Consider the following 133250-nt stretch of genomic DNA (forward strand, 5'->3'; position numbering starts at 1 on the left):
TTTAGTGAAGGGCTACTAAATGTAATTAATCCAGTGATCCTCCACCGGACAAGTCTGCAATAAGAACGCCAAACTGCCTAGAGAGAAGGATCCTTTGACAGGGTTGTAACATGTAACATAAACATGTATTCTGTGTGGTGCAGTGGTAGTGTGATGCAGTGTCTTTGATCCGTTCTCTGTGTGTTGCTTTTCATATTCTCAGATATTTGGGATATGCTTGGCGCAGAATCTAGTGAGCGACATCGAGGCTGTGAGAGCGAGCTGGTGAGAATTCTGTCCTCTCCCCCATGTCAGTCCAACTCTAATACCTGCCTCAGAACCAGGAGTATCGGGTTCTAACCAAGCAATGCATTGATAATATCGAATAAGTACACCTGCCTATATATTTCTGTTGCAGTGGCAAACACCTTTTCATTTGTCTGTGCTTTTGATGCTTCTTAATTTTGAATGTAGAATGGGAAAATGGGCTACAAGCGGTTTCATTTTGTTTTAAAAGCCTGCCATCTGGTGGATACAGCGGGTACAACATAATGAAAGAGACTGGCTACCGTCTACAAGAGAATGACTGATATTTTAGAACAACCCAATGATTGTATTAAAAAATGGAGGGCAAACCGTTAGTTTTACCTGATGTTAAACAAGAAAGTACATAGACAGGGTTGTCCCACCCATGTCCCAGTCAGCGACGTCCATTTTTGCTTCTGTCTGGACTATGTGTGTCTGTATGTGCCTACTCCAAGCAGAAGTTGCCTGTACAATACCGATCTAGGGGCAGTTATTCAGATTATCTCATAATGGTCAAGGCTGGAATTGTACGCAGGGAATCTGGTCCTAGATCAGACCACTGTAGAGCCACTGTTTGAACAGCTAACTCTGTCTCTTTCTCTCTACAGTCTGTTCACCTGATGCCTCAGCTCCCCTGACCTGACCACACAGGTAGAGTTTCACCTCCTGCAAACCAGCACCATGGGCCACTGAGAGAGGTCATCGGGGTAGAATATAGGAAAGCAGCCCTTCTCTAATGCAAAGCAGACAATCAGACAGTTAGACAATCAGATTTTCATCAGAATGCAAGTTTATTGTCACAATGGGTTACAAGCTGACTTATTATGGTCTGTTTCACCTAGGTCCCCTGCAGCATGGAGCACAGATGGCGGAAGAGAAATCGCCAAGTTCACCACATTATATGAGACATGTACAAAGAAGATTACCTGTACAACTTTTATTACCTGTAAATATTAATACTTTTGTAGGTGTTATGAGTTTTTAAAGATATCTGGCAGTGTCAAACACTGCCTGTAAGAAGTGAGTGGTGGTTGTGGTTGTGGTGGTGGTCGTGGTGGGGGGGGCGGGTTGGGGGGGGGGTTGTCTAAATGCACTGCATGCCTAATGGATTGGCATTGGTTTCATGTGTATTCCACAATGTAAAAAGATTTTTTTGTGTATACTGAAGATATGCGGTATGAAAGTAGTTGTATTTGTACCATTTTGCAACACGCCGAAGATAGAATGTTACAAAAACCCAGTACTGTACTCAAGCGTAACTAATCTGTGACATGGACTTCCAGGAGCAGCGACGCCCCCTTGTGGCGCAGTTACCTTCACAGAGATCAGATTTAAGTACCTTAAAGGCTATGTCAGCTATAGTTGGTGCACTATGTCATTTCAAAGGTGGCACGATTTTTTTTCGTTGTGTTTAATAATGGTATCCTTTTAGTCTTCTGACAGGGGATGTTGCTTTTAGTTTTTTTTTTTTTTGTTATTATTTCAAATAAATTAATTGTGGTATGACGGGTAATACTCTTAAGTAGGCCTTAGGGTTGAGATTAAAGGTATTCTGTGCGATTTTTTTGACCTTTTTTGCGATTTTGTTAAGAATGAAAGTGATTATAAGAATGTGAACTGCTTTTATTTCATTACAATTGGTTTAACCAGAGATGCTCAAATGCAAAAAAACCATTTCCTGTGTTTGTGCTTCTTGGACACATAAAACTAGAGAAACATAAGAGGAGAACCCGGAGCGAAACAGGAAGTGATGTTAAAGGTTCTGACAGATCAGTGTCATTTCTTTAAAATAGATTCACCCTTTGTCTTTGTAAAAAAGCTTTCCAGATGCTACAGCCAACACAACAGCAGGTTTGACCAGTCCGGGTGCTTGCCCTTCATCTGTTTGAAGGCTCAGATCTTCCTTTGATGGTCTGGAAAAGCACCTCCACATCATACATGCACCTGTCTGCTCCATCTTTATGTTGCAGCGTTGCCTTCCCGTTGCATCCTTTCACCAAAGGCAATTGCATCTAGCTAGCACTGCTCCCCGTGTGTATTGGCTTGCAGCAAAGCGTCTAATCGAAAGGCCAGGAGCACAGCAATGACATGCACCCACTTCCTGGGAAACCCGCTGCCATTACTGTAATCAGTGGCGAACGAGCAAAAAACTTCTAAACAGGCTGGTAAGAACTGGGTGATGACAACAGATTTATCTTATCAATGCAGTCTTAAATCGTGCCAAAAAACTTGCATGAGATACCTTTAATTTCATGCCAAATGATTGGTTTGTACATAGTGCTTCAGGTCCAATAGAGCCCTGAGAGATTGTCCATCACACTTTTTATTAGGTGTAACTTGGTAAGGCCTTAATAAAGCATACTGTACATGGCTGCTTCATGGCATTACCATTTTATAAGCTCGTTATAAGCTAACACGATAAATAACAGCTGCCACACTCATATACAAGTACATGTCTTAACATGCTGTTTCACTCTTTAGAGCATTAGATATGCTTGATAAAGCAGTAATGCCAAGCTCATTGAGATGTCATATATGCTTTATTAAGGCCTCATCAAATTGCACAAAATTTAAATAAGATGTGACCAGATTATGTTTTGTGTAGTTAACAAACTGTCTCATCCCATTGTATGATTTCAATTTTGCCATTTTTCAAATGTTCTGGAAGACATTACATTATATGTCCATTAGTCATAATCTAATGTAAATCACGTCTCTAGTTGACAGAGTGCCATAAATATGAGTAAACAACCTGAGTCTTACTGTCTTTTTTTAACTCAAATGTGCACCAGTAAGCAAATATATCAAAGTACACGTTTAATATTCTGACACCATATATCACAAATTATATCACAAATCGTAAGGTGTTGTTTTTTTTCACCAAACACCACCACCGCTCTGTGATTGGCTCAGACACTCAGCTGTGGCAGATCACTGGTTCAGACAGGCTCAGAGAGGCACTAGCTGAGTGCCTGAGTAAAACAGCATCTCACCTACCAGCAGGTGCTTTCTCGGGGTCAATCCATGTAACTGTTCATAGATTAGACTGAGATTGGTGTTCGTTGAAAACGAAAATCGTGTAGGTTTTCACATTGTGATCATAACAGAGGCAGTATGGTTTTCTGTCTTTCTGGCATCTAGCCGGACCATACCAGCAGATCGTGGTGTTGTTAGGATCCCAGAATGCAGATTTGGCCAGTTTTTTCCTAATCAGCTAGGATGACCAAGAGGACCATATTCTTGTTGTCTGTGTTATGAAGGGATGAACCTATGTGACAATCCAGTTAGGGCACTTGGCTGACACTGCTGACAGCATGGTGACCACCTCTCAGCCACAATGTCCTCTCAGCTCGCCCCCAGGGAACACACAAAATCTCACACACCCCTCTGTCTCTGTACCCACTGATTCCCTTTGTCCCGAGGCAATAAAAACCAAAATGATTACAAAGTTTGCTGGGGTCTTTGTGTTCCTGGATGGGCTTACCAAGGCGGTTCCGCTGCATGCTGAACAGGGAAGCCGATGGTGGGCCCACTCCACACGGGGGCGCCACAGAGCATTCTCGCTCATTCATGTCCTCCACGGATCTGACGGTGACCAGTTCTGCTCTCTCCAGCTGCCAGGTGTTATCAACTGTGCTCTAAGCTGAGATAATGTATGTGCCAAGGTGCAGCAATGAAAATTACCATAACACTCTTTTCCAACCACAACTCTAATCGCAGCTCTCCATCCTGTGCGTGGTTCATGATTACCTGTTAGGCACAGTTGTCATTAATGTATATTAAGGCTACCTGTGGGGCGAAGGCCCACTCTGGTGAAGTGCTGTGCAGGACTAGGGTGAACAGCTGTGACCTTTGCCTTGCCTGGAAGTGATACAGTATGTCTTATCCACAGTACAAACACAGGACACTCCAATAGTGGCAGCTCGGGTTGGGAACTGACCATTAATGGACCATGGAGTAATGGACCATTACATAGTTCTCCAGTATACTACCTGCTTTTTCTCAGTGTTAGAAGATGCTAGTATTTCTGGTAAAGAGTGCTCTTAGTCAACTCCCACTGAATACCTGTACCTCAAACAATACACAAAAATACAAAAAATGACAGTATAGCTACACCTACATTTAACAAGGGAACACAGAAACACAGGCCTCAAACAGTCCAACTCTGAGCCATCCAACATGTTTTGCCTTTGTGCATATCCCGAAAATTCTCCTCAATGAAACTTACAAGATTTCCATTGAATTTGGATAAAGCCAGAAAAAGATAGAGTTTCATGTAACAATTCCAATCACACAAAGCAAGTACAAGAAAGTATTAATAAAATCTGGTTATGGTTCTTCATTGGCTCCTTGTTTTCAGCTGTGCCTTGTTTCCAACTAGAAAATTATCTGATTTCTAGACATGGCTTTTACATGACATATATTGAAAAGAAAAAAACAGAGCAGACGCTTTGCCAGGAATCCTTTTTAATATTGCCTGATATTTTTTTCCGTTGAGATTAAATCCTTGAAATGTACAATTCAGAAACAGAAATTTACAACAAACATCGAGTTTAAATACCTTGCGCGATTATTGTAGTCACTGTATCTGTGATATTTTTGTGCTTTTTTTGTCAAGTAATGAGGACGAACTTTACAAACGTAGGGAAAGAACGAGACAGCAAAGAAAACGACCAGCAGACATGGTGCTTAAACAGCGTCCAATAAGATGGAATGTTACACTAATGCTCGCAACCATCTGGTGACGAAAAACACAGAATGCCCACCCTGCTAAAATATAGTGCTGAACCAACGACAAGCAATGGCTAAACATTTACGGGGCAAATTCCTCTCAGGACACGCATTACATTGTATTACCTTTTACAGAGACCATCCTGGTACAGGGGTTTCCTCAAAAAATTCTGGGCTGGATTTTTGCACAACATGAAAAGGGGCATATTTATGGTATTTTTGTATACTTGTGGAGAGGACAGCAGAGACACAGCTAGGCTATCGCTGGGTTAGCTTCCAGCTGCTCTGGTGGTGCTGGCCTTCTGAAGCTCTGAGCGACACCTCTTTCCTGTGTCACGATGTGTGTCAGGGCTCCACGTGTGGCCTACCTTACCGCCATGGATCGTCCCCCGACGCAACACACCAAACGCAGGCCTGTGTCGGTACACAGTTCCCGAATCTTTATTTCTTTTATACCCATGATATTTATAACTTTGCCTGTGACAATGCTTTCAGTGTGATGCTGTTATGGGGATTTGGGGTTTTGCGAGGGGGCTGCCCTGTTGTGTCCTCTCACTCACTGAATAACACGCGACACCTCTACGTAGATAAAAATGGTGAATGGAGGGGCGGAAGCATGCTAACGCACGCTCGCTTTCGAGCACGTGAAGGCTGAACACTGTTACACCACCGACCGGACCAGAACATGCACATGTCTGAAGCTACGCTGGGGTTTGAAGCGACACCGGACACGCGGGACACTCAATGAATGTGCGATGGACTGCTTCGGCGGATCCTATCACAGCTGCGGTCTGGAAAAAGGACGCGTACGCTCTCTATTCGGGAGGGGTTGCCTGCGGCGCCCCCTAGGGGACAGTGGCTGCAGGGGCTGTGTATGCATGCACGGACGGTAGAAAGACCCCTAACGGGACGTCCTGTAACGGAGGGGGCTGAGGAAGGGGTTCGAGGAGGAGAGGGGTGGGGGTAGGAGGGGCTGAGAGTCCTTTAGCTCTGTACGGTTAACCGCTGCTCCGTCAGCGACGCCTGGTGCGCGACCGTCTTGTTCTCATGCGACCGCAGCTTGGCAACCACATCCAGGAACATCAGGGACTGCACCTCCTTGTGAAGCAGCTCTGTGGAGAGGGGAGAGAGGTGACTGTGAACACACTTAGAATGGTCAGCGTTATCAACAGGGAAGTCAGGGGTCAGCGTTCACACTGAGAAGGGTCTGGCTGCGGTCAAGTGCACCAGTCCAAAAAGACAGTCTAGTCCAAAGTGATTCCGTGCACAGATACGACACCACTGAGCTTGGCTGTTTTGGGAAGACAGTCCTGATTGCTTTCATTATGAACCTCTTAGAAACAGGCAAAACCACACACAAACACTACAGGTGCAATGGGAAAAATGCTGAGCAGAGAAAATGCTCATGGACAGACTCGGGTAAGGTCGAAAAAGGCTAAGCTAAAAGGCTTAGCTAAAAAAGGCTAAAAAAGCTATGGGGCCACAGGGCAGCTTTTGCTCTTTCCTTATCTGTGAGACTGCTTGCCAGGGTTGATGGACAAATTTGTTGCGTAAGCAGAGGTGGCCAAATCCAGGACCTACAGGTTTCAGAGTTACCTTCAAACCTGGAACAACAGGTGACGCCACTTCCTATCATAATCAATGGCTCCAGCAACTTGATTTCAGTTCTGTTTTAGCAGGCCGGCCTCATGAAGACTGCGCTCAATACAGTACGAGCAAACAACGCTTTTTTTTTTACAGTGTCGTCACTTTATGAAATGATTTGCTGTCAAGATGATCGATTAACCGTCCCTGAAATACAGTCACAAGGTCTTTTAAAAGGCTGACCTCCGCTCAGCATTACCATGGTGTTAAAACCCCCTCCCTCTGCAATTGGTCATTAAGGCTGTTTCTTAAGGGTCAGACAGCAAAAACAAGCTCTTAGAACCACAGGACAATGGTAAGCAAAAATGTGTGGACACGGGTGGAAAGGAGACAGGGTGGATGTTTCAGCCATGCTAGCCTAAATGTCAGAGTAACAGGGCTGAACCCACAATTATTGTTTTGCCCATAGGATTTTATGCAATATCAAAGTTAGTTAGCTAAATAAGTTACTTTATAGTTCTCTTCCAGTGAGGACTGCTCCTATTTTCTATGTCACAATCTTTACAGTGATGTAGTTACATAAGCGATGACATCATTCAGGTGACATCACATCACTGAACAGGAGTGATGGCGTTGTGGTGGCTCTCACCTGATCCAAGAACAGTGCAGATGAGGATCATGGAGTTGTACTTTATCTCCGGGGCGCTCTGCTCGTCCGACAGCAGCTTGTGGAGAACCTGCACCAGGGTGGCCCCCTCAAAGTCCTTCTCCGCAGAGTCTGTGGAGTAACAGGCAGACGCACACTCACATCAAATGCTAGCACTGTCCCTCAGCTCTGTCTCAATTATATTCTTTGAGTCTGAGAATGACAGCTCTGAGAGGGTGGGGGAACTGTATTCCGGGGAGGCACTGGGCATATACAGTATATTTCCATGCGTCTTGGGCCAGATTGCATTCTGGTTGAGGAATAGTCACCTCCCAAACTTTGCCTCTTCACTGTCTGTGTTTCTGTATATTTGTGAGTATGTCTCTGAGTGTGAACTCGTATTTCTGTGTGAGCGTCTGCACAGGCTTGCATGTGTGTTTCTATGAGTGTGTGTTGTATTTGTGTATGCGTGAAGTGTGTGTGGAACAGCGCATGTGTGTGGGGGACTGTACATCAGACACTGAGTCCCTCTGCTGACTCCAGGTGGTGCTTCAAAGTGAAACCTCTCTCTCACCTGTCTATGGGTTCTCACATTTTTGCTCCCCTAGAGAAGGACTGTGCATCTCTGCAGGACTTTGATCGTTTGAAAGCTGTGTGTGTGTGTGTGTGTGTGTGTGTGTGTGTGTGTGTGTGTGTGTGTGCATGTGTGTGTGTGTGCGTGCATGGTCTGACCCCACAGTCTCAGCGGTCTCAATGCTCTCATTGTTCTGGTCTCCTTATAGACAAGCACATGTCAGGCAGAGTGACAGTCTAGTCCAGTGAGGAAGGAGATGGCTGCCTACAGCTACAACTACAGCACCTTGGCTCAGTCTGGAAACACTTCACGTCCCCAAAAGAATAACTGGAACAAGATCAAAAAATGGTTCTTAAACTGTGGATGTGGACCCAGAGTGAAGTAGGTTTGCACTGGGTCACAGAAGACAAATAAACAGGGCATCGATAACCAGAGACTGCGTTGCTGCTAAACATATATTTTGCCTCTCAAGAAATACTTTATATTAATAACTTTGAATGATATGTATTAACAGTGCCAATACAGCATGCTTACTTCATCAGTTGGTAACCATACATTACAGTTAAACCAGACTTTCTTAAATTGATCTTAGAAATACTTCTCAGTAAGTGTCTCAATTGGTTTTTGTTTGGATATCAATTCATTTCAAGTTAAAGTATATTCTTTGTTTTCCACATATTAATTTTATTTCTGCAGTCTTGAAGAGGGCACAAGGGGACATTGAATGATTTGTTGGCGTCTCGGAGTGAGAATGTGCCTACGCTCTCTGATGACTGACTGAGTGACTACACGCCCCTGACCACTGTGCTTGTATGAGGTGACATTCACAGACGCTGCTAGGCTGTGACCTACAAGCTTCAGTGCCAGCGTGGGACGGGTGTGGAGATGAAAGGCGTCCTCACCCAGGTCCAGAGCCGCAATAAGTCCCAGAGCCACCAGGGCCTCATTCTGCATGATCACGTGCTCGCTCGTCGCCATGGTGACCAGGTGCTTGACCCCGCCCGCCTGGATGATCGTCCGGATGACGTCCTGGGGACAGAATGTGGAGATGTGAGAAAACACTACTGCAGGTCCACAGTGAGTCTGTGAATCTACCGAGCCTATGAATCGCACTGGCCAGAGCACACAAGTTTTCCACTTGGGTGGGAGTAGGCAGCGGTGACAGTGACCGTCAACGGTGACCGCCCGGACCCACCTTGGACTTGCTGTGCCGGATGAGGGCGGAGAGCAGGCGGTTGGACTCCCCCATCACCCCGGCGTGGTCCTTGGCCTCGCACCACTCCACCAGCCGCTCCACCAGCTTCATGTTGGTGCCCAGCTGGTCGGCCGCTTCCGCTGCACGGTGACACACGACACCAAAGGGGTCAGGGGTCAGGGGTGAGAGGGTCAGAGGACAGGGGCACGGCACGCTCCTCCCTCTCACAGCCAGCCCATCCCAAGATTCTCTGTGACAACACATTAACTGACTGGGTGTGTCAGGCGCCCCCTGGTGGCCTTTAGGGAATGTGTGCTCTGTAGCTGGAAAGACCATCAGTGCAGGGGGTCGCTGAAAAGTGACGTCATTCTTCTCCACCGTGCGACAAAGACTAATCGCTCGGCTCCACATCCCAGGCCTCAGGCCTCTTTTACAGATCGGTCATACTGTCGCCTTAGAGTGTCACATGTTGTGTCAGAGCTCCACCTCTCTAGTCTTACACTTCAGGTTGGTTTCCCTGTCAGTCAGCTCAGTGACTGTTAACCAGGGCAGGACAGTTCTGCCACACTCTGACCCTCAGCTTCATCTCTCTGTGCAGGACTGGGAGACCACATTTAGCTAAAAAGCCTGGACTTAAACTATTATCTTTACTGGGTGAAAGTCCTTCCTGTTACCCACCAGACAAAAGACACCCACAGCAGAACAGAACAAATCATTTAAGTGCAAATTTAATACTATCTTGTGGTTTAAAAGTATTTCAGAAATTGGACCTGCAGGGCATAAAAACAAATAAAAATGTGTATTTCACTTATTGTTTCCACCAAATATCAAGTACTTAGTATAAGCATTCTGATTTAAACGCTTAAGAAACCTTCAAATTCAACAGTTCTACATTTAAATGTGTCAGCTTGTTTTCTGGAAATAATCTGGCTGTTGTCAACGCTCAATTCAGCCAATGCCCTTTCAATGTCCCCCAGAATGTGAAAAATGTGAAATAACCCAAATAACATTTGACAACGAACAAACGGTTTGGGTGCGTCCATTTACTTCCATTTAAATGCAAATGCGTCTTCGCACCGGCCCCGAAAGCCGGGTGTTCGAGAGTCTTGTGAAATGTGTTGCGGGGGTCCGACTGACGGCGTGATTGAGCGAATGATGGCAGACCGTGTGACGGCGATGTGATCGGAGGCCGTGAGTCAGACTCACGCTGCGTTCGGGGGGGTTTAAACGGCGGCCGCTTCGCGTCTCCGATGCGGCTTTTCGGGGCCGACGAAACGCTCTGCCGCTGCGCTGCAATTTCTCTGAAATTACAACCCTTCAGCGCCGGGTAAAGATTCCTGGGCGGCTCTTGTTCGGTCGCGCAGATGCATTCATAAGGAATTCATTCGGTGCCGTCTGCCCAGCGGCGCGCCCGTTTGTCATTTATAAAAAGGATTGTCGCTGGGAGGAAATGTTCACGGCTTTTAGTAAAGAAGAAGACAGATAAATAAAAGCGTTATCCCAGCGGTACAAAGGACATTCTACGGCTCGGGGGTGAGGGGGCTCGGGGGTGGGGGGGCTCGGGGGTGGGGGGTGTTGGGGGGGGGGGGGGGTGCGCATCCGCGGGCTGCTTTCTATTGAGCGCAGTCACCGCGGTGACACGCCATGCTGTTCGCGTCGCCTCTGGCTCCGGGGAGACAAACAGCGGGAGGAGAAGGAAGTGGAACGGATGAGAATTTCCAGGAATAAACACTTATGAAACAGAGGACAGGATGGAAGACTCCCCCACTTCCCCCAAGCTTTAACCTGAATATGCTTACATATTTGTGTGTGTGTTGTGTGCGTGCAGAAGTATGCATGTGAGGGTGGGTGTGTGTGTGTTTGTATGCGGGCATGTGTTTGAGTGTGTGTGTGTGTGTGTGTGTCTGCGTGTATGTGATTCAGTGTGTTTATATGTGTGTGTGTGTGCATATGTATGAGTGTCTCTGTGTGTGAGTGTGAATATGTGTGTGTGTTTCAGTGCGTGTGTATGTGCGTATATATGTGTGTGCTTCAGGGCACGTGTATGTGTGTCTGCATGTGCATATGTGTAAGTGTGTGTTTCAGTGCATGTGTTTGTGTGTCTGCATGTGCATATGTGTGTGTGTTTCAGTGTGTGTGCATGTGTGTGCATATGTGGAAGCGTGTGTTTCAGTGCATGTGTATGTGTGTCTGCATGTGCATATGTGTGTGTTTCAGTGTGTGTGTATGTGGGTGCATATGTGGAAGTGTGTGTTTCAGTGCATGTGTATGTGTGTCTGCATGTGCATATGTGTGTGTGTTTCAGTGTGTGTGTATGTGTGTGCATATGTGGAAGTGTGTGTTTCAGTGCGTGTGTTTGTGTGTCTGTGTGTGCATATGTGGAAGTGTGTGTTTCAGTGCGTGTGCTTGTGTGTCTGTGTGTGCATATGTGGAGGTGTGTGTTTCAGTGCGTGTGTTCGTGTGTCTGTGTGTGCATATGTGTAAGCGTCACAGACACATGGGTGAGGAACTTAGGAGAGCTGGGAGAAGCCTTCATCAATCTCATCCCTCCTGCTTTCACACGGCTTTGATGTTGCGTGTGCACCTACAGCTGTGGGCCGGCGCAGACCAAGATAACCCCTTCAGTCTGAGCGCAGCCAGAAAAGCATGAGAGAGCATCGGAAGCCCTGATCCCAGATCAGCGCGAAACGTGGCGCGGCCACGCTGGACCCTGGCCGTCATTGCGTCAGGACCTGTTCATTTATCTCCAGCTTTACGGCGGACCCACTTATCTAACCTTCATTGTTACCCGACGAGAGTCTGCCAACTGATGCGGCTCGCACGGCAAAGGCAACAGAGACCTCATTACAGCACTTATCGCACCGTCATAGCCTGATCAATGTGAATTACGTCTGTGATCGACTTCCGTTCCGTTTAAACTCACACAGAATAACCCGGCCGTGACTAATCCGAGAGCACAGAACTTGGCATGTGCTCCTGGCAGCGGGCCCATTCCGCAAGGCCACGCCAAGCGCACTGAGAGACATTAAATCAGCTCATCATTTTAATTCTTAAACTTCTAAACATTTACATCATGTATACCAAAGAGAAAAATGTAACTTTCAATCTTCAAGATCATAAATTATGTTACATTATAACATACAATAATCTGTCACACATTACATGTACATAAAATGGAATCACGTTTTTATGATTACAGCCACATTCTATAATGCATTTTTGTATGCACAAAGATGTAAGAAATGTGCTGAAGATTACAGAGAGACAGCTCAAGGTAACTTGGAGTACTGTGGAACAGCAGGGGTAGGACATTGAGCGTTATTTTGAGATCTGGCCTTAAAGGCGAGCAGTCAGGGTCAGTATTAAGCAGCACGCCACGCTGCCCTTCCTTATGTGTGACAGCAGGCAGGACTGGGCAGGATATGGCGGGGCCTGCCTTGGCAGAGGTCCAGAGACTCTCACTCTGTCCCTCATGCTATGACATCACTCCTTCTGTCAGACTTCACACACGGGCCTCAGTCTGTCATGGGACTCATTCATAAAATTCTGCCACAAAATGCATTATATATATATGTATGTATGTATCTATATATATATATTAGGTGAAGTGACAAAAAGTGAACAAAATTTTGAGAATATACTTATTTTGAAAACAAACGCAGACTTGCATTCCAAAGTTGTCACATGACTTATTAAATTAGTTGTAAGAGTGGCAATTTAAGATGTTAAGAGATGTTTAAGATACATATTTTATACTGATAATAATCATTTTAAGCCCCTTTTTAAGATCACCAGCAAACCTTTGGGGGGATTTGTGAAAAAGGATTCTCAAATTTGTCAGCAGAGGGCAGTGTTATCCACTTCAGCGCGTCCTAATTATTTGCCATTTTTTCTTAATCTATGACCTCCCCTGTTAAAAGCCCGGTTAAGACAAATATGATTGTGTAATGTTTTTACATTGCAATTCTACATCAGCTTGCGGTTTGGGCCACTTTTTGTCTGCTGGGTTTGTCCAACAAAGCACTTCTCACAAGGTTTATTTTCTAGTACATATTCAAATGAAAATTCATTTTCAGCTTCATTCAAAAACAATATCATTATGATTACAGGTTAAGGCAGACTACTTATGATTTTTCAGAGTTCAGTCTTGATCTCCAATTCCCTTTAGGTTATCATCAGCATTGGCTCAGCGTGACCAAAAACACAGTAACACTAACAGTACAGTAGCCCTTCAGCAATGCATCACAACCCCTACTGACGACACGGCAGCTGGCTGTAATACCGCGGGGCATGTCCGCTCTCCCAGGCTCTGAAAGCTGCCTCTGTAACGGAGCATTGATCTGGATCTTCTGAGACGGTATACAGGCCGGATTCAGAACGTGAATGGGGGCGTTGACATTTCGCTACCTTATAACGGAACGCTCCCTCTATCAAAGGTCACCCGGCGCTTTAAAACCATAAAAGGCCCGAGCTTTCGACGGAGTTCTTCAAAGGACGCCTCGGCGTTACGGTCTAAAGATCCCTTTGAAAAAGGAAGAGGAGGAAAGAGGGGAGGCAGAGGAGCACAGGCTCGGTTTTTGTACCGTGGAACTCCAGGGGAATGAGAGACAGAAGCGGTTAAAATGTGGGCACGGCCTCAGTACAGGCAACGATTCTTTTTCAGGAGGCTACTTCTTGGATTCAGACCTCAATGTAATTTCTTTTAAAGAATTGTTCAAATGCAATCACATAAAAGCGCATATTTCTCACATTTAGTACCATAGGAATCCACTTTAAAAGCCCTTATTTCTTTCCCTGGCAATAAAATGAATCTAAATAAAATAACATGATAAAATGAAATTGAAATTTTGTGGTGTCATGACCAAATATACAGCAATTGAAGTCTCATACAAACCCCAGAATGCATTTCACGTCCAAACAGAGAAAAGAGATGTAAACCACCTCGCTAAGCCTGCTGGGGACTGGAGGCAAGGGAGGAGCAATGAAGGGAACACTGTCTGTTTCACCTGAAATCAACTGAAAACATAAATGGACTAATCGGTCCAATCCACATGAAGACTTGCTGCAGTAAGTCTCAAATCAAGGATCCACCCTGATCTTCCTTCCCGGAAGGGGAAACCGTCACATGCTGATACTTCACAAATAGAAACTTCACACCTCAGGGAGAAAAAATACTGAGAGAGTTCTCAGCTCCGGGGATGATTTAGTATGCTTCATTTGCATGCCACATAAAGCCTAAGGTAATGAGCACCATCTGAAACAGAGCTGACTTTGAGGTCGAGCGCCCCTTCGAGAGACCCGCGGGGGTGAAGCGGTAGGGCAGGGGGAGGGGGGGGGCTCCCTGGGGGCGTGGCCCGTCCCGGCCTGCGCCGTGCCTTACCCTGAGTGTCGATCAGCATCCGCAGTGTCCCCAGCAGCTTAAACTGCACCGGCGGCATCTCCGACGGCAGGAACTTCAGCACCACGTCCGTCACCCCGGCCGACAGCATCTTCCACTTGTTCACCACTGCGGACGAGGGGTGTAGCACGTCAGACGCACGCTGCTAGCCGTATCGGCGGTCCTGTATCCCCTTCTGCTGCACAGCCCCTTCATCCTCTCTACTCCTTTGAACACATTTCTTGTAACATTCATAGTCGCCCTGTGTGCTTGAATCAATATCCCCAGCATGGCTTTATCCTGTGTTTTTAATTACTTTTTTGAAGGCTGCAAATGGCTTCAGCAGGGAATTCAATATTGAATTCAATTAAGAAACTCAAAGCATTTTAAAGATGTTTAGATAAGTTAGCAGGCCTGGAGTGGTTGACATCATGTGGGAAGCAGGAAGCAGGAAACAGGAAGCGGGAAACGGGAACTCGGAAATGGGAAATGGGAAGCAGGAAGCGGGAAGAGGGAAGCAGGAAGCAGGAAGCAAGAAGTGGCAAGAGGGAAGCAGGAAGCGGGAAGTGGGAAGTAGGAAGCAGGAAGCGAGAAGTGGCAAGAGGGAAGCAGGAAGCGGGAAGTGGGAAGTAGGAAGCAGGAAGCGAGAAGTGGGAAGCGGGAAGCAGGAAGCAGGAAGAGGGAAGCAGGAAGCAGGAAGCAAGAAGTGGCAAGAGGGAAGCAGGAAGTGGGAAGTGGGAAGTAGGAAGCAGGAAGCGAGAAGTGGGAAGCGGACGTCAGAGCTGCATTACCAGGGATGGCCAGGTTCCTGAGGGCGCTGAGGGCAGCGTGCTGCACCGTGACGTTGCCCTCCTCCACGTGCCTCTCCAGCAGGTCCAGCAGCTTCTGCACGATGCCCGTGTCCACCATGTGGATGCAGTTCCCATCTGCAGAAACACCATCGCGGCACGAGTCAGAGCACAGACTCACAGCAGGATCACAGCTGGAGTCATAGCACGAGTCACAACGGAAGCTGTAGGAGGCACAGTAGGAGTCACAGCAGCAGTCATAACAGGAGTCAGAGCACAAGTCACAATGGGAATCATAGGAGGCAATGCAGAAGTCAGAGCATGAAACAGAATGGGAACCCCAGGAGTCACAACAGGAGTCACAGCATGAATCAGAGTAAGAGTCCCAGTATGGGTCAGAGTGGGGGGGTCACACCAGGAGTCATAGCTGGAGTCACAGCTGCACGAGTCTCGATACGAGAGGAATGAGGAGGCAGGAGGACGTGGGTGACCCTCACCGTTGCGGGCGAAGTTGGCGATGGCCAGCGCCCCTGCCAGCTGCAGCTGGTGGTTGTTGGAGGGCACCCAGGAGAGAACCCTCTGGAACACGCTGCCCTGGCCCCCTTCAAACAGCTTCTGCATCGATTCGTCTGGAGGAGAAGGGGAATCACAAGCACCTCTCCATCAGACAAGCCAGTGACTCGTATGATGGTGGCAAAAAGTCAAAGAGGTAGCCTGTTTATCCTGTTTTAGGTCAGCGGAAATGCAGCTCTGTTCACCATACAGTGATGTATAAGAAGGGGACAGGCCAACATTTCCGCCAACAACACAAGGGCCGGGCACAGCTTTAACACATTTGGTTTGTTTGTGTTCCATCTGTGGTATTCCAGCTTCCCAACTTCCACCCCCAAACAAAACAAAACAAAACAACAAACCCCCCCCCCCCTCTTATGTTTCCACAAGGCATTCTCTGAGCCACCTCCACTGCCATGACGAGCCTATCTGGGCTGAACGGCCTGTTGTTGTGGTCCCGCGTTTCTGGGCCCCCGGGTCCCTCCCCCTCTACCTCCCAGCAGCAGCAGCACCATGAGGTCGGACGCGGTCTTCAGCTCGGCCACGTCCTCCTCCCGCTCCCCATTCACCGTCTCGTCCACCACGTCCAGCAGACAGTCCACCAGCCCCGCCTCCACCAGCTGCAGCTTGATGGTGTCTGAGCGGAGAGAGGGAGAGGGAGACCGAAATGAGCTGAAAGAGAAGACACGCAAACGCCGTCACGGCACCACTTCAGATAGACACACCGATCAGGACGCTGCTCAGTTATTGAACCAAACCAAATCAGTTATTGAACCGACTGCCTTACATTTAACCATGGATTCTGCTTACAAAGCAGGGTTCGATAAATGGGACGTCCCTCCTACAGAAACCCTGTACGTAGAATTCCGCAAAAAAATCCTTCATGTACACAGGAGAGCACATAACGATGCCTACGGGGTGGAATTAGGCCAATATCCATTACCAATTAAGAATGATAAAAGAGCCACTCAATTCTGGAAAGGCCTATGAGTCAATGAAACACATTATATATAACTAGGCCCTGAAATGCCAAAAGGTGAGTCCTACAGAGAGTCTCCTCGGCCAGCTGGTCCTGAGGCTCAAACAAAAGTACCAAAACCAATTAGAGTGAACCAAACCATAGCTAAGCACACAAAACTATATTATAGTACTACTCTAAAAATATGACATCAGGACAGACAACCTGACCATAGTAAAAAATGAAGACTAAGAAGAACACACAAAGTATAGACTCGACGAGCACAGCCTGGCCATAGAGACAGCCCGTCACAGACAGACACAGCCTCTAAAAGAGGAAATGCTCACACAATACCCACATAAAGAGACCGAGAGACAGAGACAGAGATGCACAACTGCGAAATGTGACAACTATAAGCTGTGCAATATGGCAAAGATGTGCCCCAAATTTCACACCTCCTGAAGAGGAGGAATTCCTAATTCTCTCACAGGAGGATGGGTGCGGCGTGACCCTGGTGGCACAATTTATCTCTGCCTGTCACAGAGAGATAGAGGAAGAGACAGACAGAGACGGACTGAGAAAGAGAGAGAGAGGCAGTGTGCGAGAGAGAAGCACAGAGGAATGGAGGGGTAAACAGACACACAGAAAGGGAGGACCACAGAAACAGGAGGAAGAGAAAGAGAGGAGAGACAGACAGGCACAGAGGGAGGGAGAGATAAAACAGACAGAGAGCGGGGGAGGGGAGACAAAGACAGACAGAGACGGAGGGAGAGACACAGAAAGAGAGGAGAGACAGGCAGACAGAGAGGGAAGGAGTTATATGGGGGGGACTAGGGGGAAATCAAAGTGATGGAACAGAACAGGCTGTGCGGTTCCGCAGGGACCTGTCGCCCAGCTCAGCACCCCCATCGCTGCCGCTCTCCACGGGGAGGATAAACAAGACCAGCCGAAAACAAACCCGCCACACCAGGGGCACAAAAAAACCCTGCTCCCCTCGGCCTGCCCCTTTCCGCTCCGACCTCTTCAACACGGAATTAGCCTAATCATGGCGTTTTTACCATGTCTGCGAATGACTCACCACAGCTGAGGGCTGTACTTAGCACATGTGCTCCAAATATCTCACTGCAGTGCTCTCAGTACAGTAAGTACACTGGGGCAAATGTACATAGCTAATTAACGAATTAGGCTAATTTGGCCAAGATAATTGGTTGTAAACCCAGGAAACGCACGGCCTTCCAGGAATTGAGCTTCAGACACAAGTGCAGTGAACACACAGCCAGCCTGTAACAGTCTTCCCACATTACAGTCTCTTCTATTGCTGAATCACAGGGGTAGGCATTAATAATAACAATAATAATGACAATAATAATAATACAATTATGGCAATATACCTCTCTCTCTTCATCTCTGGTATGCTGTTCTATCATCACAGCAATCCCAGTTCCACACAAATGAACAGGGAAGAAAGCTGACAGTTGGTGACTCCACGTGACTCAATCCCATTCTTCACTGTAATAGCTAACTCTGAGAGTCACACAATGAGAGCTGGAGCAACGGCAGCGCTGCTCTGTGCCGTAAGGCAGAGCCTGAAACTGAAGCCTGACAGTGAGTAATAACACAATGATCATGATTATTATCACGGCAAGTGATTCATTATAATAAATAGATTGGCCCCTTTATTGATATGTGAAAGGGGTCAATGAATAGATGCCCGCATTGAACATCCACAGAAGAAAAGTGCACACACACACACACACACACACACACACCTACACACACATTCATACATACACACACACACACTGTCACACACATTCATGCCCACACACACACACACACACATACACACACACACACACACACACACACACACACACACTCTCACACACATTCATGCACATGCTCACACACTCACACAAACACATGCCTGCGCACACTCACACACAGCAAGCACACGCACACACCCTCTCTCTCTCTCACACACACACACACACACACACTCACACACACACTCATGCACACTCAAATACATGCAGACACACACACACACACACACACACACACTCACACACACACTCATGCACACTCAAATACATGCAGACACACACACACACACACACACACACACTCACACACACACTCATGCACACTCAAATACATGCAGACACACACACACACACATATAGGCAAAATAGTTTTTTCAGCTCTTTCAGCTCCAGGCGTCTCAGTGATCTGCAGCGCGCATCACAGTGCCTACAATTAGCGCCGCGGCGCGTTTATATGTTTACCCATACTCCAGGCCTGACTGGAGAGGAGCCGCGGATGATTAACACAGAGCGCCGGCTCTCAGCGCTCTGAAAATAACCGCAGGCATGCGGCAGATCACGCTTTCCCCTAAGCTTCAAGCGCTCCTCTGGATCTTTGGCCGGGCCTGTCAGAAACACTCAGAGAACAGGAAGCGCCGCTACTTTCAGGAAGGAGACCGCCGAGTGCCGTGCTGAAGGACAACCAGGGGAATCGTCCGAGCGATCTGTCCGGGGATGTACGGACCGAGAGACGCATCGATTTGTGTGTTTAATGGACGTTTGTAAATAAACGCAGACGCTCCCCTGAACGACGCTGTTCTCAGTTCAGCCGTAAACATTTACAACGGTACAACACCTCCTCCATAAATCTCCCCCTGAGAGGCGGGACGGAGGAGCAGATGCATATCGAATCGGGGCCAGACAAAAGCTCAGTCAGACGTGAACGTCTTTTTCCTCCCTGAATAATGCCAGGTGACTACCAAACTGGAGAGGCAAGGGAGAGCAATCCCCATCGCCCCCTCTTTAAACTGTGAACAGATGCACTCCCACGCAGGCTGCACACTGGCCGTGGCTGACTGAGTGACGGTACTATTGTTATTCTCTGCTCCCCAAAACCAGGAGCCGCACAGAAGCATCTCATGAGTGTAACTCTAAATGAACTGGGTTTGTGACCTGAGGGCTGCCAGTTCGATTCCCAGGTGAGGCATTGCCACTGTACCCTTGAGCAAGGTACAGAACTCAGTCTGCCTCAGGAAATATTACATTACATTATTGTTATTTAGCATACACTCCCATACTCACCCCAAACGATTTACATATGTTTCAGTTTTATCCATTTATACAGCTGGATATTTACTGAGGCACTTGTGGGTTAAGTACCTGGCCTATGCAGAATCAAACAAGTAGCGTTTCAGTGACGAGGCCTATTCCTTACCACTACGTCACACTGCTGCTAAACATCTGGCCCTATGAATGGATAAAGTGTAAAAAGCTACTTAAGAGGATGGAAGAAGGACATCTGCCAAGCAGATGAATACAACTAATAATTATGATATGAAACACAGGGAGTGTGCCTGTAGTGAAGGGCGAGAGCAGTCACCCCACCCGGCCTCGAACCCGGCTCTACAGGGTACCAAAACTGAAGCTTGACCGCAACGCCAAATAGCGTCTACAGCGTCTCTCGCTTGCAGACCAGGCTTCAGTAGAAGCTTCAGTAGACGGTGTGCTGAAGCCTAGTGCCTCTGAGTCAGTGGGTCTGGGGGGAGGAGACTGACCAGAACCTGGTGCAGGTTGCTCTGTCATGCCTTGATATCCATGAGGCTGTCACGGTGTCGAAAGATGCATTTTGAAAGCTGGCATAGGAAACGCACAAGTCGAGTCGCGATCCCGCTTGGACCGATGTTCTTTTTTGCCCCAGCATTATGTGAATGATTCATCAACATTTTATCAACACGGCGGCTCATTGGACCACAACGGCTTACTGCTGTTTCCCTGCCTGGAAGCAGCTTCGCTAACAAGCCCCCCCCCCCAACCTCCACCACCACGTGGATGGCACGTCGATCTGCATTAAAACCATTACGCAAGCCTTGCATTGTGCACCGGGAGCGCCGAGAAGAAGTGGGGGGGGGACTTAAAGCATTCCATTTTAAATGTCCATTACGGCTCGGCAAGGGGTGCTAGCACAAAACCGTCTGCCGCACGGCCAGTTTCTAACTACAAGGCAGCTGAACTGGTTCGAACTCAATTCATCCATCAATCAGATTTTACTTGACATAGCCCTCTTTAAGAAAGGAAATGTCAGAGAGCATTTCGCAGACTGCATTTCGCAGTAACAATGAAAGTTAAAATGGAAACAAGTTGAATTGAACAGCAATGATGCTATGGCAACAGCAATCCCCCGTAGTGATTACAGCAGAAGCAATGGGATGTGATCCTCTACACCAGGACAGACAGATGTCCTGAAGTATCATTACACGTAGCAAAGTATCATACAAGCCTTTTGAAAGGTCCAAAAGCATTGTTTTTTTTTTTACTTTACTGGTCCTCACTGTGCTGAACTAATGAGAGACAAGCCAAAAATCAAACAGCTGTATTCACCCACATACACTGACGAGCTCCGTTAACCTTACCGTGATTCCGAGGAAAGCCTCGTCTGAAAATGCTGACTTGGGGGGTGAACGACAGTGTGGCTCAGTGCTAAACAAGGTTTTTTCACCAGAGGGCTGCAGGTTTGAAACCCAAGAGGGGCACTGCCATTGTCCTCGAGCAAGGCCACTGCACCCTGAACTGCTCTGGTTAAACATACAGACGTGTGATCAAATAACTTGAGAAATAAGCAAGGTAAAGCTGCCATGCTGCGAGTCTGCTAACACTGTTCAATGCCACGAACGAGACATGTTCAATGTCTGTTGATATCAAAAGACTTGTGACATGCTGAGAGGGTACATTCACCGCATACGCAATACGTCTCCTCGAAGGGTGGTTTGTATGAATGCTTGCTGTCGTGAAGACTTGCGTCGAGGGGACAGACGAGTCTGGCGTTGGAGGTTACAAGGGACATTTTCCCACCAGCGACAGGACACTCATTCCAGGGCGATTAAAGCGTTTCCGGTCCTTGGTCTGTCAGTCGGGAGTGGCGCTCTCACGATAAACCTGTCAGCGCGGCGCGGCAGGCAGGAAAAATCGGTTACCGTCTCCTTGAGCTGCAGGAAGACAGCCACCGCTTCTGCCAAGCGCAACGCAATAAACGCGTGACGGCTTTTTCTGTCAAAATAGTCCGAGGTGTTGAAAATGTAACTGATGGCTGGCTTTTTAACAAAAATGAAAATTCAGATGACAAATCTGGGAAAAAAGGGCCCAGGAAAAAACCTTATAGGTCAATATCAGAGGAGGCAGGCAGCTAATTCGAAAGCCAAGCAGACAGTATCGTGATGAAAAAAACAGTTCTGGGACAAAATGGAAACCTGTCTGCACCGATAATACCACATGCCTTACTCCAATGTTTCTCAATCCTACTTCTGGAGCCCCCCTGTCCCGCATATCTTCTATTTATCCTTGCTCCAAACACACCTGATTGAAATTAGTGATTAAATCAGGTGTGCTCAGCTAATCAAAAGTGCCACTGATGAGTTCAGTCAGGCAGGCAGAACAGGGAAAGATGGAAAACGTGCAGAACAGGGGGGCCCCAGGAGCAGAATCAGTGCCTTGGTGGAAGAGTGAGGCTTAAAGACCTCCCCTTGTGGATACAGCTACCAAATGCTGTCATTCACTCATATGAACCCAGTAACCTTGCTCTCTGTAACAGAGGGTCATGAACGGGTCAAATCAGTCGGTCACAGACAGGGGGTCTCCCACCACAGCCTCATTCCTGTAGTCCAGCAGGTCAACGGAAGGAGGCCACCCAAGCTCTTTCAGGTCAACGAAGAAAACAGACGGCTAACTTTTAAAAGACTGCAATCCTATCTCCTGCTGTAGAGACAAGCACCGTGTCGGAGAGAAGCGTTTCTCCAAGGGGATGACCTAAAAAAGGAGACAGCAATCTCCCCAGTCTGCAGGCGGCCGGAACAGGCAGCTCCGCTCAGCGCTCACGAAGCTCGCCGTGGCCTGAGAGACGAGGCCACCGAGAGGAGTCGGGGAGTCAGCGATCAGACCGTGACTCCTCAGAAGCAGAGTCACCGAGGGACTGCCATCGCTGGGCGTCAGACGGGAACGGGGACAGAGAGAGAAAGAGAGGAAGAGAGAGAGGGAGAGGAAGAGAGAGAAAGACGCTGACTTTTTCTTGAGAGATACACAGAGAGAAAGAGAGAGGGAAAGAGAAGAGAGAGGTACACAGAGAAAGAGAAGAGAGAGAGAAGGAGATAGAGAGAGACTGACAGGGACAGAGTGAGATAGACAGAGGAAGAGAGAGAGAACCAGACAGATGGATACAGAGAGACAGAGAGAATGAGAGATAGAAAGAAAGAAGCAGAGACGGAGACAGACTGATTTTTTGTTGAGCGAGACACAGACAGAGAGAAAGACAAGGAGAGAGAAACAGGGAGAAAGAGAGAAAGAACCAGCAAACAGAGTCATTCCCTCAGCAGAGAAAGGCATTCATATTCTCTGGTTAAGACCCTTGTGTATAATACATCACAAGTGTCCACTCTTGTCCTGGGTGCCATTTCACAAAAGCCAGCGGAGCTGTCGGCTCGTTCTTACAAGTTAAGCTTTTCCAAATGCAAAAATACAAAAAAAACCCAAAAAAACGCCAATTAAAAAAAATCTAAAAAACTTGCTAATGACTCACGTCCCCGTCTCTGGCAGTGCAGCACATTCCCTCATACCTGCCCCGCAGCTCGTTAGCTCTCAGGTTCAATCCAAACTTCCATTGCCAAGAGAAACGCAACAACATCAACCGTGATTTCTCCTGTCCTTCATCTCTGAGCCACTGATTGCTGCAATAATTGCTTTCAGGAACAAGATCGCGTTCTTGACTCGAAACATCACCCTCCGGGCGGGAGAAACGGACCCCCACATCTACGAGACAGCGACAGAAATAGACCTCAGCACGCAGGAGAGGCCTGCCTCAAGCTAAAAAAACCATTTTGCGTAGTAAATGCATATATCTTCAATTCGTTATTGTTTCATAAAAGACGACATCTCTATAAATGGACACTGTGTACAAATATAGGCCACGTAAGTTGGTTTGACTCTGGGCGGGAGCATCTGAAATGCAAATAAACAACGCATTGTTACAATAATCCCGCTACGGTGCTTCAGTCCAGCTCAACATATACCTTAGCCTGACCAAAATCAAACCCAGATGAGTTTGCCTAATCCTGCCCTGTTTTGAGATGTCTCCTCTGAAGGCCCCCCCAGGGTGATGGACCAGACGGTGTCTGCGTGTCTGACAACCTAAGCTGCAGGTCTCTGTGGACCAGTTATAACCAGTCAAGCCCAGAGACACCAGAGAAACACAGGTAAGAGGCTGACTCACTGTCTGAGTCAGTACCACTACAACCCTGTGGTGGCGGAGATCTTGTTAAAAAACGACTTTGCTTAATCGCAATGTAGCATATTTGGTATGACTGTGATAGATTTGATCTTTTATACTGGTTGATTTTTTTTCTTCCCATTCTATGTGAATTGTATGTCTTTGCTGCAAAACAAATTTCATGAAAGAAAAGTGGTTTGTAAAGAAAACCATCAACAGCAACTACTGCTACTGCTACAAGTGCTACAAGTGCTATTACTACTACTTTCAGTACGACCACTACCACTACTCTCATACCCATTCACAGGACTGACACCTCTGTCCTACACAAAATTATTCCACAGAACTGCACAGTCTGGCCACACTGAGACACACCCTGTGAGCTGCTGTGGAGGGCCTCATGAGGGAGTACGTTTCAGATGGGAACATTTTAGGAGTTCAAAGAACGGGTTTCAGCCATTAATCTCTCAAAGTGTTACCAGCTGAAACGCACTGACTGCAGTGGCCTCACGCCTGCTTGTGCCATCAGCAGAGGCAGGGTCTGTTAAAGCCCCTGTTACATTACATTATCGGCATTCAGCAGATGCTCTTATCCAGAGCGACCTACATCAATTACAGGTTTTTACAATGTTATCCATTTATACAGATGGATATTTACTAAGGCAGTTGCGGGTTAAGCACCTTGCCCAAGCGTACAGCAGCAATGCCCCTGTGGTGAATCAAACCGGCAACCTTTCGGTTACGAGTCCTCTTCCTTAACCATTATGCTACACTGCCACCCCAGTTATGAACCTTCGATTTGAGTGGCGACTTGAGAGAACGCCGCGCCAGGCCTCACCGTTCTCTGCCAGTGGAGCGAGCACCTCGAAGATCACCTCCTTCTTCTCGTGCTCCACCTGCTTGCGGAACAGGCTGACCAGCTCCTCGGCCACGTTGGTGGAGGCAAACTGCTCCTTGCTGGACTCTGCGGTGGGACAGAAAAGCGACAAAGAGTCTTTGCTTTAGGCAGACTTTACCTAGGATTTCACTGCACATTTGTGATGTTTCAGTTTTTTTTACCTTTTTCTCCAAAATTTTATATCTCCTACAAACAATAAAAAATTCAGACTTTTACATGAAATGAAACTAAAGAATAATAAGCAGGGAGCTGAAACTGGGAAGGTTTCACATGTTTGTGCAGATGTATGTGTGCATTCCTTTCAGGAAACAAGTCTGGTTCAGTGGTGAAGTGAATTATCAAGTGTTCTGCAATCAAATTAACATAAGCAAAATAGGCAAAAACTTAAAATATATTTGAGAGCACAAGGATTCACCTAACAGGATCAAAGCAAATAAAAATCAGAATTCAAAAAAAAAAAAAATTTGGGGAAACATTTCACATGTAGTGTTCTTGCTGCAAACAGTGTTGCTCTGAAACAGGCTCTTGACCTTACTGTTTCACAGAGAAGCTCTCCAGCAAACAGCATCACTGCCTTAAGGAAGGATGCGAAACACAGACTGGGTTTTGTATAGGTTTTGTAACAGCCTTCACATGGGTGTTTCAGCAAGAGGGACAAACAAGATGGTGGTGAGCAAATTTATACATGATTGCTGCCTCTCTGAACAGCAGTGGAGCCATCCTGACACCTCCCTAGGGGAGTATTTGCTCCTGTTTGTGAGGGCTTAGGCATTTTCAGAATATTTCACTGACTACATAGCAAGCCAGCCAACTCATAATTTCTCCAGCTAGATGGGCTAACTGGCTAGCTCACTAAGACAAATGCTTAATGCTTTTAGTGGTTACTAACTAGATAACAGATAACCCTCTGTCTCATACAGTTAATGTTTGCTAGCTATTGTCCTACAGTGAACTAAGGTTTTAAACAACTACCATAAGTGAATGTACAGTAGATTGTCCTATGTCAGTTGTGGCTTCTAGTATTGTGCTACAGTTTTTAGTTGTGTGATGTACATGAACTGGGAAAATAGTTGCATTTTGGGTCCAGATTTTGTCATGGATGGTTGGCTGCATCCTCCATTTTAAAAAATAAACTGACTAAATCTTTGGATTATTTATTAGAAAAACAGAAAAAGTAGAAAAAAAGTAGAAAAAAACAAGGAGGCCTAATCATATAATACACATACAGCCAAACACATGCACGCATATGCACACACACAAACACACAGACACACACACACACACACACACACACATCTGTTGATTAATTTAGTGTTTTCTAATCTGTCTGCAATCTGCTGATCTGTTCACCTCTAGATGTTTTTATGGAGAACAGCACAATCAATCAAACCATATCCTGCTGTAGATCATAGAAAATCTTAGTCACACAATGCCACAGCATCGTTAATGTGAAAAATGTGCTTTGCTCAGTGTGCCTAAGTCAGCTTTTGTGAGTGTAGGTTGAGGTGCATGAGAATGTTTGTGTGTGTGTGTGTGTGTGTGTGTGTATGTGTGTGTGTGGCTGGGTATATGTGATGGTTGGGTATATGTGAGAATGTTTATGAATGTGTATGCATGTGTGTGTGCATAAGGAAGAGAGTGTGTGTGCGTGCCTGCCTGTGTGCATTCTGAGGGAACATTTAGACACTCACCCAGCTCTGCCAGATTTCCAAAGGCGATTAGACACATCTCTGTCAGCGCAGTGTTCTGGGAGTGGACGCCAAGCAGCTTCACCAGAGTGGGAATCACACCCATGTTGATCAGCTGTGCTTGTAAAGAGTCTGGAAAAAAAAACACCACTATGAACACTGTCACCTTCTGGTCTGGAGGTCTATTACAAACAATGAAATTATGCTTTTTTTATGCATCAGAATCTATTTACAGTGACACCACAAACCAAGTTTTTAAAAGGAAGAAAATGTATGAATCTAAAGTAGTCCTGGCATGCAGGTGAAACTGCCACTGTCTCAGTGCCGCTGCTCACAAACAGCAGAAAAGGAACAGTGTGCTCTGGGCCTCATAAACAACCAGTGACGCTGAGAAAAATTGTCCAAGTGGATGCGGGCAGACGAGAGCAGAAAATAATGGAGCCGTGGAGCGGGTGGGGTCTGCCCGAACGGTGCAGAGAGGCATGGGGACAGCCGAGCGCGCTCATTAATGACTCAAACATAAATCACGGCGACAGCAGACCGGGCTTCACCGCAGGAGAGCCACGCTCACGGTAAACAGGGGGTTAATGACGGCTGTACGAACGGCAGGCTTCACGCGCAGAGAAGCCAAAACAATCTGGACGAAGGGCGATTTAGCATCACGTCCAGCAACAGCCCGCGGAGCACGTCCAAGGCACCGACCTGGCTTCAGATTACATAGGCTCTAAACCACCTAAAAGCATTGCATGGGCATGTGAAATGCCAGCACTCCACAGCACAGATCATTAAAACCTGATGATGGCTCTCACAGCTCACAGCACGCCTGAAGTGTGAACGCACCTCCAGTGACCTGCCCTTTATGAAATCAGTCTAATATATGCTAATATATGATAATGTATGTTCAGATATGGGTTTTGAAAATAAAATCTAGATGCAATATGTCAGGATTTGTGCTGTGCACTCAAAATGTTGCCATCTGCCTCTTTTTATATATGTCATTTCATGCACATTTTATCAGACAATATAAAGTAATGATGAATTCTACAACATACATGCTGAAGCTTTTCCTCATTATCAACTGGTGCTGGAAGGTGTATGGTATGCACTTTTCTCCTGATCCTCACCATCTCAACCCCTTCTTCTTATTCACAGTAGTATACACCAGTAGGTCATTGGGTCCTACCCCACAGTCAGAGACAATCCACTATTCCAATTATTCCAACTATTAATCAACACTAATCCAAACAATTAAGCAATTAAATCAACTTCATTTGTGCAGTAGTATCAGTATTATCAGTATCAGTATTAATCCCTAGGAAAGCCAACAGCAATATTACATAAATTACACACCATAATGTGTAACTGACCGATCTCAATAAGCACGTTAGCGGATTACTACGATTAAAAAGGATGTGAAACGTTTTGACATTTGCTGACCACTCGATGTGATTTATGAGTGCAGTGATGCACAACAAAACAAAATTACTAGAAGGGAAGTGTGTGCGTGTGTGTGTGTGTGTGTGTGTGTGTGTGTGTGTGTGTGTGTGTGTGTGTGTGTGTGTGTGTGTATCTGCTGTGACTGATGCGTGACTGCTCCACGTGGTCGAGCAGACAGACGACCTGAGGGTGTGTGTGCTCTCTGCTGCACGGGTTCTCGACCCTCAGGACAGTAGCGCAGAGACGGGGGAGGCCACTCCAGCATGCCACCCCGGGGCGAAGGTCTCCCCCTCAACGCCTACTCCTGTCCCCTCACGCTAATGCGTCTATCCATCTTTCCGATGATGCAACCCAAGCGGCCTGGCGGATTGGGGTTTTATCGCCCTGGCAACAAAGCAACGCCCTGCCGGCTCTCTCTCTCACACCGAAGTCCTCTCTGGGCCTATGCGTGGAGCAGGGGCCTGTAGCCAAAGTGTTTACAGAGGGCGACTCTCTGACTGACGAAATGTAAGCTAGTATCTGCATTCAATAGGTGATGGATGGGACCCTCGGAGGAAAGAGCACTTAGCTGTGCTACGGAGAAGGCTGGCTCTGACCTCATCTAAAATGCTAATCAGCCCACCAAAAACACAATGACATTACATTATTGGCATTTAGCTGACGCTCTTATCCAGCACAACCTACATAGGTTACAGTTACATGTGACAATGCTATGCATTTATACAGCTGGATATTTACTGAGACAATTGTGAGTTAAGTACCTTGCCCAAGGGTACAGCAGCAGTGCCCCAGCGGGGAATCAAACCGGCAACGTTTTGCTTACAAGTCCTGCTCCTTAACCCCTATGCTGCACTGCCGCTCAATGACAGCTTAATGACTGACGGGAAAAATGGATTCTAAGGAACTGCAGATGTTTCCGGGTCTGCTGAATTAGTAAACGCTTTGGGTTTTTCACTGTGCTCATAAAAACCAAATTCCTTTCTTCAGGTCTATTAAAAACGCCAATATTTCATGTAATAAGTTGCAAAAAAAAAAAAAAAAAACATCTAAAGGAAGCAGAGACATTTCTTAAAAGGGAGGCCAGACACTAAAGAGGGGGAAGCAGATGTACACAGAGGAGCTACAGAGCAGGTGCAGATGTACTTTAGTCGACAGTGACGGCAACTGCCGAACAGAATGGACGAACAGTGAAGGCAGCAGAGTTCCCCCCACAGACACAACAGACGGATACTGGCATGCTCCGGAATAAGAAGTGAGAAAGAGAAAAGCAGAAGGGACAAGTCTGCGTGAGCGCACGTGTCTGTATGTGTGTGAGAGCAAGAAGGAGAGAGAGGGAGTGGGAGAGAGAGAGAGAGCTGAGCAGACATCGGTTGAGCTCTGCCGGCACCTGACTGACTCTCCCTCTGAGTAACTGCAGTGACCACTGTGCTGGAGGGACAGGAATCACTAAAGCAACTTGCCTCAGCAGTCCCCACACTTCACTGCCCTCTCCCCTACTGACACCCAAAATCAGGGCTGGATTCAGGTCCATTTCAATTCAGTTAATTCAGGAAATGGAATGGAATTCAGTTCCTGAATTGAAAATTGACCATGGGTTTTCACAAAGATTTTTCAATTAAGGAACTGAATTTCTGTTCTTCCCCTGAACTGAAATTGGAAATTTGGAAATTGGAATTGACCCCAAGTGTGCCCATAATTGCCTGTTCCCACCACCACCAATTTCCCGTTTTCATTATTTAATCTTTAAATCATTACATTTACAAACAGACTTTATGTTTTTCCTTCCCTGAGGTGGTGTCAGAACCTATAAAAAATGGTAATAATTTCCTGGTCAACAAACTCAGGTTTTTAATTATGGATATAATAATCTTCGCTGGTGTGAAACACACAGCAGACCCAGCTCTAACAACGTGTACGTTTTATTTTCATTCCACTTAGGGTGGGGGCGTTGCACGTTATAAATCCTTACTCTCACGCTTACCAAACACAGTCACTGGTCTCAAGCCTCAAACACACTTCCTCCGTCAACTTAATGTGTTATTAAATTATTCTCCCATCAGCGGGCTACCGGTTCGGAACTATTTGCGCTTTAAAACAGTCATTCGTCACGGTGGCGTGCGCTGGTTCTGCGCGACTCCCCCCGCACAGCCCGCTGACGAACGGAGCCGGCCATCAATATTAATGACGGTTACATTAGGCGCGGTGACAGTTTACAAACACGCAGCCGGTGCCGACGGGCCGGAGGCTTCCGCGGTGTAATTTGCGGTGTAACTGCGACGCTACGGCCGGGCGACTCGCAGACGGGACCTGTTACGCCGTCGCGCTAGATTCCGCGGCCAGGGGTGGGTTTGCTGCTCTCCGAACTTCGAAAGACTCCTGGAAAGGTTTCTGCCGTGTCTGCACCCCCCCTCCCCTCCCAGCCAGAATGTTGCTCTCCACTTGGTATAATCTTGTCTGTTTGATACAATCAAGACGCCTAGGAGAGGAGCCAATGAATGATTCACCGGTAAACACAGATGCGAACGGTGGTTTCCCGTGTTTGTACGCTTTTAATCCGGTTTATCAGACTGTACCTGGGCTTTCTCAGCTCCATAAAATGGTGTGATGGAGTGACTTGATAGAGGCACTTGGCAGCTTGAAGTAAATATTTATTGGTGGAACTGTATGCCAAGCACCACACAATTGTGGGGACAGTGGGTAAGACTACCGAACGAGATAATAAATCTCGTTTAAGTGAAAGAAGAATATTGTATCAGTAGCGACAACTGCTGAGGTTCGAGTAAATGCAGCTTAGCACAGAACATTCATGAAAATTGTTTTCATTACAAATAGGACACAGTAATACCTCACAATGTCATGCCCTTTCAATATAATGGAATTGGCATAAATTACTTTGACCTCATTGCCTTCATTGGAACTGGTCACAACATTAGAAATGCAATACTGCAGACTGAAATGAAATTACCTTTCAGAGATGGGCAAACCCATGGAAGAACAAAGATAAATGTCCGAGTGTGTGGGTTGGTGGGGTGATGTAGTGTAAGGGGTGGGGCTTGTAACCCAAAGGTTGCTGGCTTGATTCCCTGATGGAGAATACAACAGCATAGTTCTTGTAAGCTTAAGGAAGGTACTTAACTCACATTGGCTTGGTAAATACCCAGCTGTATACATGGAAAATATGTAAAAACTGTGAGCTATGCAAGTTGCTCTAGATAAGAGTATTTATTAGGATTTATCTTTTGGTTATCTTTGAGCCAAGATGCATTTATCTAGGATCCGCTCTGAGACAGAGTTAATTGACTATTTCCAGACTGTGAGTGGTTGTAAAATACAAGGACATACATAAAGAGTTGAACATGTGTGCTTGAACTGTACTGTATGTGTTTTTCAGCTGATACATGGGCTTTGGCACATATCAAATCTGTGCTTTTGTTTCGCCCAAGGAAATGGTGCGCACGCACAACGTCTCTTCAGCGCTCATCCCTCCTCTGCCCAGACATCAAATCCCATAAAAAGGTCACAGCTGACAGGGAGTAAAAGGGAAAGAGGAGAAGGTGTTTCAGTCTTGCTGGCGGGGGCCGCGGAGGTGGCTGCGGAGGGGCCCCCTCCTCCTCCGGAAACATCAGTTAAGTTTGAGGCGCGGGGCGCAGAGAACGCACGTCTCGATGTCTCTCCCTAAAGAACCTCCTTGAAGATCCCACGCTCTGCCTTCTCTCCTCCACGGCGACAGAGACGAACAAACAGAAACGCTGTCTCTGAACCCAAGCCGCCTCTGCCCTCCTGGGACCTGACAGCGCCAAGGCGAACGGGTTCAGAATGGTGCTGCACCGCTGGAGTTGGTCAGAGCAGAGGGGTGTCTGTGTGAGTCCCACTGGGCCCGTTCGCAATTAGCGAAAATGGCCTTGTGAAAAATCAGCCCTTTGTCCAGAAAAGGTCCAACGGACTGTTTTGTTTGCATTTAATCACTCGCTAATGAGGGCACACACATTGATTTGGAACATTTAACAAAAACTACAAAGAAATGGAAATGTATCTATACGTTTCACTACAGGCTGTGTTCTGATATGGGTAAAATGCTGCTTGCAGGACACTATTTTAACATTAATTTGCTTAGCAAGTGTCCCTCTCATGGAAAACGTACGTTTTGCATCATACTCAATGATAGCTGGATACACACTGAAGTAATTCAGGTTTAGTCACTTCCTTAAAGGCACAAAATAGCCATACCCAAACTGGGAATCAAACCTAAAACCCTCTGGATACAAGCCCTGGCCCACCATACTCTAAGATCTTAGCCCTGAACATTGTAGTTTTAACACACAGCCAGATTGTGACAAAGATTTTAAAAAATGCTGCCCACTCCCTCTCTGCTTGGTGCTCTACGTGAACAGAGATGAATTGTGGGCAAAGGACCTGCGACAGATTGGTGTCCAGTCCAAGAGGTGTACTTGTGCATCAAGCTGGTTAATGCGTCAGAAATCGGAACAATCTCTGACCCCGTGAGTCACTCTTCTCCCTGCTTAATGTTATGAGTCATTACCACTTATCCGGCTAAGTGTTTTTGGACAAACTGATCAATATGAAGATTATATGCCTCCATTCAATTCTACATTCATTTTTCATCATTAAACAACATTATTAGCTTGCCAGAAGGTGAATAAATATGTCACTTAACAAACAAGTAAACAAAAACACTGCTTAAATTTGGTACGCAGTATTAAGGGTACAGTGCATTTCTGTAGGTTTAACAGCGGCCTGTATATCTGGATCAAAAATGTAGGTCTAGGACACCATGGCTCAACCTTCTTTGCTATGTAGTAGTCTTTGTATTGCCTGGCTTGGGTGAGGTCATTTTTCTTCCCTATAACATCACAATGGCACAGGAGTTGCTCTGCACAGTATCATACTATATAATACACTTAGCATATATGTATGGCTGTCAAGTATATTCACACACTGATAGAATGGAGACTGTAGTATGTTTCAAAGTGTCCCAATGTCATAACACAATCACTGAAAAAAGAAGAGTGCATTGACTGCACATTATCCAAAAAGTGTTTCTTGTTTCATATCCCAGAATTCATTGCCAAATGAAAGGGAGGAACTTATTGGTGGAGGTGGGATTGTAAAAATGTTTTGAGTCTGTACACAAATGTTTACAACCATAGGCATTTATTGATCGTCTTATTTGTTTTCAATTTGTTTCAGGTACTAAGGTAACATGGGTAATTTTTAAGAAACATCTGAAGACAGCTCTTCCGTCCTCACCTGATTACCTGAATCACCACCATCTAAAGCAATTTCTTATGTCCTAAACTCTGTTTTCCTCAAAAAAAAGAATTTTTAATGTTTTAATATACTTGTGTCTCTACCAGCTAGCTTGTACCTTGTCTGGCCTTGTAATGAAATTTGGTCATTCAGCACCTCTATTATTGTGACTCCTTATATGGCTTTTGCTTGTGTTGTACTCTGCCTCACTTGTAAGTCACTTTGGATAAAAAGCATCTGCCAAATGAATAAATGTAAATGTAAATGTGGATCATTTGATACACTGTAGGGTAAGTTGCCCTGGACAGTGAAGGATTTATGAAATAAATACCACTAGTTCATAATTGATGAATAATGACACTTGCATACGTATTGACACATACTACAAGATATAGGAAAGTATGTACTACACAGCACGCTAGCATGGAGCAAGCTAATGTTCAATTTGGAACATAGCCAATTACTACCACATTCTGTTGGAAAGTGATCTCTAGTTACTGAGTGATTCTTAAGAAAATTGAGAGTAAGGGGTTGGTGATGTTGAAGTGGTAGTCTGATTTGTATGGTGGAATTCTGACACGTGTTTCCCTCTCACTTCCACCCTCAATACACTTGTGTAAAGAGTGACAGTTTACGGTGATAACGACAGCAAGGTTTCTTTCTTGGCATTCTGAGTTCTTCACCTGGCCCTCTGTGGTCTGCTGACCATGCGAACACTCCTCATGACAGGATGTGACATCACAATGACCCTCGTATCAGCATTCTGGACACCATAAGCAGCTTGCTCATCATTAGTTCCGCTCTTGTATACACATTCACACATCTCAAATGAATGTCAGTCACAACCCTCCAATGCCCATGGTGACTTTAATTCACTTCAGCACGACCAGCCAGCACTGCTTTTTCCCCCTCTCTGTCTCTCCCAGTGAATGCAAACTCCCTCGGCAGCCCCACAACACCTTCAGATTACATTCTCAACTCACACGCCCGACACGTTTCAGATTAACGTCAGCAAACACGCTAAGTAATCATGAATCCATACAGCGGTCAGGTAGTCAAAGCAGATTATTAAACAGTGCCTGTCCAGTTCTTTTTTTTTGTTTTTATTCATTTATCTAGAATGGCACAAGATCTTTGTGGCTACATGCAAATGTACTTTTACACTTTGATACATGTTCATAAACAGAAAGGTATTTGAAAGACAAAACCATGTAAAACCGCATTCCTTAGGGATTCCAGCTGGGTCCTGCAGCAAACACACACATGTACATATGCATGCACATGCACAAAGAGACACACACACACATATACGCATGTACACACACACACACACACACACACACTCGCACATGCACACAAAAGCTCCCACACACATACATATTTGCGATGCAGACATGTGTGCAGCTGGTGGGGGTACTCACGGCTGTCGTAGCAGATGTTGCCCAGGGCACGGCCCGTCTGCAGCAGGACCTCCTGGTCCTTGCAGTTCAGCAGCTGCACCAGGGGCGGGACCAGGCCGGCCCCCACGCAGGGGTTCCGCATGAACTCTGTGAGGGGTGCAGAGAGCCCCGTCAACACACCCCCTGCCCCTAAACCCCCCCCCCCACCCCCCCCCGCATTCAGAACAGAAAGGAAATGCTGCTGATGCCATTCAGAAGAAGAGAGACCAGCAGCATCTACAGTATATCACAAAAGCCCACTAACCCAGTAACAGTCTGCCCTTGAACAGACCCCACTGAAGGCTCATCACGCATTCCTGTTGTTAACACGCATAGCATAGCTTCCCAAGCTGTGCCTCCTTCAGCCAGCCTTACACATTCTGGTGACAACCGTGTGCTTAACTGAGATAAGAGCACATACTAATCTGTGGGGAAGAGCAATGATTGGTACCCACTAGTCCTTTTTCCCCAACCTGTGTCAAGTCAATCAAATAAAACCTGCATTTCAATAACAAATGATTTGTGTACACTGATTGAACAGGTGGAACACCTGTGGGTTTGATCCTTTGGTCAGTTTCGGTCCTTTTTGCACACACGTTATCTCATTTTACAGCACTCTTGTCACCAGACGCGTAGCCTGACATGCCGCTGGGAAGGCGGGCTACGACCGGCGTGGAAAATTAGACATGAGAAAGGCTCTCTTCTTGTGACTGCGTCAGCAGATGACTCAGTATAGACAGACGTGCATGAGCGTGTCAACAGAGTGGGTGCAAAGCCAAATCCACTCAACTAATTCCCACCACCTTCCACTTAAGCCTGTCTTTCCTCCCAGAAAACAACTGGACTCCACTTCATTTAGCTAAGGTTCTGGATGAATTAAAAATGCTTCTGAAGGCTGTGGCGACGAGGACAGCTCCTTTAATCAGCCGCAGTGCTGGAAATGATATTATCACCGCCCCAGTTTCTTAAAGCATAAAATTCTGGAGCTCGCCACAGACATTTGGCTGCATTACCCCTCCCCTCACCCCCCATGGTTTTGGAGTCCTCTGATTATGCCAAGAAAATGGACTTCAATGCCAGATTTCATGGTCTGCATTGTGGAGTCGCTGTTCACAAGCACTACTGGAGCGAATGATGTTAAGAATTTCAAAAAGCAGAGACACCATTGCAAACAAAACCTTTGGCGCCAGAATGAGGGGGGGATACCAGCAGGCTGGGTCAGTGACCACGCCCAAACCATGTGCGCTACTTCACTTTTTCACAGTTGCTAATGACCACACTTGACCGCAACCGTAGCTGCAACCGTGACCATATGTCAGATGAGCGGAGGGCCCTCTGCCCAATGTGGTTCTGATCCGATGCCCTCCGACTGGACATGGGCCCAGGTGTTCCCGGGCTCTGGCGGACGCAGGCGCCCCGCAAGCTCCTGCCAAGCCCGCCCGGTGGCCAGCGAGCTGTCCGCAGCTGCCCGTCACTGGGGGCACCGCTTGAAACCCGTTCATTACCCTCATCAAAGTCCCCATAATTACCCTGACAGCGCCGTGAAAGGGAGCCGCGCTGCGCTCCCCCGCACCCCCAGAGAGCTGTCGCGCCGCCCGGATCTACGTCTGACCAAAAACAAAGCCGGGTAGAGTCGGCCCCGCCTGCCAAATGGCACCACTGGCACCACTCTACTGGAGGGGCTTAAAATAGTTTGGTGTCCGTCTCTGTGAGCTGTGAGCCATTGGCAGGACCCTCCCTCGCGATGGTTTTCTGCCTATTCAATTTGCCAGATTAATTACCGGGCCCTCCCTCCCCCATCAGCTGGATTTCCCTGCATTAACAAACTCCAGGCTCTCTTCAGATATTCCATTGAACAACGCTAAATATTAATGAGCTACCCAGCCTATCCGTCTAATAGGGCTCCCGAAGCTAAAAGGATTAGCTTCCCCTGGCGAGAGCCTGCAGTGGACTCGCGTAAACCTGTTGCCTGGCCAATGACCTCGCTGGCACTCAAGGAACAGGGGAACAAAGCCCGTTGATGCGGGATTCAGCGCATTGCTAGGCAACGGAGACTCGTACCAGCATCCTCTGCCAGCGGCGGGCATCGACCGCCGATCCGTCTCTGCGACACTCCCGCGCTCGTCAACAGCGAGTCTGTCAGACGTCCTTCCACGGGCGAGAAGCGTCCCCTCCCTCGTCATCATCAACACCTCCTTCACCGTCACACCGTGCCCATCCTGTACATCCCGGGGGGGGTGGTCTTTGTGACTTGCAAAACAAATGGAACTTGATCGCCGCCTAAATTAGCGCAGGCTTCAAACGGCAGGAAGCTCTTGTTTTCTTGGAGTGATTTACTTGAGCAAAAAGCAATTCACGTTCCACCGAAGCATGTCGAGCAACACCATAAAAACGCTATTCAATTACTGCGCTGCGCTCAAAGCTACAGCTGGAGTGACGGGGATGCTCAGTGTAACTGATGCCAAGAGAATTTTAATGCAGGAGCACAGAGCTAATTAACTATGCCATATAAACGCAGGAAGATTTGCGGCGGTCAAATGTTCTTCTCGAATACGCAAGTCTCCCCGAGGCGACGGTTTATAACATCTCCCTGCTTCACAGCCAAAACTGCCAGGATTTTATTGTGCCTGACACTTCGGGCAGTCAACACACAGCCAACCCCCTACTGATGCACAGAGATCTCTAGGCAGAATCGTAAAAATGAACACATTTTCTGTGTTTGTGGTACAACTGCAATGCATTCAGTTACAGACTTCTGTTCTATTCTTCTGTTCCGGAATCGGATTGAAGCCACGCTTGTATTTGAAAGAGCGGGAGCAGATTGCTCATTCTGCTGCCTTCTGTCAGCGAGCCAAACGCCATCTGGTATCAGGCAGGCTGCGTCACCCAGCGTTGTCACTCCGCTCCCAATTAACAACAACTAAAAAGACAAGTACGACAGAGCAAAACAATCTTGCACAAAGGAGATGCGTGAGAGAACCCTGAAACACCTGGGAGAGAAACCATGACCAAACTGCAACCTGATTCTCACTGTACTTGAGGTATTCAGGTCCTTGATTCAGAGAACCCCCAGAGAACCCGGCTATCCCAGTTTGTAGTGAGGGTATGTGAAAGATTTGACACCAATGATAGTGCAGAGAACTTTTTGTGGCCCCGAAAAACTACCTCTCTAAACAGCACACAGAAAGGCTCTCTGGAATAATTAACAACCGTTTGCAGAAAAATTAGCATTTAACTTGTATATCTTATTAGAGTTTAAATTCACTTCAGTTACCTGAAAAAAACCAGTAGGTATGTGAAATAAAGCCTTGAGACAATGAATGTATAAAGGCCACATTGAGTGAATTCCTCTTGGTGGAGTGGTTCACGATGGGTTGGTCCAAACAAACATATTTCTTGGTTGTTTTTTCCCCTCACAAAACAATTTTTGATGCGCATAAGATCCGTAACTTAAGACACGCAGACAAGACGGATAATACAGTGATGATACAGTGGATGACACAGGTGGACTATCGACAGGATTACTACAAACACAACACAAGTGATAAATGGAATGATAAAACAAGATACTGACAGGTGGTGTGAGCAAAGGTGAGGACTTTCCAGCGGGGAATTCTGTGGTGGAAAAACCTCACCGTTTTTGGCAACCTCGGCTATGATGTTGGCTACTTTGGGCGTGCAGGCAGTCTGGGGGGTCAGCAGGCCGGGGAACAGGGAGAGGACCCCCGACTCCTGGATCTTTTCACTGGTCTCTGCATCTGTGGAACAAAGAGAAACACCTCCTTCAGCAGGGGGGTGGAAGGTAAACGCACGCAATCATGCAGCTACGGAAAGTGAGAGGTCCCAAAAATAGTTCTCAAGAGTTTGGATGGGCAGCCCTAAATGATTAGCTTAAGAGCCCAGCATGCTGTGCACAGACAAATTCCATCAGAGTGTTAAAAACCACAGACGTTTCTGTTCTTTGGTTAGATGGTAGTGTGACAGAGTATGTTAGAAAGCTGAACATTTGCAGGTTAGGGAACAGGAAGTTTCGGAGGAAGTCGGGTACTGCTGTTGTGCCCTTCAGCCAGGTACTTAACTTAAATTAGGCTGTATAAATAGGTAACGTGGAAAATGTAGGCCATGGAAATTACCCTGGATAAAGATCCTCTGCCATGCAACCAAATAAGAAGGAAACACACAGTTCACTCATTTTCTTAGTTGACACTGTGATGCAGACCAAATTAACTTAAAGGTTTTACAATTGAATCATGGATATTTTCTCAAGTGTCACTCTCAAAAAGTGTGTAAAAGTGGTGTCCCACCAAGGAAGTGAACCTGCAACCTTGTGTTAACAAAAAGTTTTCCAGACCTGGTGGCAGGCAGTTTGAGGAATTAGTGGCCAATCAGTCTGCCTGCAGTCATAATAAAGTAGCTAAAACTCTGCTCTAACACTGTGCATGTGAAATACCAGATGTATAGAAGCAATGCTGGCACCTCTCTGTCTACATGACTGCACATGGCTTCCTTACAGCAAGAGCTGTTTGTTCTTCCCTGTAACACCTGGCTATGTCTCATCACAGAGACAGGAGAGGGAGTGTTGGGTCTGGGGGACAGGAACGCAGGCTGTCCCTGTCACAGGAAGGCAGTGTCTTCCCCACCTCTGTGTCCCTGTCCCCATAGGCCGTAGCCAGTGTCCGTCATGTCTGATCCACTAAGCTGAGTACAGCTGGAGTGGCTTCCTTAAAAATCATGAAAATATGTCAGCTGATGTACAGACTGTCACAGCATTCTACAGGTTTACACACAATGGTTGCTGGATTTTATTTTTTGAATACCAATTGTTTTTTTAAATAATAATGTGAATTTTACATTTATCATGCCAGAGAAGAAAAAAATGAAGAAAACATGCAGAACAAAGAATTTCTTTCCCCAGACAAGCTCCAGCCACACCTCTACTGACTATTGTCTACAGAAAAGGATTTATGGACTGCAATCTGGAAGTGACTTTTCCGTTGTGAAGAGCTGGCAACACTTAGCTGGAACCACTCCCAGACACAACAATGTCTTCAGACTACACGTAAACATTTTTGGCACATGTATTTTTTCTCACATTTTTAGGGCATGCTCACTGCGGCCTTCCACAGTGACCGTCACCGAAAAATACCAGAGGCAGAGCGATCTGTCTCCGTCACACCACCAGGGCTCCCAGCCAAGGCAGGCAGGATGACAGGGACAAGAAGCAGCTGACGAGTGACATTCTCTCACCCCCCCCAAATCCCCAACACTTCCTCCCGAAAGCCCACTTAGCGCACCGCACTTTCCTGGAAACAAAAGGCTTCCGACGTAATGAAGCAGCACCAGATACGCTGCCGCTGACCCTGGTCGATTTGCGAAATGCCAAACGCAGGTAATAATGAGGCAGATGGACTTCCCCCGGCGAGCTGTGCGCTTTACCTCCTGGCCTCAGAGCCACAGTTTGGTGACACAAGAAAATCTGGCGGCTCATGTCACTTTGTAGTCGTATTAATCAGTTCATCAAACAGAATTTGATGTAGAGCTCTGCACAAAAGAATGTAATATAATGGCAATGCAGTAACAGTGGTAATCATTTAGCATTTAATCATCATTTCAGTACCACGTAATATATGAATGAGAAGAAAAATTATACATAATATATATTTCTGTGAGTTTATATCTATGTGTGTATATGTGTGTGTGTGTATATGTGTGTAAATTGCTGTATATCAAATACATCTGGCCCCGTAGTTGCCTGTGTAGTGACACAGAACGTTCACCCTGACTGACCTCCTCTCTCTGCTGTTCGCCACCAGTCAGTCACACTCCCATGACCTATAATTTGGCCCCGCGTTAAAAGTGGCTCATTAGGACCCGTGGGGCAGCCAGAGTGGGTCGTTATCAGAGAGAACGTAGGCGATGGCGGACCCCCCTGTGTGGAGGACATTGGAGGCTGGGGCACAACAGGGGAGGTGGGGTGGGGCGGGGCATTCTGGCCATGGGCTCAGCTGACCCCAGTGTGCTTACAGCAGGCCGGAGCATAACCCCTGGTGCAGCAACCCAGAAGCCACAGATGACAGTCATTGGATCCACAGAGGCAACATCAGCTCAGCACAGCCGCTGATTGGACAGCACTACTTTAGGCCAAATGAACCAGATTACTGGACCTACACTGGAGCAATGGCTTCCTGGTGGAGACTGTCCACCCTTACACCGGAAGGTAGAAGGTTCAATCACCACCTGAGTCACATCAGACACCAGCCCATTTAAAAACGATGATGCAAATAGCGAACCATTGAAAATGGTTTTATTTATTTTTATTTTTACTTATCCTTTATTTAACCAGGAAGGTCCCATTGAGATACAATATCTCTTCTGCCAGGGACTCCTGGTCAAGATGGGCAGCAAAATGAAATAAAAAGGTTTCATATAAAGGTACAAACAAGGACAGATAAGACCACAGAAACATATCAAAAATACAACAAACAGACATAAAACATACAGGGATCAGGGGCTAAGAAGAATCATGGAAAATAATGGCACATGTTCAAAGCAATGACATTGTTCTGTAAAAACAGATTTTTAAAATATTTTTAAGCATGTTGAGAGAGGGTAAAGATTCCAAGTTAAGTATGCCTTGCAGCTCATTCCAAACTTGTGGCACATCAAAGGAAAAGGCAGATTTACCCAGCTCTGTTTGGGTGGTTGGGACCATGAGGACAATTTTCTCTGATGATCTAGTGTTATACCTACCAGGGCAATATATCAGCAAACTAGATATGTATTGCGGTAATTTCATAACTGTTTCATATAAGTTACAATGATGTGTACAGGCGCTTTCACCAGTTACAAACTGCAAAGCAGCATGACAGACTACATCTAGTTTTTTCAAAAGAGATGAAGATGCATGCATATAAATTACACCACCATAGTCTAATACTGACAAAAAGGTACTTTGAACTAATCTTTTTCTAGCAGTAAAAGGGAAACATTTTTAAACTTAAATAAAAACATAACCTTGGTCTGAGTTTTTAGGAGGCTATCAATATGGACACCAAAGGTCAACTTGTCATCAGGCCAGATGCCAAGGTATTTATAAGAGGTAACCCTCTCTAGATGAGTGCCATCTAGCGTTAGGACCGTACAGTAAGTGGGTGATGAACGGGAACATGTAAAAGTCATAAATTTGGTCTTTTTAGAGTTTAATACCAATTTTAATTTAACAAGAGACATCTGCAATAAGTTAAAAGCAGTCTGTAAATAGTCTAACAAAGATGATAACAAAGATGCCAAACCATTTAAAAGACGGCAGCTACTGCTTCTGCTTGGCATTCAGCATAATCCACTAACCGTCTTATTTTGCCTGTATCGCTGATGTCCTGTTCGGAAGAGGGACTGAAACCTAGTGCAGACTCAGTGGTGATTTAGACTGCGCCCAGATATCGCACCCTTACACACTTGCCAATTCAATGCTTAGCCACAGATCTCAAAGAACCATAGGGTCTTTTATACGACATCAAAACAGCCTGCAGCTTTTTTTATGCTAATCTATCATTTCAAACCTGGTTTATAATGGGCTTTGCCCCTCTTAAAGTCTTCACGGTGCTTTGCGTCGGAGATGCCTGGGATGAACGTTCAAGGTCACGCAACGAACCAATTACACAAAGCATGAAACCGAATGCCGTTCTGCAGTGGTGGGGCCTTGAGCACCCCCCCACACACACGCCACCTCACACAGCGAAAGGAGGGACCGAACAGCCTGCACTGATCAAAGACTGCTGGGACTGAATGTCAATCACCCAGAGAAAATGTATGGAATCAACACCTTTGCATCTCATCTTGACTGTGGGAGGGAAAAAAATAGCATTGCAAATGCACTGGAATATGAAACAAGTGTTAGAGCAGGTTGGTGCCGATGATACGCATCATCTCTGAGATGTCTGAGGCTGGCGACTTCCAGGGGAATCTGTGGCTAACCCCATTCAATTCATACTCGATTATGGGCAACCGACATCTGTTTTCCACAAGGAAGGGAGGCTTAATGCGGTTTACGCATGATGGAATGAGGGCCACTGCCATTTTAAGAGTTGGAAACCTGCGGGAAAACCAGCAAGCGCCCATATTAACTCAGGCCCCCGCTGCTCGGGAACGCACCGGATCCACTGAGAGGCTTTACTCAATTAAAAGGCAGGGAAATGACCGCGACGGCCGGTTCATAATTGCATCTGAGGCAGGGCTAACCGCAGGAAGTGACAGCGAGGGCTTCCTCTCTTGGATCTGGATGAAGGGGCGAAAGGCGTTGTGCAGCTCTGGTTAGCACACCAGCAAAACGTCAGACCCGTAACAACAGCGATGACGCCAGAAAAAGAAAGCGGAAATTGACCTTGATGAATACCCCCCGCTAAAGTGCCCGGTTGCGATCACTGTCATATGCCCAACTAACACCGACATCCGATTTACGGTAATTGTATACTATTGCGGGGCGCTGAAATTCCAGTCTTGGGTACCCAGCTCCAAAACCAGACAGGAAAAAAACGTGGCCAAACGTAAAGGCACAGTGAGGGCAGAGTGTCTGTCGTTAAAAATAAATAGATAAAACATAAAACCACACATTTCCCAGCCTGCAGAGGTACGGCAAGCTTTTATTGCAGATGAATTCTGAAAACATTAAAAAAAGCAATTCATCTGAACAGAGCAGACAGCAGTCATGGAGGGGGGGGGGGTCTTATAAATACACATAGGGTTGATTACTCCTGCCCCTTTCGGGGGGGGTGTGGCGGTGCTTTCTTTTTGGTCCACACCGGTTGGTAATGATTACATCGGTTTTCAGTGTCTCTGAACAACACAATGCAATTCGTGTGCTTTGTGGAAACTCTCGAGAACAAAGCAGAACAAACCCCCAAACAAAACCCATCGGTGTCAACAGACACACGGAGCCGGTTCCAACAAACTTAACGGCAGTTTCTACCTCAAGACCCAATAAGGGCACCTTGGTTTCTGGAACTGGAACGGGCCGGTGGCTGGTGGCTGGGGCAGTGCTGGTGGTTAGCAGTGCTACGAGGGAGCCTTGCTTACTGTTGTGGGCCAGGGCTTTGAGCAGGCAGTCCAGGCAGCCCTCCATGCTGTCCACGCCGCTCTCGGCAGACGCCAGCTTCAGCTTCTCCAGAGCTCCACACAGGTCATCTGCTGGGGGGGGAGGGGTTAAGAACAGAGAGGAGTCTGTCAGGGGCTATCCAAAGCAGCACATTCCCACAGAGGGACAGGGAGGCTCTGAACACACACACACACACACACACATACCCATTCACCCATCCCCTTACTCCATCTACAGCTCACTGTTATTTGAAATTACATTAAACATGCTGTGCGTGCAGCCAACACAAAGTCGAACCGCCCGTATTTCATAACAAATGCAGCTTCTGTCTGAAGTTAATGCCTAGGTGTGAACCAATGCACCTTGTTCCCAAGGGAAAAATAAAACAACCTTTAGATTTCCTTACACATCCTCAACTGGTTCAAGCCTACGCAGAGACCCATCCATACAGCAGCTTGTTAATGCTGCCCTAAATATTTTTATGTCAGGTCCTTGCTTATATCATGATGAGCACAGATGATTATTGCACCAATACAACAACAGCAGCCTAATGGGCCTGTCCACAGCCTACTCTAAGCCAATGTTCTCGACTCTCTCTCAATAGGTCTGTTTATGAGGCTATTGATCAAGTGCATGGAGGGAGCTCTTCCTGTTCATTATGCTCCCAGAATTCAAAGGGAGAGACACCTTTTCAGGCAAAGTTTCCTTTAGCATGTCTGTCTGTACTCAACCACAATCTGATGTTCAAACAGACGACAGGTTTTGCAGACAGGAGTGTCGCCTCTTTGTCTGATCACTATGGGTGCACGCATGAACCCACCCTGGGACACAGCGCCACCTAGAGGACAGCAGAATGAAGGCGAACATACCCGTGGGACACACGACCTACACACGGGGAGAAATATCCAATCACAAGTAAGTTACTCCCTCACCACGCTCATATGGCTGTAGCACGATCCATGATACAGTATGGATCACCATGTTAATGGCAGCACACTACTTTCAAGTTCAATGAATTAGGCATGACAATAGGCAATAATGCAAACAGTCAAGGCTTTGCTTTCCTTTGCACTGTGTTCCTTTAAAACCAGATAACAGCAGCAAAAAGGCAACATCTCCTCACACTTCTGTGATGGGGCAGATGATGTTGGCAAAACACACATGTGCACACACACACACACACACACACGCGCGCACTGGATGCGCTCTGCTGAAAATGGTCTGTGGGAGGTCCGCTAATAGATCTGCTCAGAGTGATTCACTTATGACTACATATTACCTAGCGCTGCTCTCATTAAGGCAGCAGTAACTGCTGAGATTAGGCTCGATTGAATCACCGGGCAAAGAGGCTCATGGGAAACCAGGCCCGGCTGATCTCTTTCCCTTGAGAAATGCTTTCACCGCAGACCCTGACAGACTTACCCTCCCAACAAAGTCCTCAGGACCTTACACCGCTGCTGGGGGTTGTGGGGGAGTAAAGCACATATACTCAGAGATTCTCTGTTAAGCCCCGGTCCACAGAAGACGATGGCCCCCGCGGTCGGAGAGGAAATTAATTTTAAAAGCCCTCGGCTCTGGTTAAACGAACCCTGCAGAGGTAGGACATCACGGAGGCTTAAGCCGCGGTGGCTGTGTAATGGAAAAGGCCAGGTGCCTCGGCGGCACACTTTCCCAGATGGACTCTGTGTCGAAAACAGTAGGGTTCACTTCTGAGCAGAGGACGGAACATGGTGTGCTCCTCTTCACTCCATCAAGACATCACAAACACAGTCAGGCTGACCCTGTTTTACTGAAACCTGTTTCCCCTTTCTGTGTGCTGGTCTGGTATTGCCAAAAAATCAAATATGAAGTTGCGATAGCGTAATATACACAGTTCAATATCATTTCGTATCCAAAATGCTTTCCATTTTAACAGTATCTCAACAGCCAGATTTCTCTCACTAGGCTAGGCTCCTCAACCGGGATGACTGGTCTTAAAAGTGGCTGGTCCTGCATGTTGTGTATGATTATGTTAACTTGCAGTTCTGTAACGGGATAACACCAACTGAGAAGAACTTTCATGTTTCAGTTAGGCCTAACTTTTGAAGGCTGAGCGCCACGATGAATTAAGAAGGCTTAGAAGGCTGGGACGCTTCTCACAACGACGCAAGGATCAGGGACCAGTGACTCACCCGCTGCCATGCGTATCAGGCTTGGGCCTCGCAGAATCCGTTAGTTAAGAGCGTGCTCTAAATCCTGGCGCTTTAGACACCTTTTAGTGGCAGATCCACTTCAGGAAAACATCATCGATTCAAGAGGGGGCCGTAAAAACAGGGAGGCGCCTTCATAACCATGCCGTTTCACAGCGCAAGCCGAAACGCTAGCCTGCTGTATATCTTTCCTGAGGCGGAAAGAAAAACACCCATCTGTTATAAGCATACTTCTTCACAGCTCTCTCTGGGGCTAGAGATGCAAATAAATGAACGCTGCTTACGGTAAGCAATCGTTTCACCAACTACTGATCTGGAAGAGAAGTCAGCGACATAGACACAACTGCAGGGACAGCAAAACACACTTATTTAATCATAGGGAAGGTCAACCAAGAGCTTGATTCTCTTTTATGGTGGTGACCAGGGGACACAAGGGCTAAGAGGCACTGTGCAGCCAATCAACCGCCGCGGCGAACTGATTGATTGAAGAGATTGAGACGTCCTGTTCAGGATTCTGACCAGGGTTAGCGCTTCACTCTTTCCCCAAGTCCCCAAGGGATCTCTGCAGACCACAGTGAGTCAGGACCTTGGTTTAAGGTCTCACACGAAGGAGACCTCATCCAAAAAAAAAAAAACCCCAAAAATAGAAAAAAACAAACTCTGGTATGAAGCAAAAGCTCTTAAAGGCAATTTGTGATTGAAACACTAATGCTACTGGCACGAGCAAATCCAGACAAGCTGCATTGGGAAAGACAGACCTTATCCAGCCTGGCGAAACACAGCTGGCTATGAGTATGATTGCCCGGGATGAGCATAGCAGAATCATTATTCAGAGAAGGGATCTCTTAGGAGGAGAAGATCAGGAGGTTTTCCTTTTGTTCCATAACCTTTATATATGAAACTTTCTTTCCCCATCATAGTGCACATTAGACAGCTGGTTGGATGTCACGGACTATGGGTGAGTTTCCACTTCAAGATGCATATTTCAATAGTAATAAATAAAACATGAGGCTACTTGTCAAAGAGAAGTTTTCACTGCATATAAAGGTCAGATATTGGCCTGGGATATTTGTCTCTTTGGTTTTTTCCACCATCCTCTTCAAAGGGCCAAAATATCAAAAGGTACAGATACTTAAATACAAATGGTCTACAACAGGCTAAATTCTGGAGCAGTAATTTGTACTGTGATTTCAACCCCCGTCCCTCTGTTGTCACGGCGACACATTGTGAGTTTCGAGGCTCGAATAACGTTCATTCTGGGGTCTGGGTGAAAAGGTTAGTGTTTCCACTAAAAAGATTTCATTCACTACATTCATGTGATCGTCTAATGTGGTACATGTATCGTACGTCATGTTTTGACAAGCAGGGACTAATGATTCAACGAGGGACCGTTATTATCAATGCTACACGCCGCCTTCTATCTTCACTATTGCGGAAATCACAGCCACTCCATGGTGATGGGGGGAAATGAAGGCGCGGGCGCTCCAGCGGCAATTCCGAATGTAACTGTTGTAATTGTGCGAAATGCGATCTATTTAGAGGCATTTCTCTGAAGGCTCCAATTCATTCCGCAATCGTGCAGAGCGAAAACAGTGGGAGGGCCTCAACCCTCAGAGAGGATGTCAACCGCTGAGCTTCCGTGTGGCACCGGGATTATTGATTTATGGACACACAAAGCTCTTGCATGGATCACACGGCCGCGGGTCTGCGGGCACGGAGCACGTCGGCGATCAATCAGTGCCGAAAAGCGCGGCTCCTCGAACCCCGGCGATTCCAGATGCCTCGCGTAAAGCCAGTTTAGCGGAAACGTGATTGATGTGAGTCACGAGTCACATGCGACCGCGCCGTTCCGCATGAGCACATCTGTATCAGCTCAGCTGCAGGCGAGGAGCCTCCCTCGCGCCTAATCAGCTGGACCCCAAGCCAAAGCAACAGATGAAACCAAAGCGCTTTGCTGTCAGCTTTTCCACCTTCTGCTTTGCAAACGAGCGAAACTGAGACGTTGAAAGGCATACGCGCATGATTCATACGAGCAGTGGAACGGGAAAGGCTGACTACATATCGCGGGTCATATACACATAAAGCGGAGGAATGGAACAGTTAAATGCGGGCCAGCGCTGTAAAACTATTCAGGGCCGTCCTGTGTGACGGCCAGTGCGCTGCACACTCACGCTTTACCAGCAAAGCAGAACATACCAGAGATGAAAACCTGGACAGCTTCATACGGAAAAATCTGCAGGAGCCGTGCTGGAGCGGAGCGAGGCCAGCGGCGTAAATAAAAGGCCCTGGGAATGCTCACGGTTATCAGAGCGCAGATCCCAGTAATCTTCCAGGGGGGCGGCGGTGGTCAGTGGCTGGGATCTGGAGCTCAGAGGAGGGCTCAGCAACCCTGCCGAACGCCCCCCCCTCCCCTCACCCCCCCACCTCCTCCTCCTCTCCACTTGCCCAGCAGGCCCGGGCCCAAGAGACGGCGAGCCAGACTGCCACTGCAGTCCACACTGCAGTGCTCCAAATGACAGAGGGCGGTGACTGAAAATGAGGTTACCTGAATCCCCATAATGCCTGGATCTACTGTAAGTAAATATGCTCTCAAGGAATCTGTGGATTTGACCCAGTAAATGCAGTGCTAGCAAGGAGCGCCCTTTTATGACTGCTGTGCATCTATGATGGACATCTGGTAGCTTCACTCTCCCACCCCCGGTGTGGAGACACACCTCGGAAACAGGCAAGGGTTTGCCACGCAGTCTCAGTGGATACGGCGCTGTAGTCTCAATCTTAATTACAAGTAGAGGTAACGAAAAGCTTTGCAACTTGGATGTCTCAGTTAAAAAACAAAAGCACTGAATAGAGTGCAACTAGGGTAAAACCATATGGAAGACACCAATGTTAATTGAAATGTATGGGGTGGGTGGGCTCATCTTATGTTATTGTTCTGTTTTTGATTGTATTATTCTTTGCATTTGTCTGATTATATTCATTGTGGCATTGTATCTGTATGACTTTTTTATTTACAATATTGTTTTGTCCTTGTTTCTATTGTTCTGTCATGTGTCTTCTCACAATATTTATCATTGTTAATATGGAGATATAATAAAGTTTACATTGAAAAAAATAGCAAAAGACAGAATTAAAACTTAGGACCCATAACTACAGTCAACCCCCCAACTGGTGTATGGACAGCCAAGGTCAGTAACGAGATTTCCTCTTCTTATTTTTTTTCTGTACAGTTTCCTATATGCTCTTTCCTGTTGCGCTTCCTTTAGGAAAAACAGAGGTGTACTTCGACAGGACATACAGGGCATCCCAGCTAACAGAGGTCACTGGGGACCTTCAGCTGCACTTCCCATCATGCACTGCTCCTTTACAACACTGAGCAGCTGTCTCTTGTTGCTCACTCATGCACCGTGTGACATATGTCAACATGTCTATTGACATACGAACTTGTATGTTTGGCTAAGTAAGATCTGCCATGAGGAGTGAGAAAATTCAATTTGAGACTGTGGGCGAAGAAGCTGTAAGCGGTAGGAGTTCATTTTCTTTCTCTACTTTGAGAATGTCTGCTCAACCACTAGTCGTAAAATCCGTCCCAACTCAGCACTGTGTTCAGGGAGAGCATGTGAAAAACATGCATGAAAAACATCCCTCACAACCTCTAATACAATCAAGGTCAATAAGCACTCGCAGTAAGGAACTTCTCACCTACACCCGAAATACACATATTTTTTTAAGTTACACAAGGCTCAATAACCATCAATCCATTAAGCCCTACCATCGATTACTATAATGGGAGACCTTTCCTCTTCTATTCCAGCACATCACCTCCTGCTCAACTGGGACTCATGTCACCACACTGCTTGTGCTGGCCTACAGTGTATCAGATCCCATAGGAACAGTGTATTCCCCTTCAACAGCAAAACAGAACAAACAAAACAGACACCAGAAACCAAACACATTTATGCTGACAGGTAACCTAAAGGCAGCTACACAAATATGGTGTCCCCCATCCTTGACTTCGCATAGAAAGAGGGATCAGCGCACTAGACAGGAAGGCATGCAAGTTATGGTGATAAACTGTAGCATTTGCGTAGCATTCGATTGATTCAAAGCACAGTAAATTACTTTGAGCCGTGGTGGCTTCATCTACCATAGCCAGGTCACCCTCAGCCTGTCCACTGTGTACGGTCACTAGCCACATAAAAATGCTCGCTTCGCGTCAACACCGATGTTTCAATCACATCTCTCCAGTGGCATGCCAGGCGATTGCTCAGAGTTCTGCGTTTTTATACAAGGGACGTAATAGACAGATGGCCATCGGGGCCTTCTCTGAGACCTTGAAAGCCATAGAATTCCTTTCAGTGGCGTCAGATAACAAAGACAACTGGTTAGACAGTAAATCGCTCTCTCTCTCTCTGTATTGCTCACTGCTCATGCATTCTTTGACCACACAGCTAGCTAGATAACAGCCATTTTATTTTCCTGAATGGGGTCACTTAGATAACATCGAATTAGATATAGCCTGCTTGTGACGGTTCGGTTCGAGTTTTGGAAAAATCTTTATGTGATCCTTTGTCTTGGGGGGGGGGGGGGGGGGGGGCGCTCTAGTAATCCCTAACTGTAAAGGTAAATTCATGACTGCTTCACATTTCAACTGCCAGCGCCAATCAAAGGGGTGGGGTTAGTCTGGGATGCTGAATTGGCACACATTTTGCTCTCAAAAATAGTGCAGGCGTTAAAATCCGACGCAAGAAATTCATTAATATTTAAACACGACGCATTTATTAAGTGTAAGAAGAACCAAAGACATGGCTGGGTATGGCACAAATACTGAGAAGATTGGCTATTGAAATCAGAACAGCCAATATGCCGCTAACCGGTGTAATATAGCGCTTATCCTATAGGAAAGGTTTTCATCTAACTTTGCCACCTTATACTGTAACGATAGCTAAACCAGCAAAATGTCCTAACATTGCCTGCGTCCGGACTTGCTTTTCAATTAATGTTCAATGATGTCCGCTGTTGTTGGTGATAGGTAGGTAGGTAGACTATGTAGCTATATCATAAAATTGACATTATTAAATTTGTCCCTAACTGCAAAAAATTGATTGGCACTGCCAGCCAAGTAAACCAGCTAGGTAATCTCTAAAGATAAATTAACTATGTAACTATTTACTGTGCTTTGCACGACATACCAGAAATCAAGACTTAAAAATCCCACGCCGGCTACTCTAGTTAGGTAGCCTAAATAAGTTAATTTAAAAGAAATAAGCTAACAGCAAATGGCTAGCTAACTAGCACAATTCTCTGATTCTAAACACGCAAATGCGTGTGACAAACTACTGATATTACTAACGTTAACTACTAGCTCTGTAGGTATATAGTTACACAATGATCCTTAAAGTACAGAAAGCTGTCACCACACCTAGCTAGTTAGATGGCCACTACTTGCCGTCACTACCCAGCGAGCCGGCGAGTCAATGAGACACGATACTCCCATTCATTATAGAGACTGACTGATCCCCACGGAATTTCTGTGTCAGCTAGCTAGCTATTCGTTCTGTCTATATATCTGGTTACTCTGAAAACCTTGTCACTGTTTTATTAATTGTACCTAGCAAATTTTCTAAGCATCCAGTTAGCTAGCTACAGCGAGCGACGTATTTTTCAACACTCACCCATCACGTTCGGGAAGTGTGCGACAGTCTTGAGCGGAGATGATTTTGCACTGATTATGCACAGCGAAAACGACTAATCCACGGTTTGTTTTCTTAGACTAGATAGGCTACGTTTTCTTGCTTGACACGACCGTGCTGTTATATAGCTAATCAAACAGTTATCCCGCCGAGGCCCGCTGTCTTCAGCATCACATTCGGGTCCCGGTCTGTAGTACCACACTTCAGTCAGTCTGGATGCGACCACTGACAGTTGTACTCCCAAACAAGGCACTCACTGGCGCCCCACGAATGTCAATCGCCACGCTGGCCTTTACCAAGGTAGATAGGTAGATCACTAACTGTAGGTGTTCAAATAACCAGCTGGCTACATCTGGATTACTCAGATCCTCCCATCTGGCTAATTAGCTAGTTAGCCGCGAAGTCTCTCTCCCCCACAAGTCTACTACACTACGGGCAGGTTGCAGTCTTGCCGTACCGTCTGAAGGCGAGGTTTAAAGCCCACCTCTTGCACGCACCTGATTGGCGAGCTTGGCTACACCGGAAGGCTTTGGTCGCACCCGATTGGTGGAATTTATTTGTCGTGCGCCAGAGCCACGCGCTGCTTGCGGGGGTAATATGATCCCTGAATTTCGGGTACGGCGAATGGTTCCCACGGGGACGTCCTGCCGAGATTGGTCAAAGTCACTGCCTAATGCGAGTGCTGTCTGTTTGTTGACAAAATGAATGAAATATTCAGTAATGAAAGGGACTTTTTATTATGGCATACCATGTAATCATAGTAATGTAAATGTAGCCTAACGGTATGGATACAGCTCAATGTGCTATGTAGCTCCCCGCGAACCAGTGAATCTCGCAACACTGTGTACCTAGATCGAATCTACAAGCATATCTGGGAGCAGTGTCAGGGATAAGGTTATGCATATTGTCCTATCAACACCTGGCGTGGTTTTGGGAGATGTTCATATTGGGGAGTTTCTTTGATTTAAAAGTGCATGTATGATACAGAATTTTATCTCTTACAAAAACGCAAGTGTGCAAACATGCCAAGCTACTCACAGATACAGATCAATATTTCACTGACAGTACATAAATATTTACAAGAACAGTTTATAAATGCCACTCAAAGAACTGATGTCAATATGGCGCTACAACCAGCAAATCTGATCACACAAAACCAGCCAATATTAAAATTAATTATACCCAATGTTTCCGTGGTTCTTTAAAGTAACTTGACCCAATGCTTTATCAATATATAATGTAAATGTAAAGTGTTTTTTTTTTCCAGAATTATGACTCGACATGAAATTGAAACCTCGTTAAGTCAAATCTGCAGTATTCAGACAGAATAATGATGAAGAGATACTAAAATTGGAGAATTTGTGATGACGTTTGCAAGGAGAATGTAGGCGAACCAGAAAAAAAGAAAATTCGGCAGAAAGTCCAAACTGGTCCAGGTTTGGCTATTTATTGTGTGCCTTTATGATGCTGTATCTGATTAATGATTACACAAGAATACATATTTAACTGTTATTTTGCCAATTTAGGTGTCACATAATTAACTTACTGACTATAAATACATCAGAGATGCTGGTTTCACCTGGATCTACAAGGATTTTTGCAACTGAATTTTATCCATCACTGAGATGGTCAATAAGGAACTGGCCATTATTTCAATTATGGAGTCTAACATACACCGCTCCAGTGATATTAGAAACGCATCAGAACAATCCAATGTCCTTTCAAAGCTGCGGCAGACGTAAAGACTTTCATTTTTTTGCCAGGAGAATGCTACACATAATTCATTGAGACAGAAGGGAGAGTCCCTCCCACAGAGTCATTTGTCAGACCGCTGCCCATCCCCCCAGCCTCAGTATCAAAGTATCGACCCTCGTGACATTTTCCCCTCATGGTCACCGCTGCCCCTCTCACGCGTTCCTCTTCTTTTCAAAACCTAATCATATACCAAACACGAACCCACCCTCCTTCAGTAATAATTGCAATCCCTCCACTGATCTGTGAATGTATAGCAACGTTCGTGTAGTGATTCACAGATTTAATAATAACTACGTTGCAATGGTAGATTGCGGCCTCACATAGACAAATGTACCAAGATGAGAAGGGATGGGAAGGGTTCTTTGACGACACCCACCTGCATTTGTTGGTATTTTGAACAAGAATAGCTGTTCAGGTCACCTCTACAGTGGCAATAAATATTTAGAGACAAACTTCATTGCGCTTTTATGATGATTGTGCTCTCAGTTTCGTAAAAGTTTGTTGGAAAAAAACTCGCTAAAACGAGATATACAGAATAAAGGGGAAGATTTCAAAGGGCTGTTTCTCCTGAATTCTCAAACACTGTGGGTCTGAATGAATCAGCGTTATCTCGGATCTCTCGGTTGTACCCGTTGTCAGAAGGCTTGTATCGGTTTATTCTTCCTTTATCTCTGAGCAGGATGAATACAGGGGCCTGCCTGTAATTTAGACTGTCCTCCCATTTCTCTCAGCTGTATTTCTCAAGGGCAGCGCTTATGACTTCTCTCTGTTATTTATCTTGAAATGTTTCGCTTCGTCTTGTTCTCATTGGCTGACATGCTTGTGGAGGCACCCGTCTTCACCAGAGCGCTGTGTCATCTTTAAGTACAGGCTCAGAGTAATGTCAACACAAATACAGTACAATACAGCCTATAATATCTAGTATCACTGCTTTTTCTCTCATAAAAAGAGCCGTACTCTCAACAGGGATTAAACCACAGCTCTACACATTGCCAACAAATAATTCTTCAATATGTTTAAAATGATTATTGGAAATGTTCAAAATGTAGAAAGAAATGTATATGCATACTGTACAGGGTAGAGTGTTTGTAGATAATAACAGTAAATAAACAGTAAAATCAAAAAGTCATTTCATAAATAAAACAAAGTCAGTCAGTAAATCATATCATTGTTTTACTGTCAGTCATTATTTTACTGACTGGGGCACTCACAGGAATATCAGTTTCACATGACAGTATATTACAATGGTGTGTAAGAGTTACATTCAATCAATGTGAGATGTTTGGTTAGCTATTAACAATATTATCACCATTAAGTTTGATAAAGTGCTTAACAATTTGTGATTTGTCCTTGTAGATTCTCTGACGCCACTGTTCAGCTTTCAAAGATACAAATGATGGCTGTAAGAGTTGCCTAAGACTGTTGGAGAATGGCATTCTGCTTTTGTCCCCCCGCAGTGAAGATGCAGTGCTCCACCTAGTGGAGAAAATTATGAAGCTTCTGCACGAAAATGTGCAATTAAACATTTTCAATCTAACTGCAATACACTTTGCCCTACATTTAGAGTAAAAAACATAAACACATGTAGCTTGTTTTCTTTCACAACATTTTTTACACAGTATTTCAGGTAATGCCACACTCATGCTGCTGTGTGAAAAAATGCATGAATTAAGGAAGCCATGCCTAAATTAGTTACATGCATTGTGAAATTTAAAAGCTGTAAGGAAGAAATACATTGTGGTTAGACTGAATAAAAATCAATATGCTATAATAACATGTACTGCTAACTTATTAAGGTGTGTGCATGTGTAACACACTGCAGAATGTGCAGCATTGGAGGTGTTTTGTAGATGTTTTGTGCTTTTTTGAGTATCATGTTAATAAGCACTATATCACGCGATCTCACACATGCAGGAGAGTGGAGCAGGGGTGCACGCTGCCGGTGTTCTTTCAACTTGCCCCTCTCCCCTTGCCCTCTGATCAGAGCTCAGCAAGCGATAGATTGCTCCAGTATTACAGCAACCATTCCCTTGTCACACGCTGATCCGAGATCAGCGTGGTTTGTTGACACAGCTTGGGGCATCCCAAGAGGGCACTGCCTGCCAGCTCACGGCCTAACCTCGGCCAATCCGGATCTCCCTCCTCGAGCCTAGATCCGTGGACAGGCAGCATCAAAACCGAGGAGCGGCGAGGAAGGATGGAGAAGAGGCTCAGAGGATGTCACGGCTGCGGAGTCTCACTGAGGAGGAACCTGCCTCTGATCACTACGATCGGAGCTGTCTTCCTGGGTAGGTGTGCGTTTGTCTCCCTCTCTCTGGTGTGGTGTGAGGAGGAAGTGAATGTGACTGAGTGCACAGGTGCTGGTGGTGAGGACTGTAGGCGATGGCTGTTAGCTAACGTGTGCTCTGCACGCATGCGATCAGATAGTCTTGGATTAAAATACCGCAGCTTTACAAGCCCATCAACTTGGAATAATTACAGATGATCTAAGAGTGTGGAGCTAATGTCAGTTTTGGCATGTGCTGTGAATTTTAAATGTCTCTGTAAAACGGAGATCATAACACCATACATTTCTGGAAACATATCAACAAGTGTCTTTACTATGTTGACAATGCTATATCGCTGTAAAGTCATTTAAAGCAAAATTGTCAGCTATATTATAAACCTGGTTGAAAAAATCAAAATAGATTTATTTTTGGTTAGGTTTACAAGAGCAAAAGCTCACTCATCACAGAGGTGCATGTTATCATCGGGATAAATACTTTCCTCAAAGGTATGACAGTCGTGCCTCGGCAGGAAATTGAACCTGCAACCCTATAGGCACAGACCCACATCCTGAACCACTATACCTCACTGCCACCCATGTAGCGATGAGAACATATTCCTGACATGTCGTGACACCCTATATCTCAGAGGGGAAACTGACTGCATATCTCTGTCTCTTGCTCAGGGATTGGGTTTGGAGTCCTGGTGAGGGAGTACGCTTCCCTCTCCCAGCTCCAGAAGCACTACTTCGGCTTCCCAGGAGAAATGCTGATGAGGATGCTCAACCTGGTCGTCCTCCCCCTAATCATTTCCAGCATCATATCAGGCAAGCCATGTGACTCCTCGCGTCATAATGGGCAAGTCACGTGACTCTTTCTGTCATGTCAGGCAAGTCACGTGACTCCTGACATCACAATGGAAAAGTCATGTGATTCTTTACATTTTGACTCTCTACATCTACATCATGTCATGACATCGTACTGGGCGAATAATGTGACTCCTAGACACTGTAAAACTCTAAAACACCAGTGCCAGTAAAGTTGGGCCATGTTAAACACCTGTGTCCTAATACTTTGTAAAATTGTTTTGTTTATACATTTAGTCTACAAATCAGCGGTCAAACATTGAAACAAATTTTATGGAAAAATATAATGGTGTATCCATATTATTTTATGTATTTCATGAAAATATAGTTTGTAATTTGAATTACCAGTTAAAGGGAAGTTGTCATGGGAAGATTGTTGCACAGCTCAATGGTTTTGGCTAAATTCAGTTGGATAAAGGCCTCAAGTTAAATGAGTATTCCATTAAACACAACTCTATTGTGAAAGAAACAAGCTCCAATTATTGCCTGGTTAATCAAACTGTGGTTGTGGCTGAATGGAGGCTGAGGTGGTTTTGGGATATCCTAACTCTTTGACCGTTTCCCTTGACTGTTTGATCAGGGGCGGCAGCTTTGAATTTGGAGGCGTCTGGCAGCATTGGATTACGGGTTGTAATATACTACCTGTCAACAACTGTCATTGCTGTCTCCCTGGGTAAGCAAGCGCACAGCCTGTCCTAATGACGACCGCTTGTCACCGCCAACATCGGAGACAGGCTAGCACCGTAACCTTCACACACGCTTACCTGATACAACAGAAGCAATACGAAGTCTCAATGAACAATGTGGCGATGTGAGTGGGTTGGTGTCTGAGGTGGGCCCCTTTTCATCGCGACGGCGATCCCTTTCTCAGGAATCACCATGGTGATGGCCGTGAGGCCCGGGTTTGCGCTGAGCGCTGACGACGCCGGCGGGATTGGACCTGAGCCGGAGGTCACCGCTGCGACGGACACCATGCTGGACCTTCTCAGGTGACGCGCCGGCTCCAGCATCAGCTCCAGCGGAGAATCTCAGCTTCCGAAAAATGCAGCCCCACCGTCAACACATGACTGTCACGGAGCCCGATTAAACACAGAGGGGCTCCTCAAAAATGCAACAAATGGCTGGGGCGACATGGCAACTGTTTTTGAGTTAGCCTATCACAGACCTGTTCACAGGGATATTTAAAAAAGTATGTTTTTGACAGCGGTGGGACAGGGATGGAGTATAGGGTGACAGGTCTCAATAAAGCTGGGTGAAATAGTTACTATCAACCTTGACCAATGTGACAGACGCAGTAGACAGTGACACTTTAAAGTGTTGGAGGTGCAACAGGCTGTAGCTGGTTTTCTTTCTTTGCTTTTATCCTAGGAATATGTTCCCTGAAAATCTCCTTCGGGCTTGCCTTCAACAGGTATGACCCTACTGCGTGATATGACAGGGAGGGCGATGTCCCTCACTCCTCCTCAAACCCGCTCCCAAGTGTATGTAGCTACACCGGCTTCTGATTCTTTATATTATTATCATCTTTAGTATTATCATCTTCTAATTCAGCGTCACTGCCGCACCTCTTCCCCTTGTTTTTGTCTCGGTTGCTTTTTCCATTGCAGTACAAGACCCATCGGAAAGAGACGGAGCCGCCACAGGCGCCCCATGGGAACAGCTCGCCCACACCTGCGTCCGTCGCCATAGCGACGCGCTCCCCACAGGTAAAGCGTCTCCTCGGCGCACCGCCGTGGGGGGGTTTCCAAGGATCCCAAAGGGCCGTGATTCAGTGCGTGGGTTTGCAGACACAGATTCGCCGTCCAGCCCTCAGGCAACGCTAACCTTTCCAGCCTATTGAAAAACATTCAAGCGCTGAACTTAGAAATGTCTCTTATTATTTGTTTGCTCTGCTTACATAACAGTTTGTCCTTATTGCTTGCGATCCATCCGTTGGTTCATAGATAACAAATTGGCAATGGAGTGTGGACTGTTCTAATGAGTGAATGGCTAACATCAGTGCTGTGCCCCTCTGCTCTACTCCCTGTTTTAGAACATCAGTAAGGACTACTCTGTGGTCGGACAGTACTATGACGGGATGAACGTTCTGGGCCTCATCGTCTTCTGCCTGGTGTTTGGGCTGGTCGTCGGGCGAATGGGGGAGAGGGGGCGCGTCCTCGTTGACTTCTTCGACGCTTTGAACGAGGCCACCATGAAAATAGTCCAGATCATTATGTGGTACGAAGCCCTTTCCCTTGCTGCTTTGTCATGACTGTTTATTTGTCCAGGTGTCACCTAAACCAAAACGCTGTCGAGGGATGAATGACTTTCACCTTTTCTCATGACATCTTAATGTCCACTGTGTTGCAAGCTTTCTTCTTCTTTTTTTTTGCTCATTTGTACATTTTTTTTCCTGCTTGTGCAGTCCAACCACAAAGCTTACGATCCTACTTTCAGTTCCCAGTTTCTTTCCCACTTCATTTCATTGGTCCGCAGCTCTTATGCGCATGTGTATCACAAACTGCACCAAGACCACAGAGTGCCTCCATAACACTTCAGTGACCCTATAATGCTTAACATAAGCCTCAAGCTCTAGTGCTTGACATAGGAATTTATAAACATCCCTAACTTACTTATGACAGACAACACCATGAGTCACCATAGGTGTCACCTGTCATTGTGTCGTTAATAGCACCTGCCATGTGTCATAAGTGGCGTCTGGCAGTTGTTCAAAGTAGCAATAACTGTTTACGAAACGTTATCTAGGCTTTCCCGGGGCATTGTGGGTACTTTGCACAGGTTTTGCAACTTCAGTTTGCGATTTCATGTTTGCTTGTTGTGATTGTGTTTATTTGTATGCAGTTACATGCCTATCGGGATACTCTTCCTAATCGCTGTCAAGATTGTTGAGGTGGAAGACTGGGACACATTCCGGAAAGTGGGGCTGTTCGTGGTGACTGTGCTGAGTGGGTAGGTTGCCAGCACAGGTGCATTGTGGGACTTTGTGATGTCATGGTCTGCTCCGGTCCCCAGCGTCTCGAACATCGACGCTCCAAAGGCAAATGGCCAGAGAGAGAGAACAAACAGCTGTGATTTTTTCAACAGCTGAGTCCAATTTAGTCTGTAACTGAATCCAGAATCGCTAGCCTACAACACCCCTAAATTTAATTGTCAGCTGCTACTGTCTGCAGAACCCCATGTTGAGAGATGAGAAACGCAATCGCCTTTCGATGTGTGGCAGTGGAATGTTCACCGGACCTCCAGGCTAAACGCCTTCAAAGAAATAGTCCTTCCCAGAAAATAATGGCAACCGCTTCCAGAGCGATCTGATTTTTTCCCTACTCCCCTTGGCACTGTTTTAAAGGGCACACAAACCAAGCCCAGTGCATTAGAACCGGCACCTTGAGCTTCTCCAACAGTGCGTACAGCTCTTTGCCTGTGAGTAAGGAGACTGTGGCCATGTTTGATTTTCACTAGTCTGTGGTTTATTAGCCCTGTTGAGGGAGGAAGAATCCAGTTCTCAACAGCAGTATCCCTGTAGTGTGGCATATTTTGATCTGAACAAATCAGGTGTTTCCTCTGTATTCTGAGCTGTCTCTTTCCTATCCTCCCTGTAGACTGACCATCCATTCCACCATCATACTCCCAGTCCTGTACTTTGCCTTTGTGAGGAGAAACCCCTACAGGTTTGCCTGGGGGATGGCTGAGGCACTGGTTACTGCCCTCATGACATCCAGGTACACAACATTGGGGGGATGACTGTGAATGACAGTGGCGTTAACCAATAAAAGACCAATAAAAACATGTGCAGCAGAAGAGTGCAGACTCCTGCATTTCACCCTTTAAAACATTGCAACTGCAGCCCTTGATTCGTTCATCTCCTGAGGTCATAGCCTTGGGCCTCAGAATACAGTAACAGCACTGGTTTTGGTTCAGTCTCAGCCTGTGGCTGCGGTCATGGCTGTAGTCTTCCACGGGGTCTTGAATCTGTCACTGAACTCTTGACACCGGCTTGCGGCGTGTGTTTAACGCGCAGCTCCGCCACGCTCCCCGTGACCCTCCAGTGCGCGGAGGAGAACAACAGGGTGGACAAGAGGATCACGCGCTTCATGCTGCCGGTGGGGGCCACCATCAACATGGACGGCACGGCTCTCTACGAGGCGGTGGCGGCCATTTTCATCGCTCAGCTCAGCAGCCACGCGCTCGACGTGGGACAGATCCTCACCATCAGGTACTCTGAGGCAGCAACGGCAAGTTTGTCATCTACATTGCAGGCACACGATGACATACTGTGCACTGCATGTGTGTGTCCGTGTGTACACATGTATGTGTACGCGTATGTGAGTGTGGAATTTACTAATTCAAATCTTCTCAGCTGGTTGCCCACTGATTTGGGAATAACCAGCACTCAGTCTTTACACAGTACATGTAGATTTTTCCAGAATGCCACAGTGTCAAAAGAAACAGGCTAAGAATGCCATTCATAGTTTGGGAGTTACTGGTGGAGGGAAAACCCCGAATGGGCCGTGAAATGCATCGTCTGCAACACCCACTGAAATGCCAGCTAACAGACCTTCTGTGTGCTGTCATCCACAAATGCTTAACTGAGTAATAACTGAGCAGCTGTCAGGTACCTCTGGGGCATCTGGCATCCCTCACAGCAAATGGACTCCAGGCCTAACACTCTGTAGAATTCAATATAAATGGAATGCAGCATAAATATAAATTGCCTTCTCGTATGAGGTATTAAAGATCCACAGAGGGGCTCCCAGGTGGCTCAGCTGGTTAAGGTGCTTACTCCAAGTCCAGGCTGAGGCTTATAACCCAGGCCTGAGCTCAAATCTGAGTTGTGCTGACGATAATCAGAAGTCCACAGCGGAACACAATTTTCTTTCCATAAGTCCTGCCTCGATAGGCTGTGGCACCCTCTAGTGGCTCCTTAGGGTACCTGCAAGTCACTTGGACAATGTCAGTGGAGACGTGCCTATCCTCCAGTTGGTGTTTTTTTTTAGCCATTATTATTACATTACAAAGTATTATATTATAATATTATTATATTATCACAGACATCAAAAAGAAAAAAAAAACAGGAAAAAAACCACAACACTTTTTTATTCTCATTCAGTGACGATAAAATTAAGTTATTCAAACATATCAGCATACTGCCTTCATCAGTGGTCAAGTATACTGTAGTTTGTTATTGAATATTTATGTAGTTAATATTTGTGTATCCCTCTCATGCCATCAAAGGTGTACACATTAAAGTATTTCCAGAAAACAGGTAATCAATTCTCATAGAACAGATACAGGCTGTTAAAAGGAGATATAGTGGGCAGCTTAGGTACAGGTAGGCAGGTAAATATTGCCATAGCATTCACAGATAAAGGTGGCCTGCTAAAATGTTTGACTTCAGTGTCTCATAATCATTGAAATATAAAGCTCTGAGTGCAGATCTTTATCTTTATGTCTGGAGCTGGGGCAAGCTGGCTGTGTTCTGGTGTGTCTCGTTTTCAGCATCACGGCCACGTTGGCTAGCGTTGGGGCGGCAGGCATCCCCTCTGCTGGAGCAGTGACCACGCTCATGGTGCTGTCCGCTCTGCGCCTACCGATGCATGATGTCACGCTCCTGATCGCAGTCGACTGGCTGCTGTGAGTTCCCCTTTGGTTATACCATACCTGTCAGGGTCAAAGAGGACACATGAATTGACGAGGCATTGATCCGCAGTGCGATTCATCGAAAGCTTGTGATATGCCATGCTCAGCTGAACCAGGAATCTTTTTTCAGGGTCATTTTTCAGAAAGATATTAGCCTGGCTTCATGTATATTTATACCTGCCAAAAATGGTAGAATACTTTGTGAACAGCATTCTGTTCAATTTTGCCCCTGTTGTGTTTGAATGTAAAAAAGCTGATTCAGAAGCTTTTGCTCAAATCTGAGTAATGTTTAAGACAGCAATGTGGTGTAGTGGTATGGAGCAGGGCTTGAAACTTAAAGGTTACTGGTTCAATTCCCTGCTGGGGCACTGCTGTTGTACCCTTGGGCAAGGTAGTTAACCCACCATTGCCTCAGTAAATTTCCAGCTGTATAAACTGGTAAAACTCTAACCTATATATGTCACTCTGAATAAGAGTGTCCAGTGACAACATAATTATACGAAGTCCAAAGCTGAATAGAAGATATACAGTAGCAGGGTAGCCAGTATTTCATACTCCAGCCCACACTCTGCCATCTCCTCCTCTCACACCCTGTAGGGATCGGTTCCGCACCCTGGTGAATGTGCTGGGGGATGCTTTTGGCTCCGGGATCGTCCAGAAGCTCTCCGAGGGGGAGCTGGTGAGGACGGTCACGCTGCGGGGACTCGGCGCCGCCAGTCCGTTTGAGCTCGACATGACCGCGGGCTCGGGGGAACCAGAAGAAACGTCCTACATCAACAGCAGCTTCACTGACGATAAAAATGACCCCGTCTTCTACAGCTCTCAGTGCTAGGGAATTGAAGTCAAACCTGCAGTTGCTCCGCCTTGCAATTACATGGGGTGGCAAAGTTTATGGAAGTTTCCTAATCCACAAACCCAGTACTTTGTTGTTACATCCAAGCCATGTAAGCTTCTGTTAGCAGGTAGGGGTGCAGAGGCTTTCAAAGGCCCAAGGTCCCCAGCAGATGCTCACTCTTCTGAACTCAGGTACATTTTACCATCCCCAGCATTGCCTTTTAATACAGTGAAAGTATTTGGTCCTATACACCTAACATTTTTAAATGTCTTATGAAGGCCAATGACTTGGTGTGTCTTCATTCAACTGAATAACTTCGCTGGAGTTACTCTCTAGATACCGGTGGAGTTTCTGCAGAACAGTGAACTCTCCAGTAGCACAGTGAATGTGCTACGGTAATCCGTACATACATACCATACAAGATAAACTTCTGATGATTTTTCATACAATGGCCTTAAGGTCATATGCTTTGTCAGCCTTTAGTACCCAAAAACACAGCCTTTTCATCATAGACCCAGACATACTGAAAGAATATACTGTGTGGCTGTGTGTATCTTTTCTGTTTTGAGACCAATCTCATGAGACTATATGAGACTATGAGATTTATGATTTAATACTTCTGTTTTAGAGGTCAGCAAAAACTGCCTCCTTCCATGGGTAGACAGCCAATAAGAAAAGGAGAAACATAAAATTATTGTTCATGAAGGCTGGTATAGATGTAGCATGTGTGCTGTATATTTAGGTCTGTACCTATATCTGGCATGTTCAGATTGTTAGGGCCTGACTCTGTCCCCGGAGGACTGTATGTCATGGTTTATGGTTTGTCTTGGGGTAATAGAATCTGAGAGGAGAGCCTTGTGACACTTAATTTAGCTGAATGATTTAGAGCAAAACAGTAGAGGGCACTGTAGAGTTAGAGAATGCAATTCACTGAAGGGCAAAGAATGAGTCAAGATAGGTGTCTTTTATGAGGGGGATGCACAAGAGAGAACATCACATTGGACAGGCCAGTTTAAGAAATTGGGAAGCCCTTCCAGAAATACTAGTTTTGACAAATTTATAAGTAGTTATATGACTTATGGTGATGCTATTACTGCTATTATTATGTGCAGGGATTATTGTAATTTAGTCATCCTACTGGTTTATATTCTGTCTCTTTGCTTGCACGCATTAAAACAGTAATGTTAGAAACAGCCTAAGCTTGGAAGACATAAATATTTACTTATGAAAATCAATAGAAGTCTAGCCATGTGTTTCTTTAAGAGCTGCCCTGGAGGAGAGGTGATTTTCAAAAGTCATAATTTGAAATATCCCTTACTGTACTTGAATTAAAACCAAGCAGGAATGTAGAACAGAGCAGACAGAGAATGGCTGTGTGCACTGGGAAGGCTGAATGTAAAAGATGACTTCTGTGCAGTTTGTGTTGCATTGAGGATGTCTATGAATTTGGATAGACGGTCAAAAAATCAGTGCTGCCTGTGGTTAAATAACTCTCCATCTTCAGAATGTGGCTGACTTTTCCACTGATAAGAGAAAGACAGAGGGATGACAAGATATCCTTATCTTGTGTGGAAATCTCTCTGTTTGTGTACTCAGGCACAGGACAGAGGTGATAGCTATTGATTTTGTAGATAAAGACTAGATCATGTATTTATTCATTTTCATTCATTTTCACTTCTTCTCTTTCTTCTGTCACACTTGAATTCATTCATAAAATGATGTAATGTTGTAATGTATAATATGTGTAATGTATGTATATTTATATATATTTACAGAGAGAGAGATTGAAAGAGAGAGAGTGAGTGAAGCCACCACCACTACAACTTTGTAAAAACTTTGAAAAGGTTACAAAGTGACTGCTTATTTCTGAATGAGTCATATTTCTTTTTGAAATCTTTTCAAAACTTTTTGAATTGTTTGTGAGAAAATGTACTGTCGTGTTTTCCTGCCTGGATTGAGAAAGAGACCGAAATGGCAAATGTCACCACTGTGGAACAAAGCTGTAATTGTGATAAATATACTTGAGTCAGAATGTTCATATCCGTTATTCTAGAAGTCTATTGTTCGTCTCTTCCTTGCTGTCGGATTAACCTGGTGTCATTACGGCACCACCAAGGCATGCCTGCAATCTCTGCACCCATCTCTGGAAAGAGAAATGGCTGAGTTTCAGGCTTTATTTTTACCCCTTTATTCTCAGATAACTTTGATGCTGAGTTTCTCAGAAGTTCAGTTTCTGCAGTAAGGTTGAACTGCTGTCAACTCTTATTTTAGAATCATGCTCACTCTAACGTATTAACCTAACAACAACATTAGCAGCTCTTCACTTCATTGGAAGTTTCATTCCAGGAGGGGAAGGGAGGGAACTTTCCATTGGCGGTTTGGTCTTAGGGAGAGGCTAAGACATCCAACTTGTTTGTCACTCAAAAGTGTAGGGGTGAAAATTATCCCTCAGAATACGGACTATAACTGCCCTTTATTTCAAAACAGAAGACTTTACTAAGTCGCTCTAATACTTAGTGCCCAGCGGGGAGACAGTCAGTCTGTTGTTTTAAAAAGTCTGTTGAATGACTTAGTTGAGGACTATTCTCCTGACACTTAAGGATATGAGTAGTTACTTTTTTCTGTTTTTTTTAACAATGCCAGTGTGACAGTCATTCACAAATATATTATTATACATATTATACCATAGCTGTGCTACTACTGCTCCATGTGGACCCTAGAAAAACGCTGACAGGACCACAGGTTACCTCTTCAAGCCCATACTTTGATGGTGTGACATATATAATTACCAATACCTAGAAGAATATGTGGGTTGCTCTGACTATACATAGACTATCTGTCTCATGTTCAGTGGCTTATTTACAACAGAATTCCATTTCACAACTGAGTATTTAAAATGTCTGAGAGACATTTTCTGTCTTCTAATGTCATCTTATCTTGTTTAAACAGTCACCCCCCCCCTCCCCTTTTCAAGATTAACTAAATTAATTAAATTAAACATATCAGTGTGTCACCTGTGTATTACTTTAACTTTTACATTAAATGATGAAGACTTGTTAACCTGATTAAACGCTGTTGTATTTTCATCATTCCTCTATGCATTTAAATAAGTAGAAACTAACCACAGACAAAATCACTGAAAGTTCCGGAATGCCAGCTGGCTCTGCCACTGACTGTTTGCACTATAAGCCTGTCTGTCCAGTACGTGATATAACTTCCAGTCAGCTGCCTCTACTCTGCCCAGTCCCAGTGTTAGACTAAGTATAGTACAATATCTACCGCTCCACTGACATCATCACAGGCTTGCAGTGTCGTCTCCATTGAAGTTAATGTGCTCACCCTGCTTACAGAGACCATCTCGCATTTGGAAGATTTACACTTCAAGTTGATATACACATGAACTGGATTTACATCAGGCAGGGACCAAAGCTTGTGGTTCTGTGCTTTTAGCAGACCATTTCAGGTAAGGTTCAGCAATAGTCACAGCACCAAGTTCACCACTCCTCACTTTGTTGTGAACCTCTCTAGGGATGTGAGACACCGTTTTAAGTTGAAATGCTGCCTGATTGCTTGCATTTCCAGGCTAGGCATCAGGCCAAAAAAAAAGGCCTGCATCAAATTTAAGTGCGAGGGGCAAGACATGGCCATGGTAAGATTATCTCAGTATGACCTGTAAAATCATCCCCTTGTGTCTGCAGCCAGGAGCCCCTCCCTTTGTAACTCAGTACAGTCTGCAGTGCAGGAACCACAGGCGTGGAATGCTACAGTAATCTATGATGAATCTGAGTGGACAGGTTTTTGCTCTCCGGACTCATAGACCTGTCTGCCGATGGCTGTCATTATGTATTTAGGACCCTCTGGGTATTTGAGTTCAAAGGTCAATTAGCCACCTTCAAAAAGTGATGAAAGAGGGGAATGTGAAGTCTATCGGGTAGCCTGTGGCTGCAATGAGTGTATTAGAGATAAACGTGACTTATTAGGGATGATAACTGCGGACTTGTAGCCGACTGCTGTCCCTTACGTTACAGTAATCTATGCCCAGTGGGAGGGAGGCTTGTTAAATGTGACTAGCAACATTTGTTGTTTTTATTTTTCCCTGAGGTCCTGAACATTACACAAACAGTATATGGGTGGCAGTATGGCGTATTGGTAAGGAGCAGGGCTTATAATCAGAAGGTTGCTGGTTTGATTCCCTGCTGGGGATTATTGGTGTTATTATGCGCACCAATTACTATAACTTACTATGACACTGCTGCTGTACCCTTGGGTACTTAACCCAGAATTGCATCAGTAAACATCTAGCTGTATAAATGGGTGGCACGTAAAACTGTTGGCTACGTAATTCGCTCTGGATAGGAGCATCTGCCAAATGACAATAATGTAATGTCCAATCATCCTGAAGTAGCGAATCAAGTATGGAGTAAATCAGTAGTAAAGCGAACAGGAACAGCGTGTTAGAGACAGCTGGGCTTGTGGGCGAGGTTACGGTCTTCCGTGACGGTCACGGTTTGTCCTCGAAGCGGTGAGCGTTGAGTCACTCCCCGTGGGCTGAGCCTCATGCCGTACGACCTGACCGAATGCCCTCTCCTACACACGGAGAGCTCTGCTGACATCAGCGTATAAATGAGCACAAATGGCTTCAAGAAAATGAATGGCCTCTTATCTTGTTTGTGAAGTAACAGTGATACGTCATACACAGTTGTAAGATCTGGCAATGGCAGCTGGACTTTCCCGGGCATAGAGAGCCTGACAGAAGTGAAAATGTTCACAGCTTTATGTAACTCTTGCACTTTCCGTTACGAGGCTTTAGACAGATACTTTATTACCAGCTGCATCAAAGATTGGATTTTCACTGGCGTCATTTGATTACAGAATGATACCATGCATACTTTGTTCCCATGAGGATATATTTCTGTTCCCTTCCATTTGTATATAGTATGCTTGTATAGTGTTTCTAAAAGTAATTTATCGCCTGCCTAACTGTGTGAGAACTAATATGTTAGCTTCACACCTTATCATTGTCTCATTTAAATAAATCTGGAGATTTAGAAACATAAGCAGGCCTTACTGTTTACAGGGACCTATCTGCTGTGGCAGCTAACATTCTATACAACAGTCTACTTTTGGCCCTCTCCAAAAATGGGAGTAAGAGAGTAATAAAAAGCTTTCCTTCTGCACAATAGGCATTCAATTAATTTGGTCATTTACACAAAAATTGAAATTGGAATGAACACAAAAAATAATTTACCAGAATTTAATTACACCCTTTTATGAACATAAGTTTTCAAATTATCTGCAAGAGCAGGCTACTATATCCCACTATGTCTGAGTGCAGTTTATTGAGTGTCAAGCAATGCTTTGTATATACCAAACAACCATCCTGGGTGGCAGTGTAGCATAGTGGGTAAGGAGGAAGCCTCCTTATCAAACGATTGCTGGTTCAATTCCCCACAGGGGCACAACTGCTGTACCCTTAGGCAAGATACTTAACCTATAATTGCCTCACTAAATATCGAGCTAGAGAAATAGATAACATTGTAAAAACAAAAACTGTAAAGGATGCAAGTCACTATGGGTAACAGAGTCTGCTAAACGCCAATAATGTAACGTAAATCTAGGTCCACGCCCACACACAAGCGCTGGTATTTGCTGAACACACTACGTACAGCTTATATATAAATAGCCCCAATTAGATAAATAAATACAACAAAGTATAAATAAGGAACAAGTTTGGAATAATTAATTCCGATCAGATTCGTTTATTGCAATAATAAATGAGTTAATTGGTTTATATTAAATAAATATATTGCGCTCGTAAACACAACTAATTTAAATCAGACGCTAATCATATGACGACAAGTATGTTGGTTTACCTCGGTCATAACGACTCCATAAGGTAAAGAAAGTATTCTGCCTACAAGCACGGAATGCGCAGGAAGCTGCATATTGAACTCTACGTACGTTTTTTTTTTCTTCCCAAGGCTGCGTCAGGAAACGTAACGTCAGCGGGGTAGTTTGACCCTGCAATATCCACACAGTATGCCTCTGTTCAATATAACCACGAAAAATTAGGTGAAAGGTTTATCACTGATCCTATAGCGACATCCCCATTCCGTCGTTTACGGACTAAAACTCTTGAATAGTTACAGAACTGTTTCTGTAACTTTTGCGTCTATGCGCTGTGAAATTCAAGAGGAGCTACGGTTCTTTTGCTGAGTTGTAGACTGAGCATATTCGGAAGCTGCACAAATCACAGCCAGGATTGTCGCTAATACCTTTTCTTTACAAGCGAAACCAGATGTTAAGTGGACAGCTGTTATCCCGGGGATTTCTATAATTATGCCAACTTGCGCGTTTAGGGGTTCAGTGTTAATGTCCGGAGTAGTTCAGCGCTTGTCTGATCATTGCGAAGTGCTTTTTTAGAATTAAAAGTGAATGCATTACGATGAGAAGGGGGAGGGGCGGGGAAGTATGCAATCAGACTTATTTGACCGTAGGACGGTCCAGCGTCGTCTTGGCTCCGAATGATCACATTAGCTAAGATCAATCAATGATCAATGGGGACAGTGGCACCCGCAAGGTAGGCGCCCTTATCTTGGGCATTGGACATCCGCCGCTAGAGCTGCACCTATCAGAATGTTAGGTGATTCTCAAATCTCAGCCCTTCAGGTTAATGATTCAATGCGTGAACTTAGTACTTGAGCGTGGAGTTTGGAGTCTGGCCTCCACTCCGATAAACATTACTGGAGCAGACCTGTCAGCCTATTCTTTTTCTTAAGCTCGTAAACGGCTGCTCAAGTCATCTTTTACTTCTAATTACGTTCCTAGTCACATATAGAGCACACTATGTTAAAGCTAACCGTATTATTAGTCTACCTACTTTCGTCATCTTATTCTGCCTCTGCAAAAGGTGAGTGGTTTAGATCTTTAATTTATCACTTTCTGTGTGTGAATTTTCCTTGTGCTTTCTAGTGACTGATTAGGAATGGCATGGGTGTCATAAATTGGCAATATATTCATAAAAAAAAGTATACTGAATTTGTACAAGAGTCATAAAAATCTTTGTGCGTTCATGCCTAAATGACACATTCCTTGGACAAGAGTAACCTTGCCTTGAAGCAAACCATTTAGGAAATCGCTATTTGAATAAATAATTTTTGCATCAACATTTTTAGAGAGCAGTCAAAAAAAAAAAAAAAAAAAAAAACACTAATAGAGAAACTTGTTTGTATATCAGGCTATTATTTCATAATGGGACCTTATTCAAACTGTAATTCTGTAGCTGAAAGGAGTTTATACTCTATATAACCTGTGGGTTGTTAATTTCTGAAAGATGCCCTTAAACTCATGAGTCAAATTTTGAATGCAAAAAACTCAAAACTGTGTTCTTATCAATGAATGGAGGATAGCTGTGTAAGTTCTTTCTATGAGTGGAGCAATGCGTTCTGGCTCATCATGTAGAAATTATGAATGTAATTTGTGAATTAATCAAGAATGGTCATATTTCCTTGGATATCGTACAGTTGTAAGCCTTAATGCTGAAGCGGCTGAATTTGGTAGCGATTCGGTGGGTTTAGTCGTGCCCTCTTGGTTCACCGCTGAGTTACATGATGATGCAATGATACAGTGACACGTCAGTCTTGACTTGAGTTCAGGTGGAGAGACCGCACTGGGCTTGTAAGGGCATAAGGGCTAGTTCGAAACTCAGTCAGTCTCAACCAGTCACATCAAGCTACAGCCAAGCAAAGGGCTCCTTTATGTTTCAGGAGGCTAATACAAGTAATACAGTCTACAGACTACAGAGGGTGTATTTCCCAATTTTAAGACAGAGCTTGTTTTTGCATAGTGTGATGAAAGAGTAGGACAGGTGATTTACTGCCGTATAGATTTCCCAGGATAACTATATGTGAGAGTTAGAGGGGTAGAGCCATAGCCATGTTTAGTCAATGTTGAAAAATGGATAGGAGTGAAAATAACAGAAACCAGCACTTATGACAAGCTGGATGCATTGTCATTTAGTCTTTTTTGAGGCAGTATGGTTCAGTGGTAAGGACTAGGACTCGTAGCCTAAAGGTTGTTGGTCTGATTCCCAGGCAGGCCAAGACTGTTGTATCCTTGGGTAACATACTTAACCTGTACTGCCTCAGTAAATACCCAACTGTATAAATGGATAACGCGGAAAAACTGTAAGATATGTAAGTGACCCTGGATATCCTTTAAGGAATTGTCATGTCAGTATTGTGTTACTATGCCTTCATTCTAGTTCAGTCAAGTCTGCTTAGTTCTAATCCATGAGATGTGTGCATGATACTGTGAGTCTGTGTTTTTATCAACTGACTAAAAAGGAAGGGTTGCGGTCCTATTGAGAAGCCGGTGTTGTAACCATCGGGTTCATCAGTTATCTCAGCTGCATTTCATATTGTGACCCCAGAAAACATGCAGGTTGTTGAGAAATTTCTTCATTCATACATTTTTCATAAAATCAAAGATTACATGTTCATTATGGAACAGATGCCTTCTTTAATGACAATCACAACAAATAAAACAGCCTCTGTACACAGATTCATGATTGGTCAGAGGTCTGACCAATCATAAATGGATTTAAGGACAAAGGACAGAGGGGTGATGAGCACTTAACCAGTGGGCTAATAAATTCCTGGTTAACTCCTCTCAACATGGAGGGCTGTACTATCACCCTTTAAAGATTAGACTAGAGTTACACATTTGAACATGCAAGGGCATTTTGAGCCGTACCTGTTGCTGACCTTTGCCCATTAGCATTGTATGGTATCAGTAGTGCTTCTGTGGTAAGTTTGCATGTCATGGTGTTATCTGAGTTTGTGTTCACAGACGTAACTGTATTGGCTTCCCTTTCTTGTCACTATTGCCCTTGGTTTCCCTTTCTAGAGTATTCTCATTCTCAGAACACTGAACAAATAATGTGAAAAACCCCAGGTTTACCCAGGCTTTTTACTACGTTATATGGTTATATATACGTTATCTGACATCATGCAGGTTTTTTTTTGCATGTTTGCATTTTCATATCACTGAAAACTAGCAGAGGCTGGTGTAAATATCCTCATTGCATTCCAGGGACATTTGTGGCTGTTGTCTGAAATAAATATCTGTACTTTACTTTAAACCTATAAGCATCTAAGTGTATGAAATTGGAGCTTGTCTTTAATTTGATTCCCAGGGAAAGTGTTTTGTTCCACAGAAACCAGGCGCTTGAAAAGAGAGTGTGTTTGCAGTGGGCCTTGTGTTTTGGGGGGGGTTGGGCAGTGGGCGAACGGTTGCCGTGTTGTTCCGCGCTCCTCTCGGCTTTCCCCTCGCTGTGATCTCCTCTGTTGTTCCAGGTGCGAGCGCCGGGCCCAGGCCGAGCAGCGGGCAGCTGTACAAATTCAGCTATACCACTGAGGTGCTGGTGGACAGGGCGAGAGGGTCGGCCGAGGGCAGCGCCGGCTATAGGGTTTCATCCGGCGTTGACATCAACTTAGTGTGGAGAAACCCTAGCAGCAAGGACGATCAGCTTCTCCAAGTGGCGGTATGTGAGTCTGGATTAAAAGCAGAGCCCACCCCCTCCTCTTCTCCCCCTCATCTCTCTCTCTCTCTCTCTCTCTCTCTCTCTCTCTCTCCCCCCATCCTTGGCAAGAAATGAAAAAGCCACTGTGATAGCGATGAAAGCATTTGATTTGATGTCCCCCCCACCCCCTACAGAGAGGCGACCGCTTTAATGTAAACTGTTTTCGTGTGTTGTCAGATCCAGTCGCCCGGGAGATGTTCAATGATTGCTGTAATGCGGTTAATTGGTTTTGGTATGGACTGATGATTGACATGAATATTTTGCATGTCAGCAACCACAAGTCCTGCACTGAGCTTCTCTGAGCTGTATGACTGGTTAGCACCCCTCTGCTCTGTATCGTTCAGCTTTGAATGAGCCAGGCGGTCTTTGAGCGTGGGGGAGGTCTTGACCTTTGAAAGAGCTGAGTGGCAGCTGACATGACCTTTGACCTCTCTCCATAGATCAGAGATGTGAAGATAGAGAGCGCGGCGCCACGCCCAGACAAGAACAACATCTTCCTGGGCTCCACAGCTGAAAGCATTCTGGGAAAGAAGAACCTGGCTGCTCTAGAGAAACCTTTCCTGGTGCACTTGAAGCTTGGAAAAGTAAGAGATAAGGATACTGATGTGTTTTTTTAGGTTGTTTTCATAATCAATAGACAGGATGGCCATAGCTACTACAAATGTCTAATCAGCAGCTTTACTAATCGGCAAAAACTCTCCTCTAAAAATAATGGATCTATAACACAAATATACAATCTGTATTACAAATTTTTATACTGTAGACTGCTGGCTGATATTTTCACATTATATTACATATTTTTTTACTGTGGAACGGTGGGTAATGTTTTCATAGTATATTCCAGATTTTCATACTGTTGAATGTTGGGTCATATTTTCAGGCATCAGCCATAAAATGCTACTCTTTTTCCCCCTTCTTCCACATAAATGTAATTGTGTCATTTAGTTCCTTAACTAACTTAGCATTCTGTCAAAATTGCCTTTCCTCTCAGCACCAAAGATTGTAGTTATGCCTGATATCTGAACTGAAATACATATACACACTGTGTCAAACATTATATAATAGTATTGTTGTTTGTTTTAAAAACATTATGCTTGGTTGTGTGACATTTTCATGGTAGACAGCTACCGCTTGATGTCAGACACAAAGAAAATATATCCTTTCCAGAGAGATGAAGCCCTTTTTCATAATTAGGCAAACAGGCCATGCACAGGTGAGAGGAGTCTGTTAGAAAGTGGGCAGGGCTCTACAGTTATCCACCTGTGTAACCGAGGGGGCCGATGCCACTCGCTGTGGGAACTTGCCGGATCCCAGTGCCAGGCCGGTCTCGGCGGTAACGTGTGGAGGCGGGGGGAAATTCCAGAAACCTGGCACATACGTGTACAAAGGTCAGAGTGTTGGGAAATGAAGTGTGCCAGCCAGGGCTTTCTTGAGATTCAGCTGTTATCAGATTTCTTCCTGGGTGGGGTAGTTGGGGGGGGGGATGGTGGGTATGGCATGCTGCGTGAGCTACGCTGGGCAAAGGGCAGAAGACATGCTGTCACCGGTGACAGGGAGAATGCTGCTCCCAGCCCCTCTGTCTCTGCTGGGAATTAGAAACACAGTGTGGTCAAATTTATTGATTTGATTGATTGGACAGTGGCAGCTGTTGTTGTGGAAGTTAAAAGCTTAAAAGTTTAAGAGAAATTATGGTAATGCTTATGAGATTTGTGAAGGGATTTCTGGAATAAAATGCTGATCATTGTCAAAATTGAGATGCGTCAATTACAATGGTTAATACTGGTTTCTGTTTTTGTAACAACACATGTCACTTGTAATTTAATCAAGTGTAAAAAGTCTTTTGGGAGATATCCACCAGTCTACAGATTTACAACATGGCCGTGTTAGTTTTAACATGGCTAAAAAGGCTAAAACTTTGCTGAAACCTCAAGAGTAATTTAATTTTGTGCTTACATAGTTGAAATACCAGAGCATTCATGTCAAAGTAGTTTGTGATAACGAGATAGCAAGAGCCTTATGTCATGCTCACTCAAATCTGCAGGCAAGATTTCAAAGGAGAATTTGCAAAATCCTGTTTCAGAGAACGTGGGAGCCTCAAAAATTTGGGATTTAATGAAGGAATCACATAGTCACACAATTTGTGTTTTTAAATGGCAAATCCAAGTTTTGAAATATATTCAATACATTTTAGATTTACCACATTGCAAATGCTAAGGGTTATGAACCACAATTGACCTGTTGTAACTCCGGTGTTGGGCTTTGCTGATTAAATCACACTGTCCCCAATCCTGAGTGCAAATTACATTTGTTGATTTCAACACACAGGATGCTTATTGGCCCAAACTGCTGCCAGTGAGGGTGGATGAATATTGGTGTTTTTGTTTACAGACCTTTTGCCAATACCCAGTTTCAGCGTGACACAAGCCACTGCAAAACATAACGGGCATCACTCTCTCAGCTTGAGCCGATGAAGGCCAACTGTGTTCCGTAACGGTGTTTCTGACATGATATACTGGCCACCATATCCTCTTTGCACACTTCCATAGGCTAAGTCCACCTGGGAAGGAATTTAGTGTATGGAAACCCTGTGAGGACAAGCCTGTGTACCCTTTTAGTCCGGACGCAAACAGCCCGAGACCTTCTTAAATAAATCTCTATGGAATCTCCAGGGGTGACAGACAAGCCTGACCATGTGACGTTTTCCCATTTGCAGGCGAAAGGTCTCTACTCCTACCAGAATGAGCTGACGGCCATCAGGAACCTGAAGAGGGGCGTGGTCAGCCTGCTCCAGCTGCAGCTCACCTCTGGGAAGACTCAGGAGGTAACGTCCCGGGTGACTGCACGTGACCCGTCGGATCTAAAGACGTGGCACAAGGCTCAGCGTTCGGCTGCTTCGTGACCGCTGTTGGATCACACACAGACACACAATGTCAATGTTGTTTTAACCGAGACTGAGAAGGTCAGGTTGTCCTGTACTTGAACAGCGTAGAGCCCTAGGGAGGCCAACACTAATGTATTTAATCAGCCTGTCACAGAGCCCTCTTACTACTGAAGCCTGTGTTTGGTTCTATGCCAGTACTAACACAGTGAGACTCAGGGTCAGACTGGAAATGAGTTAGGCCTCTAGGCCAGCTTATGAAGAGGCCATGCCCATCTGACCTGAGCGCTGTCGTGCGTCGTTCCCACGGAAACAGGCGGACGCTTCCGGGAGGTGTATGGTGGAGTACAAGGCGGAGAAGGACCGGGTGACTCGGGTCAAGGCGTTGGACAGCTGTAAGACTCTGGAGACCGGTTTCACCACACATAGCAAGGTAAGGGGTCTCGACCTGCTCTGCTGCCAGGGTGATGTGTGTGCTGGTGTGGCCACAAACTGTGCGCACCTGACTGCATAGTGGTAACCTTGATAGTAAGATGATATCTTCACCTCCGTATGGTCTAATGATGTGGTGTATCGTAAACATCCCAGAGGGCTTGTGCTACATTGGTTTTTGCTCCTACCTCTCCTCTTGATTTCTTAATCGTCCAAATCATTTTGTTTGTTTTAGTAGTTTTTGGGACAGTTTTTCCCCCATTTTTCTCAGAACTGTTTTCACATTAGGCTCCATAATGTTCCCTATTAGGTTAGGTGCCATCACGACCACCTCTAAACTTGTGCATGAGCTCAGGGTGAGACCAGTGCAGTCCTCTAATACACACATGCACACATGCACAGACACAAACACACACACATACACACACACGCTCTTACCACAGCTATTCAAACCTGGGCCACAGGCCTCAGCCTTTGCTTGGAACAAGCACCTTAACCTCGCTTGTCTAAGCTGCTCTGAGCTGTTTTTTGATAAAATAATGTCACAGCGGAACAGCTGCTCACCCCTGCTCACACCTGCTCACACCTGCTCTGTACTTAAAAGTTGTCCTTCTTCATAAATGTGGAATCAGATGAGCTATTTTTACCAACTAAGCCAAGGTGGCAGAGAAACCAGCTCTGGAGCCCTCATGAAATGAGTCTGAGTTCAGCTCCTCAGCCCTCTGCCACATGCTTCTGTATTTAGGTTGCTGTTTATGAACCTGTTGCTTGTACTTACACTTGCTTATTTGATGTTAGAATATGCTCATGCAATATCCAATTACGCAGCTGGGATAAGGCCTCTGCCAAGCGAATGAGTAAATCATGATAAATGATAACATAATTAGCGATAGCGCCAGCCTGCGGTGCTGCACCTCAGATGACAGCCCTCTTTATGCTGAAGAGCAGATGCCAGAAATATGACACCGTTGCATTAAATGCGCTAAGTGTGAGGTAAGGCAGCTGATGTGGCTCGCTGTGTGCCTGATTATTGAGTGTGTGGCTAATTGGTCAGTAGGGAGGGGGTGTGGGGGGCGCACACAGACTGTGGGTGGCACTGTGTATTCGGGTCTGATGGTCTCTTTTTGGAATCCCAGGTGGAAACGGGCTGTTGTATCCCAGAGTGGGGTGCTTCACCTCACTGGTCGTTGAAATAAAACGGGGCCCTGTCCTCGCCCTCCCTGCCTGGAGCTTGTCACCCTGTCCTACTCTAAGTGCCGTTCTGCCTCTGTCACCCATAGGTCCTGGGAGTGACCGGCAAGTCCTCGTCCCTCACAGAGTTCACCCTGGAGGATGGCTTCATCAAGTCCGTCGTCTCCGAGGAGACGCACGTCCTGTCCCTCAATGCCCGCAGCAATACTGCTGCCAAAGTAGTGTCCAGGTAAAGTAGCGCTACGGCAGGGCCCAACAGGGCTGAACTGGGCCAAGACACAAAGTTCTCCAGCAGACTGCCACACCAATCATCACGCTGTTTGTGGTTTTAATATCATGGGAATACGTTCAGTGGCCTTGTGGTTAGAGGGGAGCCCAGTCACAGACATCAGTCTGGATATTGGGAAGATTATGGTGATGATTATGCTGGCGATTCATTTATAATTGCAATTGTTATCATCAAATGTTATCGTGGGCACCGTGGTCACCATTATCATCACCATAATAATCAAAATCAGACACTCACATCCAGAAGTGTTATGTATTGTGCAAATGAAATCAATCCAGATCATTAACCTGTTTGTAATCTTTGTAATCAATTGTCCACATCTAACTGGATATCCCAGCTCTGTGCAGTGTTTGGTTAAAACTACTGACAATGCTTAGGTACAGTGAGACTTTAGAAATATGAATATTCACAATAGCTGTACACACTTGCTCTTACGTGTTTTCAGACAAGCTTTGACGCTGGTGAGCAAAGAGGCAGGTCCCGCGGAAACTGCTGGAGATGATGTTGCTGCGGTCGTCAAATCCTTGGACGGTGAATTTGTGTCGATCACTCTGACCCCGGAGAAGGTCAAGACCAAGTGCAAGACATGCCCATCGGTGAGTTTTCACAACTGTTGGCATGCAGGGTATTGGCACATATAAATGTACCCACTAATGGCTGTTGCCAACATCTAGAGAACACTTAAACACAGTTATTCAGACTGTTTCATTATTACTACAAGGTGGGAATATATTTTCAAATGTGACATTGCCTGTTTTTTTTTCTTATTGTAAGTGTTGCATGATATATGACTCATATAAAATGTAAAATTTCCAAATGTAAAAATTCCATCTCTCAGGCATTGTCTCATTTTGCCTGTAAGATTGATTGATTCTGCCTGCAGGTTCTACCTGTTCAGTTAGAATGGTGGTTAATGGCTCATTTCCCTGCTGATCTGTGGCCTCCAGCCCTGACAGTTAAGCTGGCTGTGACGGTGGTGTCATTGGGTGTGTGTGCGTGGTGAGGTCATGTGACAGGTCTGTCCCCTCCTGTTGTCCTCCTGTCAGCTGTGGGAGCACTGGCAGGCCATCCACAAGCAGTTTGAGCCTGACAGCCTGTCCAAGGCCACCGCCCCTCGCAACTTCCTGTCCCTCATCCAGAGCATGAGGAAGGCCACCAAGGAGGATATGCTCAGAGTGCTCAATAACTGCAGCAAAACTGCTCTGTAAGCCCTGCCCACATCCCCGCTTCCCAGCGCTCTAGGTCTACATCTACATTAATTTAGCAGACGCTCTTTTTCAGAGCAACTTCCAGCACAATAGAACATAAGTGTGTCCATTCAAGTTGAATGAGCAACAGTGTCAGACCAGGCTAACAACACTCCCAGACCAGTGAGTGTGAGCATAACACTATTCAAGCCCTACCACAAGTTAACTTTTGCAGTCTGACTAGGCAATGGAAGCCAAGTATACTACATCAGTCATACTATACATCAGTCGCTAGAACACAGAATCCAAAATACATTGCAGTACTACACATAAAATAAACATCTGGTACTACAAATTGCATTATTGAAAATGTTGAACACAGGATTTAATTGTCACTGACAGCATCTGTCAGAAACTGACATCGGACTCTGCGTTCACCAAACTCTCTCCCCGGTCAGACCTCAGATAGTGGACGCTGTCACCTCAGCCCAGACGCCGGCCTCTCTGGAGGCCGTCCTGCAGTTCCTGAACTTCTCCGACCCCAAGGGCCTGGTGCTTCAGGAGCGCTTCCTCTACGCCTGCGGCTTCGCCTCCCATCCCAACGAGATGATGCTCAAGTCCCTGCTGGTGAGCCAGCCAGTGCCCGCCCCCCCCCTCCCCGCAGTAGAGATGCAGTTTCATAAAATGGGAAATTGGCAGCTGTACCACTTTACAGAGGGTTGTTATAAAAATGAGCGCAGTTCGTGTACAATCTCTGTTGCACTCTGCTTCACAGATACAAGTACCCAAGGTTTTTAAAAGGTAGCCTTTTTGAAAAGTTGAATTTGAATATGGTATGGTAATGGTGACATAGTATAGTAATGGTGTTATGTAATGACGTTATTGCACAGTGCTTTAATTTTTCATTCTCAATAAGAAATCTGCGCCTGCATGACATGTCAGTAGAGTTCCATGTGAATATGATATTGTGTGGATGAATTCAACAAGCCTATAAAGAAATTATATTATAGTATTGTACAGTAATGGTAGTGTAATATAGTGTGTCCCTGATGGTCAGCTGTCCTCTTCTCCCCAGAACCTGTGGAATGGGAAAATTGGCAGCACTGAAATCAGAGAGTCTGTGATGATCATCATGGGGGCGCTGGTGCGCAAGCTGTGTCAGAAAGGAGGCTGTGAGCTGCCGGTGAGTCCCCGCAACATTCTCACAACGTTCTTGCAACATGGTCCCAACGTTCTTGCAGTACTACTGCAGCGTCGTAGCAGAGCCCTGTCCTGCATTTGCTGTGCTACAGTGATGCGGTTACCGTGCTGTCGATGTGATTCAGACTGCTATCCCCTGGTAAAAGTAAATGGTAAATGGACTGCATTTATATAGCGCTTTTCTACTCATTTGAGTACTCAAAGCACTTTACAGTTATATGCCTCACATCTACCTACCAGTGGCAGAGGCTGCTACATAGGCTTACCAACTGGCCACTGGAAGCTGTTGGGGGTTCAGTGTCTTGCTCAAGGACACTTTGACACTCTGCCAGGATGAGCCAGATTCAAACCAGGGACCTTCCAATCCCCAGTCGACTGCTCTACCTCCTGAGCCACTGTCGCCCCTCGTGTGCTGTAGTGCTTTAAGTATGTAAAATGGGAGCCGTGTAAACTGTAATGAGTGTGTAAAACGATCTGGGAGGACTGCTGGGAGGACTGCTGTCTCTGACCTGCTTTGTGTGTGTGTGTGCATGTGTGCATGTGTGCGTATGTGCGTGTGTGTGTTTGTGCTTGTGTGTGTGTGTGTGTGTGTGTATGTTTGTGCGTGTGCCGTCCCCGCTCAGACGGTGCTGGAGGTGAAGAAGCTGATGCTGGCGGGCCCCCACAGCACGCAGGTGGAGGAGGAGGTGCAGATGTACCTGCTGGCCCTGAAGAACGCCCTGCTCCCGGAGGCCGTCCCTCTGCTCGCCGAGTACTCCGAGTCCGAGGTCGGGGCCTACAGCACCATCGCCATCACCGCCCTGCAGCGGTACGACGTTGCCCTCATCACCAGTGAGGTGAGTGGCCTGTCTCTGTGAAAGCTGCCCAGACCTGAGAGTGGAGACGGGTGCTCAAACCTCCAGCTAGCACAGAGCTGTGCTGCCACGGCTGACATGCCAGGAAGGAGGGAAGGAAACAAAATGGAGGATGGAAGGAGCTGACTTGGGGAGGAAAATGTCCTGTTTTGTAGAATGAGAGGAGCATTCTTACCTGAAGTATCAGCATTATGTTTTTGTGCGAATATGAAACAAGAGGACCATTATACAGCTGTGATGTGGGTTGTGTTTTTGCCATACAAGGTATTCTGAGCATTGCGTCTTCCCTCATTGGTGGATGGGGTGAGACCCACAGGTCAAAGCTGTGGGAAAGCTCTTTAAACTGTCAAGTGCATAAGGAACAAAGTTCTCTGACCCAGGTTAGGTGTTTTAGAGTGGATAAGAAGGTCAGCCAGTGCATGTCTCTGAATGCATCGGGACGTGGGTCAGTGGTATCAGGTTGTACGTGGCTTTAATTATTTTCGTTGGTTTTGGGTGGTGGGTAGTGGCTGTGAGATTTAGGGTGCTGATCCGTAATCGCAGTTCTCCGCCCGCCCCAGGTGAAACAGGCCCTGAGCCGGATCTACCACCAGAACCGGCACATCTACGAGAAGAACGTGCGGGCGGCAGCCGCTGACGTCATCTTCAGCTGCGACCCCTCCTACATGGAGGTGAAAAACCTGCTGCTGTCTATCGGTCACCTGCCCCACGAGATGAACAAGTACATGGTCTCCAAAGTCCAGGACATCCTGCACTTCCAGATGCCTGCCAGGTGGGTTCTGGGATATGTAGTCCTGCCACAGCAAAAGTCTCCCAGAGGTTCAAGCTTCTCATTTCAATCTAGCTAATGCATCATATTGACACCACTGTGCTGTATAGTCACATGCATGTTTTGACAAAAGAACAGGGCAAGAAAATTTACTGGTTAAAGAAGTTTACTGGTTACATCACAATGAATATTGGATGGTTTATGATGGTTTGGCATTTAGATTGTGCCCTAGCTGAATAAAATACCTCACATGAAGACTCTGGAATTGAATGGTTCACTGAAACAGGAGTTATCTTCTCTCCTAAAAGCTAAAAAAAAAACGTGTCTCTGCTCCTTGTCTTTTCTTCAGCGAAATGGTCAGACGAGTCATGAATGACATGATCTCACACAATTATGATCGCTTCTCTAAGGTTGGCTCCTCTTCATCGTTCTCAGGATTCATGGCACGTAAGTGACCCCGCCTCCAGCCCTGCCTCCAGCCCCGCCTCGGCCCCGCCCCCACTCTCTGTGCTCACCTGTCCTGTCTCTTCCACTAACACACTGCATGCAGTCATCCAGCAAAGATACTGCACCAGTAGATAAGGTATCTACAGTAGTATGTGTGCACATATACAGCACTCTGTGCTACACATGTATGAATGTTCTCTTCCTGCGCCGGTGAGTCGCAAAGCTCCGTCATCAGACTTTGTCGATTCAACAAGTTACACGGCACCCGTATTCCTTAGCTGATCCTGGAAAGAGCACAGTGTGTCTCTGACTCTGCAGTGATAACCACTCTCTGGCTAGAGGGTGTAGTAATGTTAGATCATGTGTTAGTGTTTGTTTATAACATGCTGCCATGCACAGTACTGCTGATGTGTGATATAAGCTGAAGTGAAGAAGTTACATCCTCAAGGTTTCATACAGAATTATGTAACTCTATTATCCTTTGCTTGTGTGGACATTCTGCCCTGTTGCTGCCCATGGCTAAGAATGATGTGCTAGCTCTACATCTGTGACAGTGACTGGCGTGCCTCTCTGCAGGGACTCCTGACACCACCTCCACCTACAGCCTGGACATCCTGTACTCCGGCTCTGGGATTCTGCGGAGGAGCAACATGAACATCTTTGCTCTGAGCCAGGGCGCCCACCTCCACGGCCTGCAGGTAAGGGCCACGCCCACGCCAGGCTGCAGGTGACCAGGGTGAGGTTTGTGGCAAAAAGGCTGTGGAGCTTGCTTAGATTCTTTAGCAGAAGACACTTTGCATGCGGTTTGATGGCATTAACATAGCCAATGCCAAATGGGCATGGGGCCACAATATAGGATCTGACGGTTTGAGTGCAGAGCAGAGAAAGTGTCTCCAAACACTGAAATCGAGGGTGATTCCGTGTTACGCCTGTGACCCAGGTGGCGATCGAGGCACAGGGCCTGGAGTCCCTGATCGGGGCGACCCCTGACGAGGGCGAGGGGGACCTGGAGTCGTTTTCGGGCATGTCCGCCGTGCTCTTCGACGTGCAGCTGCGCCCCGTCACCTTCTTCAAGGGCTACAGTGACCTCATGTCCAAGATGTTCTCCCTGTCCGGGGACCCCATGAACGTGGTTAAGGGGCTCATTCTGCTGACGGACCACTCCCAGGTGAGCTGCCCGCTTTGGGGCGTACACCTGACACTGTGTTACACCTGTACCAGGCAATCAGATTTTTCATTGCTGTGTATTTGGTCAAAGCTAGGCTGCCTGCTAACCACAAGGCCACTGAACCCATTCCCCTGGTATTAAAACCACAAAGAAACAATTACCTTCTTATATCACGAGAGATTTTATTTGTCATAGAAACATACATGTGCGTTAGTTTCTCCCTCTTTCTGTCTACTTTCTCCTGTGTGTTGCCCAACTATAAATGCTCCAAAACGACATATGTATTGGGTGTGGCAATGCAGTTTATGGCATAGGCTGCAGGTCAGCAGTTGAATTATAGCAATCAGCACCTTTTGATTTACAGATTACCTCCTATAAATGCATACTGGATAATTGCATGCTCCATTTTACTGCAAACTACGCAGCTAATCCTGTTTAATCCCACTGGCTTTACTTAGTCTGGTTATGTGCATACCGCAGGTAAGTGCAGAAGGTCGTACCAGTCCCAAGCATACACAAATTATCAGGAGATGACAGTGTATTAATAGATTTTTAATAACACTCATCAAACTTCATGGCCCCCACTGAATTTAGCAAGCAAATCAGTGGTGTTCAAATGTGAGTTGCAGTCAAGTCTGCCTTCCTGCCAGCATGCCAGAACAAGCCTGGTTTTTGATTTTCACTTATTATCCCCCAGTTGTGCTATAGTTCTGTATTGGACATCTGGGGCTATGTCATTTAACCCCCCTCTTTTACCAGGTCATCCGGTTACAGTCTGGGCTGAAGGCCAACGTCGAGTTCCAGGGAGGGCTGGCCATTGACATCTCAGGTGGCATGGAGTTCAGTCTGTGGTACCGAGAGTCCAAGACCAGCGTCAACAACAGGTAGCGCCTGCTTGCTGGCATCGCTTGTCCCTCCCCCTGCCCGGGTCAGACACCTGGCCTCAGTGACAGTATCAGTGCATGTTTCGGGTGCCCATGGGTCCTGGTAGAGTTACTCAAGTGCCTATTTTGAAGGTTGGGGTCCTGCTTGTGTCAGAAGGCAGGACAGTGGGAAGGGTTCACACATATACTTGGAGCATTTGGACCAAGGGCCCATGTGTCTAAGGCAGAGCTCATCAAGCCATCAGACAGCCATCAAGCCCCAGTCATCCAACATTATTGTGCACGTAGCATTCAAGTTACATGAAAATGTGTATGAAATATTATATGAAAAGGAGGAATATGGTAGTCCCTAAAGTTCTGTCAGGCATCTCACAGACCCCGATGGATGTTTGAAGTCTATTGCTCTGGTAGCCCTTCACACAGCTGCACATAGTGGTAGTCCCTCATTCGAAGTGTTCCACCCACATGGAAAATATTACGTAAAAATATTTATAGCAGCATGTAAATTGTTCAGACCTCTGACTGGACTTCTCTATGACTGGTTATTCTTGCCGTTAATGAGTGTGTTGACTCACGCTTTGCGCCTCTGTGTGCGTGTGTGCATTTGCCAAACGTCATCGGATATCCGCGACGATGACATCAGCTTCGCGCGGCCCTCGCCTTCTCATGGTTCCCTCACCTCACCCGTCAGGAATCCCGACAAGGCCCCCCCCCCCCCCCCCCGACTCTGTGCCGGAAAGTTGGGCCTTAAATGCTGAAAATATCAATAGTAAAAAGTCTAGCGTGACCCGGGAAATTTATTAGCGAGATTGACGGTTTCGGATGAGTGATGAGGGTGTCGTGTCGGCGGCCGGGTGGACGGGCCGAGGACGTCGACGTGCTTTGTTTTGGGATGGCGTTAATGTTTCGCCCCCGGGCCCGTGTCTGTTTGGAGGAGTGGCAGAGACAGGTGCATGGAGATAAACCTTGTGCCTCGTTACCTCCTCAAACAGTACGCTGACAGGCTATCTATAGGACCATAACAAACGCGAGTGCTATCGCTGCCAAGTCTCGGCGTGCCCAGGAAGCCCTCCGGTGCACAACCATACTTACCGCTGAGATTGTGTTACGAACTCTGTGTTGTTGTTCTCCATTTTGTGTCAGAAATAAAAAAGGACAGAGTACATGCTGGATGCCTCTGGGCGAAAAGTGTATTTTGAGGGGTGCATTTGGATGGTTCGTGAGGCGCTGGGTGAAGGCGATATCGAATTTAATGTTCTTGAGAGCCCTTCTGTTGCATGTCAGGCAGTGGGTTCTTAATGTGCTATGTCATTTTTTATGGCTGTAGAATTACACTTACCCCGAAGTCTGCTGATGTGGTAAGCCGGGATCTTTCTTTAACCACAGTGGAAACGGTCGAGATGACCGCGTTTTTTTTTTCCATTTCCACCGCTCCTCAGGGGCGCCCTGGCTGTGAGCGGCAACGTGACCGTGGACATGGACTTCCTGCGCGCCGGGGTTGAGGTCAGCTTTGAGACGGAGGCCTCCCTGGACTTCATCACCACTGTCCAGTTCTCGGAGTACCCCTTCCTGGTCTGCATGCAGATGGACAAAGCCACCTTCCCTTTCAGGTTGGTCGCCGTGTTAATGCTGGGTGACATTGACCCTAAGCATCTCTTGTTATGCTTTCCTGTGGTGGTGGGCTGGCCAAAAATCATCCCTTTTTACCTTCAGACTTACTAAGCACTGGGCTTGAGTCTGGAGAATTCAAGACAGATTGTTATATTACCCATGGTCCCCTGTTACCCATTCAGATAACAGGGTTCACTACACCAATGAAGTTGAAGAAGCCCTCTCCCTAGATATGACAGAGATCGTCTTGCTTCCTCCAGTTAGCTACCCGGTATACTACATTTGTGTTAGCAAGCATACTAAGAATCCAAGTGTATGAATAAAAATGAATAACAGTGACAGTAGTGAATTGTAGATTCATGCTTTGTGTGACATTTGAGGATGTGACCTCTGTTGCTTACTGGTTTTCTGGAAACATTTCTTTTACAGGGAGTACCTGACCAAGCATGAGAGCCTGCTGACAGGCAAGAGCTTTGTCTCACGCAAAGGCAAGAAGGAGCTGGTGCCAGGCTCCGAGTTCCCTCTGCACCAGGAGAACTCCAACATGTGCAAGAGGGTGTTCGATCAAGGCTGGTAGAGCTCCCCCTTGTGGTTGGGAGGAGGGTCCAGCACGGTGGTTCCGGTGGGGACTGGAGCACCGCGGTGTCTGACTGTCGGAGCTGAGACTCCACCCATCGGGCCCCCTGAGCTCTGGAACTATTTATTTTGTAGTAAAATGTTCAGGAATACATTCATCAAACCACACCAAACAAGTGTGACATGATACAGCCAGAAGAAAAGGCGTGTTTTTTTTTAACTACACATAAGATGTTTACATACTGTACTTAGAACTATTTAAATCTTTTTGTTTTTTTTGTGAGGAAATGATACATATTATCAATATTAGGGATTTCATTGGTGCCTTTTCAATTGTTTGAAGGATATATTTGAGTCTTTTTGTACGAGCACACATGAATGTCTCACATGTCTCATATGTACAATATAAGTGGTTACCTGAAAGGATATTCACATATAATTGTAAATACGGTACATAAAAGACTGTACCTTTCGGAAGATAACACTCAGGTTTTGAAAACTGCTCTCCCATTTATAGCAGAGCTTACAGAAATTCCAATTTTTTTGACTAGTCTTATCTTCTATTGGAGTTCAACTTGACATGACAAAATGAGGTGAGATTGAGGAGAAGGAGTATCCAGAGGAACCAATGAACACAGGTTGTCAGAGGGGGTCAGAGGTCATCCCTCTCCCTGTCATATTATTGTCCCTCTGTTCCAGGCTTAAATGAGCTGTGAGGTTTGTCTGAACTTGAATGGGGCTGTTATGCATCTAAAATAGATGACATGTGTTTGTTTATTGGATTATTGCATTGTTTTTTTCCCCCAATCAATTATTTTGCAAATCGTGAATAAAACCAGTGTACCGGAATGCGATAGCTGCAGTTCGGTGAGTCGTTAAATTGTTTTGTAATTCCTCCAAAAATTGCCTTTGTAAAAATGTGAATCACCCTGAAGGTACAGACAGATTATGATTTTCAGTATTTATTACCAAATGGCATTATTGTGCCTCTCTGTCATCTTCCAGTGTTCTTTCTGATGGGCGGCGTGGCTTGCTAATCACTGAGATTGCATTCCTTGTAAGAATTTGACCACAATTTCCACAGGTGTCAGTTGTCTTGCCTCCACTGAAGAACAGCAAATTGTTTTTGTACTGCCCTACAATAAAAGGACACTGTGGAAACTTGTTGGCCTGCCTGTTTGTGCTGACTGCTCTTTTTATTTCATGAAAACTACATACTGCATACATACTAGTGTGGCTCACACATTTTAAGGACACCTATTTGTCACGAACTTATAAAATACAGCTATGAACGGCTGTGCTGGAGTATCTCCAGATTCCCCTGCTGTTGTCTTTCTCATGCATTAAAGCGTATAAGAGGTTTGAGGTAGTCGCGTCTCCATTAGATACGTGCTGATGATGGATACTCGTCCCAGGCCAGCCTCAGACCTGAGATCTGATATTCCCTGTTGACCCTCTTCAAACTCTGGGGGGTTCATTCTGGATCCAGGGGAAAGGCACAGGCCATTCGCATAACCCGCATTTATTCACCAGCATTGCCGGGGGATTGTTGACATGGCGATGCCAACTGGACTGCCCCCTGCTACCCTTGAAAGCCTGGGTGAGGGATTATGGGAAGAGCAACAAAGACTAAGCAGGTGCTGTTAGCAGACCCTCATCATTCACAGGGTATACATTCTAGTAACCCCTGCGAATGGGGACCAGCATGGTATGTTGTACTGTACTTGTATTGTACTGCAGTATGTAATATGTAATATAAATGTGTGTTCAGTACACTGTGATAGCCTACAGTGTAATCAAGCTGTAGAGTGAGCATTGGTTGGCATGGTGCTCTGTAACCTGGGAACAGTGAGACCGGGCACATGGAGTGCTGCCTGAAATGAACATTTGAAACTGTGAATTGCAAATTGGCCAAAGGTGCAGGTCTGCTGTACGTTGATGACCATTTTTGCTCTCTGGTGCCTCTAGTGGTAAAACGTCATCACTGCAGTCAGGAGTCAATGCGAGTCTCTCGGTCTGTGTTCTGCGTGATGCAGTGCGAGATATGTGGAAATGATACTGTGTTAAGTCTGGCGCTGCACGCACCTCCCTCTCCTTCACGCAGGTCTTTGGAAAAGGTATTACTGTTCCGAAATGTGCGCCGGCTCATGTTTAGACTCCCTCTAATTAGCACCCGGGCGGGCAGACGATCTGGACGTCCAGGCGCTGTCCTGTGGGGCCGGTCGGAGAGTGAGGGATGCTCCGCTTTCAGAGCCTCCTGCCACAAAGCCAAGGTCTTTGACAGAGCCTGGAAACCGCAGAAGGACCTGAAAGCAGCACTGACAGGGTCAGCGAGTCAACGAGTTAAATACACGCGACGGTAAATGGGGGCGTAATGACGTTAGACGGAGCCGCTGACCCTCCACTCTGCGCGCCCTGTGAACAATAGATGCAATGTGCCGATTAGAGGGCGGGGTGACTGGGTTCGGCCCGTCTGGGGGGCGCAGTTGCTGGCCAGATCTGCTCACGTCGTGCTCATGACATCAGACCACCCCCCCACCGCCTGCCCCACCCAGCTTTCCGGAGGCATCGGAGCACCAAACCGGGATTAATGGGGATTCTTTAGGAGCTGCGAGAGAGCAGCTGGGAGGGAGGACGCGCCTGTCTGTCGTCCCGCCGCCATGGTGACCGCGAAAACAAACCCCCCCAAACTGCCGCGCCGAGCTCCGAGGGGTGAGGTTTCAGTGGACGCTGCCTCTCGAAACGTCTTGTCAGCGCGAGTCGCCCGTTACCGCGCGGGCTACATAACGCTGACCAGCCCTGCTGAGCGGTCCATACTGCTGAGTGGGCGCTTTGACCGTGTAAACACTTTCAAGGCAGTGTGGCAATGCATTGTGGATGTGGTGCTTTTCTTTGTAACCTGGTGGTGAGAACCCGCATATTACAGTTAATGGGATTATGGGGGCAAAAGCCTCCACAGCTGAATGAATTTCGGTGCTGTAACTGGCAGTAAAGTGCAGGCTCTATCAGTGCTGTCTTTGAATGGCCATAGCAGAGTTGATGAGGCAACACAATAGACGCTCACAGTATGGACTTGAAAATGGAGCACAGAAGCACTGTAGCAACATGACACATTAGCACGAGGGCGGGAAAACACGCCATATCCCTCACACAACTCTCACAACACTCATGTGCTTGCAAAATCCATTTATTTCCTGATACCAGAAGTCCATCATTTTACAGTTTCTAGATTTTTTTCCTCTTCTTTAATATAAGTCCTCTGTGTAACTTTGCTGGTGCAATATTCCCATTGCAGTTCCATCTTCGACTTTCTCTGGATCGTCCTCTGAAGGGCCGCTTGTCTCATGTCTGTTTGGCAGTCTCCGGGCGCGAGTGTGCTCCAGATGGCCACTTGCTCCATGTTATGCCCTTCACATTCGTCCCTTGTGCCCTCTCTACTTTGCTCAAACCTGCTCTTTGAGAGTCAGACCTCTTCCCTAATACCGTCTTCTCAAAGCAAGCATTAACAATGGACCTTGCCCATATCCCCCTCCCCAGTGTACATAAAGCCCAAAGAGCAGCGTATCAGCTCTTTTTGCCAGGGGCTGGAGACTGAGGAGGGCGCGGGGGAGAGGGGGGATTGGGGTTGGGGTTGAGGGGTGGGGGGAAATTTTGCGTGTGAAATTCTGAAAATTCAGAAATCAGAGCTCAGAATTGGAATGTTAGAATGCCAACAGGACAACATCAGTGCTGAACAAAACACAGCCCTTTGAAACATTTCCAGACTTGGGATATCCACACTTAAAACAGAAACTTTTTTTCAGTTTGTAGGTTTGTTCATATTTAACACCATTCCAGCTGATGTTCCTGCATGTTTCACTTTAGCTTCCAATTCCAAGTTCCCATCTCTGGGTTTTTTTGACATTGTGTTAGGTGTATCTCACAAGAGTAGAAACAACAGTAAATAAATGAGGGATATAAATAGAAAACAAAGTCACTCGTCAATGTAAACATAAATTTGAACCAAGTTGAGCTGATTTTGACCACAAAAACCTTGGCAGATACACAAATCATTTGTTTTGGCTTTTTGAGTGACATACTATCTTTGAAGGCCGCCATTCTGCCAAAGTATTGATCCACTGTTTCTGTGTGTGTAAAACAGGCAGGTGGATCACAATGAACACTTTTCAAAAACAGGTGTGACTTTGGGCAAATGCATTCATTCATCTAATGGGCACATTAGATGAATGAATGGAGGTAACTGCGGATGTTTACATTCAATGATCTATGATTGCCTAGTCACCATCTGTCAATCACCCACCTGCTGCTGGTTGACAGTCAATTTAATCCCATCTTCATAGCCCGATTGAATTCTGACCCATCCAGGGATGGTAATCTGCTAGTCCATACAGTAGGTGGGTTTCTACTTGAAGAGTGTCTAAGATTTGAGGTGTGTGATGAGTGGATGGGTTTGAAGTTTTGATTAAATCCAGACCTTTATCTGGAAAGTAACATGACTCTCACATACCTATGTTTTTTTCACAAACAGGAGAAAACAATCAAACCAAATCTGACCACACAGGTATTGCTCCTGAGAACAAATATTCCATAGTTTAACATTCACTCAGACCCTGCAATTTAGTGAGTGCACAGACCACAGTTTGTCAAGTATTCCTTTTTACCTCAGGTAAAAGCCATTAAAAGCCATTCACGCAAGTGGGTACAAGATACTAACTAACTTCCTTTCTGTCACAACAAAGACTCGTATTTTAAAGTTTACCCAATTCACCTAAATTTTTTCTAAGAAAATAACTCTTAGAGAAATCGTATCATTACACAAGCCAAACCTTAACACATCTCACGAGGGCTTCTAAATACTTGTGAACTTCAAATGAATCTCAAGCCACAACTGTAAATTAAACTACAGACAATTCCTCAGAAAACAGCCCTCGGTACACTTTAAATGTTTTTACTTTCCATGAAAATAAGGAACACGCACACGCACACTTTACCCTGAAGTCCAATGCATGCAGATAACATGTGGCCCAGATTTGTCAAAGCTTCAGATTAAGATCTTTCAAGTGTAACAGTCAAACACAAACCTGTGAAGCTTTTGTGCAAACTCAGATAATGACCTATGGAATATCCTCAGAAGGCACATCTTTTTTAACAAAGATCTATGGTGTTACATAAACGGTTTCAGGTTCTTTTAAAGAAAGCAGGTAAATAGACTGGCCAGCAGTTCTAAATACCTGCGTTAAATTTGCTTTCATTTTAGTATAACAAAAAAAATCAACCTATGCATACCTCAAATGGGAGCACTAAAAAGGTTTTCACAGGTTCATAAAAAAAAACTACAAAAAGCGTTATTGTTCTAGAGCTAGTGTTTTATGCAGCCTTGGATCAAATTGAAGGTTATTTAAAGAAAAGAATTTAAAATTTAAAGAAAAAAGCAAAGATTATCTTGGCTATTTTCCGGTATGTTTCACTGAGCTACACGGTTTTTTGCATAGGTAACAGCAGCCTAGGCATCTTTTAATTTGTTTTTCTCATGTAAGTTCCTTGCTTTCTCATTTTAAATTTATTTACCATAAAGTAAGAATGAATAAGATCAATTCTCTTTCTGTGTTTTCTTATTATAAGAAATAACTTTTTTACATGGCTCAGTTTTTCTCCAACACTTCTCTTTCCTATTTTGAGACAAATAAAAATGGGCTAGTGTTGAAGAAAAATGGTCAGTATTATGTTTGTTATTAATAAAGCAAAGCAGCTTTCTTCTTACTTGATTCTGTGAATTAAACATGGATGGTAAAGAAATTATGAGCCAGATATTGAATGGTGGTTTGAGCTAATCAATTTCCAATTTGAATCGTAAAACCACAGATACGTATGCATACATCAAGAGCAAAGGCTTTCATACTTGTCTCTGACTCAGTATCTGGATGACTGTTGTCTGATCATAACACGCAGCTTTTAACAGAGAACCAACAGCTTTGAGATGAGGTCATTTACACCTCCCTTATAGGATGATTAATATTCACAATGAGAGGCTACTATTATTGTATTCTGGGAATGTTTTCACAAAGTGCTAGCTGTATGAAGGGCATGGAGAATTACCCTGTCTAGCTTATCTCAGGTTATACAATTGTGTGCATTGGTTGCATGGCTGGAAATTGCATTATTACATCATTTATTCCAAATAATATAAAGTGTTTGTGCCAGAATATTAAGACACGGTCTGATCACTGCCCTGAAATGTAAGGTAGCCAACGAGCAAGTTGGTGCCTCATCAGATCCCCTGGGGATTGCGACCTTTCCGCTGATTAAACAGCTTTGTCGTACCCTGCTCAGTGAGCTGAGGCACAGCACCGAGTTCGAAACCCCTCCTCCGAGCCACTTAGAGGTGCCCTTTAATTGTTTAACATCACACAGCATGGCGGAAGCCTTAGCCCTAACCACACGTATAAAAACACACACAAACACACAGATACCACCTCTAGCAGTACATCACCCCTGTACATAGAGGCGAAACAGCAGAGCTGGGACACATAGAGGAGGTCGTCCCCTAAAAAGTCCCAGCTAAAGAGTTCCGCTGGCCCGCGGCTACTCAGGAGAGTTCCACCCGAGTAGGCCGCGAGGCCAGCCTCCAGGAACCCCAAGCGGCCGAGAGCAACAACGTGTTCGCTTGTTTCTCCCGGCTTTCTCGTGACATACGGCAATCCTCAGAGAGTGCCACACCAAAGCGCAAGCAACACCAGCGCAGCGGCCACTGTAAGTGCATTCGGCTACGTTCGGTACAGCCGCGTGTACCGTCAAACAGCTCTGTGTGAACAAACAAGGCCAGGCACCTCTGCGGAGGGATGAGAGGAGGGGGTCCGCGCTGGTGCTGGGCCTCAGCTCAGGGGCGGGGTCAGAGAAGCTGTCCGGTCATGCGAAACGATCACGCACCCCTCCAGGGGATCTGGTGGTGGGTCAGCTTCGCCTTACCAAAAACAGGGCCCAGCTTGGAGCTGCCTCACAGTGGATATGCAGCCTGTGATATCATCTGACACATGGTGCCAGATGTTGAGGTCATGTTTAAATTATTATCTTTAAAAAAATTGCTAGACATGTTTTATTGCACCACAAAGATAAACTTAATTCAGGTTACCTGTCAAAAAATGGACAAACGCAAACTAAATGGAGAGAATGTAACACAACCTTTGGGGATACCCAAAACTGACAGAAGACAGGACTGTGTCAAGCCTGGTTTTGAAAAGGAACTGCAGGGGAAGCATAACCTAGACACATGCCTTTTCATCATGTTTGTTTTTAGAAGCTGCTGTGCCTGATCATGAAGGTATCGGAGAAAGTGAAAGTCTACTCTCGGCAATCATTTCGGGTCTCACCTTGGCTGTCCATTTTGGTTGCTGTATGCATACCCATCAAACAGTGGGAATTTTGCAGTGGAGCTCACTGGTTTAATCTGATAGAGAATGCCTCTATTACACAATGCTTTAGTTTTAACTAATGCTCAATTAGCCCTAATGCTGCATTTTATGCAAAAGATTTACAAAGCTGGGTGATATACATGAAAGAACAGCAGCAATCAAGAGGCACAGGTTTAAAGATATATGCATGCTTCAAAGATTTAAAACAAAAAAAAAAGGAAAGTGAGTGGTGTCAGAATAAGATGGTAAGGGAGAGGGGGCGGGGTCTGGGGCTGACGGGGATGGTGTGATGCTATTCTGATTGTTGAAGATGACCATGGACCACTGGTTTCTGGTGGTATTACTGTTATAAAAAGCGCCAACTAACCCAAGCAATCTCAGAAATTGTGACATGACTCCTCACGAGTTGCTCCTGTGTGAGAAAAAAACAACACAAAAAAAGGATAATCAGAGAACAGGAACCAGGAGGTGGCTGACCAGATATCATTGTTAATTTCTTAAGATCTTTTGCATACAGTCTCAGAATGCTGCTATGATGTCACCATTTAAAAATATGAATGGGGTAATGTTTTTAAAAATTTCTCTCCACATTAAACGCAAAAGCATGTATTAATTTTGGATTTCCATGTATTTAGAAAATGATTGGATAAAATATTTGATCATATCACAAATTTCAATGGCTGTCAAAACATAAATGTCATATTTCTGTATAGAATAATTACTTGAGACCACAAACACATTCAAAAAACAATCCACACAAACTTTTGTAGGAACAAAACATACAACATATAAACTGTTTTGCTTAAGAACAAATGCCTGCAATAAAGATAGGTCAAGATAATATAAGATAAAGATCTTTGGAGCTGATATCCAGTTTCACAATTTATAACCCGGGATTAAGGCACCTGAATGTGAGACAACATAACACAAACATGAGTAGGATTAAATCCATCAGAAATGACTGCCTGAAAAGCGTGTTTCTATTTTCTATCATGGACTTGTGCTTTAATCCAGTCTATTTGTCTGCTTCCTGTACACATAAGCCCTTCTTAATTTAAAGCACATCCTTTTCTCGTTTGAAAAGGGTGTACAGACATCTCTCCTGACTCTGGAGTCTCTTATGTTAGCATGCAGAGAAATGCAACACTTCCTACTAATCTAAACATCCATCTTTAACCAAACACAGGGAAGAGGATTCATTTCCACGCAAAGAGCTGAGGCTCTCTCCTTGTTTATTATATAGCGTGGATTCTGTTTGGTGCAAAATAACTTCATGCACAACTTAATACCCTGATTTTTTTTTTTTACCATGAGGTTACAGACATATTCCTGGTTAGACCCATATCTATTTTATTAATAGTTCCAGACAGACAACAACCACCCTGCAATTCAAAACAACCATCTGAAGTTATGAGAATGAGGCCTTAATCCCTCATATATTTTACAGTGGCACCACATTGGCTAAAATTAAAAACAACCCAACTGGATCAATTTGAAAAGAACCAGGGGATGATGGGAGCACGTATCGGACGGACGCTGTCTGTTTGAAAAACAGTGAGCTCAGCTCGCTCACGGCGTCAACGCGCACGCCGGACGGTTTGTTTACGTAAGAGCGGGGGGGGGGGGGGGTTGGGGTTACGGCTTCACTCGCAGCCCTGTTCTCCCTTTTCGAAAGTGGCGTCCTATTAAAAGCTGACCTCGCTGCTGCCCCGCTCCATGGCCCGGCGTCTGATATCTCACAGCAGCTGGGCAAACCCCCCCCACACCCCGTATCAGCACAACAAACACTCTGAGCGGACTGACCTTTCCCTCTGCCCCTCCTACCGCCTGCGATGCCCCCCCACCCCCTCCCAAAACACAGCACCCGCCTCCTGCACGGCCCTCTTTTGCCCACAGCAGGCCTCTGTTCAGTATCTGCTAATTATTGGTCTCTGTTTTTAAGTGCGTACCTGTGAAGGGCAAATGCCCCCTGAGACAGGGGTTCCATAAGCATTGCAAGTGGGGCCCCTGTTTAATGTTACAGCAATTCACTTCATCCTTAATTCTAAGTAAAAAAAAAAAAAATTGACACAACACTGTTGGTTAATTTAAGACCCCACCCCAAACCCCCTGTGGATATGGAAACAAAAAAAAAGCATAAACCTGGTTAAAATTTGTTGCACAAAATTCAACCTGCTTTCAAAAAAGCTGCACATTCAGGTTTGATTAAACACACACCCCACTCATTGGAACCCTGGGAACATTAGCACTTCATACGTTTACATTCAAAAACAGACCTTTCTCCTCAGCTCTAGGCCTTAATCAATCTACATGCTGAGTGCTTTGTGCATATTTTTGTCTAGCTAATTTAAACAGGTCTTACTCTTTTTGTTACTTACAAAACTTTATTATTTTGTCACTTTTTTAATTTCCACAATGATTATGTTGCATAAATTGCATTTTCTTGCATATGGAATTCAGAGTTAAGGACACTGAGCCTTGCAGTTGGACTGACTCAGGCTTTAGGACAAACATGTGTATATCTAAAAATATCAGTGTGCTTCAAGCTGTGAGGACATGCTCATAAGTCATTTTGCAAGTTATAGATTCATACAGTACATTCCATGAACTTGACTTTAGGTTACAGAGGAAGGAGATCTGGGAAACACTTGTTAGCACGGTAGTCCTTCCACAGTGACAAATCAAGGCATGATCTCAGCACCAAGATCTAAAGGATAATTTTAACTGTCTGCGCGGTTCCATGTAAAGTCGTAATAATGTCATAGGAAGGACGTTAGAATTTTATGTGCTGGCTGGGCAAAAGTGACAGATAAAAGTGAACGAGTGATCGATTGTAAAGACAGCAGCGTTTTTATCTATCTCGGCGGATCTTTTTGTGTTTCTAAAGAGCGCACCCTCGACGTGCGCGTTCTCCAAGAACGACCAGATCTGAGAGCTTGACTGTTTACGTCGCCCCCCGGTAGACTCTCTCGAGGCCTGAGAATAAACCTGTAAACACACGCTCGGCTGACAGCTTTAAAATAGCCTGCTAGGGGTTTAACGCACGGACAGGGAGCTGTTTTGATGTCTGGTCTTGACCGAGGTTAAAATGCAATCCCTCAACAACGGCGGCGAAGCCTGCCAGATACGGATCGCTGGGGGAAAACGAGGGCGGACAGTTAATGCCTACTGTATTCCGGCTCCCGCGATGACGCCATTTACCGCACCGCAGCGCGAACGCGGCTGTAAACTTGTCGGGATGCGTCAGATTGTCCCGAAAAAACAGTCATTGGCAACGCTCCAGCTGCATGAAAGACGACTCACACCTGTCCCCAAATTATCATGCTAAAGACAGGGTAGGTTGCATAAGCCTTGACATTGATACCGACAAAACTACATCCCTAGATCACACCATTGCGATGTATAATACAAATTAAACACACAAACTAAAGTATACAGTTACAAGATTTCTGGTAATTGATCCCCGTGCCATGTTCACCGGGAAACAAACAGCTGAGGAAATGACGCTCACAGGAGCAATGCAAACTTGCGATCAGGGCAGCGGAGAGCAGCCGAATGTACAAGCAAACATTCGTGCTCTTCTACAGATACAGCCAGGTCTTTTTCTGTCTTGTTTTTCTTGAATGGTTAAGCGTTGTCAGTCTCATCCCAATGAATACAGGCTAACTATTATACAGTACATCACTGATAGTGTATGTGGCAGCTCAACATTTTTAACCACACATAGATTATTCTCTACATTAAATATCAGAGGGTATTTGGTCAAAAGGTTTGTGTTGTGTGCTTTTCACTGGCAGACACGTTTGAATATGAGAGCACTTTGTCACTGACATTGACATTACAGATAATGCTGTCTGAAAAATTAGGTAGCTGTCTCTTGAGTAAAGACTACTACTCAGTGCTTGGTAAGGTTCAGGCTACATGCACTCCCCCTGCAGACTTGCTGATTTTGGTTTTATTTGACCAATGATTATGCAGCAAGAGGCAGCCTGCCTTTCCGGGTAAGCATAAGAGATGGGCACACCTGTTGCTACCTAGGAGTCGGAAGTCTGCCATGGACCACTTTTTTTCGGGGGGGGGGGTGTTTGTTTTTCCACACATTAACACAACACACAATCAAGTTTGGCTAGGTGTTCTTCTCACAGCCATTTTCAGCAATTGTTTTTGAGCTCAGGGGTAGATGGTTGTAGAAAATGGTGGTGATAACATGCTCCTCACATAACACTTGCAAATAATTTCACTCAAGAGCACCAAGAGTTGCTCTTTGAAAACAAAAGAGAAAAAAACCCACAAAAACAGCAAAAGCTCTTGCTTTGTGGGTTCCATCAACTTTGTGTGTTCTTGGCAAATTCAACCAAGCACTTCCCCTGAATTTCATTCAGAAATACTTAACACTGTGATTCAGAATGTGATTGAGCTGAACTCAGACATATACTGTATGTTTAAGGACAGAAAGGAAAAGTGTTGATCTCATAGAACATGACAAGATGGTTCCAAGAGTTAAGAGCAGTGTGCTGCTGTTGTAAGGTTAGCACTCATACTTCTGGCCTACCTAATTCCAATGCACTTTGCCCTGAAACGTGAGCAGTGACTGAGATGTCTGTAAAGTTACATGTCCTGTATTTATATGAGTAGTATTGTGCTTTTCAAAATGGTAGATGGTTGCTTGAAGTCTACACCTAACAGTGCACACAAGCATGGATATGTATAAGTTTGTCAGACTTTTGGGTGCAGAAGACATAACTTATTCTGTTACTATGAAAGTACACATGAATGGAAATCATGTGCACAGACAGACATTTGCCTACAATCCCAGAGAAAGGCACAGTTACATATCTACACAGTCAATTCCTATTGTAGAAGGACAACGGAACAGTGTCACTTACCTGTCACCCCACCTGCCGTTTACCTGTGCTCCACAACAAAACTCATGGTGGTTCCGTCGAAGGAGGGCGGGGCGACGATTCTTGGACCTTGCTGCGTCGTAATGCTGATGACGGGCTTCCCGTCAGAGGCGGCCTGCGACCCCCTGCCGGTGATGCGCTGGGACAGGAGGGGTGCCTGCGGCGACGCCCCCGGGGGGGTGCAGCGGGGGCTGTCCCCGGGCCGCCTGGCGAGCGGCGGACGGCTCTCGCCCCCGTCGCCCGGGTCGGGGTGCGCGGGCGGGCGCGCCGGCGGCGTCTGGGCGGGCAGCGCGGTCGGTGAGGGCAGGAAGCCGGGGTAGATGACGTACGCGGGGCCGTAGGGGCCGGGACTCAGAGCCGCCAGCGGGGAGAGGGCCAGGGGAACAGGGGTGGCGGGCTGCTGCGGGGCGGGGACGTCCATGTACTGTCCCGTCTCGGGGTCGAAGAGCTTCCTCGTGGTGGGGGCGATGGGGGTGTCCACCAGGTAGTACTGGCCCGTGGTGGGGTCAAGCAGCATCTTTTTCTGGGTTTGCTGGAAGGGGTCCGTGGAGGGCGTGGCCGGCTGAGGCGGCGACTGGGCGAAGCAGAAGACCTGCTGTTGCCCCCCCTGCCCCCCCATCGCCAGGGAGTGGTGATAGATAGTGGTGGCAGGAGGGGTGTCTGGGGACTGTGTCTCCATGGCAATGGGGTGCCTCTCCGGGGACTGCCTGCGAAGGTCCTGTCTCTTTGCGTCATCCTGGATGCTGTGACTCGCCAGGCCGGGACCCTGAGATTTGGCGGTAGGAGCCGAGAATGTACATGTGGCCGTCTTCTCTTGGCCGGATGCTGCTGATGGTTTGGCCTCGTTAGTTTGGGCACTGACAGGTATGGTCAGGTAGTTCCCCCCAGAGTCTTTCAGGACAGATGCACTGGGCTGGGCCAAATGAGGTTTATCTGCTTCACCGCTGGCGGGCCTCTCTGTGTCCCCCGCTGCACGTTTCGGCTGGGATATTTTTAATGACAGCGGAACTTTAGGTGACTTGGAAGTGAAGCTCTTAGCGCTAGAAGGTGTCTGCGTTGAGGCGTAAGGTTGTGCCGCTTTACTGCCGAGGATGCTGGCGCTGGCCGATGCCTTTTGGCCGCTGCCGAGAGCGAGCACGTTTTTGTTGCTGAAAACTCCACTTTGCTGAGCTGCCGTTTTGGCCGCGCATTTCCCTTCTCGGCTGCACGTAATGTGGAGGTTTTTCGGAAATCCATTCTCCTTTTTGGGTGACGTCCCGGGCGCAGGCTCCGCTGTCAGCGTTGGGGGAGACCTGCCAGCGCCGGGGTAAGAGTCAGTTCTGAGGAGCCTCTCGTTTCCTGCTACTGAAGCGATGGCAATGTCGCCAAGCTCCTCATCAGACTCTGCTCTTCCAGAACAACCCTGCTCTTCGCTTGCAATGAGAGAAAGCACGTGACTGTCCGTAATTGGGCGAGGCGCGTTATTTTTGCGCTTCCATTCGTTTCTATTAAACACGTAGAGCTCCTCCATGGTTTTAACCGCAGCCTGTAATTTTTCCAGGGCAGCTTGATTAGCTACTTTTGATTCTGTTTTCTTTTCGCTGGTGTCACTGATCTTTTCCTTCTGCTTGGCTGCCCTGGTTTCCGTTTTGACCCCCGCAGGCAGTTCAGATTGGTCTCCGTTTGGTTGTTTGGCGGAAACTAAGGGAACTCTGCCTGTCATTCTTTGTACCAGCGTGGTTCCGTTTTTGCAGCCGTCTGCAGATATTTGAGGAGGAGAGCTGTCGGCCTCTGATCTGTCCTCGCCAAATCTGCGCCTCGAAACCGCAATAAAATTTCCAGATTGCTTGACATTATTGGTTGTATTTACAGACTGACACTTTATCACCATGGGCGCAAATAATGCAGCGCCTCTCTCAGGCCCCTGTCTGGATATTTTCTGCTCTCCGAGGAAATCGCTGCCATTAGCTTTGTTCTCCTGGTTATCCAAGGAAACGAAGTGGTATGAGCTTTTTACTAATTTGCGCACGTCTCTGACCTGGTGAATCGGGGTCAGCAGCTTGTATTTGTTGTCCCTAATGTCCCTGACCATGAAGTGCGGTGCCTTTTCTGCCCACTCGCCCTTTAATGACGCAATGAGCGCCTGGGACCTTGAGTTATCGGCCGCCTTGAATGCATTCGATGAAGTGCAGGCTATCTTGGGAGTCAGCAGGTTTGCGATGTTGAATTGGTTCTTTTTGTTGTCCTTCACGCTGCGTAAGCTTATTTTGATTTCAGGTGACCTGGACGTTACGACGCAGTTGTCAGTTTGCAGTTTACCGCCCCCTCCTTGACCCTTGACACCACGAGCTGAATCTTTAATATTTGACGCCTGTTTTCCCACTTCCCGCCCTTTGGATGGTGACTGAATGTTTGGCACAAACAGTTGAGTCTTTTTGGTAAACTTGCTCCCTGCGTCAAGACCTATGCTGATTTTTCCAATGTTGCTGGTGGACGTGGGAGGTGTCCCCATTTTTTCTCCTTTTTGTTCCTTTTGAACGTCTTTTCCATTATTCTTCCAGGATCTGAATGCACTGTTTTGGCTCGGAAGCAACAAGCCTTTCGCCGCTTCCGTAGTGTGTTTTTTAGCATCGACTCCTGATTCATTTGTCGGCTCCAAACTAGATTCTGCTACAGGAGTCGGCGTGTCGTCTCTCTCACTTTCGTTTTTGGGGTCATGGGAATTATTCTCAATTGTCTCCCCCTTTTCATCCACTGAGGAGGTAACCAATCCCGACCCAGCCTCTGAAATATTTGAATTTTGCTTCTGTAAATCCCTTGACTCTCCCGATGCGAGTCTGTCCTTGCCCGCCTCCTGCTCCTTGCAAGCTGGGTAGGTGTCTCGTATTTCGCCCCTTTCCATTTTGCGCTCTTGCTCAAACTGCATTTTCTTGGAAATAACATTTTTAAGAAGACTCGACGCGAACATGGCTTTCTTGTGTGTGCCTTCCGCGTTTTCCCCTGTTTCGCCAGGGTGGGTGCTGGCCTCAGTGCCCTGCTCGTTTGGCAAAGTGCCGGTAACTTCATCTGCGGAACGTGATCCTTTCGCAGTTTCTGCGAATTTCGCACGCCTCTCATTCGCGGGGACCTCAGCTTTAACGTTGCAGCTAAAATTCAACGTTTCTGTCAAAGTTATTAACCCGCTCTGTCCTTGCCCTAGTTTGCCCTTCAGCTCTATCTTTTTGGTGGTAGTCGGTTGCTTTGGAGGATTTGATAGGTTTCCATTCAAAGCAGAGGTCTTAGTCTGGGGCTGTTTTAGATTAGCTTGGGTTAACCCATTAATGCCTTTGCAACCTACATTCTTGTTCGCTTCGAAAGTTGATGTCGTAGTTTTATGAGAGATCAGTTGTTGGCCCCCTGCTTGTGTCATGTTGCCATATTTTAGGTCAACAAAAGTCGACCAGCTGTTAATGCCCAACCCGTTTTCTGAGGCTGAGGACTCGCTGGAGGCCCTGAAATTGATGGCATCAAAATACGGCAGGGCCAAACTTTTAAACGCCCTGGCAGTTAAATTGCGCACTTCCTTATCAGCGTCATCCAGTTCGCTTACTGAACTGGAGGCGCCGCTGGAGTACGCGTTAACATCTCTTCCCTTGAATTTACAACCAAAATGCGCGCGTCCTGGGGCCGGGATAAAACAATTAGCTTTCGCGTCACTGTTTTTGTAAACGTAGCGGCCCACGTCCCCCTCGTGCTTGGCATGATAAAGAATGTTTTCCGTTTCTTGGACATCGCCGGACTTATTTATAGCTCTGGAAGTAGTTTTGATTGACAGGTGAATCTGTCCCGCAGAATTCCCATTGCCGTTTTGGAAAGTCTTTGACAGACTTTCATTCGAGCTGTCGCATTTGTCCAAGTCGCATAGATCGTTTTCATGCTTTATGCTGACTACCGAACCACTAACAGGGCACTGGTCCGTATTATTAGACTGAACTGGGGTGTCATTCACTGTCTCGACACTTCCGTCATCTACTGCCTCTCCTTCTATTGTGTCATCGCTGTCAAAAGAATCGTAATCAACAAACGAGTACACCTGGTTGTCCTCTTCAAGGTCCCAGCTGGACTCCAGCTCAAAGTCACAGTCAACATCGTGATCTAATTCTGTCAACTGAATTTCGTGGGTCGTAATGTAGTGGGACTCATCCTCTGTGCTGTTTTGCGCGTCTTGATCAGATAAAACCAGCGTTACGCAGTCTTCCGATTCGCCTTTCTTATTCAAATATATATCTGTGTATTGTAGGCTTTCTCTCTCAGAGGAAACGTTTTTATAATTCAGCGGTACAATTTCGGTTTGAGGTCCAGTCAAGTCGTTTGGACACTCGGGACTGTCCCTGAAATCGTCATTGCCGTTTGGAACTTCGGATGGCGACACAGACTCGAAAGTGATATCGCGCGTCACACAATTTTCTAATCTGATATCCCCCGAATGTTCTTTTTGATTAGATTTACAGTCTTTTGTGGCGAGATTAGCTAAATTCAGTTCACATTCGCCGGGAGTTTTGCCTCCCGAAAACGGCTTGTCATCGTTGCATTTAAATATCGCCAGCTCTTTACCCTTGCCAGTTAAAGTTACCTTGACAGTCCGTGTACCCTCTGATTTCATGTCGAGAAAGTTGTCCAGATCCACGTAGTTCGATTCTTCTTGTTGTGTCCCACAGTTATAAAGATCCTTGTCGGGCAGCAGCTTTATGTACGGACCGGTGTCTCCTCGGTCAATGAGAGCTGGTTGGGGTTCTTCCATCTGTAGTTTTTTTTTTTTTCCTCTGCTGATACAAGGCCTTTATTGTTAGCTATATTATTTCTGACCTGGGATGGTAAAAAAGAAAGCGAGAGAGACACGAGTCCCCAGGAATCCCCACTTCACTCCCTGGTGTCTAGTCGTCCAACTAGAGTCTTCTAGTGGAGTTGTTGCTCTGTGCTGCTCCTCTTGTCGACAGTTGTTTGTGTGGCGCTCGAGGCTGTCATTTCGGATGCCATTGGTAGCAATAGCGGAGGCGGCATTCCTGCCCCCTGCCTCTTAGATGAGAACGCGAAGCATATGGAAATTCTTACCTTTACTGCAGCGGACAGCACGTCATCCTCTAGGCACGTTTAAAAGGCACATTACCCTTTAGATTAAATGCAGTGCCATGTATCAGCGCTGCCCGCCGTTCGCAATAGCGAATCTCCTTTACTGAAAGACCTCAGAGCTGTAAAACAAACCTTTTAACGTGTGGGTTTCAATTTCAGTGAAATGTTTGTCCGATTTAATAAGTTTTCACCCAGGTGTCTGCATCGGCGACATATATTACTGCAGTCTTTTCATCTAATGTATGAAATAAATAGGCGGATTATAGCAAAATCCCAGTCATGCTGTTTCAAGTGAGATTGTTACCAGCACGGCGTTTGATTACAATGCAATAAGCTGTCAACACAAAACCCTTCACAAAACAGCCATAATGGTACAGGTCACTTTATTTTAACGATATACGATATACTCATATCGTTAAAATTTTGTGGATTGTGTGGCTGATCGGAGCTAACCTGTCCTCATAGACAAGGAACCTAGGTTGATCCCTGACAAATGCCTTACTGTATATTTTTACATTCAACTCTCATTTTAAAGGTCAAGGAATGAAGGTGGTTGACAGCAAATATACAATCGGTGGAGCAGTTAAGGACATAGCCTGCAGTGGATAAGTCATTTGGTGCATGACAAGTTATGCATCGTTGGAACTTACAGAAAGCACGCTGGGTCAGGTTTTCATAGATCAGTGTATATAGAATATGTGCAGTGTATAGACTGCATTAACACGGGGAAGTGTTCACACCTTCATATAAATCTGACTGGAGTTATTTGCATTCACCACAGTCGTGCGCACACTTTAAAAAGAAAAATGTGTGTTTTTTCGGAAAACCACCCTGAGAACAATTTCAGCACCGTCTGTCAATGAACAGCTCCCACGTTACACAAAACATACATTCTTTCTCGCTTTCTTTCTTTCAGCAGTTAGTCCAAAATAGTTAGGTGTATTCATGGGCTTTACGTGTTTCGTGTATTCCTGGCAATGTTTTTGTTGAGTTCTCCTTTCAGTGTAGGTGCAGTAGACACGAACTGCTCGATGGTTTGGCGCTGTAAAGTTCCTACGTTCTCACTCTGTATGCACACATATCTATATAGATATATATTTTGAATAGGTCATGCTTTGCCCACGTTGTAAATTCAACGGTTCAGACCATAATAGCAATAAACCGAGAATTCTGTTCCAGCGAGTTATACGGTGGGACCAACGTTATTGAATGTCAGAAATGAGCTCCATTTAACCGCAGGAAGAACCTCATTACCGTGGTTCTGGTGGAAGCCTGCTTAATAGAGCTGCCATTGCCAGCCCCTCCCTTCTGTTGCCCTCGCGCACGCTGATACAGCTATTTTTGCAAATGATGCAACACCAAAGACGGAAAGAATGACTGGTATCACATGCCACCTACAAGAGGCCGAGATAACCGTGCGGATCCAGTTCGTATGATTATAGTTTTCACTTGAAATGCGAAATCGATGACCTTGCCTCAACGGCGGCATGGGACATCCGGGCACATGACAAGTCTAGCAGTCGCACTGAGCGCGGATCAGATGGTTTGTTTGCTTTTAACGCAGCATCAGTGCAGAGGATTTTATACAGATATACAAGGTTTAATAAGCGCACTTGCATGATAGAGGGACGAATTAATTCACACTACACTCAGCGTGCCCGCACATCAGTCGTGCGCGTCTATAAATAGCGCAGAGAACACGTTCTCACCGCTGTTGGCACAGTTGACCTTTCAGCTTTCGCTGAGGCGCGAATACGCAGCTTTGGCCAGGCGGTCACCTATATCCAGTATACGGCTTGCAAAGGACATCAGCCCCTTTTTTCAGTTCCATTAATACAAATTAAAAGCTTTTGACATAACTAGAAATACGTTTTAATTTAAACTCTGACAAACTTTATGTAAACACAGGACAGTCTCAAGTAATAGGTGTAGTTTCTATAGTTTTATCATTCTGTCTGCAGTGAGACTATAAAAAGCGCTGACCAGGCCAGGATCTGAAAACAACATCCCAAGACTGATGGATGATGGAACAAAATGTGCCCCCCCTAACACTGACCTAAGATCACCTATTCCTCCCCTAATTCTAGCCAACCATGAGGTGCAAAACTGTAATCTGTAAACTGATCCAGCTCTACCCATATATGTAAGCCACATATTGTGGTACAGAAGGGCCTCTCTGTATGGCAGTAAGCAACCTTCTTTTAGTGGCTTACTTATTTACATCCCAGATTATGGATTTGTTTGGCAGATGTTCTTATCTAACCTGTTTAAAATTATTTGATAATCAATGAATCAATCAAGCAGTCCATCTGTCTGTCTATCTAGCTGTCTGTGCCATGTGTCGTGTGCATACTGTAAATATATTACTCTCCCGTATGGCTTGATTTTTTACTGGGAAACTAAGTGGCTATTGGTGATCCAACCCAAAGATTATGCATCCAGTGCCCTCACTGTTCCACATGAGTTTGACTTTTGTCCCTCTGAGACCCCCCCCCCCCCCATGACAACATCCTTGTAAAATTGTCACCTCTCAGAAACCCTGACAAAGTCTGTCCCCTCTGACACCTGTGGAATTACGTATGAATGATGCAGCTGTCCATGTTTTTCCCCTCCACTCAGGGGAAAGTGCTCTTATCATGGGAAGAGAGATTCATGACAACAGAATGACATCACATGCCGGTACTGGATGCAATAGCTTGTTTAGTGAGATCGACGTGCACTCCCACTGTGTCATTGGGATTATTTAGACTGTGATGTTCGACATTGCTAGTAAAATGTGCTCTTAAAAATTGCCTGCATGACAGAGACAGAGAGAGAGAGAGAGAGAGAGAGAGAGAGAGAGAGAGAGAGAGAGAGATGGTCGTTCGCGTGGAGTTCATTGCCACTCGGTTCTTCACTACAGCAGCTGCAGGCTCTTATTAGTGACAGGCATCCACAGAACGTGCAGCCTCTGTTGTCCAGTTGACCAGTGCGAGCTGGCGGTGTGGGCGGAGCCTAGTGTAATGTAACTTGCTTGGCAGAGTGATTCACGGGGCGTGGCACTGGCATATGTGTGCCCTTGCTGTAAGCTCCCAGGCAGATCAAGTGCAGTTACTGTGCTTGCCCAGGGAATGGGCACGATTTCAGGAAACTTATGCTTCAGTCACCTCCCCAAAAACAGCCTGATGGCTACCCACTGGATTCTGTTCAGGAGGTGGTGCATTTGTCTGAGGTGAAATGGAGCCCTGTGTGCCAGAATCCCTTTAAGAGAAATGCATGTTGCTGCTGAGTTCAGTTCAGAACTCGTGTGTGCCACATCATGCCCGTAAGTAACTTAGAATATATAAAAAAAACAGGTGCTGATATCCAGGTCGGTTTTATTTCAGTCCACCTGACCCTCTTTCGCCACCTGCAGGGCTATTTATGACATGACACATACAAATCTGTGTGCAGCACTGGGAAAGACAGCACTGGATTCTGGATGGTTCCATGCGCTTCAGGAAGTGAGATCACAAATAGAAAGTGCACATGTGATATTTTATCCTTCCCTTGAATTTTTGCAATGCAGTTATATAGCAAAACTGGGTGTCTTTATTTCAGTTTACTTTTAAGAACATTCCAGAGCTTCAAAAGATGCTCCACTCACCTTGAACAACATAATTAGTTCTATTAATGATGGTAATAACTTGAATTTACACTAGTGTGCTACCCAGCTGGGTGAGGTGTGGCAGCCATTTTATGTCAGAGCACACACTCAGAACCCACCAGCTGCAGTGGAGAAGCAAATGCTCACCATGCCAGATGAACAGGGAGGGACTGGAGGCTTACATTTACATTACATTACATTTACTCATTTGGCAGATGCTTTCATCCAAAGTGACCTACAAGGGAGACACACATGGAGTCACAATATTAGAAGTGCCACATGACCAAGTTTCAATAGTTGCCCAGACAAGGTATAAGCTAGCTGGGAGAGACACAATTCCATTAAAGCATTAATTTTTTAAAAATGGAAAACAGCCTTCTTTCCATAGAATCCGATTTAGAATTTGGCTGCTTTGTACCCCAACCTTTTTGGAACGGGTAAAATCAGTTCCCTGTGACCTCATAACTTGGTTTAATGTCTCATCTGAAGGTTTTCAATTCCTATAGCACAATATCCACATCGCTGCACTGTGCTGGATATCTGTTGAGGTAAACACCACTTCCAATACCAACCTGGTTTTCCCTGGAGGCTTTCCTGTGTAAAAGCTTTACATATTGTCACTTTATACATCTTAACAGATTAACTTGCTTAAGAATGCAATGGCATAGCCCCACATGGGAATCTAACCCAGCTTTCAACCTTCACATAACAAGCCCAGATTCTTAACTGCACCAGACTGCCCTGACTGACTCCACTTTTCAATCTGAGAAACTGATTGTATGGACAGAATAAAGTGATACGGCTGTAAAAGTAATGAGATTGGCAGCAGCCATGTGACCGAGTGGCTCTCCTGCCCGCTGCCCTTGGCCGCACGCTGTGGGGTAACCCAACCCAAACGAGGTGGGCGGAGCTCCCGGCGCCAGCAGCTGTCAGTCTCTGACACATGTTTAATCCTCCCGCCCCGCCCCGTTTCTTCAGGATGGGGAGCGTGCGGAGGGTCAGCTCCTCCCGTCCCCGGCCGGTCTGCCTCTCTCAGCTCCGCGGTTCGGTGCCCCGTCGTTCCTCCTTCTGTGTACCTTTCCGCCCTTTCTCTGCGAACGTGTTCAAGGCCAGGTTTAAGCGTGCTCTGCAAACAGGATAAATTTAGGTGGCTATTTAAAAAGTGGGCCTGTCTGCGCAAGCACAGAGAGATCAGTTTCTATCGGTGGGCACATTAAAACAGCAGGTGTTAAATCACGGCCACCATTAATCAGGCCCACGCACAGACACGCACACACACACACACACACACACACAAACACACACACACACACACACACACACACACACACACACACACACAAACACATTCGGACACATATGTGCATGTGCATGCAGACACATGCACACACATACATATGTCCATGTGCATACACACACACACACACACACACACACACACACACACACACACACACACACGAGCATGCATACACAGTCACATGCATTGGCATATACACACACTGTCACAGACATTCACAAACATGCAAACACACAAACACCTTCACTTTCATGTTAACACAAATACCCTCACAAAGAGTACTGCATATGTACATCCATTCATAAACATATACATAACACATAATTTTTTACGCACCTCAGGGGACAGTGCAGACTCTCTAGTGGTTCACAAATGTGGGTTATGATTTCATTGATTTCTTGTTCTTAACACATAGTTTGATAGCACACCCTTTCTGACATGATGTCTGCATTATAGGACAGTGGATTGGTTTGGAGATAATCATAATGTCATTATGTCAGTCTCCCACAATATGTCATTTTAAAATATCACCTCCTTTTGCAAAGATACAACAGTTCATCTAATTGCGCTAAACACAGATCAGCTTTGTCATTACCATAGTGTTGGCAAACACTTATGTTAATAACCATGTTAATAACACAAATTTCTTTAGCGCTTTGAAGTGATCTCATTCATAGACATTCCAGAGAAATAATATCCCTCTGAAATAAACTTGTTAGTTCTGACAACTGTATTAATTGTTATGAATACCAGGGGTTTTGTGGAGAGAGATGGAGAGGTATTTGGGCGGAGAATTCCAGTCCAGAGGAATCTGTCCCTAGAAGCAGGTTCCTGGTTGACGCCGGGAGGAATGAGAGACTTTGCAGAATTTTCATGAGCGGCTGTCACTCAGATGATGCATGGCTCCTCCTGGTGTCCAACCGCAAAACTCATATCCTGGTGTAACTGGAGTGCCACTTTTGTAATAGCAAACCGTCTCAGGCTGAATGGGCAACCTTGATTGCCCCTCTCCCGTCTGAACCCCCCCCCCACCCCACCAGCCCCTCCCTGCCCCTTCAGAGCTCTTTGGAGAGGACTGTGTTTGGGAAGCGTTTGAGCGGTCCGCTGCTGGCCAGGGGCCCCTCCCCTCTCAAAGGTGCGCTGCAAGTGGCCCTCGGGGTCAGAGGTCAGATTCTTGGGTTTAGGGCGTGAGGGTGGTTAAAGACCCCTGAGCACATTCTGTAAATTGTCTCTGTCAGCTCAGTGGGACGATCATTGGGATAACATAGCTGAGATTTTTGCAGCCTCTAATGACCACTTTTGATATTGGCCAAGCTCCATGTCCTCATTAAGAGGGCCTGGGCCTATCTCACTGTTATGGGACACAGAGTAATCAGCACAAGTGCATTCCTTTCTGTGTGATGTTAGGGGTAGTATTATAAAGCTGACATGTTCACTATAAACTGACTTGTATAATACACAAGTGCTGCAACCCAGGGTTGTGTGTCTATTCAACATTTCATCAAAAACAGTGTGTGCTTTTTCCTGTCTAGGCCCCAGTCTGACACAACCTGCCAGAGGACATCAAAGCTGCACTGGAACTCATTACTTTAAACCCCTTTTAAAGACTCATTTTTATTGCCATGCTGAATGGCAAAACCCTGTATTGGATATTATGACCTATGCCCACAGTTGCTGTATTTGTAATTTACATTACATTACATACAATTCTCTACTGTACAATAGACTTTAATAAATATATGTAGATGAAGATGATAAAATAGACTATCTAGACCAGACAGACCAATGGTGAGAAGTTATATTTGTGATGAAACAGGAAAAAAGAAGATGAAACAGATAGTTAAGGTTAGAAAGAAAGCACACAGTGGTCTATGTTTACTATGTTGTATATGAAGTCTCTGTGCTAAAATGAGTTTAGATGGTGCAGAAATATCTTTGTAAGGCGTACGACCTCTGGGTCAATGTGATTATTTCCAACAGACACCCCAAAAAGGACCCACCAGCACTGTATAGGTATGGAGTATACCCCTCAAATTTTGCAGATGTTACAGCTGATAACAATTTTAAGAGCACGGTGTCCAACCTCTTTCAGCTTGGCATTGTATCCGTGAGTGGACAGACCTATCGCCTATCTAATCCTTAACCCTAAAAATATTGGAGCCCCATTTGTATTTTTGGGAGGCCTCCCTGAGATTCTAGGGGGGGCGGACAGCAGGCGCTGACTGAGGACCTGTCAGGCGCGGTGGCTGGCAGGTTGCCGTAACCGTCTGGAGGGCTATATTAGGGGCTGGGACTGATGCAACTGGGGAACGAAGCAGAGCCCCTGCTTTCACAGAAACATGAGTCTGGAATGGCTGTTTGGAAGGAGCTGTTTTTTCAGTCAGAATGCCTGGCTGATACGATTGTAAATTGCTTCAGGGCAGGCACGAAACCCGGGTCCTGCTTCTTATGGGTTTGTAGCAACAGCAATAGAATTGTGCGTGTGTGTGTGTGTGTGTGTGTGTGTGTGTGTGTGTGTGTGTGTGTGTATGTGTGTGTGTGCGTGTGCATGCATGCGTGCATGTGTGTGTGAATACATGTCGTTGTGCATGTGTATGTGTGTGTGTGTGTGTGTGCCTCCGTGCGTGTATGTGTGTATGCAAGCCTTCTCATTTGTGTACAGCCCACATCTAAAACTACTTTCTACAAGTGCGCAAGCGCTCTGCTCATGTGAAACTGTCCAAATGTGGCCACCAATCAGTGTTCTTTCCTGAGTGACAGACTTGGCGCGTACCTGAGCGTACCTGAGGTGAACTGGAGCTGGTGTCCTGTTTTGCCCGTTCACATGAGGGCGGCGGGGAACTCCATCCGCACATCCATCTCCATCTGAAAGGTCTCGCAGAGAGAAAAAAAACCCCCAGCAGTCTCTCAGTAACACATTGTGAAATTTCAGACACAAGCACAGAGCCGGAGGGGAGCGGGACAGACACCTTCCCACTGCGGCTGCCCTCTTTCTGCTGTCGCCGCGGCGGCAGACCCGGGCTGGTGGCTGGGGGACGGGGGGGGGGAACGCATGTTTCTTTAAAAAAGCATCGCAAGATATAGAGCTGTCATCGATGCTCCGGGCAATGCCAGGCATCCGTGGATGCTGCCCCTCTGGCTCCAGCGTTTCTATTTCACGCATGTCTGAGGAACACTAGCCTGCGGGGGGGATCTCCATGGAGCTGCGCCGCGGTTAGCGCTGTGACCTCCCGGGCTGAGGGCACCGCTGGGGGCACAGCCCCGCGGAGGGGCAGGGGCTTCTGCTAAATAATTACATTACAGAACATTATTATCATTTAGCTGATGCTCCTATCGAGAACGACTCACATAGGTTGCAATATTTACATGTTATCCATTTATACGCCTTGACTGAGGCAACTCTGGGTTAGGTACCTTGTCCAAGGGTACAGCAGCAGTGCCCTTGTGGGGAATTGAACCAGCAACCTTTCGGTTATGAGCTCTGCTTGTAGCACTTTACTGCAAGGTAACAAACCTAACCTCAACCACTGCCAAATACCCAAGCTCCTGCCTGGGTAATGTATGGCAGTTGTTTTTAGCCTGAAAGCTCACCACAAGTGAAGAAGGAGTGGATTTGTTTTGCCAGATAAAGAGGGGGATGATTAAGGGGGCGGGAATAAGATTTGCCGGGCCACTTGCTCTTTGCAATATGTGTTAGTGATCACAGAGAGTCAGGATCTCAGTGTAGGGGATGGGAGATGGCAACTCCTACAACACAGTGTCCTCCTAACTCGACTGGGGCATTGCTTTTTCTGCTTGGTTAACTAATCCACTAATTAAAATCCCATCCACACAGCTGCCCACCTCATTAAGTTCCTGCTGCACTTTCATAATTCATGCTTTTATTTTTATCCCACTTTTATCTCGGATGTTGCACCTGTACTGCATTATCACGAATCCTAGTCATGGTCTACATGTGTCTTTTCATGTGTCTTTTTTAATATTTTAAATATTTTAATATTTAAGGTCTTTTTTGCCATATTTTTCCACGTGAAATTTGCTGTGCTGATATCACACACATAATGTGTCCTATTTTTTATTGAAACACAATGCTGTAGGTTTTATAACTATACACAGTAATACACAGCAAAGGGCATAATACATAAAGAACATGCTTTGCTTAACTACAAGGTTATTTCTTTCCTATAGGGTGCATACTGTACATTGGTAGGAAGACGTGGATAAGATATTCAAGGTACCAGTAGAGGGCGCAATCATAACTGTTTTAGAAAAATCCTCCATTCCTGAAATCAGTCAAATGTTAAATATATTGGGATACTAATTACAGCCCATTTTTAATATGCTGGTTAGCATTTCCTTTCAGCTCTATTTTCAGAGATATGCTAATGTTCAACATCCATGCGTCTTCCCTCTCATACAATTATTTTGGTCATTGCATTAGTTGTGACATTAGAATCTCATGACGGGGCTCCAAAATGCAGGGAAATTCAAGTAAATAAGTGAACAAAATAAAAATACAATTTGTGAGTAGTGCCCCACAAATAATAAGATATCTTGTGAAGCTGATGCCCTGAGATACCAGTGTGTGTGTATCCGTGTGTGGTTCTGTGTGTGCGTGCCTGCATGCAAGGGAGTGATTTTGACAGGAACACTTTATTGCCTCTGTACTATTTTCTTTAAAAAGTATCTCAGTCATTTCTTCAGGTTCCTCCAACTATGTCTGCTATCTGCATATTCCACCTGGAATAGGTGCATATCAGATTCAGCTCTGAAAGCCATCTGCTACAATAATAGAAATACTTTTCCTCTGTTGCTAGTCTTCACGCTTGATTTATTATTTATTTTTTCTATTTTGAATTGTCTGTTTGAATCATTTTCTAAATATAGAGGTTCTTAAATATCACATTTCTTGCTGGATTGGATTTCGATGATGCAATTTCTTTGTGTGGCTGAAGAGCAGTAACGTGACAGAACCACTGTCTGAAAATAACTGAGTTTCCAAATTGTACTTGTCTTGTAACGAATCATATAAAATGTATGCCTGCTATGGATTCTGAAGGTAATGCCTGTCTGACAGTCCATGTCCTGTCATAGGAAAGGTAATCAGGAGCACACTAGCATGGAGGGGCTGCTGACTTGTGCTAGGACCTTATCTATCCTTCTCCAGCACCCTATAGGGCATTAGAGGCATTAGCCTCTATTAGTGTCACAAGTTGTGATATGCAGTTGAGGCGTATGGCACAGGCTGACAAGTGGAAGCATGTGTGACGTAATGGTAAGGAATAGGGCTTGTAACCGAAAGGTTGCTGGTTCGATTCCCAGCTGGGGAACTGCTGTTGTACCCTGGGGCATGGCACTTAACCCACAATTGCCTCAGTAAATATCCAGCTGTAAACGGATAAAATTGTAAGTTGCTCTGGATAAGAGCGTCTGCTAAATGACTGTAATGTAATGACAAGTTGCTCCACAGCATTTCTGACGCACTGCTAATAGTAGAGGTCTCTTGTAACCCAGTGCCTCCAGTGTTATTTCTGAAGGCCCCAGCTTCCCTCCCAACCCGCTTGTACAGACCGTTGAATGCATTTGCATTTATGCTCCCATACACAGTGACAACAAAACCGTGCAGGTCGTTGTCCTCAATGCAATGTCACGGGGCACCCAGCCCAGAGCCGCTGGGATGCAAGGCACGTTAACCGGCTCGAATGCACACACGCGTCCATGCAGGAAGAGGCACCGTCTCTGTAACATAACCAGAGGTTGTCCGGGGCTATTGATTTCTGTGAATATTTAATGTAAAAATCTCTGCCATTGGAATGTAAGGGCATCTGCAGAACTGAGAGATGTAGCATCCTGCCTGAAACAGTCTTGAGTCATTTAGGAACCAAAATTACTCTCCTGTACAGAGAGATCCTTTATTAGATCATTTATTGTAGAGGATGTGTATGTGTATAGCTACTTTACAAGACCACTTCCAGATGTATATTTATATCAGTATTAATATTAATGAGAAAGTTAAAAAGGGTGTCAATTATGATCATATTTGTGCAAAAATATCTATCTAAAGGTTGCAACTGATCCTGGATCGTAATCAATATTTTACACTAAAGGTTAGGATGATCAGCCTATTATCAGCCTATGACACCTCAGTTTTGCAGTGGTGTAGCTGTAGTTCAGTCAGACCTGCTGTACTCGTTCCATCCAACATATACTAATTTGTGGGTCTGTGGCTGTGTCTGGGTTTCATTAATGTAACCTGCCTAAATAGTTAGCTGAAACATAATTAATATTCCAGCTATGACATATGCTCTACAAATCGTTCTCTGTTTTCCCTACAACATCCACAATGTAAATTACAGAAACAGGGACCACAGGTCTTCTGTTTTAATTATCCCACTGAGGGATCTGGGGGGTGCGGGGCGGTGGGGCGGAGGGTAATTGTTTTTAAGTGCAGGCCCCGCAGAGGGACAGGGTAGCAGCGGCAGGACCGCCGCAGGCGTGAGATATGAGCAGCGGCCAGGACCTGCTACTGAGGCGCAGCGGAGGGAGACGGGAGGAGGAGATTGAGCTGCTTTTTATAGCTCTCCACTCCCATTGGCTGAGGGAAGTGTCCCCTATCTCCAGGTGAGCAGGAAAACCGAATCCATCACGCTCATATTTATCCCTGTGGCTAACACACACGCCGCATGTGTGCCACATGTGACAGTTCAAAAGAGTGCGGTCTACACGTTATCATATTGTTTGTTTTCTTGTCTGACACCCTCATTCCATGTCTGTTCACGGTACTCACACCCATATCAAAAAATACACTGAGAATACATTTTACAGAATATCTATTTTTTATATTTATACATTATAAAATATATATTTTTGCTCAATGTAAATATTAAATTATTCTCTAAATACATAAATTTGTGCTGTTTTGGTATATTTCAATCTATTTCTGTTTTTATTAATATATTTTAGGATATATTTGCAAATATTCTTGAAATATTCTGAACAACATATTTATAAGTATATTACAATATATTTCATTTTCATATGTTTATGTGCTTTTATGATTTGTATCACTGCTGATGATGAACTGATGACGCCTAGCAACCAGGCACAAAAGAACTCCATCTCAACCTGGAACCCAACACCAAAAAGAGCACTGCAGAAAGTGCCCCCTGGCTGCCATGCTTATGAACCTATGAGTGATTTCAAAAAGTGTTTATAATCTTAAAATGCTTGGCCTATTGGCCGAATGGGCCTCTGCAACCAGCCTGATGCCCAAGAGAGATGGTGTTCGCCTGTCTGCACTGCACTGAGAAACCCTCTGGAGTTCTCACAGAAATCAGTATATCACAAAGAATCCTGAACACCCTAGTGTCACTCCGTTGATTTTACTTTTCTGTGGTTGCCATGGTGTCTCAGGGAAGATGCACACGTGTGTAAGAAGTGACATTGTCTTGCTCATTTTCCTGCCTTTTAACGTAGGCCTGTTCTATTGTCCACTTGTCCTTACCTGTGTCTGCTTGGAGTCGCCAGATCGGAGTGACAAGGAAGTGACACATCTGGGTTACCATGTTTACCTGGTGTATCCAGGTAATCACCTAATGTAGGTGCTGGCTGAATGGGGTGCCGCCCATAAACATCGACAAAGCCGTAATCGGACCCCAATGGCAGGCTGGTCGATGTGGCTCCCTGCCGTAAAAGGGCCTGGATGCTCACCAGATTCACCCTCTTTTGGTCTTACGGGAACATCAAAACCACAGGCAGTCATTTGGAAGTGTTCTTGTACAAAAGTGCCACGTCTTGAATTTCCAAGCGCTTCCTGAAAATAATTATATTAGCACCCAAGAGAAAATGGGTAACCTTGTGCTACAAGTGGTTTCCCCTGGAGCGTATGGAAATGGTACCAAAGTTAGTTTTTTAAGGGCAGTCTACTCTTTTCATAGCATCTTTCAATGTCATTTTTTCATTCCAAACTTATGGATTTTTATTGGCTTACTATGCTACTGTGAATTTTGTCAAAGCACATATCATATTTCAAAATAACAATCACAGCACCAGAATGGATTATACAGCAGTTTTAAAACTACCCCAGTATGATGTTGCAAGCAACAATATTTTGACTGCTGTCTATTGAAGTGGATGAATATCAGACAGAAATAAATGCCTTGATACAGATCCACTTCAAATGACCAAGCCCTAGATGTAATAGAAAAAAAATAATACTAACTTTAAGAATGAAATCTTTGCTATCACTCTAATTGCAGTTTTAGTAAAATGCCCCTATGATAAAAAATGCTGAAAATATTGCGTGTGCATTTTATGGATATGCCACTGCCCCGGGAACACTTAAATCTGTCTCATACCAGAGCTCTCATAATGAGATGACTGTGACCGGGCTAAATATGCTTTGGAGATATCTTGCATTTGGGAATGTGTCTTTAGATTAATTTACTGTGCAACTATTACAGGCTTCACAGATCAAATATTCTAAAAATTGAACACAGCTTTTTCCCCCTCAAGCAAAGTCTGGAGCTCTGGTTCTTTCTGTGTAAATAATGACTCACTGCAAAGAGATCTGCATTCCCTCACACTTTAAGGCAGGAAAATTAGATCAGTCAATTATGTGCTACTTTATGCAAGATTCGTAAACTTTCCCTCAAGATTGTTTATGTGCAATAACAAAACTCATGATTTGTCTTGTTTTTGGGTAATTAATATGCATTTTAGTACTGAAACCAATTATCAGTTGATTTCTTTACCAGATATTCTAACACTTAAAAATCCTGTCATCCCTAGTCACAATGGTGATAATCAAGACTAGCTGAAACCATCATGACCACAACTTTAGTCTGGGGCTCTGGTTATTTTCTTCCCTCAACAACAGATCTAAGATCAGTTTACCCGACCCCAACCCCAATCCCAACTGTTTTGGTATAAATGTTTAATTCTGATCCAGGATCAGCTGCTAAAGGTTGTAAGATGGAAGCAAGGATGATGACACAGACCTTAATGATCGTTCTGTCCAGTGTATTAATGCACCGGCCTGCTCCATTAGCCTGCGATCCTGCCATTGATTTTTTTTTTGTTGAACCAGAGTCATTTTGACAGTATGCACTGTTTATAATTACGAGCCATCCCTGACTCAGGCAGGAAAACCACTCTCCGGAGTGAGTGTGTGATTATAAATTCACCTAGAGAGCTTTGTAATGCATTAGAATGTTGCGTGCATCTCCACCCTTTAAGTTACCAGTCACAGAAGTACAGTAGAAGGGCCATAAAAAGCCTTGTTATTCTCAAGAGATAATACACAACAGTGTCTGAACTGTGCAATTGTGCTGCTGTTTGGCAATTAGGAAATACTGAAAGTTTGTGTGGACTAAGCTATACGTCAACTTTTTTCTTTCGTGTCCCATGGCGAGTTTTTTTTTTTTGTTTTGTTTTTTTGTCAGACTTCTAAATTTCCATTAGGAACCATGATCTAAGAACATTTCAACCTTAAATGCGTTGGTGCTCTCAATGGCTAGCTATCAGTAGATCTGCCTCTGAGAGCTTACACTAGTGCTTGGCTTTCTGGAAGACTGCTCCTGGTTATGGTGACCCCCCTGACCAGTGTTGTTTTTCTCACCTCACCCAATGTGCACAGTGTATGACAGGCTCAGGTGTCTCATTCAAAACCTTTGGTCCAATCAGAAGCGAATGCGCCTTGTGGGTATAGAAAGGCATAGAGGGCATTGTGGGCATAGACAGGCCACTCAGCCACTCTTAATGGTTGCAGGGTAGTGTCACTGCGCAGTGGTATTTGGGCACACATTCAATGAGGGTGCTTCATGCCCCACACAGAGACGTACCCATTCCCGTACCTCAGCATTGCTGCTGCCATCTGCGTTACCCGGGATGATGTGAGGATGTCTATTGAAGAGACTGGGACATAGCTTATACTGGACAAGAGTCTGAAGACCCTGATGCTTAAGACCTGCTCTCCATTGACCTACACACCAGCTACATGTGCAAAGGAGAAACTCACTATCTCTGCATACATGCATACATCATACATGCAAAGATGGCGCGGGACAGTCCAGACGCCATCGCAACAGCTCCGCAACGACTATTCCTTATTCTTTCATACTTTCTTCTATTTTATATTTTTATATTTCTTCTATTTTTATTTATCTCTCTACTGGTGTGTTGTGTGTCACTTATTTGCACAGTTGGAGTGTTGCAATTACATTTCACCGCTGAGGTACTCTGTACAACATGCATGTGACAAATAAAGCTACTTCTACTTCTTCTTCTGACTCTGACTGCATTCTCATTCTTGTGATCTCACAATGACTGTCGGCTAACACCACCCGTCCTTGTCTTTATCCTGTTAGCTGTGTAACTGACAGAATTCACCAGATCAACCAGCGCATGACCACATACAGCCCTGTGGCCAGAGTATTCACCCTTATGGTCCATACGCTTGCCAACTTATAACAAGGCCATTAAAGAGCGCCCGTCAGCTTTACACTTGGCACCCAGCACTTAAACGTGTATTTATGGATCAGGGTAAAGCTTCCTGGTCCATGCTGGCATCCTGTCCAGGGCGTGTGCTTTACTTCTACAATGGATGCTTATGCGGCTCTACACCACAACAGTCAGGATAAGCATAAGGATGAGCCCGCAAGTATAAAGCACTGCATGTGTCTGTCATCACGTTTAAAAGAAAACCGCTACATGGTGTCCAGTGAACAGAAACCCAGAGGAGCCCAAAACTGGGGGACTGATTTGCAAACCCCTCCATCCTCTTGTCAGGGATGGGCAAGATGGCTCTCTCCTACCTTGGGACTGTGTTAATGATGAGAGAGGCAGATAGAGGGGTCTTCTTTAAGTTTATATATATATATATATATATATATATATATATATATATATATATATATATATATATGCATATAATTTTCATATAAATTATTTAAAATACATTAACACTAAAGTGTATACATATTCTTGCAAATATGAATCATATAAATTAATCATATAAATTATTTAAATAAATCATATACGTTATTTAAAATACATTAACATCAAAGTGGATACATATTCTTGCAAATATGAATTGTTTTTTATCGCATTTTTGTAACAATATTAATGTTTTTGCTGATCCAATGAAAACTTATGTAACATGCTATTGGTCTAAAGGCTAACATGTGAATTCGGGGAAGTTTCCCTGAGCAGTGTGTTAAATCATTGCTCCTAATTGATGTACAAGCGTGAGACAGCCACTCCTGCACTATTTATGCTGGGAGGCTTCTTGACGTTAACGTTATATAAATGTTTAATGCGCGATTAGTGGGTGCTGCTCCCAGGAGATGCCGCAATGCCTGCTTACATCATGTTCCTTATTACCTCTCGGATAGGCCTATGGAGGCTGTGGATTAGCATTGGGGTTTTCTTATTTTAAAAGTATGCGCTCTGTCGATTCAGTGAAGCCTGATATTCAGGATATATATTATATACGGCACACTCAGATACTCACTTGGTGCACTACAGATGAGCGGAACTGTGCAGAATAACTAAAATATGGCTCCAAAATAATAATAAAAACATTCCTTTTCTTGCCTTTCTGAGGGAGCATTATTTGTTCTTGTTTTTTGTAGCCTCCCTGTCACCATTGCGTGCTGACTGGACACGATGCAAGCAGGTCTGTGAAGTGTGAACACTGCACTCTCCCTCGAAGGCGTTAAACCCAGGGGAAGTACTTAGTTACATTTTTAATGTCATGTTACATTGACATGGATAATATGTGCAGACAACGCTTTCCCTCGGTTTTATTTTAAGGCTTGTTGTTTCTGAGGGATCCAGGGCGGACTGAAAAGCTCACAGGGAACATGGTACCCATTTGTACGGGGATGCGAAGTGAAGCAATTCAGGCTAATTACTTTGGTCGATGGTAATTGTGGCAGTGCGCCATCTGTGCTTTGCGCGTGGAGTCTTGCAGGTCCCTCTGCTTACCCACAATACCACGGTGTCAACTACAAGTTTTTCAAACAACGGACCCATGAAAACATTTCATCAGGACATTGCTACCTGGAAGGCAACACCTTACTGCACCACCAATACTGCGGACACGGCAGCATCTGTCAGCTATTGGTTCTTTAGATACTGTTGAATAATGCAACTAGAGGACAGTGCTGAGCTGACTTCTCTGTCACTATACCCCCGTTTTAAAAACGTGACCCACAATTAAGAGACTAACCAAATAAAAGCGCAGTGGGACCGCAGTTGTAGTGATAAGCAGGCGCACGGACAGACACACGCTCACTGCCTATAGGAATCCCTTGAAGCAGATGGAAAATCATTAAACCGTAAATTATGCATGCGTGTGAGCTCTCGAAGTGGAGTCATGCATCATACTTTCTCCCCCTGTGTGGTTCTGATTACAACTTTGTCACGAGACACGACGCACTCTTTCGTCAACGGAATAGGCTTTCCATTTCACTATGGAGCAGATTGGCTGCTCATCTGGCAACCCGCATTAAACAATTCAATTCGGCTTCACTAACGTTAAACACACGCAGTTCAGGTATTTCCCTTAGAATGAGAAAAGCGTTGACCATAACATGAGTAGCAAAAAATGTTTCCGCATACCAATTAACAACCATTTCCTATACAAACTATTAGCCATTCTTGTTGAAAGCCAAAGTTTGAATCGTTGCACCTAACCTGAATGCCTGATGAAATGAGTGACGCAAGATCTTCTCACCGCTACGATTTATGTACAATATGTTCTCGTTCATAAGAGGGGCTGATTTTGAACATTCTAAGGAAAGCAATTTGCCAACTATTTCAGACCACCCCTTCCCCTGCCCGGTGGTGTGTGTTTGATAAATAATAAATTCGGCAGAGAGAGAGAGCTGGAGCTGAAATGCTGAGGTCAGGGCTACAGTGCAGCATTTCATACTGCGGCGCGACTGAGGAAGGCGGTTGCGCCGGCGTTCTCCTGTCGTGACACACATGAGCGTCCGGGAATCGACATGTCTGTCATTCAGTATTGCTCGATATTGTCACTGATGGTGTTATGCCTCGCTCTACCGGGTAATCCGAAAAAAAATTTCAGATGCCCTTCTGCGTGCTCTTGCTCCAAGGAGTCCATCGTTTGCGTCGGGTCCTCCAGTGTTCCGCGGATTATCCCGAATGACATCAACTCACTGTAAGTACATGGCAAATACAATACTGTGTACCGGTTTTGCGGATTTCCGAAGAACAAAATCTTGACATTGTTTGAAGTCTTTGCTTTAAATGATCACAGTGCTATGCATTCAAACCGTATATGCGATTTAACAGACGATACGATTCTTAAAATTAAGGTGAGTGGATAGACAAATCTATTAAATAGTACTTTGCAAGAATATCTGTTTTTAGAACCGGGAAAAACGGTGCTTTGAAATGCAAATGACTCAAATACATGTTTTATACATGACATTTGTTTATAGCGTTTTCTCTGTGAAAACTCTGCATTTGCGGATTCGACTGTTTCATCATATTGTATGATGTATTAATTTTTTCCAGGAGCATTGTAAATGGAACCTTCTCCGAGATTAAGGAGGGGATGTTTTCTCATATGCCATCTTTGCAGTTACTGTAAGTACACATTTAACGCGTCGGTGCGCTTTTCCCTCTGTCTACATGTATGGACTGTGAAGCAGTTGTTTGCTGTGTGACACGTAGACAGTCTGTTAACGCCGAGTTGGAGGGTAAAGAACTGGACTTGTAACCAGGTGGTTGTGGGTTCGACTCCTGGGTGGGGCATTGCTGCGTTTATACCCTTGTGCAAGGTAGCCTATTTAGCCTGACTTGCATTAGTGAAAAAAAACATTTATGAACTTCATGCTAGATAGACTGAACACAAGCATTACACTTGACCAGTACTATCTCGGGAGAGAGTTCCTCACAGTTTCTATGCAATGTGTGACTCCACAGCAGGACAACAAGGTGCGGATGGGAACTGTATGTAAATCACCCCGATTGAAGGCACATGCATAGGAGGTCAATGTCAGCATGAAACACGTGAGACCTGTCTAAGGTCTCCAAAGCAGCAACACCAGCGGTGTTTCTGGTCCAAGATTCATGCAAGGGGTCTCACATACTGGGCCAGAGATTAGCCAAAAGATAGGAGAGTGTGCTGATCTGGTATGGAGAGCACATTCACTGTATCCATCCCTTATGTTTCTCACTCTGACCTCTCCTGCTCCTGAGTTCTCATTTGAATATGAAAGCATCTGTCTGTGCAATGTGTAAAAGATATAGCATAGCCTAGTGAACATTGCCTGTTGAAATTGTCTTGTTATGACCAGTCACAGGGCAAACTGTGACACCTATCCATGGGCTAATGCCTGCACTTTTTACTAAGGAAGCCATGATAGCTTGATTGTGATAGCATGACCAGTTGAATTTGATAGGCTGCTTCCGATGCAGTAGAGCCATGGGTTACATATTCATTTGGACCCTTCAACACAGAGTATCACACACTGCTAATGCTTGCAGCGATGTGTGTATTACTGTGATGGAAAGGGAAAAATGCACGGTCAAAAAAGCCTTCCCACAAGTTCATTTGTTAATTATTAAATTATTTTTATAAATTGTAATTAAATTATTTTGCTTTATGAATGTTCTCAAAATCGGTGTGTGCAGTGATCTCTGACAACGTAAAGGTGACAACAATGGAGAGTCCCTAGATCTCCCCTTTACAGTCTTATCTGGAGTGGTGGCCTTGAGCTACCGTCCGCTAAGTGTAAACCTCCAAGATCATTCAGATTGGCTGGCTGCCACCAAATCAATTACTCTGAATTACTCTTAACATTGCGTACATGGACAGATGGCTTAGTCAGACAAATGCTGAGTAGAGTTATGTGGATGCTATGTTTTTTGCTTATTAAAGATAGTCAAATGAGGGGTGGTATTCAGCTGTCAAACCTTCATAATGGCTTAGCGTTCACCATCCTATCTATCCTTTGATATTTATAGAACAGAGATCATATCCTTCCCAGTCAGGGGGTAGATATAATATTCCTCCTCTCAAATTGTATTTTCTTATCACTTATCACTTGGGATTTAATTTTTGTTTCAGGATAATATATACATAAACATTAATCATATTTCTGGAAATTAAACGAAATTGGAATTGAATTCTGTTTATCTCCTCTTTTTTCCACAGGCTTCTAAATTCTAATTCATTCACTGCCATAAGAGATGATGCATTTTCTGGGCTTCCACACCTTGAGTATCTGTAAGTGTTTTTTTGCACTTAAAGCCATGAAATGAAAACCTGTAGATGTTAACAACACTGGCAATGACATCTAACCCTTGTTGTGGTTTACCACTAATTGGGATACATAAATTCGGTAGGTTGTTGATTTCCAACGCTTGCTTTATTTATGTATATTAATCCAGGCAGCTGTTAGGGTGGTCAGGACAGGCTCTGATTGGCTGAGAAACTGTCAACTGTCAAGGAGTGGTGATGTAATCATGAGTGCCCAGCCTAGCTGGTAGAGTTTGACATTTTGTCTCTGTTGTCTAGATGGTAAACACCGAATACTTTAAAAAGTTAAAATTAGTTTTAGTTAGCTCCTCTGCATTAGGAGATCTATTCAGCTCCGGGGTGTGTAATGGATTTGGTATTCCCCAGAGGGCTAATTTAGCAAACTGAACCTTGCTTACTCAGGCATTTTGAAATCTCTTATCGGGCAAACAAGTTTATAGGAAAAAAACAAATGAGTCAGATGAAACAAATAGCTAGCATGGATAAACGGTTTATTCTCTTTGCTCTGTACCATCATGCTTACTTCTATTTTTACTTTTTATTGATTTTTCACTTTTACAATTTTTCTCCTCCATGATTAAGAGAATACCTGAATAGATTATGCTCGCTTGCTCTCTCTATCTCTCCCTCTCTGTCTCTCTGAATGGTATCTTCTGTTTGGATCTGGCAGGTTCATTGAGAACAACAAGATCGAGACGACAGCCAGAAATGCGTTCAGAGGTCTTCGGGACCTAACCCACCTGTAAGACGCCATTTTAACTGCCGTTGTCAGTACTATGCTCAGCATAAGGCCGTCTCCTTGCGAGCTGACGAGCCTTTCCTTCCGTCACCTGGCTTCTCTTGCAGATCTTTGGCCAACAACAACATGAAGGCTCTGCCAAGGGATCTCTTTTCGGACCTGGACTCTTTGATAGAGCTGTAAGTCTCTTGTTACGCATTGCTATGTGTAGTGAGGATGTTGAACGCAGCTCCCCTTTAAATATGCTGCAGTGCCAGGGCTCTCAAGTGGCTCAGTCTGCTAAGGTGCCTGTTCTGAGGGTTCTTTGTGTGTGGGAGGATCACACTGGCTATTATTAGTGCTCCAGTCTGAGAATTCTAATACCCAATAGGATATTCCACAGTGGAAAATGGTGGAAGAAGCATTAAAAATGTTCCATTAAAATGTGTTACAGTACCAATGCGCTGTCACCCTACCCTCTTCTCACCTTGCCTGTATATTGGTTTTTATTTCACTTGGGCTGTATTGGACCAGAGGCTGCAGGCTGTAGGCTATGCATCTTAAAAGGATGTGTGCTGAAGTAACAACCACATCAAATCCATACTGCAACATAGGAGATCATAGTCCCAAGCTGCACATTCAATGAATCCTGCCTGTGGTAAATAAAAACACCCCCTTGAGGAGGCAGAGCTCTTTTTTGTACTGCAAAGTGCAGCGTCTGCTTTGTACAGCAAAAAAAAAAAAAAAAAAAACTGAGCTTTGTTTCACTTTCTCAGCTTGACAGTGCCTTGAACTCTTCACCTTGGGACTGGTAGCTAATCAGGCAATAGAGAGATGTTTTTCTACCATTAATGTACTTTTAATGGTAGAAAAGGGAGGCAGATAAAATAAATATACAGACCACCTGCTTTTTTCTTGACCCAGTGTGAATTCCCCATTTGACCTCTTTTCTCTGTGGACCAAGGGGCAAGGTGCTGTGACTAAAACAGTTACTTTGATTTTACTGTTGAATTCAAAACCACATTGAGATAAATGTGATTGAAAAAAAAAACCAATGCAGAAATCTTTTGGAATTGAACATCTTCGATTACATTACACATCTAATTGCTTGGCTTACGTCATTGCAATTTTGGTTTCATAAATATACCTAAAATGTGTAACAATTTAATTACATTTAGTCTGTACATTTCTTTTTTTCAGGAGTATCAAAACAAAGTTCATTCACACTGGAAGTTTTGTAATGGTGTCTAAAGATTTCTGATTGATAATTTCTTACTCTTAAAGATCAATTCTGTAATTGGATTACTTGTCATGAAAGGTTTTTTAACATTGATTTATTAGACTGACATATTTAATTAAGTCATTATTGCTAAAGATGTAGTCAGTCAAATTTTGAGTCACCTTATAATTTATTGTGTGGCTGCAAATCAGTTTTTTCACTGGGTCGACACAAGACAGTGAAGGAGAAGCCAAATCTTCAACTTTGATCCATTGCAACTACAGCGACAACAACTACAGAAGGGGTTTAATCATTAGGATTTGGTCACCTGACTGACTGAGGAACATGCATTCCACAAACTGCCTTTCCAGTTCTTCTACAGTTTAATGTTTTTTTGCCGTGTTTGTTTTGTTTAGGCCTGGCATGGCTTGGCCTGGTATGGCTTGGTTTGGATGGGACCGGTTTGTCATTGTGTTTCTCTTCTCCGCGTACGGGCAGGGACCTGCGCGGTAACGTGTTCGAGTGCGACTGCAGGGCCAAGTGGCTGATGACCTGGCTTAAAAGCACCAACGCCACGGTGTCAGATATCATGTGCGCCGGACCCGACAACATGAAGGGCAAGCGTCTGAACGACGTGCGCAGCCTGCACAGCGACTGCATCTCCACGGGTACGTTTCCCAGCATGCCAGGCTGATGGAGGCAAAGGTGTCACGTGACTGTGGTCACGAGGTCATGACCTTAGGTCACATGCTGAAGGTAGACTGCTCTTAGAAAACACAAGTGCCTCTTCCCTGTTTTACATTCCCTCTTTATCTACTGTAGAAACGTGAATGTACCTGTGGGGTATGAAATACATCTAATTCAATGTCCTCTTTTTGTTCTTGCGATCAAACCCTGATCGCTTTCCTTTCGAGCTAATGAAGCTACTCCCCTACTTACTATTGATTATCCAGCACATATCCAATGTCTTGCTGATGCATTAGATCCAATTTAGTGTGGTGTTGTTTGCCATTCAAGGCCTGGGTTCGGTCTACCACTTAGTCCTAATGCATGGAGACAAGTTATGCTATTTTCATTAAGTAACAGAAGAGTCCCTGTATCAGCTGATATTAACAAACAATATTATGTGTATAGTAAAAAGGAACACAAGCAACTGAGCTCTTTTCACTTTATTGCATGTAGCTATGTATAATATAGCTAATGTAATGTATAAAAACCCATATAATATATATTTTTTTCTAATAAAATTTCATTGTCAGTTTGAAAATCGTTCTCCAATCCCCCCAATATGATCAAATTAATCAGCTATTAATTGTAACCCTATTCATTGTATTTTTTATTGTTACCAAAATGGGTCACTGTGAAGTACTGGAGGTAATCCTGCCACATCAGACAGAATCACAGATCACTGTCACAGAAACACATCTACTGCAATGCCCCTCCTCCTTGCAGACTTTGTCCTCCATCAGTCGGTGGCCACTCAGTCTCTGTCGGTGGACACCTTCTCTTACAAGAATGATGTCTACGTGGCCATCGCCTCCCCCAGTGCAGATAGCTGCATGGTCATGCAATGGGATCACATCGAGATGAACTTCAGGACCTATGACAACATCACAGGTAAATGGACTTTAACGCGTGTGTGTCTGTGTCTGTGGGTGTAAGTAACGTATATATGCAGCAACATCACCCTCTATATTAATTAGTTAACAAACAATATTAAAAAGAGTTGTGGTTTCCCCCAAAAATATTCACACAATCAGTTAACAAAACAAGATCTCAGCTTCCTGGCTGACAGACTTGTTGTCCTGACCTGTTAGAGGAGGAAGGAGCTAGATTCTAAGATCATAACCGCATATGGTGATTGCTGTTTTTACATTTCATGGTAGTGACTCAAAATAAACCTTAGTGTATTTTTGGCAACAAGGTACACTTCAAACTTTTTATTTCCTCTGAGCAGCCTGTCATAATCCGAGCCTCCATCTCTCTCCGAACGCAGGGCAGTCGATCGTGGGGTGCAAGGCCGTCACCATCGACAGCCACGTCTTCGTCATCGTGGCCCAGCTCTTCGGCGGCTCCCGCATCTTCAAGTTCAACGAGGACCAGAACCGGTTCACCAAGTTCCAGGACATCAAGGTGGCCAAGGTCTCCAAGCCCAACGACATCGAGGCATTCCAGATCGCCAAGGAGTGGTTCTTCGTGATCGCCGACAGCTCCAAGGCGGGCCTCTCCACTCTCTACAAGTGGAACGAGCAGGGCTTCTACGACCACCAGTCGCTCCACGAGTGGTTCCGCGACACGGACGCCGAGTTTGTGAACATCGACGGGAAGGCTCGCCTCATTCTGGCCAGCCGATCCCAGGTGCCCGTCATCTACCAGTGGAACAAGGGCGAGCAGAAGTTCAAGCCGCAGGGCGAGATCCCCAACATGGAGGACGTGGTGGCCATCAAGGCCTTCCAGATCAAGGACGAGCACTACCTGGCCATGACCCGCTACATCGGGGACTCCAAGATCCTCCGCTGGACCCCCAAGGAGTTCGTGGAGGTCCAGGCGCTGCCCTCGCGCGGATCCATGACCCTGCAGCCCTTCTCCTTCAAGGGCAGGCACTACCTGGCCCTGGGCAGCGACTACACCTTCTCGCACATCTACCTGTGGGACGAGGTGGAGAAGATCTTCCAGCTGTTCAAGGAGATGTACATCCAGGCGCCGCGCTCCTTCACAGTGGTGTCCACCGACCGCCGGGATTTCGTCTTCGCCTCCAGCTTCAAGGGCAACACGCAGATCTACGAGCACGTCATCATCGACCTCAGCTTGGTGGCGTAGGCCAGTCCCCTGGGGGCCTGTCTATGTGGTGGCTTTTCTGACAGTGAGAGAGCGGGGGAGAGAGAGGGAGAGAGAGAGAGACTGCATACGGCATTATCAGGTATCAATTCATATTCAGCATTTCATGCATTTGTACAAAGGGTTTTGATCTAATCAACATATCTTTAGTATCACTCAATTGTTTGATACGCACAGCTAAGGACAACTGGCGACTCCATCAATTGCTCTGCAAATAAACAAATGAATATTGAGGGTCATTTTAAAAGCCTTTGCATCTGCGATGTAAGCCATACGTCAAAGGAAGTGTCCTCTTTTGGAAAGTAGTTGCCACATTTCGATAAAGTGACAGAAATGGCCTTATCCTTACAGGTTACATGTCTTTCTCCCTGTGGTGTTCGCTGTTAGTCCCATTGATCCAGAGCACTCCTTGTGGAGAGGTGAGAGTTTAACTTTAAATAGCAGGCAGGCGTGGCAAGCACAATCATCCACACACAGGGATTTAGTCACCCACGAATCTGCAAATACAGCAAGGAGTAAAGACCAATCATCTTCTGCCTTTAGTCTAATAGGGACACTGGTTGAATGACCCCCCCAAGTGAATTCTGGGAGTTCTTTCCCTCTTTGTAGTCTGTTGACAGACTGTGTAATAATACAGTACTGTGCCCAAATAAAGACAGGCAGGCAGAATTCCACAAAGAGACACAGGGTTTTTTTTGAAAGGCAATATCTACCTCAGATAGCCTTGCTGCAGTCAAATTTGAAGTAAGATATGTTTGCTGCAGTGGAAGTCTTTGATGGAAGCTCTGTCTTGCTGTGACCTATCAGCCCCGACAGTATTTTTGCTAATTAGGTAGGCCAGTTTCAAGGGTATCTGCTTCCTTTTCAGCTTGCCTTTCTCTTTCTAGCCGTACCTATTCGAGTACGCACTTTGAATTGTAACATTGTGAAGTCACACTGTTTTTCTGGTAGCAGAGGCTATCTAATGTTGCATCAAAGAGTTTCTTGAGCGAGCAAGTAGTGTGAGGCAAGAAGGGCACTCCCTGAGATTCTTCAGCTTCAGAATTTGCCTGTTTTGAATAAAGGTGCACTTGCTGTAAGGCTCTTCCTCAGTCTCGTTGCACTGCTAAGAGCAAAAAATCGGCAAAGAACGGTGGTTGCCAATCAGTATTTGAACTTGTGTCTTAAGTGCAGAGGTCTTTGGGTTCTGCTTGGTGTTTTTATAGACCTCGTGAGGACAGCGGGAGCTGGTGGCGGGAGAATAAAGGTTTCCGACACCCCAGGCGTGACCTTAGAGCAGGGCACGGCCCTCAAAGTGTCGATGAGGTGCTGATAGCTAGCTAGGAGGAGCGGAGGATCATTTTCTTCGTCGCCCCCGTTCCCATGTGTCACGCGCCGGTGCTGTGAGATTACTGCAATCCAGAAATCATTCACGTTTCTCGCACCCTGCAGATGAATGTTGTCGAATGTGTATAGTGCCCCGGGAAGTAAGGGCGTAGCAAAGATATGCTAAGGTAACTAAGCTTACTCCATATGGGTGCATATTAGTTTTGTTTCAGCTAGGCACTGTGTCTAGAGTGGTTCTGCGTTGGCAGCATGATGTTGTGGTTAAGGACTCATTGTATCACCAGGAGGCTGTGAGTTTAATTTCCCAGGTGAGGCAGTGCTTTGTAGCCATGAGGAAGGCATATAACCTGAATTGCTTTCATAAGTATCTGGATAAAGTGTATGCTCTCCAAGGCATCCTGAACAAGGCTGGCTACTGAGCAGACGAATGACTAATGTTATAATAAGATATTTGTCACAGTACTTTGTTCATCTTGACACTTTTAAAAGATAAGCAAGCAATAGATAATTTCAGTTTGAATTGGTCATTCTTTTGCAAACTCTTAAGTTCCAAGTAAGTATTTCAACCAAAGTCAATTCCACTTCAGTCCAGTCAGTTCAGGGAAAGAATTGAAATTCAGGTCATGAATTGAAAGCTGACTATCGTTTGAGTCTTTGAGGATTTTTCAAGGTATTAATTGAATGTCTATTCATTTCCTGAACTGAAAGATTTGAAATGGAATTGGCTCCAACTCTAATGTCAATACAACCAGTTTTGACAAACATACTATGGTGCAATCAGCTCGAGTGGGTCAGGTGTATTGTTTTTGGAGATGCTATGCCACCATCATGTGCCATATAGAATTATTTCATTGTCATTTTTATAGTACATGAACACAGTGGGATAGTCAAAGATGGAAGCCAAATAATGTAAAAAAATTATCCTGAGAGAAATAACCTCTCTTTTCATTCTGTCATGCCGTTTATAATGCCAATAATCTTTGCATACAACTCAAACCTCTGCAGCTTGTAGGAGCATGCCGTTCAAGGCTGAATGTGCAATCAGTTCATGTTTTATACAACTTTATGGAATCAAGAAATTGCCTGCACTGACAGAACTCCTTCTGATAAGCAATTACTCTGGTATCATATAATTCAACCCCTTAATCAAATATGCAAGTTGTACAACATGTAGAATTTTTTTGTACCATGATAGAGATATGGATTTATGCTTAATGAATGTTTTCCTCTGGATTATAAATATTCTTTCAAATTACAATAAAAATGCATATGGTTGACAACTGATATTTGTTTCGGCCTTCTGTATGAGTGTTTTCTTGAACTAAATCTGTCACAAGGTGTGGCACTTCCAGAGCTGTCAAGTCTGACATGTTGTAATATTTTGACTTTCTCAAGAAATTTAAACTAAATTAGAACTGCCCAGAGCATCAAAGTAAGTATGATCAACCTGGATATTTGAAAGACAAGGATTTTTGCTTAAAGTGGAAAATGACCCTATCAAGCTGCTTTCAAGGTTGGGGACAGACAGAGACAGATCTTTTGGTGATGTCGTAAAAAAAGAAACAAAGGCCTCTGTTCAACTGTTATGTAGAGTTGCAGAGGACATCAAGGTTCTGAGTTTTTCTCCTTTTAAAGCAGGATTAGAATATTCCCTCAAAGTGAATGCTCCTCCGCTCAGCCTAAGCACAATGCACTATGCCCATTTTTGAGATTCAGGAATTCAATAGCTTCTTTTGCGTTGGTTTTGTTGTAAATTTTATACTGTTTTGTTACCTGATATGGCCTCTGTGCAGACAGATTAATAAAAAGTATTAAAGCTGGTGGAAATGCTTGTAATATATAGTGTCAGAGTGGTCCCAGAAGAAGTGCTTGAGCGAGCAGTTCTCTCATCCGTTGCAGATCCGGTGTGTGTGCCAGCTTTCTCTCAGGCGTGATAAATTTAGCAACGCTGCGCTACTGTCTTGCTGATTGAGGGACAGTTGTGATGCCTTAAAAAGGCTATCATCATGTGAACAAATGAAATGATTGTTTTTTCTTAAAAAATGCTGACCACATGCTAAATAACTTCAGATGGAAATGAGCTCTTGTTGAGAGCCTGAATGAAAAACGTTTTCTGGAGAAAAAGCAGTCGGTTAATATTTGACAATGAATTCCAGGAAAAGTATTTTGTCTGTACCAAACCTGGTTGTACCACACACCCAAAATGTTAAAAGCCCCTGCAATGAGACTGTTCTCCAGGGGGAAAAAAACTGTGGGAAAAACATATGCTCAGTTTTTAGCCAGCATTCACTCCAGGTGTCTGCAGCACAGCATTAACACATGGAACATGTATTCCTTTTCAAACAGGTCAAGGTGAAGAGGTGCAGACTTGCAGAGTCGGGGTGCTTGATTCACGAAATCGAAACACATCAGAGGTGCGGGACACTCCCCTCCCTCCTTCGAGACTCCTCCCTCGAGGTAGCGGGACATCAATCACAGAGAGAACGAGGGAGGAGCAGAGGGAGGGAGGCAGAGGGTCAGATGTTAAGCTGGGGGGTGAGATTTTGACTGCTGTTACAGCCTTCTGGAATCAGAGGAATGTGAGGTGAGGACAAAGCGGTACTGAGGGGGGACGGATAATAAGCCATCAGCCAAAGGCACACGCAAGGTTCCAGGCAATAAAGACCCAGAAGGTATTTGCTGCTGGACTTGTTCATTATTTTATACAGAGCCAGCCAAACAAAGGCGACAGATGAACATTTTCAAAAGCAGAGAACGGAGCTTTTTAAAGCTCAGTAAATACCAAGTATCATCCTGCAGTGGGTGATATTCTAGGTTTCCCCAAAACTGCACCAAAATATCCCTTTTCACAACTTCAGTACAAGGTGTCATGTAGTGTTCTGATCCTTAGGCTGCAGTTTACACAGTGGCCTGAAGAAAACAGCTAGGTACAGCATTTTCTCAAAGGTGCAACTGCAAAACTGGAGCACATACCTCTTGGCCCTTGCCAACAAATACTCTCAAAATCCCATGGAAACGTACACCCATGTGACCAATCATTACTCTCCTCTCATGAGCATATACTTTGAAAATGTAGGATCAGGTATCTCATTTGCCCATACAGCGCTCCCATTCTGGACTGGGATCAGCTAATGAGCAGCTAATCACTTAGTTGAGGCAATGACAATTGTGTTGTATAGTGATAAAGTTATTAAAGGCAGTCATTACTCAGGGTGTGTTTGCCTATACAGAATTCTAAGCAACACATTCCCTATAATCAGCCTACAGACAAGGCAACACAGCACAGATTGGTTCTATTTGTCATTAGAAACAGCTTTGGAGAATCAGAGCAGGGATGCTGAGTGAAATACATTTGATGTAGTGATGGTTCAATGAAATAAACCAAACTATTCTGCTTTTATTACCTCAATGTAATGTATCTCAAATTTAGTGACATA

General features: G+C 45.2%; 6 protein-coding genes across 7 annotated transcripts in view; 4 read left to right on the forward strand and 2 right to left on the reverse strand.

Moving 5' to 3' along the window:
• The window catches only part of LOC118769618 (tetraspanin-5-like), a 29853-nt gene extending 28660 nt beyond the window's left edge, over nucleotides 1-1193 (forward strand). Inside the window, exons 8-10 of the mRNA XM_036516819.1 lie at nucleotides 203-264; nucleotides 894-936; nucleotides 1128-1193. Coding sequence (XP_036372712.1) covers nucleotides 203-264; nucleotides 894-906 — 75 coding nt within the window. The 3' untranslated portion in view covers nucleotides 907-936; nucleotides 1128-1193. The remainder of the gene's footprint in view (nucleotides 1-202; nucleotides 265-893; nucleotides 937-1127) is intronic.
• A 4401-nt stretch (nucleotides 1194-5594) lies between these two features.
• Nucleotides 5595-52116, reverse strand: LOC118769751 (rap1 GTPase-GDP dissociation stimulator 1-like). 2 transcript variants are annotated; one of them, XM_036517046.1, is made up of 14 exons: nucleotides 51651-52116; nucleotides 43771-43878; nucleotides 38334-38456; nucleotides 34681-34806; nucleotides 26558-26686; nucleotides 24807-24932; nucleotides 16226-16369; nucleotides 15678-15809; nucleotides 15184-15318; nucleotides 14396-14521; nucleotides 9016-9155; nucleotides 8723-8849; nucleotides 7250-7378; nucleotides 5595-6128 (listed from the first exon to the last, which is right to left on the reverse strand). In XM_036517046.1, the coding sequence occupies exons 1-14, from the start codon at nucleotides 51652-51654 to the stop codon at nucleotides 6001-6003; spliced, it is 1677 nt and encodes a 558-aa protein (XP_036372939.1). In that variant the 5' UTR covers nucleotides 51655-52116; the 3' UTR covers nucleotides 5595-6000. The 2 variants fall into 2 exon arrangements, with proteins under 2 accessions (XP_036372939.1, XP_036372938.1); XM_036517045.1 differs by having other exon boundaries at nucleotides 43771-43881.
• A 3504-nt stretch (nucleotides 52117-55620) lies between these two features.
• On the forward strand, nucleotides 55621-63019 carry LOC118769361 (excitatory amino acid transporter 3-like). Its single transcript, XM_036516394.1, has 12 exons — nucleotides 55621-55711; nucleotides 56374-56514; nucleotides 57134-57226; nucleotides 57425-57542; nucleotides 57922-57964; nucleotides 58161-58259; nucleotides 58586-58770; nucleotides 59395-59502; nucleotides 60150-60269; nucleotides 60569-60763; nucleotides 62047-62181; nucleotides 62785-63019. Exons 1-12 carry the CDS (start codon nucleotides 55621-55623, stop codon nucleotides 63017-63019), a joined length of 1563 nt encoding a protein of 520 aa, XP_036372287.1.
• Nucleotides 63020-69766: 6747 nt separating this feature from the next.
• LOC118769888 (microsomal triglyceride transfer protein) lies at nucleotides 69767-86249 on the forward strand. Its single transcript, XM_036517274.1, has 18 exons — nucleotides 69767-69932; nucleotides 72379-72566; nucleotides 73046-73189; nucleotides 75319-75426; nucleotides 75800-75916; nucleotides 77196-77335; nucleotides 77841-77991; nucleotides 78442-78599; nucleotides 79041-79209; nucleotides 79658-79765; nucleotides 80406-80618; nucleotides 81197-81408; nucleotides 81755-81852; nucleotides 82429-82550; nucleotides 82793-83020; nucleotides 83780-83904; nucleotides 85344-85514; nucleotides 85945-86249. Exons 1-18 carry the CDS (start codon nucleotides 69869-69871, stop codon nucleotides 86090-86092), a joined length of 2664 nt encoding a protein of 887 aa, XP_036373167.1. The 5' UTR covers nucleotides 69767-69868; the 3' UTR covers nucleotides 86093-86249.
• A 4224-nt stretch (nucleotides 86250-90473) lies between these two features.
• On the reverse strand, nucleotides 90474-103163 carry LOC118769362 (uncharacterized protein C4orf54-like). Its single transcript, XM_036516395.1, has 3 exons — nucleotides 103013-103163; nucleotides 98387-99676; nucleotides 90474-93912 (listed from the first exon to the last, which is right to left on the reverse strand). Exons 1-2 carry the CDS (start codon nucleotides 103161-103163, stop codon nucleotides 98406-98408), a joined length of 1422 nt encoding a protein of 473 aa, XP_036372288.1. The 3' UTR covers nucleotides 90474-93912; nucleotides 98387-98405.
• An 18171-nt stretch (nucleotides 103164-121334) lies between these two features.
• On the forward strand, nucleotides 121335-128715 carry LOC118769674 (leucine-rich repeat LGI family member 2-like). Its single transcript, XM_036516893.1, has 8 exons — nucleotides 121335-121603; nucleotides 121963-122034; nucleotides 123608-123679; nucleotides 124383-124454; nucleotides 124559-124630; nucleotides 126148-126317; nucleotides 127102-127266; nucleotides 127646-128715. Exons 1-8 carry the CDS (start codon nucleotides 121428-121430, stop codon nucleotides 128467-128469), a joined length of 1623 nt encoding a protein of 540 aa, XP_036372786.1. The 5' UTR covers nucleotides 121335-121427; the 3' UTR covers nucleotides 128470-128715.
• The last annotated feature ends 4535 nt before the right edge of the window (nucleotides 128716-133250 follow it).

Source organism: Megalops cyprinoides, chromosome 22 (genome assembly GCF_013368585.1).
Source record: "Megalops cyprinoides isolate fMegCyp1 chromosome 22, fMegCyp1.pri, whole genome shotgun sequence".
Lineage (NCBI taxonomy): Eukaryota > Metazoa > Chordata > Actinopteri > Elopiformes > Megalopidae > Megalops > Megalops cyprinoides.

Bases quoted from the DNA above. Each gene is read 5' to 3' on its own strand.
- LOC118769362 (XM_036516395.1), bottom strand. From the start codon at position 103,163: ATGGAAGAACCCCAACCAGCTCTCATTGACCGAGGAGACACCGGTCCG. The intron at 99,677-103,012 runs GTACACGGACTG...CAACGCTGACAG, and splicing joins TCTCGACATGAAATCAGAGG to CGGAGCCTGCGCCCGGGACG.
- LOC118769888 (XM_036517274.1), top strand. From the start codon at position 69,869: ATGTTAAAGCTAACCGTATTATTAGTCTACCTACTTTCGTCATCTTAT. The intron at 69,933-72,378 runs GTGAGTGGTTTA...CTGTTGTTCCAG, and splicing joins TTATTCTGCCTCTGCAAAAG to GTGCGAGCGCCGGGCCCAGG. The intron at 72,567-73,045 runs GTATGTGAGTCT...CTCTCTCCATAG, and splicing joins ATCAGCTTCTCCAAGTGGCG to ATCAGAGATGTGAAGATAGA.
- LOC118769361 (XM_036516394.1), top strand. From the start codon at position 55,621: ATGGAGAAGAGGCTCAGAGGATGTCACGGCTGCGGAGTCTCACTGAGG. The intron at 57,543-57,921 runs GTGACGCGCCGG...CTTTTATCCTAG, and splicing joins ACCATGCTGGACCTTCTCAG to GAATATGTTCCCTGAAAATC. The intron at 59,503-60,149 runs GTAGGTTGCCAG...TCCTCCCTGTAG, and splicing joins GTGGTGACTGTGCTGAGTGG to ACTGACCATCCATTCCACCA.
- LOC118769751 (XM_036517045.1), bottom strand. The intron at 34,807-38,333 runs GTGAGGTTTTTC...CACCCCTCACAG, and splicing joins AGCCGAGGTTGCCAAAAACG to AGTTCATGCGGAACCCCTGC. The intron at 26,687-34,680 runs GTGAGTACCCCC...TTTTTTTTCCAG, and splicing joins CAACATCTGCTACGACAGCC to ACTCTTTACAAGCACAGCTG.
- LOC118769674 (XM_036516893.1), top strand. From the start codon at position 121,428: ATGTCTGTCATTCAGTATTGCTCGATATTGTCACTGATGGTGTTATGC. The intron at 122,035-123,607 runs GTAAGTACACAT...TTTTTTCCACAG, and splicing joins ATGCCATCTTTGCAGTTACT to GCTTCTAAATTCTAATTCAT. The intron at 127,267-127,645 runs GTAAATGGACTT...CTCCGAACGCAG, and splicing joins GACCTATGACAACATCACAG to GGCAGTCGATCGTGGGGTGC.